Raw genomic sequence first — 103,635 nt, 5'->3', positions numbered from 1 at the left:
AGAAATAAAGTAATATTTAAGTAGATCTCGGCTGATCTCTGCTTTAATATAAAAATGCAATGTATTATGTATTCAGGCAATAATACACTGCAGCACAGTAGAATATAGGCAGTAACCTTGTAAATTATAATATGCAGTACATACATTTTGTTTAAGTGTTAAGCAGTGGTATTTCCATAATTATTTGAGGTATAAAACAATCAATTCTGACCCACCTCCAGATACCAGGTCAGTTGTAAATTCAGTACGAACAACAGCCTTCAACAGAAGCAGTAAATGGTCTTCAGGCTATATACATTATGTGGAACAGATCCACAAGGCATGTGCTTGCTTTTATGCTGATGTACACCACGGCTATGATTAAGATGCACATGGACATATATTAAGACGTATTTCAAAAGGTCTGCCGTTTCAAAGCATATTCCTTTTGAGAAACACCATTTTTAAACATTTCAACGCTGAAAGATCTCGGATAGTAGCCTACTTTTAAGAAGATAGAGAAGCTGGACCTCTTCCACCCCGCAATTACTGAAGATCCTCTGCACATCTCTCCAACTTTAACCAAAGACCTGATCTGTTTGAAGGTTTGCGGAGGAACTTAATGCAAGACAGAGATCCAAATTCTTTGCAGCTCATTTTGAGCAAATTTGTCCCAGACATACGATTTGCCAGACGGAGAGAAAGCGAGACGGGGAAAGCACCATGAACATGTTCATAATAACCAAATCGTCTTTTTTTCTGAGGAAGAAATGGAGAGGAAGGGAATCTATAATTAAAGAATACAAATGAGGAAAGTATTACTTAATTGCTTTTACAAAACAACAAGAAAAAACGGATGGAAAGACGTCTACTGATAATGATAACAATATGGAAAGTGGCTTACTGCACAAATTGTGCATAATGGATAAGGATTCATATCATACAAAGTAATGTGAATCTGAGGTCAGTTTCAGGGCTCGTACAATTACAGTCATTTACTGTACATTAGATTTCATGCCAGAAATGGAATAAAACACAAAATGTTTCATTGTCATAAGATGTGTACCCTCAAATAAAACTCATCCAGTTTTACAGCACACACACATAAATATACACTTTGACATGGTTGTGTCTGATCTATTTTACACTGTGAACTATGGGGTGTGAGGTGCAGACACACACACACAAACACACACTCACGTATGGCAGAAAGTTCCTCTAGAGGCGACAGCATCATGTCTGACCTGCTGAGTATGACCTACTTAACACGATGAACTCTGAGTCGTTGGGACACACACATGCGCACATGTATTTGGAAAATCTGCAAACAAGCGAGACATTACAACAGTTATGGCTCTTCAAATGTTATAACCGCATACATGCCTTACAGCCGCATTAAAAATGATCTGGTGTTACATTTTCAACAGTATGCAATTTGCCCCTCTGAAACAGAGAATAAAGTAATTAGTGGGGAAATGACAGAAATGATGAAATTGCACATACAAGACAGAAGTAGAAGGCTGTTGTAAACTAAAACACCAGTGCTCAGTCTCCATCTAGTGGATATTTGTATATAGTACATAAGGGTAAAGAAGAAAGATCAAGACAACCTCACATTTAGGCTATTTGTTTAGGGTGAATATTTACATATATGCATCTTTAAAGTCCACATGAAATGCCATTCACATCCCATTTTACTTCCGTGATATCACGTGTTTTACTAATAATGTTTTTATTATTATTATTATTATTATTATTTATGATTAAATAAGGCCTGTGTTTAACATTACTTGAAGATACTTCAAGTAACATAAATTACACAAAGTCATACTTCAGACGTGAATTTTGAAGCCGCCGTGTATTTAAAAAGATATATATATATATATATATATATATATATGTTGCTAACAAGTTGCCAAATAAGGACTACAGCTACCACAAGCATGTGAGTGTACAGGATGTGCCTGACGAAACAGAAAACAGTTGTAGTCCTGGTCTAGCAACATAATTTTCTTAAAACACAGTGTCTTCATAAATAGGGTGCACCCACACATTGTCATTTATTTTGTAGAATAATACGATTACCACAGACCTTATTTTACTCATAAATCAAAAACTGCTATTATAAAAGCCCAAAGGAAATTCCAGAGGGAACACATGGCGGGAAAATGCTAATTCTCTCAATAATCCGGGTTTTTGGAATACAGCCTGAACATCTCTATAATAGGCCTACACAAGACAGTTGCCATAAGCATACAATCAGTTTCTTAAGCCTAACTCATAAATAAAATGAAAAAATATAAGGGCGAGACACAGTTATTTCTCAGCACAAATTCTGAACATAATGCTTAGCAGACAATGCAAATTTAAGCAGCCAATAGCATACTCTGATACATTTTAGAACTAGTGAACGCACCTGTTGCTGATATAAAAGTATAACCATCTGTTTCAGAAATTCATTTCTTTCTGAATTGTTTTCTTTCTGAAAGTCATTCAAAAGATATGTGTGAGTAACACACCAAATTTGCAAATGTTTCCTTTGAGACAAGTTGTCTTCCTCAAGGTGGCGCTTGCCTGCACAGCAAGCTGAATTCTACACTGATCCGTGTCCAAGTCCCTTTCAAGGCATGTAAGTTCACTCGGCGGCTATCTTGGGAATGCTTCCGGGCAGCTATTTTCTATGGATACAGTGGCATGAAAGTGCAGGTCCCCTCTACTTGAATGGGGAAAGACCGAAATCTCCAAAACAGTTGGTCAAATTTACGATTAAAGAACATATTTCAAATCAGCAGTAAAATCTGACAACAATTATAATATAGATTGTGCTTCTTTAGCTTTGATCGCTCTGAAATTACACTATTTATCAGGCTGGTCCTCGAGTTGACTGATAGGTGATGTCAGTCTCTAAAACAGGGGTGGGAAACTATTTTGGTAAAGGGGCCACATCGGGCCTTAAGAAATGCATAGGGGGCCACATTGTATTCCTTTTGAGATACAATGTTCTGCACTGATTTGTTTTTGTATCTTTTAAGCCCAGAAATAGTTGTGTACTCAAGGGTGTAAGATTTGGCTTGAACATTCGGGGGGTTGCTAACCAGCATGCACCTGCCGCTGATCACTGGTGATCGGTTCTGCACAGAACTTGCTCATCTCAAACGAGCCTAATGATAACAGGTACCACGTGACCAGGCTGTCTCCGCGCCGCATCAGCAACGGTCTTGATTATAATTTACGCCCAAATATTGACACTTAGATAACAATTTAATTCTGTACATGATTTCATAAGAATTTAAAAATGTATTTTGCAAAAATAAGTATTGCTTCATCAAATTTACCAATTGTTCGCACGTAAATTTGATGCTGAACGCCCTATTGCAGGTAGCCCCGCCCCAAACTCACGCCATTGGTTGACTCAGAATTTCACATGTCAATCAAACAACAAAGTTTTGAAAGCGCCACAGAGAGCCTGTGTTAAATACACTTTTCTGGGAAATGATGAATGATGGTGTTGTAAACCGACCCTTACACTGCACCAGCTTAATTCTTAAAAATTATTTGAGGACTTTACTTTCAAGAAGAGCATAAAAAGGACATTTTGATAGCAGTGAGTGACATTTAAATATCTGCTTGACTGTTTCAGTGGTTTAACGTGATTGCACGGTAAATAAATCCTAAATGAAGTGAATGCTTCACCTTTTGTATCTTGGCATGCCTACTTTCTATTTATCTTACATGGCTTATGTATTATTCATGACTGTCACAGCGAATCTGCTGTTCTTTGGTTAGTTGTGAATTTTTGGTATTTTATTGAATCATTTTCTAGAGAGAGCAGAGGTGAATGTCCATGTGTATCTCAGGTACCAATCTTTGCAATTAATACATTTAAACAAAAAGACTTTTTCATGTACAGATATCCCCAACAAGACCAAAAACATATTCTAAAGCTGAATGAGCCCCAATGGAGGATTCGGATTGTCAGGCCGGTAAACGCCCCCTAGAGGAAGACATTGTTCTCATAGGCCGACAGCTTTCGAAATAACAATGACTACAATGACCAGCAGATGGAAGCAGTGTCTTTATTTTTCCCTTTGTTACAAACCCTAGATTGGATAACACAATCAAGATTGCCAATTGTTTCTTTTTTACTGTTTTATGATTGTGGTATATTTTTCAGTAAAAACTGGACATTCATTTATTGTTCTACTCACACTCCATGTAGGTGAATTTATGATTCAGCAAAAAAAATAAAAAAATAAAATAAAAAAAAAATCCTCATTTGCCCAAGGTCTCAGTAAATCTGACCCACCATCTTTCATCTTTGAAGCGTGGCATACACATCAATCATACTTGACAGCTGAATGTCAGAGACACAAGAGAAATATTTCTTTTGAAGCAACAACACAAAATCAGACCATCTTTGTTTTATCTTCTAAATTGACCACTTTTTGCTAAAAAATGACAGGTAACCAACAAGCACATGGTCACAATGGAAGGACAAATACAGTTTCTGGTATATCTTCTCTGTTTTTAGAGATAGCTAATTTCTTTAGCCAGTTGTGTTGTTGTTGTTGTTTTTTAATAATAATAATAAACTTACAGTTCATTGCAAAAATCCTTTTCTCAATATTTTGTTTTGTTTTCCAGTAAAACATTAGAATTAGAATTAGAATGAGCTTTATTGCCTAGTATGCTTACACATACAAGGAATTTGTCTTGGTGACAGGAGCTTCCAGTACACAACAATATAATAACAGCAACAAGACTTTTAAAAAATAATTAAAATTGAATAAAAAATAGATAAATATTGAAAAGAAAAAAGTATATATAGAAAACACAATAGACAATATATATATATATATATATATACAATGTTTGTGTGATGTGAAGGTCAGAGTGGGTGTGGGGTGTGAGATTGGGCCTTTCAAATCTACAGTAGAACAAATTCAGGTCATTAGCCAGTTGTTGGTCCACCACAGGGTTGGAGGTAGGAGTCCTGTAATTCGTAAGTTGTTTCATGCCACTCCACACTGTTTCTCAGAGTATCTTCTTTTAGCCACTCTGATTCCCTTATTCAGTGGCGTGATTGTACAAGACTTTATCCCCAACTCTGTAAGCATCCTCTTTGGCTTGACGAAGCTGCCTGAGCTCTGGTATAAACCACGGTTTGTCATTGTTAAATGTTAAATAAGTCCTAGAAGGAATGCACATATCCTCACAGAAACTGATATATGATGTAACAGTATCTGTGAGCTCGTCCAGGTCTGTGGCTGCAGCCTCAAAAACACTCAATGCAGTCAAAGCAGGCTTGTAGTTCCCGCTCTGCTTCGTTGGTCCATCTCTTTACAGTCCTTACTACAGGCTTAGCAGATTTTAATTTCTGTCTGTAGGTTGGAAGAAGATGAACCAGACAGTGATCAGAGAGTCCCAAAGCTGCTCTAGGAACAGTGCAATATGCATCCTTTATTGTTGTGTAGCAGTGATCCAGTATATTTCTGTCTCTGGTTGGGCATGTAATGTGCTGTTTGTATTTGTGTGAGGTTTGCTTTGTTAAAATCCCCAAGAATAATAATAACTGAGTCTGGGTATTGTTGTTCTGTGTCTGTGATTTGATCAGTCAGCTGTTGCAGCGCTGTATTCAAACACGCGTTTGGCGTGATGTACACACTCACCAGAATAAACGAGGAAAACTCCCGTGGCGAGTAGAAAGGCTTACAGTTAATAAAGGAGCACTTCCAAATTAGGGCAGCACATCCTCTTTAACGTTGTTACATCTGTACACCAACTTTCATTGTAAAAGCATGTTCCACCGCCTCTCGTTTTCCCCATTAACTCCATGATGCGATCCGCTCTGAACAGCTGGAAGCCTGGCAGATGTAATGCGCTGTCCGGAATGGCTTCACTCAGCCAGGTTTCTGTGAAGCACAAGGCAGCAGAGGTTGAAAAGTCCTTGTTTGTGTGGGTGAGGAGATGTAGTTCGTCCGTTTTGTTAGGGAGAGAGTGGAGATTCGCTAGATGAATGCTCGGCAGCATGGTTCGAAAGCCACACCGACGGAGTTTGACCAGTGCGCCTGCTCTTCTCCCTCGCCTGCGTCTCATAGCATGTTTAAACAACACAACCGCGCCTCCAACCAAAATGTCAAACAAAACGTCCGAATATTCAAAATCCGGGAAAAGATTGACTGGTATATGCTGTCGAATGTTCAGCAGTTCGTCTCTGGTAAAACTGACTGGAAAAAGATTACTAAACACAGGACAAACAAACAAAAACAACAAAACAATAGAAGCGCTCCACACCGAGGCGGCCATCTGCGGCGCCATCATGATGTAATCTAAACATATCTTTAAGATAAAATTTACTTGGAAAAGCACAATAATAAGACTTATTCAAAGGAATATTCCGGGTTCAATACAAGTTAAGCTCAATCGACAGCATTTGTGGCATAATATTGATTACCACAAAAATTAATTTCGACTCACCCTTCCTTTTCTTAAAAAAAAAAAAAAAAAAAAAAAAAAATCTGGGTTACAGTGAGGCACTTACAATGGAAGTGAATGGGGCAAATCTGTAAACGTTAAAATACTCACCGTTAAAAAAGTATAGCCACAAGACATAAACAATATGTGTGTTAACATGAGCACTTTCCAGTCATTAAAAAAAAAAAAAAAAAAATTCTATTGCACTTTATTCTGTTTTGAATACTATTATGATGCTAGTGATACTTTGTAATACAGCACTTTTCATATCACTGTCTCCTAAGATGATTCGCTTATGTTTTCCTCTTTTGTAAGTCGCTTTGGATAAAATGAATAAATGTAAATGTAAATGTAATGATTTTAGTGTGATAAAATTACTTACTAACCTTTTCTGTGTAAAGTTTTATCCAGTTTTACAACTTCATTGGCATGACGACGTGACGACATAAACCCAATCCCGATAAACGACAATTTAAACACCTTTATAGCTCAAATAATCCACAAGTAATTAATGTAAGTGCTTTTATACAATTATAAGCTTCACATTTCGGCCTTTAAACCCTAAAAGGTTTGGCCCCATTCACTTCCATTGTCAGTGCCTCACTATAACCTCAATTTTTGCTTTATTATTTTATTTTTTTAATGAGTCAAAATGAGTCAAAATTATTTATTGTGGTATTCAACATTACGCCACAAATGCTGTCGATTGAGCTTAACTTCTACTGAATCTGAAATATTCCTTTAAAGAGAATTTGAGTTTTTAATGTATGTCAAATTTATGTTTCTTATCCCACTGGCTAAGAGTTTTTTTTTCTTTCTCTCGTTTTTAAGCCAAACCTAAATTCATTTTGTTCAGTTTATGTATAAAACAAGAAAAGCAATCCAGCCATTTACCTAAAGCAATAACTAATTAATTACATATAATTAATTAAGCAATACATTTTCAAATTTTTAGACAGTTATGATAATTTACTGGAAACCAAGATAAATATGCTGATTAACATGCTTATTTGCAGTGCTTAATTTGTATTCCCTTACTATGCAGACTTCTTTGTAAGTTCAATAGACCAGTTAAATCAATAGATAAATTTTTAATGCTGTGTTCAGATTACTTTGCTGATTGGGCTCAAAATCAGTGTTGTGTGTGAACTTGATACCCTCAGCCAACTGAGCTGATTCCAGGAGAATGTAATGTGTTGAGATGATCCTAGTATGAAAACAAGTGAGGACTTCGTAAGAGACAGGTCTGCCAGACAAGTGAAGGAGGAATAAAGGCAATCCGTCCCTCATCGCTTCCATGACAGACTGAATCAATCCTAAACTAATAAGTCTTATGTTAATGAAGGAACAATACAGTACCTCTGCACTCCTCTTTTAAAGCATCTTCTATATCCCTCTTTTTTATAAGTCAGTTTGGCTGAATAATAGCTGGCCGGCTTCAGTACAGGAATGGCCCCTTTTGGAGCCGTTATCTGTGACATTGTTCTGGCAGAGAAATAGGCTGGACCCTGGAGGGGACAGCTGAGTTATTGTGAAGAGACTAGAGAGCCGATTGGTCAGGGAAGTTATGAGGACAGCACTAGATTTGTGACCACCTCAAACCTCTCCCTATGAAGCACTGCCAGTAGGTCGGCAATTTTTTCAAGACAAAAATCATTATTAGCCAATAACTTTTACCTGATGGATTGCAATGTATGTTGCTTTATAGCTAAAATAAATCACAATAAAACTATATGAGATTTATTTACATTTTTTTCATTGCATGGCGCTTGCAACGCCAAGGTCATGGGTTTGATTCCCATGAAATACACAAAGTGACAATTGTATAACTAGGTATAAGGGTGTATAAGATATATGACGTGACGAAAATGTATTTATATATTTATGTTTTAGTCCAGATCTATTAAATTATTAGAAAATTTACAACAAAGGCAATTCACACAAAGCAGTTACTTGAATACACATTTTCTATGATGAACATGTTTTCAATTACTGAGTTTAACCCTCCTATTGCGTTCAGAATCTGCATACACCTTTTGCAATCGCGGGTCAGTTTTGACCCGGTGGAGTTTAAGCTTATAAATAATTCATAACTTGACGGTTTTATCTAAAAATATATATTGTAAGTCATTCATGTGTTTTTAACTGTTCATACATGTAAAAAAAAGAAAAAAAAAAAAGAAAGAAATTTTGCATGTTAACTGACAAATATAAAAGTTATTAATTAATATGCCTTTTTTTATATAATAAAAGGTAGAACTTCTTTGACATTTCTAAATATACATTAACTACAGCAAAACCAGTGTGATACACATGAAGACAAATTTGTATCTAAATATAACATAATATACAATTTATATTAACATCTAATGTGAGAATTACTAGTAATTTGAATTAATTTCCTATTACTCATAACTGCTCAATTCAACTTGATGATTAAAAGTTCTTTAACCATCATATTCTTTTCTAACTAAACATCATCAAAACAACATTAATACTTCTTTACTATGTTTTTAAGCTAAATCTATTCCATTTACTTGAACTGTTGAATGTTGATGTGTGAGTTTGCTGTAAGCTGGTTTTGCATCAGATGGCTGCAGAGTAAAATGTGGACAATTTCCTCTTTCAAGCCCTTTTTAGACTACTAGACTAATGTGTGCATGAACTTTTGCTCTCCTCACACCCCCTTTAGATAGTAGCAGCTTTAATTTAGTTGATTTGTTATGTTTGTTAGGTAGTTTATATATGGTGTAACCCTGAGAAAACATCTGATTTTCTTGCCTCAAAAATTCATGATATTTGTAAAAAAAAAAACAAAAAAAAAAAATTCACCTTGTAAAATATGTTCGAAAACTTGTTTGATATTGATGATTAAGTTGCGTACACATTTATTCAAGGTGCAAGAAAAGTATTTTAATACCTTTTACTTGATGGTTACACTACGTGATATTTTTAATTATTGAATAAGTCATTAAATAATGTTTTTGTTGGGAAAAACAAATGAAATCAACATGGACTGAAAGATTAAGTTTCTAAGAAACTTGACAGATTTAAAAATGTTATCACCTCGGACGACCTTATTTGTCAGTGACCCATAACCAAAATGGCAAATAGATAATGTAAATGTAACATTGAAACTTCTAATGTAACTGTCTTTGTCATGTAAATTCGGTAACACTTTACAATAAGGTTCCATTTGTTAGCATTAGTTAACAAAATTAGTTAACATGAACTAACTGATTATTAACTATTTACTGAATAATAAATGCTGTAAAAAATATATTGTTCATTGTTAGTTCATGATACCTAATGCATTAACTAATGTCAACGAATGGAACCTTATTTTAAAGTGTTACCATATGTAAAACTTATCATAATACTATTTACTGATGTAGTCTGTTTATCTTGTGAAGAGGAAAGCACAGACATAGAATGGCAAATTATGTTACAGAAATTAGATTTCTACATTCTGTTTTGAAATGGAGCAAAGAAGTCCTTTCCGATCGACTATGCAATATTTAGACATGTTTCTGCCGATATATGAATATTGTAAATCTACCATGTTTGGTTACAAAATTGCTTGATGCAAAATGAAATGTGGCGATGCAGTTCAACAAAACATCCCGTTTTTTCCACATCTCTCTCTGTCCAGTGTTTTTTTCTGTTTCACAGGACTTATCTGAGAGCACACAGCTGTTTCTCCCTTCAACTGTAAAATGGCTGTCACATATCAGAGAGTTCTCACCCTCACAAGCTGTTTCTCTTTCTCGCACTGTCTGGGCCTGTTCCACCACCAGACGCCCGAGTCAACTTGAAAATCTCACGAGAAGTTGTGCGTTATATTTTTGGATATTTCATACTTAAAGTGATGCTATGTACAGGGTTGGGAGGATTACTTTTGAAAAGTATTCCACTACAGATTACAGAATACATGCTGTAAAATGTAATTTGTAACGTACTCCGTTAGATTACTCAAGGTCAGTAACGTATTTTAAATACTTTGGATTACACCCCAACCCTGGCTATGTGTGAACAAAGCTGTGAGATTAATGGTTTGAGCACGTACAGGGTCAGGACGTGCTGACATAAGAAGCTGTTAAGGGTCATTCACAAAATTCTGACCTGACTCAATCGCTCTGTGCCGTTTAATGCCTGTGACTCGGGAGTTTATAAAAATTCTCAAATTGGACAGATAGTGAAACTAAGGCACTTCTCATTATCTAAGTGGACAAAGCAATTTGTCGACAGGTCACAGGAACAGTAAGTGATTCCGTTAGCATATGACATCACAGAGATTTATGGCATTTTGGTGCTGATGTGTGCATGGTAGCAAAACGTGTGTATAAAACAGAGAGTTGTTGCATGTGTCCTGGAATTTGACTGCAAGTTTTGTGTGTGAAAGTGTCTATAGTCAAATTGACGTACACTTAGGCTGTCAAATTAAAATTCTAAGTTCTAATATTCGTTGAATTTAAGATAAAAATTCACATTCAAATTCTAAAAAAAAAAGGGCATTAAAGTTTTGGATGTGTGCCAAGCACTGATGATGACTAACATTCTCTGGCTAAAACAGCCGCAGAATTAAACAGAATACAGGTGTCTTGAGATGCACTTTAAAGGTTAAATGAACTTTTAAATTGACACAGCGTCTAAAAAATGCATCATTACAGCACGAGACGCTGAAAAATACAGCGTGACATGACACAACGGTCAAAGACGTCCGTCTAGTGCATGCTTACATAAAAAAAGATGGACATGAGTGAACGGCCCCCAGAAATAAAGGTTTTTGGTGGCTGTGCCTTGACTCTGCCTTGCTCAATTATTATCAGAGTTAAGAGAGTTGAAATATACAGTACAGTTTCACTGTCTTGTCGCTCACCACGGTGATCTCTGATGATGACAACGGTCATTGCAGCTCGTGTCACCGGATGTCGCTCTACTCTCATTGAAAATGAATGGGATCGTTCCGCTTTGTTGCACAATGACCAAAGTTTATGACGATCCACATTGAGTCAACTTGATATTTCAAAACAATTTTTTTTTAATTCTGTCCATATGGTCATAAATTAAATGAAAAATATACTGGCTAATTCTTTTGACTTCATCATTTTACGTATGTTTAATGTATGTTTTTTTGCAGTAAACAATCGCTACAACAATGTGCTGATTGGTTTATATCAAGGAGTTTTAAAATACTATATACTGTAAATTTATATTGATTTATTGCGCCCTCTTGTAGACGTAGGAGACAACGTCAATTTCAAGTCTTTAAGATTTCCCCCCTACCTGAATTAATGTCTTTAAAATTAAAATAATTATAATCTTTCGATTTATGTTAATGTTTCAGTGAAAAATTAGAATTGTTTTTCTCAGCCCTGTTGACAGCCCTAACATGCACATTATTGGGACAATCCTGGGCTTGTGACTTGTTCAAATGATACACCGGGTAGGTAATAGTTCATAGCTTGTTTTTTACGGTGATCAAACCAACAAACTTGTGATTACCTGCCCTGAGCTTACACCACTACACCATAACTATATGCTTATTATTTTGACGTGATTAACGATTACGTGAGATTGAATGAGATTGAAGCAATCCTGGGACAATGTCTGTCTGTGCTGGGGTAACATTTCTCCTCATTGCTCCTGATGTACCAAACGCACCACCACTAAAAAGTTGTCACATTTTTCATCTAGTGTACCATGGCTTAATTACTATCACTGACATCCTGTTCTTCCTCTCACTGTTTATCTTTGCCACCATTCTCCTAGACGAGAGGACGTCTTTGAAACAACATGGATAAAGTCTGCGTGTGTCCTTTCAGAAAGAGATTGATTGACTTGATGTACGTGTCACGTGGCCGCTCTTCCCAAAGAGGGCATCTTTCCTACCATGTAAGGAGGGAGCAGAATACTAACTCGCAGCAGTCCATGTCACATCTCACACATTGGGGACTTATCTCCGTGGCAACTGGCCTGCCGTGGTATTCTAGGGCTGATCCCCAAACCATCCAAATTTAAAGGAATAGTTCACTCAATAATGAAATGTACTTAACGTCATGTCGTTCCAAACCTGCATGACTTTCAGAATCAGAATCAGAATGATCTTTATTGCCAAGTATGCTTACACATACAAGGAATTTGTCTTGGTGACAGGAGCTTCCAGTGTACAACAATACAAATACAATACAAAAACAGCAGCAAGACATAGATAATAATAAAAAATAAAAAATAAAACAAATTATACACATACGTACAGACACACACATACATACATACATACACACATACAAATGGGTAGTGCAACTGTTGACATAGGTAGTCAATCTTATGCAGAATATCTGTCTGTTTCGACTCTCAAGCAGTGATGAACAGAATGCTGATGCATTAGTTAGTTTAACTCTATTCCTCAGCTGTAGTGTGGTAATATTCCACTCTGAGCGATCGTGGAGTGATGCTGCCTATCAAACGTGCTATCGGAAATACTCTACAAGTATTTCACTCACGTTCTAGTGTTTTGTTGATGGAGAAAAAACATGAAAGACGGCAATTTCATTCTTGTATATTTCTTGTATAACTCTCATTTTTACACCGACACAGAAACCGTACTCTCCTCTGCCAAGTTGAAAATTTACGTCTTCTACCAACTCGGAAACTCAGGTATCAGGTCGGGCCCTGAGCGTGTTTGCTTACTCCATCTGTCACGACTCTCCGCTGTGATCAGTTATTCTGAAGCTGTTTAACTCTTTCAGATGTAGTGTAGACGTAATCAGAACGATCGTGGAGTGAGAGACAAGCCAATGACGTCAATGAAACTTGTGGACTGAATGTCAACTCAACACGCTTATAAAACATAAAAGAGAGTATTTTGTCACCACCAGCTGGCTGAAATCTTTAATGTCACAGGGACAAATCAAAATCCCCACATTAAGCTGCTCTTGCTCATCTGCACTGCTCTTACACTTTAGTTTGGAATGCCACAACACAAGCGGAGTAAAACAAACATTGACGTGTCCCTGTGCTGATGTGATTCCTTTATCAGCACTCTTGTAACACCTCTCATCTAATCAGATTCTAGGAACTAACTGTTGTATAAAGTTGTTTATATCTGCATTTTTGCAGTATTTTTTACCTGGATTACAGGGTTTATGTCACCATTAGGAATGTGCAAAACTACCAGTTTTCATAACTGACTAGTGTTAAGGATAATAATGTATAATTAGGCACCGTTATGTTCACGTGACCCCAATCATATGCCTTTAAAGGGATAAACTCACACAAAATGCAGCATTTCAACATGGTGACTAAAAGATATTCAACAAATAAATAGGCTAAATAACTATAACATCATACTGCACAAAACTATCAAAGTAAAAAAAGTAAGAAATAAGAAAGGCTCCAATACAGAGCGGCACAAAACCGCCTATGCACATCCTGAACCCAGAATGACCTGCTTCAGTGTAACTGGAGTGCTTCAGGGCGATCCTCCCTGCGCATTCGAAATCGCAGAAATGGCTCTAGAAAGATGTAAAATATTTAATTTCCTAAAAATGGTTCCTTTTTTGGTGCAATATGTACACTACAGTCTTCAAAGACAAAGGACAACTGGCTCTAACAAGGACAGAAAGAGATGTGGAAAACCAGAACTAAACAAGAGGATAAGTACATCAGAGTCTCTAGTTTGAGAAATAGACGCCTCACATGTCCTCAGCTGACAGCTTCATTGAATTCTACCTGCTCAACACCAATTTCATGTACAAGAGTAAAGAGAAGACTCAGGGATGCAGGCCTTATGGGAAGAATTGCAAAGAAAAAGCCACTTTTGAAACAGAAAAACAAAAAGAAAAGGTTAGAGTGGGCAAAGAAACACAGACATTGGACAACAGATAATTGGAAAAGAGTGTTATGGATTTTAACCCCATTGAGCTTTTGTGAGATCAGCTAGACTGTAAGGTGTGTGAGAAGTGCCCGACAAGACAGACACATCTATGGCAAGTGCTACAGGAAGTGTGGGGTGAAATGTCACCTGAGTATCTGGACAAACTGACAGCTAGAATGCCAAAGATCTGCAAAGCTGTCATTGCTGCACGTGGAGGATTTTTTGATGAGAACTCTTTGAAGTAGTTTAATTTCAAATTGTAATAGTAATTGCTCACGTTAGTAATGTCCTGACTATACATTGTGATCAGTTGAATGCCACTTTGGTGAATTAAAGTACCAATTTCTTTCCATAAGAGCAAAATCTGTACATTATTCCAAACTTTTGGCTGCCAGTGTACATCCATCCAGACTGCAGCTATGCTGTCCTAAACTTTGTGAGTGTAAGTGTGACTGAACTGAATGTAGTTTCCCCAGCCGGAACACGAGGCAGCCCGAACTTCTTTTCTGACATAATGATGCAAGGATACATGTAATTGTTTACACTGATTGTTTATGTACTCAATCAATAATGGCAATTTGTTAATTGTTTACCAAAAAATCTTAGGTAGTGCAACTTTAAAGACAGTGATAAATATGTCAGATTTACTTGAAGTACATCACCACTTTCATCACAATTTTGAATTTATGTTGTCATACAACAAATATAAAATGCAATGACATATATTTCTATTTGACTGTGCTCCTTATAAGTAAGGGTCAAAGGTAATCACCCATGGTTGTTTGGATGTAACATTACATCCTGAATTGTTAAACACCATGCATCAGAGGGTTAATGCGTATTCACATTTGTCCGTTCTAGTTTAGTGGAATCACGACTTGGTTAGTCTTGAGGAATTGAATGTTCATTTTAATGCTGCGTCACCAAGGTCATTTGTGATAAATTGCACACACATAAGTGGTATTTGGGGGTTTAGATTAATTGCTGTTGAAGGAGAGTTGCTTTAAATCAAAGCTGCTCTTGCATAAAGAAAAGGGGTTGAGAGGAATGAGACAGAGGTGAAAGAGAGCAGGACATTTCCATTTCTGTTTTATTTCTGGTCTGCACCCTGCAGCTCCCACTCTGCCTGCCCTCTGCCCACTTGGTTGGTGGCAGCATGTTAATGTTGTCTTTTCTGCTGACCTTTTGACCCATGTCAACAGCATAAAGCAGTATTTGGGAGTTTTAGAACATGAAAAGCATGGAAGCAAGACTTCAGGAGCATGGCATTCGTTAATCATTAGTATTACATGACTCTCTGGAATACTCTTATTGGTCAATTACGACATCCAGCGGTCTTATATTTCTGAATAATTACCTCACATCTGGGGATAAAGTGATAATTCACTGGTCAACCATGTATTGCGAGTCATCTTTTCTACTTCTTGTGTTTCAGATGCCACTTGATGTGATAGTCTATTATCTAATGCAGTGACATTCATACCATTTAAAGTATGGCTTCCAAAGTATTTTTTTTTTTTACTTTTTCAAGCATCCAAATAGTTTTGGGGGGCCACTCTATATTGAAGTTGGAACAGCCAAATGAGGTAATTGAGCTTCATAAGCCGTGCAGATGTTCAGATGTTAAACACACAGTTGGAGTAAAGATAGATGTAGACCCTTAAATGGGAAAACGTTTATATCACTTTGCATGTGATGTAAGACAGAAAATGTCTTAGTCCTGTATTACGAGAGCAGTGCTCTGTTTGGAGGATGTGCTGGCACTGATGGGAAACAGAATGCCAGATCCCGTCATGCAGAGCCGAGTCACTGAGATCTGCAGCCAAGATCGCTTAAATACTATCCAGCTTCTCTGAAGTTATATTGGATCTAAAACTCACACTACAATTGCAAAATCTGAGTATTCATAGGCAGGGGCGTGGCAACCATTATAACTGGTGGGGACATGTTCCCCTCACTTTTAGAAGCTTCAGCTGATTTACCCCCCACACACTTCTTGGGAAATAAACTTTCTATTTTAAGTTTAAGTTTTGTTTTGCTTTGTCGCATTGGAAAGCAGGGAAAAATGTAGCTGACTGCATAAAACAGTGATCTTGAAGGCCAAAGTATACTTTGGTTTTCCGCATGCTGGAAAAATAGTCAGCAGAACAGTACATCATCATTTTTGAATATCTCCGTTTTCCTTGTCTAGAGTACAACGTGAAGACGGTGTTTTCATATTGATCTTATATGTTTGATACTTTTAAATAATTGTAAGTAGTTTATACATTTTTAAAATATTAAAAATATATTTTAAAATAAATAAAATATTTAAATATTTGGTAAAAGTTTGTGATTTCATCAACTAAAATGTTATTTTTTTCGACTAAAATTATATGCCATTTTAGTCCTAATAAAATTGACTAAAATTAATGAATATGACACGATTAAATATTACCTAAATTGAAAGGACATTTTTGTCAAAAGACAAAAATTATGACTATAATAAAAAAATGTGCAGCCCAGTTTTTCTAGTCAAGCAGACAGTGTTTGCGTCTGTGCACGTAATCTGTGCATACATTAAACATGTCTGTTTGGGCTCGTGGTCTGAGATTTACTTTGAAAGGCAAGAGTGCTCGGCCATCTGAGAGACATAGCGGCACAAAGTATACCCTAGTTTTAAGATGAAACAGAAACTGCTGCAGAAACTGTTGTGTTGGTAACTGAACATGCACACGTTAAAGGGTTTGTTAACACAAAAATTACAATTCCGTCTTCATTTACTCACGCGCGTGTTGTTCCAAACATTCTTTCTTCCATGTCGCACTAAAGGAGAAATTTTTAAGAATTTTGCAATATTTTAATTTAATTTTTTTCAATGCAATGAAAGTAAATGGCCACTGAGGCTGACAGTTACTAACATTCAGCCTGCATTAAGTGTTCCACGGAACACAAAAAGTAATATTGGTTTGGAACAACATGAAGGTGAGTTTCATTTGACAAACTATCCTATTCAGTTGTAATTCTTCTATACCTAGCACCTACTTACCAATGTCTGCTTTTAAAATTAGGTAGATTACAAATGCCATGTCACGTAATGAATATTCATGAAGAAAAATGCCAAGTTTTATCATGTGCACCATTCCCACTTTTCAGACCATTCCAACACTACACCCCTTCGTAGGAACTCATTATAGTGTATGTAAAACTAGAGCATTAAATTCAGAGAAATGCATTTTAAATGTATAGTTAGATCAACATTTATACCCAGTTCTGTTATCCAAACAGACGCTGTTGCCTCATGTCATCCACCCCATGGGCTTACCGTGGCCTCGTCTGTGAGTCGCTGTGTGCTAACTAGCATGCCACTTGTTTTTGTACAGTCCACTGAGACTGAACCCAGAGCAGCTAGAAGGGTCTTCTCACAAGCAGTTTGTTTAAGTGTGTCCAGCTTTCCTGCAAAGCTCACATTAAAGGATGTATTGGCTAGTAGTACATGTGTGTCTTACAGCCTCATGTGGAATAGAACAACACAGGTGGACAGTATAGCACAACACAGGTGGACAGCATAGCACAACGCAGGTGGACAGTATAGCACAACACAGGTGGACACTATAACACCACACAAGTGGACAGTATAGCACAAACTCAGATGGACAGTATAGAACAACACAGGTGAACAGTATGGCACAACACAAGTGGACAGTATAGCACAAACTCAGGTGGACATTATAGCACCACACAAGTGGACAGTATAGCACAAACTCAGATGGACAGTATAGAACAACACAGGTGGACAGTATAGTACAACACAAGTGGACAGTATAATACAACACAGGGGGACAGTATAGCACAAACTCAGGTGGACAGTATAGCACAACACAGGTGGACAGTATAGCACAAACTCAAGTGGACAGTATAGCACAACACAGGTGGACAGTATAGCACAACACAAGTGGACAGTATAGCACAAACTCAAGTGGACAGTATGGCACAACACAGGTGGACAGTATAGCACAAACTCAGGTGGACAGTATAGCACAACACAAGTGGACAGTATAACACAACACAAGTGAACAGTATAACACAAACTCAGGTGGACAGTATAGCACAACACAGGTGGACAGTATAGCACAACACAGGTGGACAGAATAGCACAAACTCAGGTGGACAGTTTAGCACAACACAGGTGGACAGTATAGCACAACACAGGTGGACAGTATAGCACAACACAAGTGGACATTATAGCACAACAGAGGTGGACAGTTTAGCACAAACTCAGGTGGACAGTATGGCACAAAACAAGTAGACAGTATAGTACAACACAAGTGGACAGTATAACACAAACTCAGGTGGACAGTATAGCACAACACAGGTGGACAGTATAGCACAACACAGGTGGACAGTATAGAACAAAACAGGTGGACAGTATAGCACAACACAAGTGGACAGTATAGAACAACACAGGTGGACAGTATAGCACAACACAGGTGGACAGTATAACACAACACAAGTGGACAGTATAGCACAAACTCAGGTGGGCAGTATAGCACAACACAAGTGGACAGTATAACACAACACAAGTGGACAGTATAACACAAACTCAGGTGGACAGTATAGCACAACACAGGTGGACAGTATAGCACAACACAGGTGGACAGAATAGCTCAACACAGGTGGACAGTATAGAACAACACAGGCGGACAGTATAGCACAAACTCAGGTGGACAGTTTAGCACAACACAGGTGGACAGTATAGCACAACACAGGTGGACAGTATAGCACAACACAAGTGGACATTATAGCACAACAGAGGTGGACAGTATAGCACAAACTCAGGTGGATAGTATAGCACAAACTCAGGTGGACAGTATAGCACAACACAGGTGGACAGTATATCACAACACAAGTGGACAGTATAGAACAACACATGTGGACAGTACAGCACAACACAGGTGGACAGTATAGCACAAACTCAGGTGGACAGTATAGCACAACACAGGTGGACAGCATAGAACAATACAGGTGGACAGCATAGCACAACACAGGTGGACAGTATAGAACAACACAGGTGGACAGTATAGCACAACACAAGTGGACAGTATAGAACAACACAGGTGGACAGTATAGCACAACACAAGTGGACAGTATTGCACAAACTCAGGTGGACAGTATAGCACAACACAAGTGGACAGTATAACACAACACATGTGGACAGTATAGCACAAACTCAGGTGGACAGTATAACACAACACTGGTGGACAGTATAGCACAAACTCAGGTGAACAGTATAGCACAACACAGGTGGACAGTATAGCACAACACAGGTGGACAATATAACACAACACATGTGGACAGTTTAACACAACACAGGTGGACAGTATAGCACAAAACAAGTGGACATTATAGCACAACAGAGGTAGACAGTATAGCACAAACTCAGGTGAACAGTATGGCACAACACAAGTAGACAGTATAGCACAACACAGGTGGACAGAAACCAAGAGAGAAAATGGGTGACTGAGTTTGAAATGGAGCATATACTGGTACGTCTATTGGTTTTAAACATGTACTGTAACTACTTATCATCTATCTGTAATGTTTGGAAAATTTCTGTCAGAAGCAAGATACTTTGCTGGTGCTAAGTACATGCTGGTTTGCTTACATCTAATTCAGAGAGACAGCAAGTGAAAAAAATAATAATAAATTATATATATATATATATATATATATATATATATATATATATATATATATATATATATATATTTAGAGTGAGAGGGAGAGAGAGAGAGAGAGAGAGAGAGAGAGCAGCTAAATGTTAAAGTGAATAATGACATGTCATAGGGCACTTACACCGCTCATGGGCAAAAAACCTCAAATCCCCAAACTAAAAGGACTGCACCAGAGACAAATTCGATTAGCCAAGTGAAGCGGAGCAGCCATTTGAGTGAATGTGTGTGTGGGTCAGGGTTGGTATCTTTGTGTGTTTGGTGTGCTCTACCTCATTTCTGTATGTGCGGCTCTAGTGTGATAGAGAAAGCAGAGTGATGAAGCACAGAGAAAGGTCTGTTACCCATAGTTGTAGCATACTTATTTTGTTATAGTGTGATAAAGGGATAGTTCACCCAAAAATGAAAATTCTCTCAACATTCGTTCGCCCTCATTGTTCCTAACCCGTATGATTTTCTTTCTTCTGTGGAACACAAAATAAGATATTAGGTAAAAAGATAGCCTCAGTCACCATTCACTTTCATTGAATGGAAAAAAGATGCAATGAAAGTGAATGGTGACTGAGGCTAACATTCTGTATGACATCACCTTCTGTGTTTCACAAAAAACATCAAATGTGTTTGGAACAGCATAAGGGTGAGTATATGATGACAACATTTTCTTTTTTCGGTGAACTCTTTTAAACATGGCATGTTCTAATGTTTTGATGTTACAAGCTCAATAGCTACAATGTTTTTAGAACAAAATGTATAAATTTTCTAAAGAAAAGGTAAGTAGCGCATGCCTGTGCAAAACCCGCTGTATTGTGGGTGGATGCCAAAAGTGCTTTGAGCAGGGGCGGCCTTTGCCTATTCTGTTTGAAACGATCTTACAGTATGACTATCATGATCGTTCTCCCTTCGAAGTGCCATCCAAAGCCAAAGATTATGCCATTGGGAATGCTGGGTAAGTCAACTTTGTGTGTGTGCGTGTGCCTGGGGGCAGGACTATTTGAGCTCAAGGCGAGAAACATAGCAAAGGCCAAGCATAACAAGGAGGGTTCGGAAGTAAAAATCCCTTTCATTTTTTGGGGGGGAATTTATTTTTAACTGAAACAGATGTGAAAGTGAAACTAAACAGGCGCCACATGTGACTTTCAGATGTGAAAGGAGATTTAGAGTAAAAAAAAGGACTTAAGTATTGCTCTGTTTCTCATCCACAAATATCATATCGCTTCTGAAGACATGGATTTAACCTCTGGAGTCATATGGATTAGAGGTCTGCAACCCGACCCGGGCCCGACGGGACCCGAGAACCTGATGGGTTTCGGGTGAGGTTCGGGTCAGTTTTTCAAGTAGGACTTCGGGTTCGGGTCGGGTTCGGGTTTGTATGAATGAAAAATAAACAGGCTAACCGAACTTGTTTCGCGCACGTGCTCTCACTCACAGACACGTGCGAACGGATGAGTTAGGGGCTGTTCACACCAAACGTGTTTTTGCACGTTTTCCCATTGTTTTCCTATGTAAACACATACTGAATGAGTGTCTTTGACATTTGCACCACGTCTCGCTTTTTCTGCAGCGTCTCACGCAGGACCGGCACATTTGAAACACCACACCATGTCAAGTTAAAAAGAACTTCAAATTTTCAAAAACGCATGTCGAGAAACCTGCGCTCTGTTTCATTCATTGTGCTGCATCTAAATAGTTTTTAGCACACTTGTCTCAAAGATTCAACAATTTGAACAAGTTCAGGCTGCACAGAGGGGACTGTTGCATTGTTTCATATTATTCCAGATTGTTCTGCACCAAGTGAAGTTTCAGCAAATAAACGGCAAGGCAATGCTTTTTCCCCCTTCTGCTCTAGTGTACTAAGGGGCTGCTGTGCCTTGTTAAAACTGTGTATGTTTACTGTTTCAGTACTGTTACGAATGTTGCCTATATGCTTACATAAAATAAAGCCTATTGCAACAGTTCTTGCTAGGAGAAGAAATTAGATAGTAAGCCATTTCGGGTTTGGGTCAGGCTTAAAATCTGACGTATTGTTCTGGCCAGGTAGGGTCGGGCCACACATTTTAAGGCCGTGCAGACCTCTAATATGGATTACTTTTATGTTTCCTATATGTGATTTTTCGAGCTCTAAAGGTCTGGCCACCATTTACTTGCATTGTATGGACCTACAGAGCTGAGATATTCTTCTAAAAATCTTTGTGTTCTGCTGAAGACAGAAAGTCATACTCATCTTAGAAGGCATGAAGGTGAGTAAATGATGAGAGAATAAAAATTTTGGGGAGAACTATCCCTTTAAGCTGGGATAAGATAAAGTATTTAACTTAAAAAAAAAACCAGCACATCAGCTGAAGCCTTACATTACATATAATGTCCTTCTCAGCAAAAAAATAAAAAATATAAAATAGCTTACAACTAGTGCCAGCATGTCAATCAACAGCTACTTATTCAGTAGCGGGACCTCTGGGAGATGTAGCACTGACGAAGTTAAGCCACAGACTAGGGAGGGCTTTACTATAGTGAACTGGGAGAAATGTGCACTCCTGACAGCACCTGTCTGCACTGCTGCTGTCACATGCCACTGCCACTCTCACTACTGTCATCTCTGATGCGTTGCACTGAGGCGGACATTGCTTGACAAAGGAATCATTCACCACATCATTTATTCACATCATGTTGGTCCAACCCCTTTTGGAATGACTTTCTTTGTGCCGTGGAACACAAAATTATGTTCTGAAAGGAAAATGAAAGGAAAAGAGGACAGGGGCTGTCAAGCCCTAAAATAACAAAAGCATTAAAATAGCAAAAAGGTTAAGTCCATACAGCTCTTTATACACTCTGTGATGATTTCACAAATTTTAATCTATTTCACTTGTTATTCACTGATAATTCTCCCCTTATGCCAAATCTCTGAAATGAACTACAAAATGGTGTACCGGTGCCATTAGTCATGTTTCCATCCAAGTTCTGAATTAAATATATGCAAAATATTGCACAACAATTTGTAAATAAAGCAGTGGCTCCACCCCATGTGTATAAATCATCGCTTCTGGGGAAACTGGGACGAGATAAAAATGAAAATAGAAGTTGATCCCACTGTAGCTCTTTAATTAACTGCTATAAATATCTTGCAATGGAAATTTGGGAACACAGTCTTGAAGTCGTGCATAATTGTTCCATCAATTCTAGACATTGTCTCTTACAATTTAAAGTGCTTCATTATTCTAAGAAGAATTTGAACAAATTATTCCCAGAAGTATCCTCTCAATGTGACAAATGTCAGTCCTTAGATTCAAACTTGTCTCATTGCTATGCCCTTTGTCCGAAGATACAATGTTTTTTCAAACACTCCCAACAAACATCTTGAGCGGATCCTATATTAGTATATTAGTTATATTTGGAGTTTCTGAAAAGTTTGTAAGTCTTACATTTGTGCAGCAACAGTTCGTCTCTTATGGAATAGTTATTGCCAAAAAACGTATTCTTATGTTCTGGGAGAAAGCAGAAGTGCCAGCAATTAAATTGTGGCTTACAGAATTAACTAGCACATTACACTTAGAAAGAATCAGGTATACTCTAAAGAAAAAACTTCCATTATATGAAAAGATCTTTTATTTATTTCTTCAGAAATGTGATGATTAGTTTTTCTATAATTATGCCTCACTTTTTCTATTAGATAGCACTGTTGGGTTGCGTTCTGGAGGGTTAGGGTTGAGATTGATGTTTTTTTTTTTTTTTTTTTTTTTTTTGTCTTGTTAGCAGTTTATAATTTTGTATTTTCCTTGCTTATTTGATTATTTATTTATTTATTTTTACATTTAAATCAGTATTGCTATTACTACTGGGATTTCACTTCCTTTCATCCTTTTATTTATGTACTGTAACTGTGAAGTTTTATGTTTTTGTTTAAAAAAACTTAAAATGTGCAGTTGCAAAAAATATCATTTTGTGAAATTTCAAATAAAAAATATTTAATCACATAAATAACTTGCGGTTTAGAGCGCTCAGATAAAATGTTCTAACAAACTTGTTCTATAAGAATATATTCGGTAAATATGTTTCCATTGTATTTTTCCACCGTCTTCATAGCAAAAGAAAAATGTATCCACCTCATGTGAGTTTTTTTTTTTTTTTTTTTACTTGGTGTTTCCATCCAGCATTTTTTTATGCAATATTCCAAAATGTGCATAAAAATACGTGGATGGAAACCCATCTAGTGCAGCCAAATCCCATTGGCACAGTCTCTTATTGGATCTTCTGATGATGTCCAAGCAGCCTCAGTCTTCTGTTGTTTAAATCCCATTGGCTCTCATTTATCTCATATTTGATTTGAGAGCTACAGCAAAGTGGAAGATTTTCTGGGAGCAACTGCTAATATTTCTGTCTGTTCATCACGCAAACATATTATATGGGTTAAAAGGACTTGGAATAGTGTTCACGAGTCACATGGACCACTTTTATGATACTTTTATGGGGGCGTTGTCGTTATTTTACAGCTTGACATACCGAGTCCTCTTTCTCTTTCATTATATTGCATAGAACGGCCAGGATATTCTTAGAAAACTCATCGTTTGTTTTCCATGCAAGAAAGAAAATCACTGGGTTTGGAACAACATGAGGGTGACAAATGATGAAACAATTTTTATTTTGTGTGAACTATCCCTTTAACTCCGAGAGGCAGACAGTTTTCTCTATTTCATGCTCTGTTGCTTCGGCCACACAGTTATTAACTGGAACAAGCCTGTATTTCAGTGACCTTTGATCTATGACTATATTAAATAAAACTCTTGAAATGACTACTATAATAATGCATGCACTATAATACTCCACACTGTTACTATTTGTCCCCTGTTGCTGACATTTAAAAGAGGGTTGACAACTTTTTTTATGCCATTTGGTTTGCAATTCTGAGTTGCTATGAAAACAGCAAAATTGACTCAACTAATGTTGTGAGTTCGGGTCGGGACTATCTTTTTATTTCATCAACAATAGAGCGCTACAGTGCCCGTCCACTTTTTCAGCCATCTTGATTCCTGAAATGTATTTCTCTTTAATTGTTTTCCATTGGGATTTAAAAGACCCTTCATTAAAGAGTTCTAAGCCATGAACCAAACCAACCAGCTCCGAGGTGAATCACAACATTACAAACTTGGATTTGAAGCAAAAAAAATTTTTTTTGAAAAAAGGTACAAGACTGTGTACTTACCGTCTTTCATGAGGAAATGAACTAATAACATTAAAAGCATTGTGAAAGATGTAATCGAATTAAAAATGATGAGAAAATATAAAACTATTGTTTTAAAGTTGTTTAGAAGTATAGAAACATTTTAATTTCATTGCAAAATATTCAGAGCTATACAAGTAGTAGTTTAAGAGTGTAGGGACACCGACTCGATTGCATCATTCACATTATGTCATACGAGTGGGAGGTCACTGCAGTGCTTGTTTGGTGCGCTTTGGTGGCCACAAGTCTCTGATTGGTGGATCATGGGTAGTGTAGTTCTTCACCTGCAATTCTACTTTTAATAAATGAAATAATGCCGACTGATGGCTTCAACAGGAGCATATACTATCGCATATACCCTCGGAGCGCACGGTAGGTCTGTCTTTAAAGGTTTGCAAGTTATTGTTAAAAATTATTTGCCTGTTGAAAAAATGTAAGAGATTTTTCCTTTCGTAACCAGACTGTTGTGCTTTATTGTTTGAAAACAGTGTTCATTTTTGCATTTCTGTTCAGTGGTGCAAAAATGACACTCTTCAGCTTTAAAGAGTGACACTACCATAAAAGCACTGTGGCCTTACAATCCCTCGATGAAGCAAAATAAAGTGGCACCGCTTTCTTTGATAGCCTCGTCATCATTTGGCTGTCACGCTCACATAAACGCCTCCTATAATAACACGGGTGTGAAGGATGCTGAGATGCGGCTCGAGTTATACAACACTAACGCAGTTGAATGGCAAACCACAGCCCGACGGAGGATAAGGGACGACATAGAGCAGGTGTCAAGCAACGTGATAAGGGAATGATAAAATTAATGGATGTCACCTCCAGCTTGGCCTGTTTGTTTTCTCTTTTTTCTACTTTTTCTCTCATGGTGGATTGTGTCTTTCTCGCCTCATGGTGTTCCAGAAAGGGAGGTGAGGGATTCGCACCCAATCACTCCTGCTGAGATGTGACACAGTTAAAGAAAATGAGACTGTCCCCACCACGACGAAATCGATGCTGTACCCTTACTGTCCATACTTTTTAATTTCCTCTCACCAAAAGTCCAGATCACGGGAGACTGGTGATTAAAGAGTTGAAACAGAGAGAAAAGCTTGATAGACTCACCTCAACCAAGGGAAAAAAAGTAAACAAAATACAATGGGTCTCATTTTCTTCCCATATGCACGTATTTGTTCGTAAAACCTCACAGAGATATCGTGTAGATATAGGGACAGTAGTTATAGGCCAAAATTTGTCAACTTCATCAAATGCTTTTGAGACAGCGAGATGCTTTTTTTAAATAACAAATTAAGAGTGTTACATTCACAACATAACCACTTCAGAAAAAAGTTAAACATTTTCTGTCAATTTAAATCACATTTGGCATTTTATAACACCTCATAACACATTCTATAAACAAATGAAGCTCCATTGTGAATGGATCAGTCAATGTGAGCCCATTTTGAATATTTTTCATAACAGATCTATTCGCCCCACTTAAAGGAATATTCCGGGTTCAATACAAGTAAAGCTCAATTGACAGCATTTGTGGTATAATATTGATTTCCACAAAAATAAATTATGACTCGTTCTTCCTGTTCTTTAAAAAAAAGAAGAAAAATCTGGGTTACAGTGAGGCACTTACAGTGGAAGTGAATGAGGCTAATCCGTAAACGTTTCCCCGTTGTACTCTACTATTTTTACACTTTTCACATCATTTAGAAAAATATCAGCAAGACTGGAAATTATGCCCTGTATAAATATTCTGCTCATACGTTATATTTACCTTGAATTTTCTTTAATTTCTTCAGTCGCTTGGCTTATATTTAATCTCAAGCATGCTCTTCACTGACAACTTGGTTAACCCTTTAAGCTCAGATGGGGGAAAAAAAATTATCATCAAAATATTAATAACTATAGTTTTGACCAACACAAAAAAGGTATCGTTTGAAAGCTTAGAGGCTCTACTTTCCAATGCAAGTAGGCATCACGACCAAAACTGAACAAGTGCTTTGAAATTTGCAGACAAATCAGAAGTGTTCCGTTTTGATCATTTATAAAAAATAAAAAAATTGCACTGTACATTTTATTGCAATCATGAGTTGATGAGTTTAAAAACATAAATCTCATCAAATAGCCATGTGTCATATGTTGTTGGAAAGCTCTCAAAGAGTAGAATACAAAAATATAGCATTATTATTATTGTCTTTAACAATTATGTTGGTGTTGCTTATATGCTGTGTTTTTGCTTATAACTTTACGAAAACTTAACAGAACATAAAATATCACATTGCATTACTTAAAGGAGGTGATTATCTTTAAAAGCCCACACACAAGGCTATTAGATGCATAGATCATTTGATAATCCACACGAAGCACAATGTTACATATGGCCACCAGGAGATGGCGCTATGTAAATAACATAAATTCAATGCAGACTCATCGAGTCAAAAGGCACTCATTCTGTAAAATCTCATTACTAAAATCATGTCTGCATGCTATGCAAACCACTAGTCATTGTTGTGTTTGCATGTGTAATTAGTTCTTATGTACAATTATTATGTTTTTTATTTGTTTGGAGAGACTTTTGGACACTATGATATATAATATCATGGTGTAATACTATGTAATACTATAAACTTTGATTGCTTTGTTGAATCAACACAAAACAAAATTCAGATACAGTTGACATGATTGGGACAACAAAGGCAGTTTTTTGGAGCCACCTTATTTTGTATTTTATTTTATTTTTTTGGTCGAGTTACAAGCCTTTAATTTTGAGTATGCCACTGAAACAGGAAATCTTTAAAAACACCTTCAGAGCTTAAAGGGTTAACAAGTACATAAACTTTAACCAGCCTGGTTAGCCGGTCTCCCAGCCTGGCCAAGCTGATTAGATTGATCTTTTTTATGGTTTTTCGGGTTTTTGGTCACTTTTTGGATGGTTAGATAGGGGACTAGCTAACCAACCATCTAGACCAGCTTGTTTCAGCTTGGCCAGGTTGGGAGACCAGTTAGACCAGCTCCTGGCTGAAACCAGACTTAGCTGGTTTGCCAAGACTAGTCAGGTTTTAGTGGGGTTTGGGGCACTTTTAAGCTAGTCAGGCTGGGTGACCAACTTAAACCAGCTCAGACCAGCAAAACACTTTAGGCATGTTTTAGCTGGGTTGCATCTTGTATGGCAATTGTGCTATTTCTTCTTCTTCTTCTTCTTTTTTTTTAAGAAGCTCTCATGTTTAATGTATTTCTTGTTTATACTGGTCAGTTATGTAACAAGGGTGTTAAGAATCAACATTCTCCTAGCTCAAGATCAGATGTGTCTGTGACAGAATTTCATTTATGCATTCAAAGTTTATGTTGATTGTTCAGCTGGTTCCCGCTTCCACCTTGCCCATCCTTTACCTGTTACAGTATCCATCTCCTGCTTTCAACACCAGCTCTTCTTTACGACAACACATTAGCCCGCCATGGCACAAAGTTGGCATTCTCACACCCTTTTACTCTGCCCACAGCTTTAGACTTGACAGCTGCCTGATCGTTTTGAATGTCCACCACATTCTGAGATCAGCTCAAAGGAAGGTGACATTTACAGTATTTCCAAAGCCTCATCCTCTGGGAAAAGTTTGCCCTTTTTACTTTGTTCTGGGACCAGATAGCTCTGTCCAGATGCTTATATTTAACAATTGTCAGATACCCATTAAAGCTGCTCTCACAATTGAATGAAAGGGCAACATCCACCAACACCTTTTGTTTTTATGTTACCCCACCCTCTGGCTCAACCTGCACTGGACATCCGCCTCCACAGGCCATCAGCACCCTGCCAACCCAAACAACATGCTGCATTTGACATTAAATACTTATTGATGTGTGGGGCTTTAATTGCATCTGGAGAGCTTTCAGTCTACTTCCTCCCAGTAGTTGACCCTCCCGTCCCAAACCAAACCTACACATTCATCGGCTCATGCTGGGAAGTGTTGGTAGAGTTGCCCTTTAGAAATGCATAAACAAAACTAAAGGTCTGCTGAGTTAGTGGTTTATTTGCAATAATTATTTTTCATCTCACTCCCCAAAAAAAAGCACATGAAGGGTTCAACATGTTTATTCTTGAAAGAGCTCTATAAAGATGTTATTTTATGGCTCATTAATTATTAATAAACTATGTAAGTGATGATAATTCAGTGCAAACAAACACCAGGGTCTGGTCAACAGCATATGTTGTGTTTCAGATGCTGGTGTGCTGCAAAAATTCCTTCTTATTTAGCTTACACTCAACCATTGCCATGGGTTTGGAACTGAACTGTCTATTTGTTCAGTCAACAGCATTTGGGAAAGCTGTTTTCAAACAACGTTTATTTTTATTTATTTATTTATTTATTTTGCAATTCCCTTTGGTGGCACTAGTGACAAATTACACTTATTTTAAAGGCTGATTTATACTTCTGCATTGAACCTATGGCCTAGGCTCCACGTAGTGGCCAACACATTGGTTTGCATTTACAGTGCATTCAGACCCCTTAATTTATGCTAAAATGCTTTAAAATATTTTTTCACATCAATCTACACCATAATGACAAAGCAAAAACCAGATTTTTGATAACTTTGCAGATTTATTAAAAAGAAAAAACTGAAATATCACATTAAGTATTCAGATCCTTAACGCAGTACTTAGTTGAAGCAACTTTGGCAGTGATTACAGCCTCAAGTCTTTTTGGGTATGATGTGACAAGCTTTGCACACCTGGATTTGTATATTTTCTGCCATTCATCTCTGCAGATCCTCTCAAGCTCTGTCAGGTTGGATGGGGACCGTCGGTGGACAGCCATTTTCAGGTCTCTCCAGAGATGTTCGATTGAGTTCATGTCCGGGCTCTGGCTGTGCCACTCAAGGACATTCACTGAGTTGTCCCTAAGACACTCTTACATTGTCTTGGCTGTGTGCTTAGGGTCATTGTCCTGTTGGAAGGTGAAACTTCGGCCCAGTCTGAGGTCCTGAGCTCTCAGGACCAGGTTTTCATTAAGGATATCCTGTATTTTACTGCGTTCAACTTTCCTTCAACCCTGACCAGTCCCCCAGTCACTGCCACTGAAAAACACCCCCACAGCATGATGCAACCGTTTGCTTCACTGTTGGGGTGGTATTGTGCAGGTGATGAGCAGTGCCTGGTTTTCTCCAGACATGACACTTGGATTTGAGGCTAAACAGTTCAATCTTCATTTCATCAGACCAGAGAATCTTGTTTCTCACAGTCTGAATCCTTTAGGTACTTTTATATGTGTCTTGCACTGAGGAGAGGCTTCCGTCTGGCCACTCTGCCATAAAGGCCAGATTGGTGAATTGTTGCAGTGATGGTTGTCCTATTGCAAGTTTCTCCCATCTCCACAAATGATCTCTGGAGCTCAACCAGAGTGGCAATCGGGCTCTTGGTCACGTGTCTTACCAAGGCCCTTCTCCCCTGATTGATCAGTTTGGCCAGGCAGGCCAGTTCTAGGAAGAGTCCTGGTTGTTCCAAACTTCTTCCATTTAAAAATTATGGAGGTCACTGTGCTCTTGGGAACCTTCAATGCAGCCAAATGTTTCTTTTTGTAGCCTTCCCCAGATCTGTGCCTCGACACAATCCTGTCTCTGAGCTCTGCAGACAGTTCCTTTGACCTCATGGCTTGGTTTTTGCTCTGATATGCATTTTCAGCTGTGAGAACTTATATAGACAGGTGTGTGCCTTTCCAAATCATGTCCAATCAATTGAGTTTGCCACAGGTGGACTCCAATCAAAGTGCGGAAACATCTCAAAGATGATCCAGAGAAATGGGATGCACCTGAGCTAAATTTCAAGTGTCATAGCAAAGGGTCTGAATACTTATGTGATATTTCAGTTTTTTTCTTTTTAATAAATTTGCAAAGTTATCAGAAATCTGGTTTTTGCTTTGTCATTATGGGGTATGGAGAGTTGATTGATGTGAAAAAAAATTATAATTTAAAGCATTTTAGCATAAGGCTGCAACAACAAAATGTGATTAATTACAAATTAATTAATAACTATACCTGGCTTGGCGAAATCTATATAGGTGTCTATTTAAATCTTTACATATGATGAGCTGCAAACTTCTGGCAAACATTTGCGGCGAATTACAAACTCATTTGCATATGAAAATAACGAGCAGCAAACTTGTGTCAAATTTGCGGCAAGTTTACATTTTTTGTAAGGTAACGTTAAAAAAATACAATGAGCACATTTGTTTCACTCACAAACTATTATTTTTAGCCATATTGAGTCACTCACAATTTTGTCAAGATCTATGAACCATGGTAGGTTGTTTTGGGGCTTGTTTTAATCGCAGTGCTGTGCTGCAAGTAATGATGTGCAATTTCCCACATTCTGTTTATGTTTTATTAATGACTACGTGAAAATGATAACATACATACTTGTTTTTGTCGCGTTTTCATTTATTGCCTCATGAAACATACAGAATATGGGAAATGGCATGTCGTTACTTACAGCAGATGATCCTGAATTAAAACCAGCCACAAATCAACATAAAAAGGTGCAGAGATGTTGAAATAATCCACACAGAGCGACATGAGCTTGGCTCACACGCCTCTCACTAACACAGACAGACTGTGTGTGCGCAAGCGCACTGTCGATTGGGGCTGCCCGGGTCTCTGCCTGAATGAAAGAAGCCGCAGGCAGTCAAAGATTCTCAGCCGCAATAAATAAACTGTAACAAATTGTCTGTGAAAATACCGGCAGTAATTCCATTATCAGTGCGATAATATTTTGATTTACCGTTTGTCGGCCAATAATATCAGCTGCCAATATATCATGCATCCCTACAAAAAAACATTATAAAGGTGACCATACGTCCTCTTTTTCCCGGACATGTCCTCTTTTTTGGACCTGAAAAAAGTGTCCGGCCAAGATTTCAAAATTGGTAAAAATGTCTGGGATTTGGCTTTCTTCATATTGACGTGCATTAGGACTCTCATACATTCTGTGTATTTGATACTCCGCACCAGTTTTCATGTTCATGTGTCCTTACGTGATTATTCTGGCAGAGAGCGGCAGACTAAGGGTGCTTGGCTGCAGCCTCGTTAGGCTGGATATCTCGGCTGCCACATCATCAAGCACAGTCGAAGGCCATCTCAATTTTGAGGACACTTGGGCTGTGTCTCACTTCACTTTTAACATCCACTTGCTAACTCCCCTAAGCACTCCTTCTTGGGGGAATCCCCGCCGCCATTTTAGTAGTCTGTTCTACTTCGTTCAGCGAGAGAGGGAAGTTTCTGTTGACAGACCCTCAATCCTTCAATTTTGACCGAGGGAGTGAGCCTACTCTGATGTATGCTTCAGGCAGCTCCATATCCCACAGTGCAGCTTGATTGTGACGTGACAGCATATCATCAGCCCCACCCCCACACAACTCTAATGTGAAATGAAAGTGAAGTTAGGTCAGTTAATCAGTTTAGAAAAGTTATATTGAGATTTAACAGCATAATACTTGTAGCTAACTTAAACTATCAGTTTGTCACACAGTTAGAGCCTATGTGTTCATTGTTATGTTAACATTTTCGTTTGTGTAAATCTTGATTAATCCTTTCTAACAATTAATTCTAATAAAAAAATAAATAAAAATAAATAAACATACGAGATTTATACATAAGCCTCTGAAATTACAACTAAACTTTATCTGAATATGTGGTTGCATCAATCTCTGAAAACATTGTTTTCTCAGGTGCAAAAATCACTTAATAATTCCATAAATTGACATCAGCCTACTACGTGCTCCAGGTGATCATGGGTTTAGGGTGTTCCAGTTAAACCTACTGCACAGGTTCTGCCAGTAGTGTGCACTCGTGCAACGTAAGCAATGACATACATCCGAGTCTGTGAGATGGAGGGAAGTTAGCGAGGGAAAGGCATAAAAATTTGAAGTGGAACGCAGCCTTGGAAGGCAGCCTTGTTTCACAGCCTTATTTGCCATATTTTTAGGATGCATCGGGTGCATCCTTTGCGCCTTCAATCACCCACAATCCTTTGCACAGTCACAAATTATTTTAAAAAAAGGGTGGGAAACGAGTTGCGTGACCACGGAGGTGGTCACTTTTATGATGCTGCTTCCTTTTTTTTCTTTCTCTCTTCAAGTTGTTATTCACATTTGCACCAAAATAATATGTAGAAAAATAAAAAATGCAAGTAATTTACACAATACAACAAATTAGAATATACATAGCACAAAAAATCAAATAAAATCAAATTAATAAAAGGGCAATTACATGAATTTGAAAAGCTTTGAAAGTTTTATAGCTTTTACAAGTCTAGGGTTCTGTTGTTTTTGTTTTTATTTTTCCATATTTGAAAGGGTTTAAATAAAAATTCTAAGATCAGTGTTGCAAAATGTATTATATAAAGGCTTTTTGAGTGACTCTAGCTTTGTGAATAAAATATTTTGCTAAAATAATTAAGGCATTAAGGACATATTTCTCATTTTCTGAAGTATATGGGTTTTCTATACAAAGTAAAATATCACATGGTTCTAAGCTTATGGTTTGCCATGCACACTTACTAGACTGTCTCATTCTAGCATTGAGTGCTGAGGAGGAGTCTAGCCTACAGCCTCAGAAGGACTGGTCTAGGAAGGACACAGCCTTACTGTGGGAAAAACATAGGTTTCTTTGAAGCTGATTAGATAATGTGAATAATGTGAAACAGAATTCTGTCGTTAACATTCTGTCATAGTCCTCCTAATAACTGGAATATTTTTGAAAAATCATGCCACCTAAATACATTCCTTTTTAAATGGCCTGTCATAAATAAACATTAGTTTGGTTGTCCCATATAAAGTATGATATTTATTCACAAGAAATGGAAAGTCATAATTGCAGTCCTCGGTCACAGCCACGCCCGCCCCCTACATATTTTCCATGTGCATCTAATTAATTGTGAAGTTTTATGTTAATATGGCCTAATTCCAAGGATAATTTGAGGGATCCTTTAAAGGCTTCCGTTCTTGGGCCGGTCTGAGGTCTTTGGGGATGCGGGATGGGAGGAGACTTAATTTTACACATGCAAAGTTAACTATGTAACTTCAATAGAGAACTTTCCCTTTGGGAACAAGCACCGTTATGGAAGACATGAGAGATGTTCTAGATACATCTCCACTTTCCTTTTATTGCAAGGTCTGCAGTGTTTCATCCTGTCAGTTTTTCAAGGAGGGCACAGGAGAGGTATTTATAGGTAAAAAAGCCACTGAATGCTGTGACCAGTGTTGGGGGTAATGCGTTATAAGTAACGTGTGTTATGTAATCAGATTACTTTTTGAGTAACGAGTAAAGTAACGCAATATTTTTTTATTTTAGACCATAATATCGGAGTTACTTTTTAAATAAGTAACGCGTTGCTTTTGTACACCTCTCCTTTCCCCGTATTGCGATAAATCAGGAGTAAAAGTGTGCAAACTTCGGGGAGGAGACGTAGTGCATGATGGGAGGCTTAATTGAGATGCACAATGAAGGTGTAGTATGTGTGCGCATGATGGGTATAAGCCATGGTTATCAGCGATGGGCAGAGTACAACAAGTCTTCTTTTAGCCCACCCTGAGATTCATGTTTTAAAAATGGCAAAATATTGCTGGTAAAGGAAAAATAAGGTAAATCTGAACGCTTCAGTGGAATCCAGTTGTACTTATCATTTTCAGCGGTTAATTTTTTTGTGCACTGGGGCCGGTTGCACCAGCTATACATAAGTTACAACTAAGCCTATTTGTGGCGTAAATGGGCACTAAGTCAAAATTTACACACATTATTTGAGCATTGCACCATTAAACCTAGGTATAGCGCACCCTACGTATAAACTAAATATTTATGGAAGCCTCCGACCAGGAGTAATGGATGGAATAAAAAAGCAGACTGATATTTTATGACATCAATGAGCTCATGTTTTGCATGTCAGGCTTCAATCCTTTCGACATACAGTATAATACACTCGTTTACATTTACAAGAGAGACATAAAAAATTACTTTTAAGCGGCTCTTCAACATGAAACCATTCAAACGGTGCGGTTTTCAGGGTGTGTCGCCCAGTGTCAAGTTTCAGCACATTCAAAATTTACACGGGCGGCCAAAAGTTTGGAATAATGTACAGATTTTGCTGTTTTGGAAGGAAATTGGTACTTTAATTCACCAAAGTGGCATTCAACTGATCACAAAGTATAGTCAGGACATTACTGATGAAAAAAACAGCACCATCACTATTTGATCAAAGTAATTTTTGATCAAATCTAGACAGGCCCCATTTCCAGCAGCCATCACTCCAACACCTTATCCTTGAGTAATCATGCTAACTTGCTAATTTGGTACTAGAAAATCACTTGTCATTATATCAAACACTACTGAAAGCTATTTGGTTCGTTAAATGAAGCTTAACATTGTTTTTGTGTTTGTTTTTGAGTCGCCACAGTATGCAAAAGACTGGCATGTCTTAAGGTCAATATTAGGTCAAAAAATGGCAAAAAAGAAACAGCTTTCTCTAGAAACTCGTCAGTCAATCATTGTTTTGAGGAATGAAGGCTATACAATGCTTAAAATTTGCCAAAAAACTGAAGATTTCATACAAAGGTGTACACTACAGTCTTCAAAGACAAAGGACAACTGGCTCTAACAAGGACAGAAAGAGAAGTGGAAGGCCCAGATGTTCAACTAAACAAGAGGATAAGTACATCAGAGTCTCTAGTTTGAGAAATAGACGCCTCACATGTCCTCAGCTGACAGCTTCATTGAATTCTACCCTCTCAACACCAGTTTCATGTACAACAGTAAAGAGAAGACTCAGTGGTGCAGGCCTTATGGGAAGAATTGCAAAAAAACTGATAATTGGAAAAGAGTGTTTTGGATCTTAACCCCATTGAGCATTTGTGGGATGAGCTAGACTGTAAGGTGCGTGAGAAGTGCCCAACAAAACAGCCACATCTATGGCAAGTGCTGCAGGAAGTGTGGGGTGAAATGTCACCTGAGTATCTGGACAAACTGACAGCTAGAATGCCAAGGATCTGCAAATCTGTCATTGCTGCACGTGGAGGATTTGTGATGAGAACTCTTTGAAGTAGTTTAATTTTTCACATTAATAATGTCCTGACTATAAATTGTAATCAGTTGAATGCCACTTTGGTGAATAAAAGAACCAATTTATTTCCATAAGAGCAAAATCTGTACATTATTAAAAATGTTTTTTTGATTTTCTCCCCTTTTTTCACCAATTTGGAATGCCCAATTCCCAATGCGCTGTAAGTCCTTGTGGTGGCGGAGGACAAATCTCAGTTGCCTCCACATCTGAGACCGTCAATCCGCGCATCTTATCACATGGCTTGTTGAGCACGTTACCACAGAGACATAGCGTGTGTGAAGGCTTCACGCTATTCTCCGCGGCATACACGCACAACTCGCCACGCGCCCCACCGAGAGCGAGAACCACATTATAGCGACCACGAGGAGGTTACCCCATGTGACTCTACCCTCCCTAGCAACCGGTCCAATTTGGTTGCTTAGGAGACCTGGCTGGAGTCACTCAGCATGCCCTGGATTCAAACTCCTGACTCCAGGGGTGGTAGTCAGCGTCTTTACTCGCTGAGTGTATATATGATATTAAAATGAATAAATGTCTATTTTTCCAGCGTGTTGTATTAGTATTTATTTATCACCCCTTATTTATTTGAGATGCTGTTCCTACTGTATATATTGTTATTTATACAGGGCAAATATACTATTTATCAAATCTACTTTTATTAAGTATCATATTTTAATGGGGATATCATTTATTACAGCTGACAGTTACGTGAGCAAACAAGGTTTGAACATCAATCGTAACAAGATCAAACTGAAATTCATGGCTTTTTAACACTTCTGTGTACAAATTTGAAGGCTGTTTATTAATTCAATACAGGTAAACATCATATTATGCGACTAGGCATTACTTTATGGAGAGCTTACGACCTACAAGCTAAGTTTTGCCTTAAGAACAGGTGGTGCAACCAAATTAAGCACTGACTTATTTACCAACTAACTAGTAGTTACTAAGACCTTAATGTGAACTTTACGTCCCAACTTACGTGAGACCTTACACACAGCTAGTGCAACCCTACCCTGGAGCTTACATGAGCAGCCATCATAAACTTTGCCGTTGTCATGACAATCACAGCAAGAGTTAAGAAATGTGTCCTCATAAGGCAAAATTCTGTCAAAAATTTAACATTCGGTAAGTGAAACTTTGATTCTCGCAATTGATTCATGTAGGCTGCATTTAAAAGTGTGTAAACACACATTTTCGTGGTATAATATAGCACAGGCATAAGCCCGGAGAAGTCTTCCCATGGCCACGGCATGATTATACAGATACATACAACGTGGAATGATCGCTGACTGTTTATGCATCCAAATTTCTTTGTTTTAAAGCTGCTCGTAACTACTTCTCAAATATCAGTTTGCATCAGAACTGCTCTGTGTTATAGCTCCCCGTAACTGGAAGAATGGGATGAGAAAAGCTGACTCTGGATCAGCGGCTGTGAGCAACGTACTACCATGGTTTGTGTACGCAGACAAAATGTTTTAATTTCTTAAAATGTACAACATTTTTGTTTTATAATAAACAAGTAATGTGATTTGTGATACATTCCGTTTTTATGACATTTTGGTAGCATTAGAAATGATTCCATTCAATCTGTATCAACAGTCGTGTTTGCAGTAGGCTGTCTGCAGTACGCACCGTGGATCAACTCAAAACAAGCGTGCACTGAGATGACTTAAGTGAAAAATATTCATTTATTCATCAGACTTATTCCTTGAAAATGTTAGACTGGCATTCCCCACTGAATTGTATCCTGACTTCTGAAGAACATCTCAAGTTGACTCTGGCATTGTCGATATGATGACAGATATGATGCAGGTTCAGGTGTTGGACTTTGCTGCTTTTGGGAATACAGTGGTTATTTTTAATTATTCATTTTGGCTGCCATGTCGATGGAAAAACAAATCATGCATATTCCTGTTATCGTGTCTTTATTATAAATATGACGTGAAGACCTACTGATTGTAGACTTTCTAAATATCTGTTTGTTTAGTATGTTGTTTTGAACAGAAGTGTTGTACAGTAGCTAGCATGACCTGTAATGTATCTTGTATGCAATGCATGGCTTACTTGTATGGAATGCATAGCATAGCAGAAGAGAGAGTGGCGGTGAGAAAAAAGTAATGCAGAAATAATGCAAAAGTAACTTAACACTTTACTTTCCATAATAAGCAACTTTTTAATGAATTAAGTTACTGTTTTAGGGATTGATAAGATATTATAATGAGTTACTGTTAAAAGTAATATTACCAAACACTGGTTGTGACACTATATACCAGTAGCACTTACAACGATTCCTATCTATCTGAGCTAAAGAGCTCAGGGGATGTTAACATCTATACTGAAAAAAAATAAAAATTGCTTCTTTGTTGCTGGTAGAGCATTGTGCTAGCAACTGCTAATTCATGGGTTAGATTCCAATGTAAATCTGAAATTTGTTTACAGTAAATGTCTCACAAATGTAATGTAAAAAAATTATCTAGTTTCCATTCAAATAAATTCACTATCACTATGTAAAAATGACATGCTAAGCTAGTGTTTTAGTGTTGCTAATGGGTCCTGCTGGTTAGCATAGCCCAGTTAGCCCCTGCTAGTAGATGTTGTAACTACACAAGTAATTCTAATCTTTCATGATTAAGCCAAACAGGAATTCTTTGACCATTGCGGTATATGTGCATAGATCACTATGTTCAACAGTAGTGAACAAATTCTTTCTTCCCCAAAGATAATATGAAGTCTATGGTCAGACTTTATTCAAAAAGTGCAATATACACTGAGTGATTTAAATTACAGTATTCACTCTAGGTCATGACTCATTCACATTAGATTGCCGACAGATATCTGTATGACCCCGTTATGCCCCTTTTCACTCGTTTACTTCAGTTCATGCAGTTTCCTGGTTTTCAGTGTGTCGTGACCGAAGTTTTCTTTCCTTATTCTATTTACCTGTCTGAGCTGTTGATGAAGCATAGTGACAGAGTGTCTGAACCTGTCTAGCTCCTTCCTGCTGTCCTTTACTAAATAGCAATGATTGACCGCACTGCCAGTTCAGAGCTAAATGAATAGAGACGTGCCCTTTCCTTCCATTAACTTCCCTAATTAACTTTGGCACTGACGTCTGCTTAAGAAAATACAATAGCAACAGGCTAGATCGGTGTGTGTGCCTCGCTTTTGGAAGGACTCAGGGTTTTGGTTTGATATCGATTTATGTTTTATGAAGGTCAAGCTGAGAGAATTACCAGAATCTGTGATGAGGGTTCAAGTGTGTGTGTGTGTGTGTGCATGTCAATGTTAAAGGGATAATTCTGTCATAATTACAGATTTTTTTTTCTCCCCTTTTCTCCCCAATTTGGAATGCCCAATTCCCAATGCACTCTAAGTCCTCATGGTGGCGTAGTGACTCGCCTCAATCCAGGTGGTGGAGGACGAATCTCAGTTGCCTCCGCGTCTGAGACTGTCAATCTGCGCATCTTATCTCATGGCTTGTTGATCGTGTTACTGCATAGACATAGCGCATGTGGAGGCTTCACGTTATTCTCCGCGGCATCCACACACAACTCACCACTCACTCCACCGAGAGCAAGAACATCATTATAGCAACCACGAGGAGGTTACCCCATGTGACTCTACCCTCCCTAGTAACCAGGCCAATTTGGTTGCTTAGGAGCCCCGGCTGGAGTCACTCAGCACGCCCCGGATTCTCCAGGGGTGGTAGTCAGCGTCTTAACTCGCTGAGCTACCTAGGCCCCCGTAATGACAGAATTTAAATTTTTTGGTGTGAACAGTACTACTCATCCTCACGTGGAAGACTCTTTCTTCCATTGAACACAAATATAGATGATAGGCGGCAATGTTGGTCTTAGTCACCTGTCACTTTCATTCAGAGTTAGTCTCGCCAACGAAATTACTGGCGAATATGTTCATTGTTGAAGGCTTTTTTGTAATTTGTTAACGATAACAAAGAAGAGATGAAAAAGACGCATCATGATAATAATAATACTTCAGTATATTCATTATATGCTATTATTTCAGGAGCTCAGGATTCCAGGACAGTTTACTCATGTTTTTTAATCTTACATTTTAAAAATATAAATGCATATTTAAATAATTGTAAGTAGTCGATACATTTTTGAAAACATTTGAATATTTGTTCAAAGTTTGTTCTGTTACAGTTTTTGAAGGCTTTTTTACGTTTTTGCCATTTAAGCCAGGGTAGAATTGACTAAAAATGAATTAATATGACATATTGACAAAATTAAAGGACATTAAAGACTAAAAATGAGACTAAAATAAAAATAAAAAACTGTGTGAAAATGAACACTGCTTTCAGTGCATCTTTTCCAAACAGTGAAAGTGAATAGTGACTGAGATTTTTATTCTGCCAAACATCATCTAACATCATCCAATGAAGGGTTTCTGGTGTTTGGAACAACATGAGAATTATGTTGGACTTATTGTGTAAGTTTATGTAAGGGTGTTGTCTGTATAAGTATGTTCAGTCATTGTTTGTAAGTAGATATTGCACATTGTAATTGTTTTAGTATTTCATTGTACTTGGTACACTGTACTCTGTACATATGACAATAAAAGCTTTGACTTTGACTTTGGATGATTAAATGATTACATAAATTTCATTACTGGGCGAACCATCCCTTTGATTATTATTTGTTTTATTATTATTTGTTGACACAAGTCTAGAAAATAATAAAAAGAACAAATACAGAATAGATTATTTATATATTATTAATAATTATTCTGAATAAGCTGTAATATTGGACTCAAGAAGATCAACACAGGCAAAAATCGGTTGCAGTTCTAGTGTGTGACTGATCCATCTATCTCACAAGGAAATGACATCACGTGTTGACTGCATGGTTGGCTCATCCCTCCATATTAATCGTGAAAGACAGCACAGGAAAAAAAGCAGAGGAGTCCATGAGCCAGCATGCTGATAGTCTTCCCCTGTTCACCACGCTGCTCTCTAATCTGCATGCAGACAACTTCTTTGTGGATATTTGGATTTCTTCACCATAGCAACAGTGCTGTAGAACCACGCCGTACAATCTCTCATCCGACACAGTCGTGTCTGGGCATCTCAAGGCGCACGGGAGAGAGAGAGAAAAGGAAAAAAGGAGAAAGGGGAAAAGGACACCCCTTGCCTGCACCTGATTCTCTGTAGGATTTTGCCTCATTAGGACCATGACAGCTCGGTTACAATGGCTCCAAAGTGCCAAGGGTCACATTCACAGTCGTTGGGTGAGCACTCATTACTGCACTCAGCTGAGAGATAAATGGAGGGATGCAATAATTTCACTCTTTGCTCACCATGCCAGATCCGCTCTATGCTGAATCCTTTGTGTCAGCCAGTCAGGCTTCTGTTTCCGTAATCAACTGTGGGTTAATTTTTAGACAAAGGCTTCCACACTGCCAAGCTGTCCGTGCCTCTAAATTCCCACTCATTTCACCTCTCCGCTCTGTGTTTACCTCCGTCTTCTAATTTCTCCGCCCCTTTCTCTCACTCTTTCATGCTCCCTCCCACAGCTTGCCATCTCTCCTCCCCTCATGCCTTCAAAGCCAGTGGTCTGCTAGTCACTCCAGGGCAGCTTGCTACATGATCTCTCGGAAAACAGCCTCCACGTCTTTCTCAAGCTGCTCCATGTGTGAGCTTTTTTAGAATTTCTTGCCCGGTACTGCAGGATGTTTTTGTGCTGGCACTGATTCCTCCATTTCTCTTCTCGTTTTCCCCTTCCCCTCCCCTGTCCTGATCTCCTGCCCTCTGACCCTCACCCCCTGTCTTATCCTATTCCTTCCTATCCCAAGTCCTTCTCTTCTTTCTCTCTCTCTTGACCATGTTGCCATGTGTCCACCGACTCCAGCCTGTCCTTGCTTTGCTGTCCTTTACTTTGTTGGCTCAAGGGGAAAACTGTCCAACCACCTGCCTGTGCCCAGACCCTCACACTGTGGACTGTAGCGGGCGAGGACTTACCCGTCTTCCGGATGAGATCCCCTTGGATGTGCGGAGACTTCTGCTGGCTAACAACTGGATCCCTCGTATTCCCTCGGACTTCCTAGTGCTCTACAGCGACCTGGTCTATCTAGACCTTCGCAACAACACGCTCTCCCACATTGAGCCAGGCACCCTTAGTACGTCCTCCAGGCTAGTTTTCCTGGACCTTGGCTGCAATAACTTGACCGAGATCCCCAAAGGGACTTTCGGAGAGTCGAGGAGCCTAATTAAGTTGCGCTTGGGCAACAACCCTTACCTGAGCATGGTCAACGAAGATGCTTTCATGGGTCTTACATCCTTGCGTGAACTAGAACTGGAATGCAACGCCCTGTCTGGGCTACAAGTGGGCGCCCTAAACCAGCTGCCCTCCCTTCGGGTGGTAAGGTTAGAGGGCAACCCATGGGTGTGCAATTGCAACTTTGCCAACCTGTTCACTTGGCTGGTAGAGAATAGTCACAAGCTTCCCAATGGTAAGTCCTTGAATTTGACATCAGTCCAATAATTTATCAGGCTTGTACTGTGAAACATTAAACTGTTACATAACATTACTGTACGACAGGATTCTTCGCTATTTATATTAGCCTTGTTAATAAAAGAGACCTCTTCCTCTGATCTAAATATAGCTGTCTCGCCCATCCCCACAATGACTACAAGGGATTTCCAGTGTAATGAAAGACAAATGAGGACTGTACAGAAACATTGTGAGACCACTGGGTGATCCCTGTCCTCTACAGAGCTCACATTTCGCATTCTGTTTGGGAATGCGGTTTGTGATCGTTAGACATGCACCGCGCATGCCGAACACTTGCTTCCTCCTGCCAGGCCTGTGTGTGTGCCTGTCTCTGTGTGTGATATATCATCCAGTTATAGACGTGCTATTTATATGGCAACTTTCAATCAAAGTCGCCTCTTGTTGTGATGTTGTTTTGAACAAAAGAAGCAATACAGTGGATTAAAGTGATAAGAATAACCTGTTCATGGTGATCTGGGATCGGTTTGTGGTAATATTCAACAGAGGTTTAGGGTTAAGTTTAATGAAGAGAAATGGATGCACTTATAAATGTTACCAAAAAGTACCAAGGTAATACTAAGTTTTTTTGTTTTTTTTGTTTTTGAAAATTATCATAGTAATACCATGGTGTTCTTTGAAGTAAATTTTAGGTTTAGGTTTATCCTTCATGAGTACATGAACGTACCATGTTAATACCATCTGATACCATCATTGCACCATGGTATTGCCACATGGTTAATTGGAAAAAAAGCTAGAGTAGATGTTCAGGGATTGCCTCGAGTCTTAGACATAGTAATAAAAACATATTTTTTTGAGTCTGAGAGAGTATTAAAGAGCACATCATTCTCAGGAGAAGGGTCACAATAGCAAAAATCGGCTTTTACAGAGATTTAGTTAATTGTCTGGTGAATAGAGCCCAGCATTGTTGTGTGAAATAGATAATGATGGAAACTGGGGAATTTCCACTGGACACTTTATTTGATAGTCATTGAAATTTTAGTAAGATGCACATATTTACCCTCTGCGGACCCCCTTTCTTTATACTGCTGAAAACAAAAATAACTTCCTCAAAATGAGATCTCTTTAATATCAATCTCAGTTGTTTCTCCTAAACAGCAGTGAGATTTAATAGAGGTGAGATGGAGACTTTTTCTGAAGTACTGATTTTTCTGCTCAGAAACAGAGTCCAGTAATCTCACATGTTTTCTCCAGAGTTTCAGAAGATATCTCAACAGTGTCTCACTACACTGCACAGATTTGCCAAGAGACCAAAGTCTGCAATCAAAAGTCAAAAGATTTCAGTATGAACTCTCAATTTTTCCAAAATCGATATCTGAAATATATCTGGTGTTATTCCCTATGGTGTGTTGCTTTCAAGTGAAATACATATTTAATTCCTTTTCCTAAATGAGATCAGGTACCAAACCTGTGAGCAAATCAATATCATATACTCATAAATCAGATATGTACACTCCTAGTCATCCATTCACAGATGTCATTTCCCTGCGGATAAAATGGAAAATAGATAACTCTGGACAAACAATATATCTAATGGACAAACACTACACAGCCCCAGACCTCCATTATCTGTCATTTTGCTTGAACAGATGAGCTGCTAGCACTGTCTGTTTACATATGAACATGACCTTGTCTTGTGGTTATTTTACCACTAACTGTAGGGCAAGTTACGAGGCAGAGCGTGTGTTATGCTATTTATAAATATCGATACGGAAACCTGATTGCTGCTGGTCTATAATCAGTTTCCCCACCTCAAATCCAAACCTTAATTACTAGTTAGAAGGGAAAAGCTGACTCTAGATCAGTGATTTCTGTCAAATTTATTTTGCATCGCTGCATACATGCGCAATGAGAAAGTCTTAACTCTTTAAATTCTTTTATAAAGAATTGTGCTCTTTATTAAAAGTTTCTCATGATGCAATCGCAGTCAACAATCAGTGCTGTTTTAATAACATTCACATCCCTTCTCCTTCCCTGTGCTTACCCTGTGCTTACTGAAAGGAAGTTGGTGCACTGGGTAAAATATGATATCCCTCAGTGGCTCCTGCAAGTGAATTTATCACGGGCTTTCAGAGCAGTCATTAGCAAGGCATAATAAATTGTATGAGCGAAGGGAACCAAGCACTCATCAGCATCAGCACCAGATGGGGAGCAACAAACAGAGCCAAGCCTCTAGCATACCCGCCAACTGGCCTACCGTAGATGCACCCAGAAATTGAGTTCGCAACGAACATCTCACCTCATGTTTTCTACTTATTTACGCCTCAGTGAGCTCTTATGACTTGAGGAAGTTGGTGAACAGCTGGTTATAACTACAAATAACCTAGAAAGTCCTTTAAAGACGCATAATAGAGGACGGACAGGAAGTTCTAGCAAGCTATTTATCACTGGATGATATGCATCTAAAGATTAACTTAATTTATGTTTATATTAGGGGTGGGTGTTATGAGCACGATCTTTGGTATGAGCTATGATGGTATGGTTAATTTTAAATCATGGTATAGGGCAGACTGGGTCTAGTTGTCACACATGGAAGTTGTCACAAGGGCAAAGACAGTAACAATAAGATTTAGAGTCAAATTCCAGTTGTGCAAAGGTTTGTTTTCTCCAGCAGAGGTTTTGTATTTTGGTTTCAGACACACAGTTTAAAGCTTCTTTTAAATCACGTAGATCTTGAGGAATATTTAGAGATCTACTTATCATATTATGTTGTGTTTAGGCTAGTTTGAATCAGGATGGTCTACTGTAAATTACGATATGTCATTGTCTATGTTATATGTATGTTTTAGGAAGTAATAAGGAAAAATGTGACAAAAAGAAAAATTCCTTTTAATTACATTTATGTGTGTCAGTGGGAATTTCATACACTAATACTCAAAGCACTTTTGCCTCTGAGTGAAACAAATTAGCTTTTTGCATTTTACTAAATGAGTCCTTTCCAACAATATGTAACACATGGCTATCTTATCTTTTTTATGTTTTAACCAACTCTAAATATAATTGCTGTGACAACAAATTTGTAAATTATGAGAACAAAACTGTTTTAATTTGTCAGAAAATGTAAAATAATTATTTAAGAATTAGTAGGATCAGTTGTATGCATTGTAAAGACCAGATTCTAAGCTCAATTCAATGAATCCTTCTATCAATTTTTTTTTTTTTTTTTAGTCATAATTACTAAAAAAGAAGTTGACAGAAATATTTAATGCCATATCTTGGGATAGTATATGCAATATGAGAGATTTATTAACAATCTTAGTTTGGGTGTTGGCACAAACGAACACAACACAAGGGTTAAACACAGCTGTGAATTTTTGCAGATTTTTCACTTGGTGCAATGCTGTTCTAGTCTAAAATGTGTAATTGTAAATTCTATCCAAAATTCATTAACAGCTTTTGAAATAGGGGAAAGGTATATAAAGAAACTCTACTGTATAATGTAGCTACTCTCTTCATATCAGAGGAATGGCTTATTACACTCTTAAACCCTATGGTGAACTGCTTATCTCATCTGAGATACCTTCCCTTGGTCAGAGACACAATTCACCATTACATATCTGCAGCATCAAAGCTCAGCGTGGATTATCCCTTTAATGAGAAGATGAATTTCACAACAGCAGGAAATATCAGTTCTTCTATTTCTGGCTGCATGAGAAAAAAAGATAAAAGAAATAAACTGTTGGATTAGAAGCCAAAAAGTATTACAGTAGATTATCCCCTCACTGTTCTCCAGGCTATGTTACATCCCGCAGTGAATTAGATGTAGGTTTTTGCACTGCAATACCACACGCAAAAGTGGTGCAACTGTTCAGGAATGCAATTCACGTTTGATCTGATTTTAGAGCTTCAGAACAAAATTATATCCAAAATTAAGTAATTATCTAGAATTTTAGTTTATTATGCCATCTATATGTAGAAAAAAAGCAATTAAACCAAATGTTAAAACCCACGTTGGTTGTCGTTACAGTGCAGCCTTAAAGGAATATTCCAGGTTCAATACAATTTAAGCTCAATCGACAGCATTTGTGACGAAGTTGATTACCACACAAATGAATTTCCTTTTCTTAAAAAAGCATTTACAATGGAAGTGAATGGGGTTGATTTTTGGAGAGTTTAATGGTAGAAATGTGATGCTTATAATTTTATAAAAGCAATGACATGAATTCTTATGTTGAAACTTGTGTGTTTTTTGAGCTGTAAAGTTGTTTAAATCAACGTTTTAGTGTTTATGGGTTATATCGTCATGTAAACGAGGTTGAAAAACTGGCTATAACTTTAGACAGAAAAGGTTTATAAGCGATAATAAGCGATTTTATCACACTAAAGTCATGTTAACATGCATATTGTTTACATCTTGTGCCTATATTTTTTAAACAGTATTTTAACGTTTACAGATTGGCCACATTCACTTCCATTGTAAGTGTCGCACTTTAACCCAGATTTTTGCTTTTTCTTAAAGAAAAGGAGAAAAAAGTCGAAATAAATTTTTGTGGTAATCAATATTATTCTAAAATGCTGTTGATTGAACTTAACTTGTGTTAAACCCAGAATATTCCTTTTAGGTCTAACATCTCCTTTTGTGTTACCCGGAAGAAAGAAAGTCATACAGGTGAACTATCCCTTTAAGTATGCACTGAGTTTCAATAGTGCAGTCTTTGCAATCTGTATGTGTGTGTTCAATATATGTAAACATACATGCGTTCAGGACTTCACTCGTATTAGAGCATTGTCACCGAGGGATGTTTGACAGATGGAGGCATTTGGAGAATGAAGGTGTCTAGATAATCCTCACTCTGAGCATCAACAATCAGAATAAATGAGGGACCATTACAGTCAATCACTGCCAAGCCTGCTTTATATCACTAAGACAGAATCACTTGAGCTTATGGTCACAGTTTTTTATTTTTTATTTTTATTTTTTTGGTATATCAGATAATGATGGAATTGAAAATGTCTATATACAGTAAGGAAGTTATATTAGATAAAATATGATTAGCATCAATGACGTGAAACTCTTTTATTATATTTAATTATTTAGCAGAAGCTTTTATCCAACCCAACACTGTAAAAAAAAAAAAAAAAAAAAAAAAAAGCAGGTATAGCCTGTATTTAATGTAGCATGGGTGTCATTTTCTTTCATCTTGCATAGTTTTGTTCATGGTTTTTAAAGGTGCACTCAGTAATTTTTTGAATTTGTCATCTTACACTGACACCTGGTGGCCTGGATGCAGCATCTTTCAAACACAATATGTTTCAGTTATAGATGCCATTATAGAAACTCACTATTCACAGTTAATGCATGAGTGAAAGTGTCCAGTAACAGGCCAGTTTACTGAGATTAGGCGAGTCGTATTCGGCTGGTCATGTGATTCTAACATGGCAGCCCCCATGAGGGAACCCTCTCCATGTAGAATAAAACAGCTTTTATAAGGTTACTGATATGACTGGATTACTCATGTCATGTGAATGGTCATGATTTTATACATATGTTTCAAAATTACTATTAATTTCTTGTAAAACTTTTTTAATCAGGAAAAAATGACTGAATGCACCTTTAAGTATAAGGGTATCAAGTGACATTATTATTGTTGTAGATGTTAAAAGTTGAAGAGCCTATTAATTTATGTGTGCCGATTATATTTATTATCCAGTTTATTTCCTATGTCAAACATCATTTAAACAGAGCATACAGTTTTACTCTTGTTTGTGTGATATTGCTTTCAAATTCCCAATATTCTGAAGCCATACGATTATTTTGTGCAATGAACCGAACAAAATGTTGTTGTTCACACTGAAATCAAATCATTGATCAACTCCAGTTTAAAGAACCCAAATCAAATATGGCGACTACTAGGTTTGAAGTCAGGATGTTTGGTCCCGAGATGCGCAAGAACCAAACGAGGTTTGATGTTATTGATGTCCAGCGGGGCCTATGTTGGCTTTTATTAGTTGTGAGAATTCCCATTTTGACCATATTTTGAAAATTTTGTGAAAGGAAATAACTCAACTCTTTGCTACAAAATGTCCTCAGGGGAGTATGTGCTCAGTGCACTTTCTTAGTCTATCACCAGCCTCAGTTATAAATCTTTTACAAGGGAAACGAATGTAAACATGATCCACTGCTGTCATCACTGCTCATGGTTAAGACAGAACAAAGCGCATCTATAATTAACATCACCTGTGACCTCAGACTGCCCTGATCTGTGTTACACCAGCCTAAAGTTACTCTTTTTAACTGATTTACAACCAGCTCTTTCCACCCAAGACGTGTTAGGAGAAACATTTATAAACTGATCTCAGATCAGTGTGCTCGTTTACATGGACACCAGAAAGTTGTTTATTGAGTGAAAGCTGATTAAGACACGAAAGCGGCATTCCCGTTTACATGCACTGTGTTAGCAGTGTACTCAATACCCCTGTATACATGCAGCTCGGTCTGAAAGCCATTTTCTCCATTGCACCTCATTTCTCCATGACGCTTGTGTAAATAACAAATATTGCATCTGAGGAAGAATTTGCTATTATTTTTTTTCTCTCTCTTCGCTTTATTTCCAAATGTTCCACAGTTGTTGATGTGTTTGTTTCGTTAACTTTCCTTCACAACCTGCTGCAGCATTGCCATACTAGGGTTTCCCTTTTATGTCATACTCCGGGATTCTCTTGGCGCATGTGAGCGGAAACGCATAGTCGATATTTTCGACAGTAGTCAATATTTTAAATTGGTATGTTCTAGTTGAATATGTGTGTATATGAGTATGTGATTTTCCATTTCCCACTGTACTCCCCAGAAATGTTGAAATCGTGCCTTTTGACTTGTTGATCTGATGCAGCAATACATCCAGTGATCTCGTCATTTCCTCACCATCATGACATTCCAGATGTGTGACTTTCTTTCTTCTACAGAACACAAACAAAGATTTTTTAGAAGAATACTTCAGCTCTGAAGGTCCATACAATGCAAGTGAATCATGACCAAAACTTTGAAGCTCCAAAAAGCACATAAAGGTACCATAAAAGTAATCCATACGACTCCAGTGGTATTTGAAATCATGATCGCCAAGGAGACTGCTGTTGTCAAGATTTATAGTGAAAAAGGATTTGTACTGTATGTTGGTCTGTTTTCACCCAAAACCTATTGGATATCCTCAAAAGACATGGATTAAACCACTGGAGACGTATGGATTATTTTTATGCTGCCTTTATGTGCTTTTTGGAGCTTCAAAGTTTTGGTCATCATATACTTGCAAATTTTATTTCACGATCATGATATATATCACGATATATAGTGGCAAGAAAAAGTATGTGAACCGTTTGGAATTAGCTGGTTTTCTCTATTAATTGGTCATACAGTGTGATCTCATCTTCATCAAAGTCACAAGTATAGACAAACAACAATGTGCTTAAGCTAACAACACACAAACAATTATAATCTTTCATGTATTTATTGAAAACACCCCATTAAACATTCACAGTGTTGTGGAAAAAGTAAGTGAACCCTTGGATTTAATAACTGGTCGGTCCTCCTTTGGCAGCACTAACCTCAACCAAGCATTTCCGGTAGCTGCAGATTAGATCTTCACAACATTTAGAAGGAATTTTGGACCATTCTTCCTTACAGAACTGTTTCAGCTCAGCCATATTCTTAGAATATCTAGTGTGAACAGCTCTCTTGAGGTCACTCCACAGTATCTCTGTTGGGTTAAGGTCTGGGCTCTGACTGTGCACTCAAAAAGATGGATTTTCTTTTTTTGAAGCATTCTGTAGTGGATTTACTTCGATGTTTAGGGTCATTGTTAGTGGTTGACCGATATGGGTTTTTTAATGGCCGATGCTGATAATCAGAGAGCACGGTGGCCGATAGGCCTATACAATGCCAGTATATCACATAATTTAATGTAGTATAACATAAACTTGCTAAAAAAAAAAAAAAATAACCCTTATCTAGCACTATATTTACAAAATTTTACATAAAACTTTAACTTTGTAAAAATAGGTTTGTATTTGAAATGGTAGATAACACTTTCTTCTGATTTCTGTTTAGTCATCACATTTAAAAAAAAAATTTGCACATGAAGAAACTGATAGTATATTAGGAAGAAGGATATCAGTACACACAGAAGTCTAGCAACTATGGACTGGAATATTCACCAAAACATCTCCTTTTGTGTTCCGCATAAGAAAGAAGGTCATACAAGATTGGAACGGCATGAGGGTGACACAATGCGTCATGGTCCACCATGGCGTTGTCATCCAGAACTCATGTCATAGCGAAGCACTTGAATAAAAGAGGAGTCATATGACTTGAATTTTCGTCAGCTGTCTATCAGGTTACCGTCTACTGTCTGGTCTTTTATCACATGATCAAAAGGTGACCTACAAGTGCAGGTAGATTTTTATTCACAACATCAGTATGCCAGTCCGGGATGACCTTGGCTAGATATCTCTTCTGACGTGCTGTCCTTTGTGTACTTTATGCATTTATCCTCAAATGTTTATGATGATATTTTTGTGTTTATGTAGTATGTTCTGCAACCAATCCGGTATTAATAAAATAAATTGCAACTGCCGTATGGCTTCTGGCATGTTTCCGTGAGTGTGAGAGTGTATTTCATTTTTAATACATTAAATAATCCACCGTATGGTCTGCCTCATACTTTAAGTGGCTGTTGAGAGCAATCCCCATGTGTCTACGACATCACTAAGTCCCTTGTATGATTACAATGAGTCACGCACAGTTCTCACCGGATCACATAGCTCTTTTTAGACTGAGAGCTTCTTTACTATAATATCACTCACTCTCACTTGCAAACTCTCCCTCATTCTCCTTGCATCTCCTTGACCTTTTACTCATTTCTCTGAGCTTCATCTTTTACACTCATTTTCTGTTTATATTCTAATATATGCAAAACATGACCATTTTTAGAGCTCAATCAAACCAGTCATACTCATTCCCCAAAGAGAGCTTTTGAGTGCATATATGCAGTGTATTACAAGGTAGAGTGCAAGATGAGAGTTAAGATGAGGTCAGGCGAGGTTGTCAATATGCTGAAATGAACACCAGCTATTCATGATTCTACAGTCAATGGGCTGAATGTAGTTAGAGATGGGGAAGATGCCAGACTCCAATATCAGTTCACACCAGCCAGGAAAATCAATCACTGGAGAAAGAGTGTGTTACACCGGCGTAATTGTTTCTGTTACCAGCCTCTAATTCCAAATGTAATCCATCACCTTGATGTTTTCTTGATGACACTCAAGCTGCTCTGAAATGTCTGTTTGTGTAAAAGATTTGGCTGCTTCAAATTTGTTTCAGCATATGCTAATTATTTTGATAAAGAAAAGAGATTAAGATGTATTAAATTATTTATCACTGTATCATGGTAGCACCACTGTATTTTTTAAAGAGATAGTTCACCCAGAAATGAAAATTCTCTCATCATTTACATACTTTCATGCCATCCCAGATGTGTATGACTTTCTTTCTTCTGCAGAACACAAACGTATATTTTTAGAAGAATATTTCAGCTCTGTAGGTCCATATAATGCAAGTGAATGGTGACCAAAATTTTGAAGCTCCAAAAAGAACATAAAGGCAGCATAAAAGTCATCCATAAGACTTCAGAGGTTTAGTCCATGTCTTCTAAAGCGATCGGTTTTTGGGTTTGAACAGACCAAAAGATACATTGAGAAAGGGGTCTGTTCTCACCCAAAATTGATTGGATCACTACAGAAGACATGGATTAAACCCCTGGAGTCTTATAAATTACTTTTATGCTGCCTTTATGTGCTTTGTGGAGCTTAAAAATGTTGGTCACCATTCACTTGCATTATATAGACCTACATAGCTAAAATATTCTTCTAAAAATCTTTGTTTGTGTTCTGCAGAAGAAAGAAAGTCGTACACATCTGGGACGGCATGAGGGTAAAAGATGAGAGAATTTTTAATTTTTGGGTGAACTATCCCTTTACTTATGTCAACATATTTTCCAGCCTCCAGGGAAATTATATACATTCTCTGATTCAATTTTGACATTAAAACACGGATCTCAGGAGTAAAATGTTCAAATAAAAGATAGTGGTGGGCAATATCAGCAAAAAATTGTATCGCAATATTCTTGAAATGTTTGGCCGATAACGATATATATAACAATATACACATTTTTTATTCAAATACTTATGAAAAAATATGGGAAGTTCCAAAGTATTGTCCAAAGTGATAAAACAACTATATATATATATATATATATATATATATATATATATATATATATATATATATATATATATAATTATTATACTTTTTTTAAATTATCTACTCTGCATAATTTTTATTCCAAGACGAAAATTAGGCTTCTCTCTTTTTATTTGATCATATAAGTGTTTTCTTTCATTCTGAAATTTTTTTTTATGACTTTTTATTCTTATTTCATGTTCTTAATTGGTTTTTATTCTTTTATGTATCTTGTATTTTCTTTAAAATGTATATGTAAAGCACTTTGAATTGCCATTGTGTATGAAATGTCCTATATAAATAAACTTACCTTGCCTTGAAATAGAACTAGAGCAACACTTTCACTTTACCCATTGTACGTGTCTTCAAAAGAGTGGACGCTTGGAGGACCAACTCTATATTAATGACAATACATTTTAAATTAAATATTTAACAGGCACAAATGGATGTGGTGTTTGGGTATTTTCAAACTTTTGGCCATATAGTGCATATCAGGCTGAAAGAGAAAATCACCCTGTTTAACCTCAGCTATCCTGGACACATTTTAGACAGAAGGCAATCTTTTGACACTCATGAGAGAGAGCCTGACACCATCTAGAAACAGCTTGTCTTAAGATCCACTCATTAAAAGGAAGTGAGTGTGATAGTTTTCCTCTGGGCCTCTTAGTGCTATCAGCGCATCTGACCAGTATGAGATGTTCATAGTTCTATCTTCACACCTGATGGTGTGAAAAAACCTAGTTTGCAGTGTCAACATGTACCTGAAGTCAAATTTAAGATGCAAAACTTTGGAAGTGAAATAATTTGACCCAGTTTTAAGCTGAAATTCTTTCTTTTTTCTTAGTTACCCTACAAAAAAAAAAAAAAAAAAAAAAAAAAAGATTTTTGCTGCTTGTTCAATTGACTTAATTAAAATAAACTAAAGCAACACAATGGTGTGGCACCGTGGCTCAGTGGGTAGGTAGCACTGTTTCCTCACAGCAAGAAGGTCCCTGGTTTGAGTCCTGGCTCACTCAGGGCCTTTCTGTGTGGAGTTTGCATGTTGTTCATGTGGGTTTCCTTTGGGGTCTCTGATTTCCCCCACAATCCAAAAACATGAAGGTGAGTTTATTCATCATGTGTATGGGAAACTCTAAATTGCCCATAGGTGTGAGTGAGAGTGTAAATGTGTATGTCTGTGTGTCTTAGCCCTGTGATGGACTGGCCACCTGTCCAGGGTGTTTCCCTGCCTTCAGCCCAAGACAGCTGGGATAGGCTCCAGCACTACCCATGACCCTGCATGGAACAAGCAGCTATAGAAGATGGATAAAGCAACACAATTCTAGAACATTTTGTCACAACTTGATTTCATTGCGTTTAAAGTTTATTTTGTCCATTTGAGTTAGGACATGAATACTGTTTGTGGTTAAAGTAGCACTGATGAAACTGGGCAGGGGATTTCCATTTCCCATCATACTTTGCATAGGACTCGATAGGGAGAGTAAATGTGCAAATTGAGTGTTATTTTATGTGTTTTTGTGCAAGATGAATATAAAGGGTGATAATTGTTATTGTTTAATATTTTGTTATTTTGAGATTTAGACGAGTTTGTTATGTTGGAGTTTTGGGGGTTATCATTATGGTGAAGAGTGGATTTTGTGCAAACAATGAGTACAGGTAGATCTCACACGTGAAATTGATTGCTCGCTTTGTTGAACAAATGTTGTGCTAACCATAACATAGTTACTAAACTACACTCTGTAGAGCTTCCAGCCAGCATGTATTCAACATGCTAACATTCACTAGTTAGTATATAAAGAAAAAAAAGTGATTTATTTGAGTTACATTGACACGTATAATTTTGTTGGGTTTACCTAATTCAAATAGGTTATTTCTATGCAAAAAAAACTCATTTCAAACACATGGAACCACTGTTAGCGATTGATCAATTTCAGCCAAAGAGCTATTTTTTTTTAGTGTAGCATGGTCTTTTTGGTGAAGCTGGTTGACCATGGTTTAGAGAACATCTCAGCCTTTGTCAAGTCATCGTATTGTAAAATGGATATGATTTGCATAACGAGAATCCATAGAACCTTGTGTAAATCACATTCATCTATGAAGCTCTGATCCTTGCTTCAGTGGAGAAACTAGTTTTGTACATGAGAGGGAGGGTGATGAGCCTATGAATGTTTGTACAACACAGGACGCGATCACTCAGTTTGGATCAATCATTCACTTTATAGTCAGAAATACGTGTATACAACCATTGAATAGTGATATATATTTGTTCCAACATCAGCAAAAACTGTTGAATACTTTCTTCATAAGAATAAGGATGCACTTCCAAAGAAAAATTGTGAACTCACCATCATCAGCCAAAGACAAACTACATACTATGCTTTTTTCCTTTGTTCGTTAATCCTTATAAAATGTAAGTTGAGGGTCATGAGCACTTTGTTTCTCCACAATCATTTTTACGTCATCCATCGTCAATACAAGACTGAGGTCAGTTCTGAATTTACCAACCACACGTGGCATCGCATGCATTGTTTACAACTGGCAACACACTCGGCTGTGTATACACACAGCTGTTAACACTTTAGACCTGCTCTCTGTATAGTAGTATATAATATGCAGTCTTATTTTGTTGTTTAAGCCTATAACTTGGATTAAACTGTAGTTTTATATGACAAAACCATACTTCGGCCTAAGCTATATAATTAAAATAAGTTCATTTTGTTTTTATCTGACCTATGTGCTTTGATTTATATAAAACACACACTAGACTATTTGTACTTTTTTCTTTTTGTGTCAATTTACATTCATGTTGCCCATCAACAGTGTGCTGTCACTTTAATTGAGCCTGATCAGTGCTGCAAAAATTGACTCGGAGCCAAAACCCCCGCTGCACTGCAGGTCACGTGATAATCACGCTACGCTCTGACGCACTGCTGACGCTTCCGATGTGAATGCTGTAACCCGAAAAAAAAAAGCTCTGCTCATATGCTGCTCAAGCATGCGATGTGAAACGACCATTAGATTTAAAACATATTTTCTACATAATTACTTACTAAAAGTAAAAGTAGAAAACTTCTTCAATTTATCTAAATCTGGCTAAACAGTCATTTTCAGCATGCAGTATTTTTAATTTTCGAACCCTTTACCTTTAAATTGATCTGACTCATATCTTACATTCTGCTTTAAATGATCTAATTAAAATCAAACACACCCCTTTAAGGGCTCTGAATAATATTAGCTGCTCCACTTTTCACCTTATTTTTTATGTGAGGAAACTTACTGACACATCAGCATCAATCAGAACATCCCGCTTACTAGAACAGTTCCTTTAATTTAAATTTAGCCTTGTATTCTGAAAGCAAACATTTGACTCTTGGGACATGTTGTTTTGTCTGAATAATGTCTTCCACAAACATGACATATAAATCTCAAACAGTTTGTAAAATGTCTTTGAACCATGGTACAATATATGGAGTGCACATGATGAAATATAAATATAATAGAAATTTCACAAACCCCCTTCATTCATTCTCACAAAATGTATTTCTCATATAGCTTGCTGCCCAGGTCGCCCATTTAAGTAAAGTAACCTATGACGGAAATAAAAGATTTAGAAATCGTAACCAGGTTGTGATGCTTCGAGGTCAAGAATATTTCCTAACACATAGCGTATTGATTAATTCATGTCCCTCGGAACATAGTCTGTGCTCTCAATCTACAGCGAAAACAGAAAAAAAAGTTATATCTTGAGAAGATAAATATTAGATTGCATTAATCAAGTGGAGGAGACAGGTTTGGGTCACATGATCAGACAGAGTAGCCCCTTAAAGTGCTAAAGGCCACTGTGTGAAGTTAGCAGAGTGATGAGTGTGTGAAGAAGAAGCTATGTGAATATAAATAGAGGCCCTTTATCATTCTACAGTGTGTTCACCTGACACTTAGATACATACGGACTATAATAGCTCTTGAAACTAAAGTAGAAATCAATAAATCGATAAACAGACTCTCACTTGGAGATGACAGAGATTTTCATATGTAAATGATTTGAGGCCAACATGGACTTTATTAAAACTTTAGCTGAAATTTGTATAATACACGTATAGCTCATAATACTGTATATTATATAGCTAATACATGATTGAAATACTTTTAAAAAAAATGTTTCGAAACAATCAGAGTTGTGGCCTATTGGTTAGCACATGTGATCCAACATTGTGGCTCTCATGTGGGCATGCAAGTTTTACTACGGCTAGCTTCATTTCCCGATCCTGTTTCCTCCACCGCTTCCTGTCCTTTCATTACTATCTCTATCAAGAAAAGTAGCAGCAAAAAATGGCAAAAACATAAATAAATCACTTTATTAACTGCAAAGAACAAATCAAATTCCTGTTGTTGACTAACTAGCTAAGGCCATTTCCACACTTATCCGTTTACGTTTGAAAACTCGTTTACTTTTCCTAACATAATAGTTTTCCAAAGTAGCAGTTATGGAGAGAGTTTTCCAAAGTCTCCATTTTCAGAGGATGAAAGGCGTAAACGTAACAGAATCAAAGTGAAGAAGTGTGGATGTGGCCAAAGTCTCTCTAGCAAGTCAGTCCACTGGCGGCCATCTTTGAAACACTCTCGGGAGGCTATTTCCAGCCATGAAAGTGCAGATCCTATCTACTTGAATGGGGAAAGTCTGAAATCTCCAAAACGTTTGGTCAAAATTACGATCAATGAACATATTTCAAATCACCAGTAAAATCTGACAATCTGCTTGTGTGGCTAATGTGCATGCACGTTCGAGTTGATTAATAGGCGATGTCTGTATCTAAAAGTCGATTGGCTCTTTTACCTGTAAGGCGGGACTTCCTTTCTACAACTCTTGACTGTTAGGCGTTCCAATTTCTCCCATTCATTTTAATAGAAGTGGTCCACTAAATAGTCTCTGACGTGGCCTAATACCAACTTATTTGTTTAGAAACAAGAAATATTTAGAAACTATTTAGAAGCATTGAGATTATTTCACACATAATCAATGAATGTATCTTTTTTTTAAAAGACCAGCTTGAAATTATGTGCTGGTCAAGGCTGGTTAGTGGTGGTGTTTAGCTGGTGGGCCACTTTAGCCATGCTATCAACCAGCAAAATTGGTCAAACAAGCATGGTCTTTCTGTTGAAGCTGGTTGATGAAAGTATCTTGGCAGATACAACAGCACACCAGCATTCAAAACACAACATACTTTGTGCAATACATGTAAGCGCAGTGTAGTTCTAGCGGGAAGACTAGCAGCTGTACATCATCGTACCATTAGCTAGGTAACTCCTAGCCAATCACATGTAAGCCATTGCTTTATAAGTCTGCTCACAATCTATCACATTGCTGTTTCAGTGTGCTAACACGGCAACCTCCACCACCCCACCACCACCAGTTGAGTCCCGTCCTGCACGGGGGTAGGCTCCTCGCCCCTGCCTCCTATCTCTGGCAGGATATGACGGTTCCGAGTACAACTTCTTCGGACCGCCAGACGGGGCTTACGCCAAAGAGAGACATTACATTTCTGTTTTATATTCATCAAATAAATGTCATCTTAAATTTCACTCAAGTCTGCGAGTCTTCGTGATAGAATGGTCTTTTCCGGAGGATCATGTAAATTTTAAACAGATTTTAAAACAAGCTAAAAATGCAACTCCAGGGTTTGAGGTTTACATTTGTGGTAGCATTTGTGGCCTAATGTAGATACCAAAACAAAAAACTAAAAAATAATCTTGTCCCTAGTTTACTTGAAAAAAGGCAAAAAGTGTGGTTACAGTGAGGCCCTTACAATGGAAGTGAATGGGACTAGTCCAGAAACATCAAATAAACACTGTTTCAAACATATTGCCATAAGACGATAATATTACACATGTTAACTTGATTACAGTGTGAAAAAATCAGGGATTTTTCCAGCGCTACAGCGTTTACCAGATTACTGGGTTTACCATCGTTATGTCATCATGAAAAAAAGCTTGTAATACTGGATAACTCTTCTCAGATAAGGTAAGTGATTTTATCACACTAAAGTCAAGCTAACATGTTATAGTGACTATATATCTATATACTGTGATTTTACAGTATATACAACTCCCATTTGTGAAACTGTAAGGATAATTGTCACAAAAGAAACTTTCTAAAGGGTTAGTGTTAAAGGGGATTTAACACCCCCTTTAAGTCCCTTTAAGTCCCAAGCATACATATTAAATTCAAGTGCAAGGGCTTATTAGGTATTCCACCATTAGGGATTTACTATTTACTCACTCTCATGTTATTCCAAACCCATATGACCTTCTGTCTAATGTGGAACATGAAAGGAGATGTTACAGAATGTTACCATTCATTTGTATACAAGAGAAAATGACCGAGTAGGCATTGGTTTCACGGTTTATGCAGTTGAATCTTGCAAAATCCTACAGTATTTTACAGTACAGAACAATTGTAAATGAAGAGAAGCTAGATTCACACTCATGTCGTTTTCTGCTGTTATGCAGCTATCCCACACAAACTGTGAGGTAGTGCTGGATATAGTTACATCTCCCACACAGAAGCTCATGCTCCAGTGCAGCAGATGACCTGACTGTTAAAAGCAATGAGAGGGAACTCACCATAATTCCCATTCTTCTGTGAAACTACACTTTATGACTGTGCAAGATATGAGTGAAAACCCCCCATTGCTTGTTTTATCATCTTTTGAAGGTTATGACATACTCCAGCTGTTTTATTTCGCACTTCTATATGCATTCAGCTATAGAAGAGAACAAGCCTGCCTTGATATCATCTTCATACATCATTTATTTTTTCTTTTACTAGAATTATTCATTTTATTTCCCACTCAATAGATTCCTCTCTAATCACACATCTACTCACATACACAAAAATACACTGGTGGCCAAAAGTTTTAAATAATGAACAGATTTTGCGCTTATGGAAAGAACGTGGTACTTTTATTCACCAAAGTGGCATTCTGCTGATCACAATATAAAGTACGGACATTAATAATGTGAAAAATTACTAATATAAAAAAACTTCTTTTCAAAGAGTTCTCATCAAAACATCCTCCACCTGCAGCAATGACAGCTTTGCAGATCTTTGGCATTCTAGCTGTCAGTTTGTCCAGATACTCAGGTGACATTTCACCCCACACTTCCTGTAGCACTTGCTATAGATGTGTCTGTCTTGTCGGGCACTTCTCACGCACCTTACAGTCTAGCTGATCCCACAAAAGCTCAATGGGGTTAAAATCCATAACACTCTTTTCCAATTATCTGTTGTCCAATGTCTGTGTTTCTTTGCCCACTCTAACCTTTTCTTTTTGTTTTTCTGTTTCAAAAGTGGCTTTTTCTTTGCAATTCTTCCCATAAGTCCTGCACCCCTGAGTCTTCTCTTTACTGTTGTACATGAAACTGGTGTTGAGCGGGTAGAATTCAATGAAGCTGTCAGCTGAGGACATGAGAGGCATCTATTTCTCAAACTAGAGACTCTGATGTACTTATCCTCTTGTTTAGTTCTGGCCTTCCACATCTCTTTCTGTCCTTGTTAGAACCAGTTGTCCTTTGTCTTTGAAGACTGTAGTGTACACCTTTGTATGAAATCTCCAGTTTTTTGGCAATTTCAAGCATTGTATAGCCTTCATTCCTCAAAACAATGATTGACTGATGAGTTTCTAGAGAAAGCTGTTTCTTTTAGCCATTTTTGACCTAATATTGACCTTAAGACATGCCAGTCTATTGCATACTGTGGCAACTCAAAAACAAACACAAAGACAATGTTAAGCTTCATTTAATGAGCCAAATAGCTTTCAGTAGTGTTTGATATAATGACAAGTGATTTTCTAGAACCAAATTAGCAATTTTGCATGATTACTCAAGGATAAGGTGTTGCAGTGATGGCTGCTGGAAATGGGGCCTGTCTAGATTTGATCAAAAATGACTTTTTTCAAATGGTGATGGTGCTGTTTTTTACATCAGTAATGTCCTGACTATACTTTGTGATCAGTTGAATGCCACTTTGGTGAATTAAAGTACCATTATTCCACCAGTGTATAATTTACATTTAAAGAAGGCAAGATTAGATTTATCTGCACAGCAGAAAGTTATCGTCAAATATTCCTCTCAATGGAATAGCACTAGACGCGCCCAAGTCTATATGCCATTGATTGGTTCTCATTAACACAAAGCGGTGTATCAGTGGGGCCACACTGAGAGTGTCTGAATTTGTTTTACTTTTGTTTTGAATGATCGAGTGCTGACAGTTTTATATTTCTCTTGTCTTGGTCAAACAGTGACATAAATAAACATGGGAGCTATTTTAGGCCGTCCTTTAAGCCCCCTTGCCGTTTCCTTCTGTAAAAATGAAAACAGTTGTTGAAATGAGTCCAGGGATTCCATTTATGCCTGATGAAATCTGATCTGGATGGCCATCCAGTACCACTGTCCAGACCTTTAATGTATTTTGTAAGCTAATAGAGCTGTACTGTTGTATTGGGTCAAATTCTGAATTCAAAATGCCAACCAGAATGCCAAAATGCTGTCCTTAACTATTTGCCATGTATCAAGTATTGTTAATACAAAAATCAGATATTATTCAGGCCACATGCATTATACAATATGTAATGATAAGAATGTTATGGAATGGTTTTTGTTTATTCGGCATATAAGTGGCACCATGGGAGTTGTAGTTTAGGCTTTTTTTGTTTTTTTTAACACTTAAAGTAAAGTTCTATATGTTAACATTAGTTAATGAAATAGTTAACATGAACTAACATTAAACAAGGTTTTTTTATTTTTTTATTTTACAAAATCTATTAATTTTGGTTAAAGTTTATCTAAACACATACAGCTGTTTATTGTTTACGTTAGTTTATAAGGGCGTAACATAAAAATTAAACAAATACCGTAAAATGAGGTACAAAAGTGGTTAATTATAGGCTATACAAAGTGACAAGTGAAAAGTGAATACAAAATAAAAAAGATTGTCAATGATAATGAAAATGAGCCGAAAAAGTCACATCATGACGATGATCAAATTTTTATTTTTATTTTTTTTACCCAATTTGGAATGCCCAATTCCCAGTGCGCTTTTAAGTCCTCGCCTCAATCCGGGTGGCGGAGGATGAATCCCAGTTGCCTCCGCGTCTGAGACCATCAACCCAGGCATCTTCTCATGTGGCTTGTTGGGCGCGTTGCCACGGAGACATAGCGCATGTGGAGGCTTCACGCCATCCACCGCAGCATCTGTGCTCAACTCACCACGCGCCCCACCGAGAACGAACCACATTATAGCGACCACAGGAGGTTACCCCATGTGACTCTACCCTTTGGTTGCTTAGGAGACCTGACTGGAGTCACTCAGCACGCCCTGGGATTCAAGCTAGCGAACTCCAGGGGTGGCAGTCAGTGTCTTTTACCACTGAGCTACCCAGGCCCCCGATGATCAACTGGTTTTAATTAAAACATAATGTGGACAAAAATATGATGAGAAAAAGTAATACTGCGAGATATTAACAATGCACTAATACAATTATGTATTTATTTTAAAGAAAGACAAATCTAGAAAGAATTGATTCAATTAATCTAGTCATAGTATGTTGGGGATGAACCAGCCAATTTGAACTAAATTATGTGCTAGTCAGAATGCGTAACTTGCATTGTAAATATGCACTTTATTTAAAAACGTGCTACACGTAACACAATATCCGAAACTGTCAAAATGTGAGGAACATAACATAATAATATAGTAGTGGATACTTCAGCATATTCATTATATGCTACTATTTCAGGAGCACCGGTTTTCAGGAGAGTTTTTTTTTATTTTTTTATGTTGTTTAATCTTAAATATTAAACATATAGTTTGATACAACTAAAATGTGTCATTTTTGTCAGCTAAAATTCTTTTTAATCATATTTTATATGGCAATCAAAATACATTTACATTAAAAAAGTATTTTGATTATTGAAGAGATTACATTGCAGAGATTTTATTGTCATTTGCTTCATTTAATATTTAGTCTATTCAGTCGGAAAACATTTATACATATAAATGATGCAATCCGAGATATGTTTGAACAGCGGTGAAACACTTTCTTATGATGTGTTACATTCATACGAGCAGACAGAGGGTGCTTTTACACTTATGAGTTATGAGTGAAAATGTGGATGTGATGTCTTTGAGGAAAAAATGTGGATGTGTACACTCTGTGGGGTTTGAAGTAAATTTGGAGCAGCAGAAATAGTTAACCTTGTGTAAACTGTCATGTGAACTTTTAGCTTTATTTATAAGCTAAAATGCTATTTCTAGCCCTTTTACATGCACATTACCTTTTTTTATCAAGTAAATCCACGTTTGATCACACATACTGCATATATATATATATATATATGCAATATGTATCGTGCAGCCCTAAAAGAAATTATGTCTACATCGGTATAACCATTGTAATGGGGAGCCATCCATGAAATAACCTGATAATGATATTCCTACAAATACCACAGTGAAACTTTGGTTACTATGCACAAACTATGGTAAATTCTAATAAGATTTTCTTTTTGTTCACCTTAAACAGGTATAGAGGGTATGGAGTGCTCTTTGGCCACTGATGGACGCCGCTTGCCTCTCAGCCAGCTCTCTCAGGACAGTTTTCGGGAGTGCCAGATCACACTCACCCTCACCGATTTCCTCATCATCATCTTCTCGGGCATCTCCGTCTCGGTGGCAGCCATCATAGCCAGCTTCTTCCTGGCTTCCACCGTCCACTGTTTCCAGCGTTGGAGCAAGGGCACTAAAGGAGATGAGGAAGAGAGTGAGGAATGAGGAGGGAGGTTGGAGCCGATGACCTTCAGTCTGATTCAAAGCTGCCAGTCCTTGACAGGAAGTAGCAAAGAGTTCTATCAAACAGCATGCCTGACCAGACACCAGCTAGAACTAGAGCTAGCATGGTTAAATACGGAAGAGACCATCATCCAAGATTTGAAGCAATTGTTTCTCAAGTGGATAGATGTATTTATGGTGACAGCACTATTAATATTGCTGGTATGGACAGAGTAACCCTGAAATCAATGGATATTTGGTATGAACGTAAACCTTAGTATGCAAGCTTCCAGGGAATCACATGTGAATGGAAATTCTTCAAGGTCCTGTCCTCCGGTAGAGTTCTCAGTGTTGTTGAATATTGTTGTCTATAGAGTCTCTTCATGCATAAGTCAATATAAAGCTAGCAAAAACTGTGCTACTTGTTAATTGTGCCAAATTAGCACACGTAGAGAGCAAAGGTTTGGCAAAGCACTAAGGATTATGAAAGACAAGTTAGTTAGTCAGTCAAATGTTGCAGTTATAGCTTTATAAAGCCAAGTATATGTGATGGAAGCCATTTTTCATAAAATTTGCAAGACTGCAAAACAAAAATATGAGCTTAGAAAGATTTCAGAAGGCATTAGCTGAAATTGAAGATCTAGAATAGAGCTTGATGTGAATAGCCGTGTCAATTACTGCACTTTAAAATGGCTCTACCTAAGTTACGCTGGCCCTCAAACCCAAACCCAGTGGACTGGTTCCGCCCAGATCTGCCAAAGAATGAGGCATCGAGGGACCGTGTTTTCAAATATAGATTTATTTTTCTTTAAAGAAAGTATGTGATCTTAGCAAGATTACATTTATTTAGTGTAATTATGGTACTCAAATATTTACCCTTAATGTGACTTCTAAAGACAATAGCTATGAGATGGAGATAAATACATACTACTGTTCTGCAAATGTTTTTGTGTTATTCATATCTTAATGGTATATTGGAGATAACAGTCATACAGTGGCTCGAAAGAGTATTTCAGTGCTTAGACCATAGTTAAAAATGTATTGTCATTGCATTAGCTAACAAAATATCAAACCAAGTGGCACTTATTTTAAAGAAAGATAGCACAAGCACATATTTCAAAAAATACTTCTCACTAAACGATTCTCAAACTTAAAGGAATATTCTGGGTTAAGCTCAGTCAACAGCATTTGTAGCATAGTGTTAATAAGCACAACAAATATTTTCAACTAGTCTCTCGTTTATTTAAAAATCACAGTTGCAGTGAGGCACTTACAATGAAAGTGAATGGGGCAGTGGTGTAGCCGAGGGGCCACCCAAATTAAACCCAGGCCCATCCAGAATATTAGAGATTATTTTTTGACTCCAAATATATATTTAAAAATTCTTAAATTCTGCTTTCTGAAAGTGTGTAAGAACAGTTTGAATGCGCCACTTTTCTGTTGCTAAGTAAAATTTGGCCCATCCATTAGTAATTTTCTGGCTACGCCCTTGGAATGGGGCAAATACATAAACATTAAAATACACACTTTTTCAAATGAATAGCCACAAGATGGAAACATTATACATGTAACCATGATTTTAGTTGTACATGATTTTAATGTGTTAAAATTGCTTTTGGGGTTTACGGGTGTTGCGTCGTCATGGCAACGCAGTTGGAATATTTCATATAACTTTACACTGATAAGGTTAGTAAGTGATTTTTTCACAATCATCTTGTGTCTATACTTTTAAAACAATGTGTATTTTGATGTTGATGGAATGGCCCCATTCACTTCCATTGTAAGTGCCTTACTGTAACCGCAATTTATGCTTTTTATTTTAATAAATGAGGGAAGAGTTGACCATATTTTCTGTGGTAATCAATATTATGCCACAAATTGTGTCGATTGAGCTTAACTTGTATTGAACCTGGAATATTCCTTTAATGGAACATTGATGATTTTCACCTGTGGTTACTCTGCTGGGACACCTGTGTTAAAGATACATTTCACCCAAAAACGAAAATTCTCTCATCATTTACTCACCCTTATGCCATCCCAGATGTGTATGACTTTCTTTCTTCTGATAAACACATAAAAATATTTTTAGAAGAATATCTCTCTGAAGGTTTATACAATGCAAGTGAATGTTGAGCAAAACTTTGAAGCTCCAAAAAAAAGCCATAAGACTCCAGTGGTTTAATCCATTTCTTCAGAAGTGATATGATAGGTGTGGGTGAGAAACAGGTCAATATTTAAGTAATTTTTTACTATAAATCTACACTTTCACTTTCACATTCTTCTTCTTTAGTTTTTTGGCTATTCGCATTCTTCATGCATATCGACACCTACTGGTTGAGGTTGGTCAAAGGTGGAGATTTATGGTTAAAAAAGGACTTAAATATTTATCTGTTTCTCACCAACACCTATCATATCACTTGTAAAGACAAGAGTCATATGGATTACTTTTATCCTGCCTTATGGGAGCTTTTTGGAGCTTCAAAGTTTTGGTCACTGTTCATTTGCATAGTATGGACCAACAGAGCTGAGTTCTTTTTCTTAAAATCTTCATTTGTGTTCAGAAGAAGTAAGAAAATCATACATATCTGGGATGGCATGAACTATCCCTTTAAATTGAGGGGAACTGATTTCAGACATCAGCTAAAATTCATCTTGGGACCAGCTGGTTGAAAGTCAAAATGGCTCCGAAAAGTTGGTTCTGGGAAAAGATCTGTTATCTAATGCAAAGTGTGGTTTAAAGCTTCAAATACTTTTTGGGGCCATAAAAGTAAATTCATTTGTCTTCAGATTGTTGTCTAGTGTCAACATATAGTAATACCGTATATAACTAAATGGCATATATTTCCATTCATATCGTCAGTATCATCAGGAAAATAATTTGTCCATTGGCCTTGTTTGAACAATAAGTTGTGTGGGGGGATATGAATTTCCAATGTCAGAAAAAGACATTTGATTGTTTTTGTTTTCCTTTATAAATGCACTATATGGCCAAATGTATGCGGACACCCAAACACCACATCCATATGTGCTTGTTGAGCATTTAATTTCAGAACTACTGGTGTTAATACAGAGTTGGTCCTCCACTCTTCTGGTTCAGCTTTCCACTTGATGTTGGAACATGTTGGAACAAAAAGTCTCTAGAATGCCACTGTATGCTGTAGCATTAAGATTGGTCTACACTGTAATTAAAGGGCCTAGACAAACCTGTTATTAGAACAGGGTGTCCTGTCCACATACGTTTGGCCATGTAGTGTAGTTAAGTCTAACTTCTGTTATATCTTTATTTAAAAGGGCTTCATGTGTCTTTATCATGTCCACCAGAGTACATTGGAGGTAATTTTCTAAGGGTTAGTTAACTTTATGAGAAAAAAAATAAATAAATAAAATAATAAAAAAACATGTATTTTGCACAATTTTAAGAATCACAATTCATTTTTGTTGATATATTAGCATCCCCTGGTCCCACTGTTGCTGTCCATGATGAACAGATGCTGCGGATGTGCTGTTCTGAGAATATGTGGCTATTTTTTCCTTGACAGATATCACAACTTCATTTTTGCTGTGCATGAATAATTAATTGGATCTGCAGAATGAAGCAGACAGTGTACTAGCCTTCAAAAATACAATGGAAAAGCCACTGTTTCGATTTTTTAATGAGAACATTTTGAAATAGTTTTATTCTGCTCACACCTCAACCGTCTTATTTTGTTGGATGTAAGAATCCCTTCTGTTTATTAATGTAATTTAAATGTTCCAGTCTCAGATATGGTTGACCCATATGCAAATTTTTTTTTCTTTCAAAGCTGGACTGTAGCATTGTATCATCAGCAGAAATCTTTAGTTTAGAACTTTTTCACCATATTACTCTTCAGCAGCTACATTTGTCATGTTGTATGATTTTAGACAATTTATTGAGTTACAGTGGCCCCCAAAAAGTATTTGGACACTTAAGCCAGTGGCGCCTGAAGCTGTACGGCCGTACGCACTGTGCGTACCATGAGCGCTCCGACTGACATGAGAAATATTTACTCTTAGTATATTTCACCAATCATGATGTGTGTCCCGTGGCAGTTTAAAATAACTAGCGATGACCAATTTGCGAATGAATTATTATTTTGAGTCGGTTCTTTTCAGTGAATTGGCCAAACAGGCTTACAAAACGGTCTGAATCGATTCATGATTCAGTACAATTCGTTTGAACTGCCCTCTCACGGAATCATTTGGAGCGGTTTCTCGCACAGTGAAACAGCATCGGGATATTAACGAATACAGAGAACAAACGACGCTGAATACAATGGAAATTTACCTACAATCAACTGAGACAAAAGGCTGTCTTTTTGAGAGGTAACTTCAGCTAGTGATGTGTCATGTGAACAAGGGGCTGTTCAAACTGAATGTGTTTTTGTGTCTGCTCACACTGGGTTTTTTTTATCTTTAATTTTTTAATTTCCATATAAACATTCGCTAGATGGATGTCTTTTGACAACTGCATCACGTTTCACTGTGTTTTTAGCATCTCCCACGGGAGCGCTGCATTTTTAGAAGCCGCTTTAAGTTAAAAGAACTTCAACTGATAAAAACGTGTCTCGGGACACCTGTGTTCCACTCTATTCGTTGTGGTGCATTTTGCTGTTTTAGCGCAAGAACACGTCTGTTCCCAATGGATACTGGAAGAAATGCTTTAGCCAATAGTTACATGAATGCTACTCATACTCGAAAAAAAAAAAAAAAAGCTTTCTCAAAGTCACCAGAATTGAATGCTTTGGTGTTGTTTTTGCTAAAAAATTCTCCCATGCCCCCAGACTCCCCTAGATATAAGGTTGTACAAGGCAGATTTCTGTGCGTACCCTCAGATGAAATCCTGCAGGCGCCCATGACTTAAGCCAGATACTTTAAATGTATGATCATTGCATTAGATAACAAAATTTAAAAGCAAGGGAAATTTATTTTAGAAATATAGCACAAGCAGTTTTTTTCAAGCGAAACATTTTACAAAAAGAAGTTTGTTAGGTATCAAATTATAAAACAATAGATATAAAAATGAAGACAAGCTAGGACTATATCCACTATATCCAATCAAAGTGACATTGAGACCAGCTAGTTAGAAGTAATTTCATAAATTGGCCAAAGTCCCTTTGAAGGCAAGTCAGTTCACTCAGTGGCCATCTTTGGAATGCTCTCGGGCAGCTATTTTCTGTGGCGGCATAAAAGTACAGCTCCTATCTACTTGAATTAGGAAGGACAGAAATCTCCAAAATGGTTGGTCATTTTTATAATTATAGACCATATTTCAAATCAGCAGTTATATCTGACAACAATGATATCATAAATTGTGCTTCTTTACCTCAGATCACGCGAAAAAAACGATATTGTTCAGGCCGGTTCAGCTAACGCGCATCTGCGTTCTTGAGTTTACTGACAGGCGATGTTTGGATCTAAAAGGTGAGTGGTTCTTTTACTTATAAGGCGGGACTTCCTTTTCTACATCTGCCATATTGGACGTTCCACTTTATCCCATTCATTTTAATGCCAGTGCTCTGTCTCGGGCTAAACAGTCTCTAAATTGAAGTTAATGCTGAGAAAAGCTCTAGCATCATTTGTTTGCAGTTGCTACTTGGTTTGATAGTTTATCTATGCAATAAAATACATACAATGTTAAGTGTGCAAAAGTGTCCAAGTACTTCTTTGGGCTGCCGTATGTACCCAGATGTATAGCTGTGTTCAACCGCCCAAAGACATCCAATATATGCATATGAATATGTAAGTATAAGCACACAGGTACATGGATCAATTGTGAGATTTTACAGAACAATTCTCATTTGCCATGACAACATTTAGAAAATCAGTGAAACATTTTGCATCATCTTCAAACTTTCCTTTAATGTCAACAATGGCAGACTTGCTATTCAGTGATTTTAAGGGAGTATATCTGCATAATGTCCTTTTATGGTCTTGTGGCAAAATCGCACTGCTTGGTTCTTGGATGATCTTTGTTCATATTATAAAAGTATAATATGCCCAGCTCATTACTGTACTGACTGTTTCTGAATATCGTTTGAAAAGAGCCCAGAGCTCCCAGCGTCAGTCATATCCTGTGTCATAACTGTCACACTGAGCAATGTAGTAAAGACGTTTGCGTTGCATTATGATAAAATGGAGTATGTTCATTCTCAGTCTTAACTGAACACTTATGTATACCTTTAGAAAAACAACTACTATGTAGTTACAGTAAACCGATTTTTTTCCTGCATGACCCCAAAGCAACAACATCCAGTACTTTTTTTTTTTATTCCATATGGCAGTGCACTGTTGATGAAAAACAATATCATATTAAACCATCAAAAATTTTGACTGAGCTTTCATTTTTACTTATTTAGTTTTTCTTACCATTTCTTCAAAGGGATATTTCAACCAAAAATGAAAATACTGGCATCATCATTTACTCACCATTATGTTGTTCCAAACCCATATGCAAAATACAAATGAAGATGTTTTAATGAATATCAAGGGCTGAATTTTCAATACAGTGGCAGTGGATAGATCTTCACTTTAAATCTTAAAAAGGACCCAAGAGTACAATGCAAATTGTGTGTCATATTCCAAGTCTTCTGAAGATATAAGACAGGTTTTGGTGTGGAACAACCCCAAATTCAAGTCATTTTTCAATGAAAATGTTAACATCCATTGGACGTTCACAAAGTACTTGGATTGTTTAGCGCAAAATAATTACGCAAGTTCTCTCATCCTCATGTCATTTGGAACGACATGAGGGTGAGTAAATTATGAGAGAATTTTCATTTTTGGATGAGCTATCACTTTAAGTAGAAAAGAACAAACAGAAGTCTTAGTTCAAGTGCTATCACATTTACCTATCACATAAAGCTTGATTAATCATGAGTTTAATGGATTTCGTAACATTAGGGACAATGAATGTGAAATTGGAAAACACTTTAAAGAGATACTGCACTGACTCAGCCACAACATAATTTCACACCCCAGCATGTACGCTTATGACGTAATTCCATGGGTGATAATTAACTGTCAGGTCATGTCTGCAATCTGTCAAGAGCAAAGATGACTTGGGGCTGAGACTGTAAATTCCCTCTGTAATCAATAACACCACGTTTGGGCAGATATTTTTTGTAGATCTGCAGAACAACATGATCAAACTAAGGATGTGATGTGATGGTATAAATTCTCTCAAACTCTCAAATGTTCACCTGTCAGTTAAAGAAAATTGATAGGTATGTGTGGTGTTATTGATTGAAAACATTGTGAATAGAGTGCAACAGTCTAGTTCCGGAAGAAACAGTCTCCATAGACTAATATATTTTGAACAATAATTTTTAAACCTTTAGCCATCAGTCTGCGTTCTTGTTTATCTTGTTTAACTTCTCGGATTCGAATATCGCAAAATAAGTTTACACTTAAAGCGTTAAAGTCCCCGGATACATAAGTCAGGCATATGGGGTATCATTTGAAAAATTAGAATCTGAACTTATAGAATACTATCAATTTTGCATTTATGTTACATAAAATAACAAAATAAGGGCTGAAAACATTTGTGTCTAAAAAAGTGCCACCTAGAGGTAATGTGGTAGAAATATTAATGTAAATATAAAAGTCACGTATCAAATGAAAGCTCTCATTCTCAGGAATGTGGCTGTATAATTTAATTTGTTGCCTAATTTTCAAAAGAATCACAAAGTGAAATACGATTTCTGTAAGTCATCAAATACAAACGTCTTTTTTATGCGCCAATCACTGCTGCTGTAAGGCCCATATAGCCAAAATGTTATATCTGCTTTTACCTCAGGCAGTTTTCTACAAAATCAGCCATTTTTAATTGTCTGTGAGCTTGCTTGGGTGAATAATCCAACAGTATATATAAGATCTAAAAATATGCAGTCTAGCAGTAAAAGCATGCTAAACAAATCATTGAAAATATGTTACTGACCATTGGTGATGAAATGTATTACATCATCGCAAAGGGGAGTACACCTAGATTGAGCTTCTAGTCCACTCAGAGGCTGATCTATTCGATGAAACAATGAGGGTGGTGTATGAACTGAAAATTAGACTGAATGTCTATGGACGAGCACATCTATGAGGTCTAAAACGCGTTAGAGCGCCACCTACATTTCAGATCTGTATATTGTAATAGGAAAAAATATTTTTTTCTGGTACTTGCCGCCATCTACAAAAAATGTTCAAAGGGAGATAGAGTGAACAGAATTACATGCTTACAAATTTAGGACAACAACAACAACAACAAAAAATTATAATTTTTTTATTATTTCTGTTTATCATAAGATTGTTAACATATAGAATATTTATTATGAATAATTGGGGTAATTGTTGTTAACCTTCCCTGATCAAAACTTTTTTTTTAATTTGGGGGTTGTTCTGAAAGAATTACAAATTGTTTTGCAATTAGTCCACAGTATGTGTGAATGATGAGCTTCTAAATTTGAGTGTAAAAAATTGCAGGCGGCAGCCCAAAAACAATGCACCAGAGATTAAGGGGTTAATCAAGGAATTTCTGGAACTACACTAAACATGATCCTGAAGGGAAACGATCCACCAATCAGAGAATCGCAGTGAACAAAGTGAGCCCGGCAATGACGCATGGTGAATGATGCAATCGAGTGTCTCTCCATACACTATCAAACTACTTGTATACCTTTATATATCTAAATAATTTGCAATAAATGTAAAATATATGTAACTGTAGCCTGATGGTAGGTAGCTGTGCAGTGTGCAAACCTCACTCCCCTGGCCTCAAGAGATGCACTAGCTACTGACACTTGAGGCTGTAGCCTTTAGCCTCCTTGCACCTGCCACCCATGTCGGCAGATGCCGGTTTGAATCCAGCTCGGAGCGGGTTGAGCAGGACCAGTTTATATATATATATATACTGAATAACTTCCACTGATAAACTGTACAAAATAAGACCAACAATGTTCATTAAGAAAGTTTCGAGGGTCAATTTAGATTTTATGTTGACTTTTTAAAGATGTGATTAAAACTTATTAGGAAAACTGTTGAAACATCCAATTTACAGTTTCATTATGTAACCTTAGCAGTTCACAATCTCTTTTCTTGTAACCTTTTCCATGCACAAATGGATTAGTCATATTACATTTTAGGACTTGTCAGAGAGACAATGTTTACGATCAGAAATGATGCATTTTACACAGATTATTTTTAATATTTTATGATTCAGCAGATGGTTAACACATGATTTACGGTTTAGATTCTGTCCACACCACTACTTAACAATACCAAAAAGGTACAAATAGCGTGCATGGGTGGACACTGAAGCATCATTAGCAATCCATCCTTTCAAGAGAAGTCACGTTAGAACGCTAATGCCACCTACACACTTTGTGTTTGAAAAAGAAATGGTGAAAATACTTAAGCAACACAAGGGTGGAAAATGACAACCCTCCTGCAACCATTTACCTCATTTGGTTGCCATGGCTACAGGGCCAGAGACTTGCACGGTGGGATGCCGTGGCATGAGCAAGGAGGGAGAGGCGGGAACATTCATGGGCTAAGCCTTCTTCACACCAAGAGGAAGTGGCATTTTTGAAAGAGCCTTTTCTGACAAAGTTATGTTTGGAAAAGCATACTACCATACTACTCTTACAATTGTGCATACTATATTTGAACAGTATGCACATAATCTGTATACATAGAATACCTGGATGATCTGTTTATCAAATTGAGCTGTATACAAAAGAGCTTACTGTGTGGAATACTGTATAAATCAATACAATGAGCTCCATTTCTGGTGTAGATGAACCAGAAGTAGGCCTAATATCAACTGTGATTTTGATCTCTTTCCTAACCCATTATTTTACTGGATTGCCAAATAATAGCAAATTTTTACACAAAATTGGGTTGAAAATGCTGTTAATAACTGTTATTATTTCCCAGATGATATCAGGACACACCTCTGAGTTATATGAGGCCTTTAAGTGGAGTCGGAAATATCATAAGTACGAGTTCTGAGCACAAAATTGTACCGGTAGGAAACCAGGAATTCTAGAGTTGCTGAGATGAAAGATGATGGAAAGCAATGATTATGCAAAATTATTGACATTTCAATGTTTTATTTAAAAAATATTCATTTGTTATACATTAAAAATATTATTGTCAGCTATTGTAAAACCACTACATCACCCTTTGTGGTTTGCTTTATTCAAGGTAATAAATAATTTGCCAGATACTATGCATTAAAGAAATATTACGGGTTCAATAAAAGTTTAGCTCAATTGACAGCATTTGTAGCGTTATGCTGATTACCAAAAAAATAAATTAAAAAAAAATTTATTTAAAAAAACCTCCCCACAAATCTGGGTTACAGTGAAGTTACAGTGAATGGGGCCAATCCGTAAATGTTAAAATATTCACTGTTTCAAAATTATAGCCACAAGACGTTAAAAAAATGTGTGTGTTAACACAGTTTTAGTGTGATAAAATCACTTACTAACGTTTTCCTGTGAAAAGTTAAATAAAAGTTTACAACTATGTTGCCATGATGACGTAATGAGCCTGTTAACTCTAAAACAACCGTAAAAACTATTATTTAAACTTTACTTCTCAAACACAAGTTTTAGCTGAAGAATTAATATAAGTGCTTTTATCATATTAAAAGCTTCACATTTCTGCTCTTAAACCCTACAAAATTTGTCCCCATTCACTTCCATTTAATTTTTGCTTTTATATATATATATATATATATATATATATATATATATATATATATATATATATGTGGAATAATGCCTACTTTATTCACAAAAGTGGCAAGGTTCCCTGCTGAAAAGACCAGCTTAACCAGCATGCTGGTCTAGGCTGGTTAATGCTGGTTAGTGCTGGTTTGGAGCTGATCTAGCTGGTGGACCAGCATAGCCATGCTTTTCACCAGCTAAACCTTGATGGTGAAGCTTGTTGACTAGCATAGTCTTTCTAATAAAGCTGGTTAAGCTAGTTTGAAAGATGGGGACACCAGAAAACTAGCATTCAATGCTGGCCTTTTCAGCAGGGTTACCTGTCATAATGGTGAACGTGGCAACTACCGAAACTTCTGTGAAGACAGCACCATACAAATGTGAGTTGAATGCTTTACAATCATCCCACGCTGTGTGAATATGTACATTATTTGAGATATAAAGTTGGGTTAAGGTTGGCTAATGTGCTAAAGCTAATGGCAGCACATCGCGTGCGTTTGAAATGTCACTTTCATCAGCTTGAAAAATGGCAATTGCTTCTGTGAAGAAAAAAAGGTAGTGTTCCATTTGAGATGATACCCTTTGAAAATGTATACACTAGATGGCCGAGTGCATAGTGTATAGTGTGTAATTTGAATTTAAATTTTATGTGTACGTAAGCGTATGCATAAGGCCGTTTGATGTAAATGTCTTCATTAGCAGGGTACGCATGCACTGTATGCGTGCAGCTTGATTTTTCTTACCGTGTATCCTCTGAACGTGTAGTCTGCACATGCGCTTTGAATTGTTTGAACTAATTAGTGTGTCCAAAAAGTGGCCAAACTCACAGTTGGGCCATTGCTCTTACAAAGTAGTGCATGAAGATGACACAATCGCCAGTAAACAACAGGAAACTGAGGTGTAAAAAAACAACAATGGATGTGCACGTCAAGAGCACGTGTGTGAGGAGGTCAGGAACCCGATTCTGAACGACTATAAAGACATCTTTATGGGTCTAAACTCCTGAAGAGAAATGGTAAAGTAGTACACAGTAGTCATTCTGTGCATACTGTATACGTGTTCACAGTTAAATTAAGTTTAATTTGAAAGGCTAAAGCGTGGAACTGTACGCATACGCTAGCATACACATAAAAAGGTAGTGTACTTTGGGCTTTAGTCATCTAGTCTGGACCCCACCCCGGTGCAGGTAAGGGGTTAGAAGGGTCACTTTCAGCTTGGAGCTTAGTCTCTTCTCATTAGTTGTGGTTCAAAAAAATGCCACTACAGAGAAATCTCTTCAGATTTAAGATGGTGGTGACCTATATTTCTCACAAAGACATACTCGTGCTCAAACTCTCTCTACAACATGATGATCGCATGATTTGATGTGCAAGAGTAGCCAGAGACATTAAAAACACTGATTAAATCTCATCCTCTCCATGTGCAGCATTTTTCAACAGTTAATACGCTGTAAGCCTTTGGAGGGATTTTACCATCCATACAATGATGTCCACTCATGAGCCACATCAGAAAAGGAGACCTACTATAATACTGTTAGATCCAATGTTAAGATCCAGTTTAAATCTCGTGCTTTGTCTGGAAATATCAGATTTTTGTCTATATATATATATATATATATATATATATATATATATATATATATATATATATATATACTGTATACACAGACACATACACACACACATAGACAGTATATATATATACATACTGTATACAGAAACCTTGGTTACACTCAAGCAGATTTGCCCAGCACGACAGCGTGAAGTAAACTGGAAGTAAGTTGACCTAGAAACTCCTGAGAGAGAAGGAATGCTGAAGAAAGAAGCTGACAACTCAAGAGAGATCTGCGTGAAAAGACTCGTTGTTCTGAGCTGAAACCTGAGTTAAATTATGCTTCTCAGGTTACTGTACTACATTCTCTGGGGCTTGGACTTGCACCTCTACTCTGATTAACAGCATTGCATGTTTTTTAAATAGTCACAATTGTTAATGGTAAGACAAGGCAAGGCAGGTTTATTTATATAGCACATTTCATACACAATGGCAATTCAAAATGCTTTACATATAAATCTTAAAGAAAATAAAAGATACATAAAAAAAATAAAAACCAAGTAAGAACATGAAATAAGAACAAAAAGTAATAAAATAAATGTGAAAAAAAAATGTAAATGATTAAAATGAATAATAAGAAAAAGTATATTAAACCTGTTAATCTTCCCTGATTAAACAGAGGATAACCAAAGATTGTTAACACACACTTCAGTGGTTGTTAACCTTCCCTGGTAGTGTTAATTTGAAATATCTATATTAAAGGGGACATTTCCTGGAAAAAAAGGTATTCTTCTTTTAAAATAAAAGTGTTTGTGGTAGACATTCACAATGAAAGCAAATACTAAAGCTCTGCTCTACTATGAGTACTAATACTAATCATTTATCATCACACATTTGTGTTTGTAATATTTCCAACAAAAAACATTTGAGTTAAGAATAAGTAAAAAATTGCAGGAATATGATATAACCTTGCAAACAAAATATTCACTATTTTGTTGAATATTTTGTATGAAAAAGTCACTACCGTAACAGTTGTTATCATATTTGTGACAAATTATGGGAAAGGAAGAACATTCCAAAAAAGTCTGAAAATACGATATAAAATTGACTGTACTTTTACTACATATTTGGACCTAAGATATCGTACCATATACATATGGACAAAGTTATGGAGAACTGTGTTTGAACCAGTTCAGTAGAATGGTGAATAGCGGCCATCTGCACACATACTGTGTGCAATTGACAACCACTTAAAAGTCAGCAGAGTTACATAAGTGTGTCTCAAGCCAGTGACAGAGGATTGCTCCCTAATGCACGTTATCCTAAATTCTGTGTGTGTAGTTTCATGACATGAACTGTGTGACATTCTTGGATTTACAAGAGAAAATGGATTAGAGATGTCTAGCTGACCTTCCGTTTGCTCTCATATGACTGACGGATTGAAAGCATGTGGACAGGTTGATTATGATGCAAAAATGCACGTGGCCTGCCCTGCTGAAAAAACAACTGGTATACACCATGAATGTCCTTCCTGATTAAGGCTGGTTTATACTTTTATGAAAATATCCATTAGATTTTGGTTTAAGTTTAAGGGTAGGGAGGTAGGTTTTGTCGATTTAAAACTAGACAGATTATTAAAGGGATATGTCATCCTAAAATGAAAATTCACTCATCATTTATCCACCCTCATGCCATCCCAGATGTGTATGACTATCTTTCATCTGCAGAACACAAACAAATATTTTTTAATGAATATCTCAGCTCTGTAGGTCCATACAATGCAAGTGAATGGAGGCTAGAACTTTGAAGGTCCAAAAAGCACATAAAGGCAGCATAAAAGTAATTCATACGACTGCAGTGCTTAAATCCATGTGTTCAGAAGCGATATGATAGGTGTGGATGAGAAACAGATCAATATTTAAGTCCTTTTTTACTGTAAATTCTTCTCCCTGCCCAGTAGGTGGTGATATGCATGAAGAATGTGAATTGCAAAAAACAAAAGAAAAATAAAAGTGAAAGTGAAAGTGGAGATTTCTATGGATTTATTAAGTGGAGACAAAGGGACTTTGTATTAACTAAAGGCTGTTAAATATTTACAGTAAAAAAAGAGACAAGCCTTTTGATAGTTCCCGCTCCAATTTCCTGTTTAAATGAGAACTTTGTCAACGCAGAAAAGAAAACTGTGCTCTTCAAGCTATTTTGTGGGGTCTTTAACAAAGGCGTGGCAGGAGCGGGCACGTTCTCTTCATGCACGCATCACTGGGATTACAACAACATGGCATTTTGTCCCCTGACAACAACTTCATTGACATGTGAAGGGATAAAAAGAAAGAATCAGTTAGCACATATGTCACATGTGTTTAGACAACAATGCTGTCTGTACAAACAACAAAAGCCAGATTGGGGGTAATCATCAGATTTTAATTTTAGTGTCCGGTTTTCTCTGTAATCATCAATCAAGCATTGTGTCTGGCTCTGCAACAGAGGATGTGGCCTTGTACAATGTGAATGAGGTTTAATGGGACAGTCCTCTGAGGCCACATAGCTCTAATGTGATTGATGTCTACTCGTCTTTCTCAGATTAATTCAGTGTGGCAAAACTGATTGGAGAGAGGAAAACAGGGACAGAAAGAAATAGAAAGGGAGACAGACCACAATTCACAATGAGTATTGTCATTCTTAATTAGGTTGATCTAATAACCATTCATCAAAAGCCTTCTGCTCACTCAGACATAATGCAGGGGATATTGAATATGGTTAGGATGCTGTTGTCTTTGCATTCAGATAAACTTGGGTGACTTTTAGAAGTTTGATCATTGTTTATTTGTTTATGTCCCGTTGAAAAAATGTGCTACAACTGATGAAAGTAACACATATTAAATTCAGGGGCATTGCCTAAGTGTGAGTTCAAACTAGGCTTTAAGCATGCAGAATTACTATATTTTGGTCCCCACAATAATACATGTATTTTGGGCAGAGGATATGATGTCACACTTTAGGGCTTCTGCTTTTATAATATATGACAAATAATAGTTCATTCAAAATGTTGCTTTAATTGTGTTTTTGTCCTTTTAAAAGATTGACTGTAGTCACTATGAACTATTGTTGAATAGAAACTGCCTGATAACATTATTATTCGTAGTATTAGTACGTAACATTTAAATTTACATCTCTGTATGTTTGAATAGACGCTGAAACATAAATAAAATTTATAAAAAGTTTTTACATATTTATAGCTTTAGAAAAGTACAAATATTTACGAAACCTTTTATATTCTTATATTTTATATTATTATATTATAAATACACTGATGAGTCAAAACATTATGACAACTCACAGGTGACATGAATAACGCTGATAATCTCCTAACAAGGCCACATGTCAAGGGCTGGGTAGATTAGATGGTAAGCAAACAATTAGTTATCGTAGTCAATGTGTTGAATGCAGGAGAAATGGGCAGGAGTAAAGACCTGACTTTGACAAGGGCCGAATTGTTATGGCCAGACGACTGGGTCAGAGAATCTTTTGTGGGGTACTCCTGGTCAGCAGTGGTGAGTACCTACTGACAGTGGTCTGAGGAGGGACAAACCACAAACTGGCTACAGGGTGTGGGCGCCCAAGGCTCATCGATGCGCGAGGGCAATGAAGGCTATCCCATCTGGTCTGAACCGACAGAAGGTGTACTGTGGCACAAGTCACAGAAAATTTTAATGATAGTTACTGGAGGAATGACACAACACATAGTGCATCACACCCTGCTGCGTATGGGGCTGCGTAGACGCAGACCAGTCAGAGTGCCCATGATGACCCCTGTCCACCATCGAACGCACCTACAATGGGCACGCGAGCATCGGAACTGAACCTTGGAGCAGTGGAAGAAGGTCGTCTGGTCCGATGAGTCCCGTTTTCTTTTACATCACGTGGACGGCTGTGTACGTGTGCACCAATTACCGGGGGAAGTGATGGCATCAGGATGCACTGTGGGAAGACGACAAGCCGGTGGAGGCAGTGTGATGCTCTGGGCAATGTTCTGTTGGGAAACCCTGGGTCTTGCCATTCATGTGGACGTCAGTTTGACCCGTGCCACCAACATAAACATCATTGCAGACCAGGTACACCCCTTCATAGCAATGGTATTCCCTGATGGCAGTGTCTTCTTTCAGCAGGATAATGCACCCAGCCACACTACACACATTGTTCGGTAATAGTTTGAGGAACATGATGAGGAGTTCAAGGTGTTGCCATGGCCTCCAAATTCCCCAGATCTCAATCCGATTGAACATCTGTGGGATGTGCTGGACCAACAAGTCCGATTCACGGCGGCTCTAACTCGCGACTTACAGGACTTGAAGGATCTGCGGTAACACTTTATTTGGATGGTCCCAAGTAGATATTTAACTGACTATAAGTGACTTATCTACTGAATTGCTATAGCTAGTAAACAGTGTTTCAACAACATTCAGTAGACTTTCAGTAGCCTGTATATAGAACTTATTAATGACCCACTTACATTATTGTTGAGAACATCAGTTCATTAAAAGGTCATTAATAAAGATCTATATAGCAAGTCAGTCGATAAGCTGTTATTTTGCTGCTGTTATACAGGCTATCGCTAGTCTATTGAATGTTTGTTGAAACACTGTTTACTAGCTATAGCAAGCCAGTTGATAAGTCACTTATAGTCAGTTAAATATCTACTTGGGACCATCCAAATAAAGTGTTAACGGATCTGCTGCTAATGTCTTGGTGCCAGATACAACAGGACACCTTAAAGGGTCCTGTAGAGTCCATGTCTCGTAAGTAAATAATTTCATAATTTATAAATTAATCAGTTCATTTTGGGATGAACATTTCCTTTAAGTCATTGCATATAAAAATTGCACACTACAAAGTACACTAAAACTTATTATGCTGGGTGATGCTGAGTCTCAAAATAGAGCATGGATCCAAATGGCCTATTTAAACTGGTAAAATGTGTTGAGCCTGCAGTAAAGAACAGGTAAATGGAACATAAATTCAGAGCTAAAGTGAATTGGCCAGAACCTCTTTCTGTTCTAATGAAATGACTGTGCCTCATTGAGCTATGAGAATAATTGCCACAATAGGCTACATTTTAAAGTGTTACAACAATTTTTAATTTAGTCATTCAGCACTGTATCTGCTATTAAAGATATTTGAATATATGTATATAAACTTACAGATTTTGTTGAATAAAATGAAGCATATTAACTGCATAATGCTGGCAGGTGTTGATAGTACAATACTAGAATCATATACAAATGTCTTCAAAATGCCCACAAAAACAGCACTAACCAACCTAAACCAGTCTGGAAATTCATGCTGGCCTAAGTTGGTCTTTTCATCAGGGATCTTGTGCACTGTAAATGTCAAGGTCTCTCACAAAGAGTGTAGACAGATATCCTGACACAGCACTCACTGTTCCATTGAAGTCGTAGACAGTATCTTTCTAATACCTTCTGCACCTCTTTACACTAAGTCTCATGATAAGTTACAAAGCACACAAAAATGTGCGTACCTTAAAAAGGTCGACTTTGTTTTTGCTCAGCACAGTGCACATGAATCTGATGTAATTAGGATTCTGCTACAGTGGCCCAGAGCGAGGAAAGCAAATGATTGGTAAATATGAAATAAATGTATGCAGGATGAAAAAGAGTTGAGATAAACACTCAGGAAGGTGGAGGGAATGAAATGAAATAACTTCATGTTAGTTAATGTACCGTGTCCAGAAGCCCTTTGGGCTGAAAGCCAAACACATATACAAAAACGTACATTTAGAGTAATTGTATATTTATTGTTCTCTTGTGCAGTTTCAGGTTGAATGTGATCCTTGAGGCTGGGGACAAGGTGTTTTATTGGATGAAACACTACAAGGAGAAGGAAATTAAACAAATATTTAGGGTTCAATACAAGTTAAGCTCAATCGACAGCATTTGTGGCATAATGTTGATAACCAAAAAAAAAAAAAAAAAAAAGACTCGACCCTCCTTTTCTTTAAAAAAGCATAAAATCGTGGTTAGAGTGAGGCACTCACAATGGAAGTCAATGGGGCCAATATTTGGATGGATTAACGGCAGAAATGTGACGCTTGTGATTTTAAACTTGTGTTATTTGAGCTGTAAAGTTGTTTAAATAGTTTTTAAGGACGTTTTTGGGTTTACATCATTACATCGAAATGGCAATGAAGTTGTAAAATTGGCTATAACTTTACACAGGAAAGGTTAGTAAGCGATTTTATCACCCTAAAATCATGTTAACACACTTATTGTTTATGTCTTGTGGCTATACTTTTGAAATAGTATTTTAACATTTACGATTTGGCCCCATTGACTTCCATTGTAAGTGCCTCACTCTAACCCAGATTTTTGCTTTTTTAAAGAAAAGGAGGAACAAATCAAAATTAATTTATGTGCTAATAAACATTATGCCACAAATGCTGTTGATTGATTTTAACTTGTATTGAACCCGGAATATCCCTTTAACATTTACGAGAGTTCACACACATACAGTAACTCTGAATGTATTTTCACCTCACTCATAATTAGTTCCGAATAATAATATGACAATGTGCAAAGCTATGTATTTTTAGCAAAAGGTAAACACAGCTGTGCTGAGATTAATTAATTATCTTGTGTGTTATTGCTTAATTTTAGCACAGCTGGATTGATTTTGACTCAATTTCTGCAATAATTTCTTTTTTAAAATGCATGTTATATTTGTCTATTCAGAGTGAACAGCAACGAGTGAACGGGTTTTGGCTCAATTAGCATTCTCTGGCTCCCTTCAGAGGCCTGTCTGAGCTAATTAGCACATGATGCAAACTAGCATGTCGCCTTTGAGTGTATCTACAAGAGCATGTGAGAACAGTTGGAAGAGACATAAATAGGTTGAACTGTGCATTAGTTCAGAGTAAAACTACAGTAGCAGTTCAGGCTTTAGCACACACTTCCAATAGAATAATTATTAAGGAGACAATGAATTCATACTGTTCATATTTTAAAGGTGAAGTGAGTAATTTTTGAAGCACTTGCGCCACCAAACAAAATCGTAAAAATAATGACTGATTTTAAACAGGTGTATTAAACATTAAGCTGCGAGTAAAAGAAGCTGAAAAAGTGCAGGATAGTGAGCTGCATAAGTTTGAGCTGGAGGCTCTGAAGCTGCACAGCAGACCCACTCCCTTGTCTCGCCTCTTTCTGCTTCATCGAAGAGACCATTAGTGGGCTCTGCTTAGAACCCAAATTATAGCTCCTCTGATTCACCTTTCGATTCGCAACCTGGTTTTGATGTAAGCAAATACATCAGACTTGTACCGCCGTTCAGAGAGACAGAAGTAGACTCATATTTCACAGCATTTGAACGCGTGGCTGTCAAGTTGCGGTGGCCTAAGGATATGTGGGCTCTACTTCTGCAGTGTAAGAGGTAGATCGCAAGAAGTTTCAGCTGCATTGCCAATTGAACAATCTCTGGACTATGAGGTAGTGAAAGCCGCCGCGCTTAGAGCATATGAGTTGGTGCCTGAGGCGTATCACCAAAAGTTCCAATCTCACGCAAAAACAGCCAGACAAACTTGCGTTGAATTTGCATGAGAGAAAAGAGCACTATTTGAAAAGTGGTGTTTTTTTAGGAAGGTCACGACAGATGAGCAGCTCCAGGAGCTCCTCTTACTGGAAGACTTTAAAGCATGTGTCCCAGAAAATGTTGCTGTTCATGTAAATGAACAGAAAGTGCAAGCTCTGTCCGTTGCTGCTGTTGTGGCTGATGTGTTTGTGTTGATGCATCAAATGTGTTTTCTTCTATGCGTCAAACCAGAAGTAAATCTCCAGCAGTGGAGGGCTCAGAATTATTTCGCGCTTCTATTCGTTCTGCTAAAATGGAGATGTATGCTGAAACCAAATGTAAATCTGGTCCCAAACATGCAGGGGACAGATATGTCCAGGCAATCCAGGTAATTTAATTTTGGAATGCAAAGCTTGGAAACTGAAAAAATAAGCCTCCAAGCCCAAAAGTGTAGCTCCAGTACAATCAGTACCCAAATTAAATTATTTGGATGTCGTTACGTATCAGCCCTTCCTTTTGACAGGTACAGTATCTCTTTCGCCAGAGTCTGAAGCAAAGCAGGTAATGATTCTGAGAGACACAGGAGCAGCTCAGTCAAGATATCTATGGAATCATATAAGGGAAGTGATGTGTTAATCCATGGATTTGAAATGGGCTGTGTTAATGTCCCCCTTCATTCGGTATATTTGAAATTGATCTCATTACAGAACCCGTTACACTGGGGGTGCACTCACGGTTGCCTGTAGATAGCATCAGTCTTATCTTAGGAAATGATGTTGCAGGGGGTAAGTTTTTTCCTAGACCCATTGTTGCATATGAGCCTAGCATTAGTGAGTTACCTGATCTCTCTACCTGATTCCCTTCTGCCTTTTCTGCCTGTGCTGTAACACATTCACAGTCATGGAAATTTGAAAATGTTGTTGATCTTTCTAACACTGTCTTACTCTTTCAGCCCGAATGTGTGAAATGCGAGTTGAGTGTTGAACCTGAAATTGTTTCAGAGCCCATTGAAATGACTGCAAGGTTTTCTTTAAAGGTTTGTAAGAAAGATTTGGCTGCTGCACAGGTTTCTGATCCTTCCCTGACTACTTGTTTAAATGCCATGGTGGACATTTTTGGGAGGATGGAGTTCTGATGCGCAGATGGAGGCCACGACATTGTGACGTGAATTGGCAAGTAATTTGTCCGATTTCATTATTGCTCATAAGTTCTACAACTTGCTCACGAGAATGTTACTCCTAAGTGTCCTGATAAAACAAAAAACCTTCCAGCGTATTTCCAAACACTACTTTTGGCCTGGCTTAAAAACTGCTGTGTCCAAATTTGTGTGTTCCTGTCATACTTATCAATTAGTTGGTAACCCAAATCAAACTGTTCTGCTGGCTCCACTTCAGCTGATACCTGTGCTTGGAGAGCCATTTGAATGATTAATCGTTGACTGTGTAGGTCCCTTGCCTAAGTCAAAGTCCAATCACCAGTACGTCTTGACTATTAAGTGTGCAGTGACTCGCTACCCAGAGGCAATTCCTCTGCGTACTGCGTAAACTGCGTACAGGGTGCATTGGAGCGATTCCACCAGACTCTTAAGTCGATACTCGCATTGCGTTGAGAAAAGTACGTATTTGGTAGAAGGTCAACCATTGATTATGTTTGCTGTGAGAGAAAGTGTTCAGGAATCACTAGGCTTCAGTCTTGCCGAACTGGTGTTCAGTCACACAGTAAGTGGTCCCCTAAAGCTACTGAAGGAGCAGTTGCTTTCACAAAACTCCTCATCTATGTCCATTCTTGATTATGTCAGTTCTTTCTGTGAATGGCTTCACAAAGCCTGTGAGGTGGCTAGAGCTCATCTGGTTGACACCCAGGCTAAAATGAAATTACGGATTGACAGAAAGAGTGTGATGCATAATTTTCAACCTGGTGAGTCTGTACTCGTACTGCTTCCTGTGCCTGGTTCTGCCCTGCAGACTAAATTCTCTGGCCCTTACACAGTTGAAAAGAAACTCAGTGATACTAACTACGTCATTTGCACTCCTGATTGTAAAAGAGTAGGTTATGTCATGTGAACATGTTGAAAGCTTACGTTGCACGTAATGTGACTAAGGATAATCCCTTTGTAAAACCTGTCTACAGCGGTTTTGCCCCCTGCTTACCATCCCAAGGAGGATGGGTTAGTGGCAAAAGATGCTCAAACATTGTGGGCTCGCTTGTAGAATTCTGCTCTATTAGGTAATTTAAAGTCCTACCTTTCTCACAAGTCTGAAAGCCAGTGTGAAGCTATTAGTAACTTGATTATTAAATATCCTAAGATATTCGCTGATGCACCTTCTCAAGCTACAGTACTGTGTCATGATATAGATGTAGGTGACAATCAGCCAATTAAGCAGCATCCCTACCGTGTAAACCCCAAGAAGCGTGACAATATGAAAGCTGAAGTATCTGCTTGAACATGATCTTGCAATACCTAGAGAAAGTCCGTGGAGATAGCCATGTAAACTAGTGCCAAATTCGGACTGCACCTTTAGATTATGTACTGACTACCACAGAGTTAACGCTGTGACCAGACCAGATTCCAGGAATGGAAGATTGCATGAATAGAGTTGGTGCTACGCACTATGTCACCAAATTAGATCTGCTTAAAGGGTACTGACAAGTCGTGCTTCAGAAATATCTGCATTCGTCACTCCTGACAATTTCCTACAATACTCTGTCCTGACCTTCGGCATGTGAAATGTCCCTGCTACCTTCCAGCGTCTTATAAACAGAGCATTGTCAGGAGTGCCCGATTCTGAAGTGTATCTGGATGATGTAGTGGTGTACTCAAACTCTTGGGAAGATCACTTGGATAGTTAGATGTAGTGTTTGGATGATTAGCTGATGCCTCACTAACCCTGAATCTAGCAAAATGTGAATTTGCTAAAACTGTTGTCACCTGTCTCGGTAAGTGTGTTGGACAAGGTCAAGTGAGACCTATAGAAGCTAAGGTATCTGCTATTGTTGAGTTCCCTATCCCGACTAACAAACGTGAGTTGCGCCGCTTCTTATGTATGACTGGATATTATCGCTAAAATAACTTTGCTGCCATTTTGTCTCCCCAACTGACTTCCTGAGTACATCTAGGAAGTTTGTGTGGACCTCTGAATGTATGAGCATTCTTTGCACTGCTCCTGTCCTTTCTGCACCCAATTTTTCTCTACCTTTTAAGTTGCAGGTGGATGACGTGCTATGGGAGCCAGGGCTGTTTTGCTGCATGAAGATCAAGCAGGGATTGAACACCCTGCACTGGCTTTGTTGTTGGCACTTCAGCACTTTGAGGTATATCTGGGTGGAAGTGGTAGCCTCATCATAGTTTATACTGACCATAACCCATTAGTGTTCCTTTCACGAATGTCCAGTTCCAATCAGCGCTTGATGCGTTGGGCTCTTATTATGCAGGAGTATGACATTGACATCCGGCATAAAAAGGAAACTGACAATGTTGTAGCGGATGCGTTGTCTAGAACTAATGTTCTGGAAAGTTAAGAGTTGTTTAAGTGTGTTTTGTCTTATAACCATTGGTTATAATTTTTTGTGGTGTGGGTGTTACGTATTATTATTGTTGTTTTATTTTGTCCTCTCTCTCTACTTTCATCAAGCAGGAGTTAATTGCTGCCACCTGACCCCAATGATTGCTTGACTGCTGTGATTGGATGATGAGAGGAAGAGTTGGGGATAAAAGCTTTGTTGTGCGTGCATGTGTGCCTGCCAGACTCTGTGACTTTTGAAGTGTGTATTGATTGTACTTTGTTGTTTTTGGATTCAGTGCTGTGTGCCTGACTGAGTAAGATCCTAGTTGTAAGATTGCCTGCATTTTCTTCTGCTATTCTTATTTTGTTTTCAAGTGTGGGTGAAATAGTTAATTATGTGGATGGATTAGTAGGGAGGTGGGTGCCTCTTAAGTTTGATGTAATTGTTTTTGCCTGTCCTGGCAGTGAGGGAGTTAGTGTATAGTTATTGTAATATATATATATATATATATATATATATATATATATATTTGTTTTTTTCTTTCAGATTAGCTATCTTTTACCCCCCATTTAGGCAGAGTGTTTATTCTCTGACTCAAGATGGCGCCGAGTATGGCTGCTGCGTTGCGAGCTCCGACACAACATGGTAGTGCTTTGTTTGTTTTGTTTACAATTCTTATGTTTTTTTGTCTTGGATGTTGTCTGCCTTACTGTCTCCGACAGACAAACACTTTTGGACATTGGTTCAGCAATTACACACCGTAAACAGGACTTCAAATTCCTCAATGCCGACCCGCTGTTTACAAACACGGCAGTGGAGCCCTTTGTCTGGGCTGCCCGGCCGCGGAAACGCAGGAGGAAAAGGGGAAACAGAGCCGGCGTTCTCATCAGAGAAAGACGCCACGCAAATCAACCCCCGCTACCCAGTATTCTACTGGCAAATGTTCAGTCTCTGGATAACAAGCTCTGCGTGCTGAAAGCGTGGATCTCCTTCCAATGAGAGACGAAGGACTGCAGCATTATCTGCCTTACAGAAACTTGGATGTCTGTGGAGATTCCAGACTCAGCCATTGAACCCGCGGGGTTCTCCGTGCACCGAGCGGACAGAGCGAAATACCTCTCAGGTAAAAGCAGAGGTGGTGGTGTATGTTTTATGATCAACAAATCCTGGTGTGATCAAAGGAATGTACATTCTATCAAGTCTTTCTGCTCTCCTGATCTGGAATTTCTCATGCTTCTGTGTCGACCATTCTGGCTACCGAGGGAATTCACAACGGTCATTATCACTGCTGTGTACATCCTGCCACAAGCCGACACAGACCGGGCACTCAAGGAACTGTATGGGATTATAAGCAAACAGGAAACCGTGCACCCTGAGGCCATGTTCATTGTGACCGGGGACTTTAACAAAGCCAGTTTCAAATCAGTCGCACCAAAATACCACCAACACATTAGTTTTAACACACGAGGGGACCAGGTTTTGGACCATTGCTACTCTCCCTTCTGGGATGGCTACAAATCCCTCCCCCGCCCACCATTTGGCAAATCGGACCACTCTTCCATTCTGCTTCTGCCCGCTTACAGGCAGAAACTGAAATAGGAAGCACCCGCCCTCAGAACGATCCAGTGCTGGTCGGACCAATCAGACTCTACGCTACAAGACTGTTTTGATCACATGGACTGGGAGATGTTCCGGTCCGCCTCTGATGACGACATCGAGCTTTACGCTGATAGCGTAACGTGTTTCATCAGAAAGTGCGTAGAGGATGTCGTTCCGACAAAAACAATAGGGATCTATCCGAACCAGAAGCCATGGATTAATAGCGATGTTCGCGTGGCACTTAATGTGCGGACCTTCGCTTTTAATTCCGGGAACGCGGAGGAGCATAAACAAGTCAGTTATGCCCTCCGAAAAACTATCAGAACAGCAAAACGCCAGTACAGGAACAAGATTGAAGGACAGTTTAACACCACCAACACTAGAAGCATGTGGCAGGGAATTAATATCATTACGGACTTTAAAGGGAATAAAAACTCCGCCTTGAACACCGCTGCCTCTCTCCCAGATGAGCTAAATAATTTTTATGCTCTTTTTGAGGGAAATAACACCGCCCTCGCGGAGAGAGCTTTCGAGGCCGAAGCTACAGAGGTTAGTTTACTCTCTATCTCTGTAGCGGATGTAACCCGATCCTTCCGACGGGGGAATATTCGCAAAGCCGCGGGTCCAGATGGCATTCCGGGCCACGTCATCAGAGCGTGCACGAACCAACTGGCTGGTGTTTTTACGGACATTTTCAATCTTTCCCTCTCTTTGTCTGTAGTCCCCACATGCTTCAAAACATCCACCATTGTGCCTGTTCCAAAGCAATCCAAAATCACTTGCATAAATGACTGGTGTCCTGTTGTTCTGACCCCCATCATCAGCAAATGCTTTGAGAGACTAATCAGAGATTACATCTGCTCTGTGCTGCCTCTCTCACTTGACCCATTGCAGTTTGCTTACTGCAACAACCGCTCCACTAATGATGCCATTGCATCTACAATATACACTGCTCACTCCCACCTGGAAAAAAAAGAACACTTATGTGAGAATGCTGTTTGTAGACTACAGCTCAGCATTCAACACCATAGTGCCCTCCAAGCTTGATGAGAAACTCTGGGCTCTGGGCTTAAACAGCTCGCTGTGCAGCTGGATCCTGGACTTCCTGTCAAGCAGATGCCAGGTGGTTAGAATAGGCAGCAACATCTCCTCATCACTGACCCTCAACACTGGAGCCCCGCAGGGCTGTGTTCTCAGCCCACTCTTGTATTCTCTGTACACACATGACTGTGTGGCAACACATAGCTCCAATGCCATCATTAAGTTTGCTGATGACACGATGGCGGTAGGTCTGATCGCTGACAATGGTGAAACAGCCTACAGAGAGGAGGTGCACACTCTGACACACTGGTGCCAGGAGCACAACCTCTCCCTCAACGTCAGTAAGACAAAAGAGCTTGCGGTGGATTTCAGAAGAAAAGACAGAGAACACAGTCCCATCACCATCAATGGAGCACCAGTGGATAGAGTCAGCAGCTTCAAGTTCCTGGGTGTCCACATCGCTGAGGAACTCACATGGTCCATCCACACTGAAGCCGTTGTGAAGAAGGCTCATCAGCGCCTCTTCTTCCTGAGACGGCTGAGGAAGTTTGGAATGAACCGCCATATCCTCACACGGTTCTACACCTGCACTGTAGAGAGCAGCCTGACTGGCTGCATCTCCGCCTGGTACGGCAATAGCACCACCCACAACCGCAAAGCCCTGCAAAGGGTGGTGCGAACTGCCAGACACATCATCGGAGGTGAGCTTCCCTCCCTCCAGGACATATATACCAGGCGGTGTGTGAAAAAGCTCGGAGGATCATCAGAGACTCCAGCCACCCGAGCCATGGGCTGTTCTCACTGCTACCATCAGGCAGGCGGTATCACAGCATCAGGACCCGCACCAGCTGACTTCATGATAGCTTTTCCCCCAAGCAATCAGACTTTTGAACTCTTGATCTCTCACGATCAATATACATCAGCACTGCACTTTATTACTCTTACTCTTATATCTCACACCGGACTGTCATAAATTATAAATTATTATATTAGATTCTCTCTTAACAACTTACTATCAACCGACAGCCTGAATGCCAATACAGTACAATACAACCTACTGTACATTCTATATATACTATATATACTTTTTTATTGTATTGTGTGTATTGTATACAGTACAGTGTATGTTATTATTTGTATATTGTGTTGTGTGTAATTATGTATATATTAGACTTTAATTGTGTTGTGTTAATCTGATGTTTATTGTACATTGGTATATGTCTCATCACTTTCACGACTGCTATGTTGCTCGGAACTGCACCCAAGAATTTCACACACTATTGCACTTGTGTATATGGTTGTGTGACAATAAAAGTGATTTGATTTTATTTGATTTTGATATTATTTTGGCCTTACCCCCTCCCAAAGAATGGAATCCTCCCATATTTCTAAATAAAAGTCCATGTTATTTTCTAAAAAGTCGTTGTCTGGCATGTTTTTGGAAAGCACTGGGGCTGAAGATACTGTATATATATATATATATATATATATATATATTAGTATGTGTGTATTAAAGTTACCACCACTGACATACAGGTGGCACTCTTTTCAGATGAAATGCTACTATTAAAGCTTGTGTTCAGTGTGGAAAAACAAGCCTATGGAAATGTTTATAATCAAAAGGGAGGTGTGCTGTATATCTACTGTATTCTATCGGGTTCTACTGTATTGACCTGAACAGAAAAGTTGTTTGGAATTTTATCTAAAACATAAGAGTTAAATGAAAACCAAAGCTCATTTGATTTAATTCGCTTAGAAACACTTTGGAAGCCAGTCTAATCCAGAGAAGTCAAGTTACTGGCTCTTTAGTATGATCTGTGTTGAGTAGGTGAATAGCAGAAAGGATTAACCACATGTGATAAACTATGGGAACAAAATCCCTGAATCAGTCAAGTTGTCAATCAAACTGAAGTAACTTTTGACAGCTCACTATAACACAGAGCTTTATTCAGTAAAAAAAAAAAAAAAAAAAAAAATCAAGTTCTCATTTTAGAATTGAGGCTGAAATGATTTGTTACCATTGATTTGTGTCCAAAACTAAAACTCACAGCCTTCAAAGATTATATTTACCTTATACGTAAATACTATGTATCTTATACAAACTTATATGTAAGCAGCTTGTTGACATGAAGTACTTTTGGTAAGTTGACACTACTGTGTGCCATGCTACATCCATCTAAAACTATTTTAAACAGCATTTTAATCATTGTTATTGTGCATGAATTTTTTAAGGACTTCATAGGCTATTAATTGAGAAACTAAAAAGTTTCAAGAACTAAGATATACTCGTATTACCCTGATAAATTCATTACATTTAAACCTAAAATCACGTTGATAAGAAGTCTAGGGACACGTTATGTGTCAACTACCAAAACCAGATAACCTACAACGACTTGAAGTTTTTAGCACACCATACAGTATACTGACATCTAATAAACAGGTGCAATCCATAGATAAAAAAGTTTATACACATATTTCTAAATGAGAATGTGTGTCTGTGTCATGTGTAGGCTATGCGTGTGTAATAGAGAGACTTGTGTTTGGTCAGATTATTTAATATTTAATCAGAGTGCACCATTATGACGGCCTCGAAGTTTTATAAACCCACATCAATCCCAACCCTGGCATATCACATCCACTTTCACCAATAGCTGTATATATATAAAGCAGTCGGAAATCAGCAAATTGGCCTTGTGCTCAGGAAATGTATTTCAAGACTTAACCAAGTGTTCTGAGAGGAATGAACACGGATGAAGATATGCACCGTAAACTTCTCATTTGAAATTTGACTCTATGAAGAACTGAGAGAGCAAAGACATGTCTCTGCACTAATATCTAAAACTAAACAATGTTTCTAAAAAAATATTGACTTCTCTGACTTGAGATTTAACAAATATTTAATTATGTACAATCATAATTTCTCCCTCCATAGATTTGGAGCAATTATACAGTATATAAGGATTAGAAACAAAACACTTAAAAAAAAAATTAAAAGGGAATTATTTGGATTAAGCAACTGATCAAAAATTAAGGTGTTTTATATAGTTATACTGAATTTATAAATTTTTATTACTTCTCAGTTGACCCTAGTCAATATTTTATGGTGTTCCATGCAATTCCCAGGGAAATTGTAAGGCTTTTAGAATGTGGTAAATATCTTCTATTAGAATCAGTCAAAAAATTCACTTCCTGCATTAGGTTGCATGGCAAGGATTTTTCAAGCAATGTTTATAATAATGTATATATATATATATGTATACAGGGTTAGGAGGGTTACTTTTAGTTAAAAGTATTCCACTACAGATTACAGAATACATGCTGTAAAATGTAATTTGTAACGTATTCCTTTAGATTACTCAAGGTCAGTAACGTATTCTAAATACTTTGGATTACTTCTTCAGCACTGGTAGATTTTTTCACTTGTTTTGACTATAAAAACTCTGCCAGTACAGTGAGACAAAATACACATGTTAAAAATACATTCTCTGAAAAACCGAAATATCTTATGCAGTGTTGTTTCTAAAACAAGATAAATCAAACTGATTTTTAGATATTTTTAAAGGAAAACAATAAAGAAATTATTATAAAGAATATGATTTTTGCATGTAAAATGTGCATATGTGCATGTAAAATGGCTAGAAATAGCATTTTAGCTTAGCGTAAAGCTGACAATTTACACAAGGCTTATTTCTATTTCTTCTGCTCCAAACTTACTTCAAACTTACTTCTCTGTCTGCTCGTATGAATGTAACACATCATAAGAAAGTGTTTCACTGCTGTTCAAATGCTGATTTAAATTGTAACTGTAGTGGAATATAGTTACTAATATTTTGTATTTTAAATACGTAATTCTGTTACTCCCCAACCCTGTGTATATATATATATATATATATATATATATATATATATATATATACGTTCCTTATTGCAAACAAAGGATATCCTTGCTGTTACAGTTAATTGGAACTCTCTATTTAAATTAAAAAACAGTTTGATTGAAGCAAAATATGGATGACACCTCACACTTATTGCATTACGAATAAAATGAAGGAGGTTTCTTATAAGATTGTCCATCGAGTATACCCAAATAAGACACTTGTGGTACAGTGTTTTAAAGTTAATATGGAGGATAAGTGTTTTTTTTTTTTTTAAATAAAAATGGCCCTAACATAAATAATTTATTTTGGGTGTGTCCTAAAGTAGGTTACATGTCTTTTGGAGAGAGTTAAATAATTATTTCCAAAAAAGAAGCCAAGATTTATGTAATAATAAAGTGTATTTCAATTGATAATGATACAAAATTTGGTATTCATTTATTATTAATTATTATTATTATTATTATTATTATGACTCTATAATATACAGTACATAAACTTAAATAGACTGAAAAAAAATATCTGTATTTGAAGCATTTAAATTAGAAATTAAAAAATATTTGGTTATTTAAAGTAAAAATTTGAAAGCAATACGAAGTATGCAGCTGTTTACTATTTACAATAATTTTCTATAATGTAATTTGTGCTGCTTCACTTTCATATTATTTTCCCCATAAACCCCTGCCATTTTTATTTTATAAAAATATTTATTTTTAGATGTTCTCTTGTTTGTACTGTTTGAATTGTTCTTTATATATACAGTATATTGTTATTACTGATGGATTGTTTGTGCTATGCTAGCTCTTTGTGGCATGATGAACAAAATGAATGGAAGTGATATAACGGCATCTTGTGGTTGTAGGCTGACACTGCAAGCTCACAATCAATAGGCTTAGCAGGTCACATTGCAGATATTTGATTTATGCACACATACTCATATAATGCTACATGGATATTGTATTGTACATGTTGCGTGCATCAAACTACAAGTTCCATTTGAATCTTTATGCTTTATTTTATGGATGCATGAAATGCACATGGTTTCAAATCACAAAACCTTTATGCACTGTTCACGAAAGCTAGAAAAGCTTATCATCATGTGCCAGCCAATATTGTACACTATTCAAAAAGAAAAGGAGGAAGACACATTTACTTCTTAAAGTGTTTCATATCACGCTTTGATTTCTCTGTAAATATATGAACAAATTGATGATCTTTGTGACATTTCATTTCATTTTTTTTTTTTTTATGTAACTACCTTGTGTGTGGTCAGAATAGGTGAATGTCACGCAGGATTAACCACAGTGTCTGTGTGATGAATTATGGAGACAGAAACACTGAATCAACAACTGTGCCAATCAAACTGAAGTAACCAGTGTCAAATCAGTATAACATAGAGCTTCTCAGTCAGAACAATAATCATGTCATTTTAGAATTTAGGGATTATGTATATTTGTTATTTACAACTATGCAGATTTGTGTCCAAAACACATGAACCTCAAAGATGAGTCAGAAATGTTATCGAAACCAACTAGGCTAATTATTACTTATGAATATTAATATATTAATATATGCAAGTAACTATGTTAATTGTGAATGTAATTATTTTGTGTGTTTGTGAGAGTGAGACTTTTACTTGATCGGATTATATCAAAGCTTTATCACATCTAAATAAAATGATCTCATCATTGTGTACCACATGCAAGGGTGTAGATTCAGCTTGAACATTGTTTATTTTATGTGAAGTGTTGGACATGCTATGCTTGGCGTATCTTGTCAAGCAGGGGGAGTTAAAAAAAAAAAAAAATTGGAATGTTAAAGCTGAAGTATGTAATTTCTGCGACACTAGTGCCACGGAATGGAATAGCATAAATAAACAATGTTTTCAAAACAGCTTTCTGAATACGGCCCTCATCGCAAACAAATAACCCCAGTGCCAATTAACGCCATTGGTTGAGTAATGTTGTTGGGGCGGGTCTAAACAGGTCACTCAAAACAAACACAGGAATTTTTCATAGTGCCACAGAGACACAGTGTTTACAGTTTTCTAGAAAATTAACCTATGAATGGCTTACTTATAGCTGGGATAAGATAAAGTATTTGAACACTGAAAAAGTTACACACTTCAGCTATTATTTTTTCATTATTATTTTGAGGTAAATAAGTGGTATGAAGGTGGACATCAAAAACTCACAGACACAGGTAAATCCTGTTTTAATTAAAATTGTGTCTTTATATAAATATGACCAATCAGTGTGAATGGAGGTATGAAGAATCAATAGCAAAGAACATTTTCAAAGCATTTATTGCAGCTCTGTATCACAGTGCTTTGGACATCAAGTCTTGCTTCACCTTTAGTTGTGGACTGTAAGAAACAAGCATGACCATGTTTAGACTGCCTTAAGAAACGATTCAAAACTGAGTGAGTATTAAACATAAGTTTATAAATATCTACTTTGCTTGAGTCCTTCATGTTTGTCTGGCAAGGATTGGAGTTGTTTTCAATATTCGGTTTGTTTATATTTTGCTTGATGATGCTAATACCCAATGTGACCACAAGGGGCCAGCAAAGCACGAGGCGAGAGACGTTTCACTCTTTTGGTCAAACTAGTAGTGGAGAGTTTGATTCATTCCATTGACTCGAATCTTTTAAAAATCCTCTCACCAAAAACATCTGTTCAGTCCAACATGATCACATGTGATGTCGGCATGATGTTTCCAATAGTTTCAGTACCCTAGGATCGGCAATTATATACCAACGCGCTGACATGCAGCATTATTTTCAGACATTTTTGCAGTGGTTTCAAAGTGTTAACTTTTCCACCTGGTGCAATTGGTAGCATGTTGCATCAGCTGCGTGGGAGACTAGGGTTCAAAGCCAAGCAGTAACCACGTTTGAATCAGTTACGACCATGATTCAGAGGTTTCACTTTTCCCTCTAACATTACTTTTTTACTCCACTAATGGTTAAGGTAAGGTTTGGGTTCTGTAAAGCTGAAAACAACTTACTTCACTACTAGCTTTTGGCGACCTCTCTGGGTCATAAATGGAGCGCACACGCGCCCATATGCCCTACAACACTTACCACTTTGATCACTGGGGGCAGTGTTCCGAAATTTCGGTTAATATATACCGACTTTGCCAAAATAAAAATCGGTCTACTCTTTCCGATTTCACTGTAAGATCAGGTTTTTTGCAGATTACTTTACGCCAACCCATAGGTGGCATTAAATGAGCGCATTAAGTATTAAAACACCAATTCAACTGATTATTTCAAACACACAGAGTCATTCACGTCTGAAATTCAGTAGTGAATGAGTATGATTCGTCCACTTAAAAGATTCATTAAAAAACACAGATTTGTTCCTCATTGTCTCAATGAAAGCAATGCTTTGGTTTCATTGTGGTATGGAGAAGGAAGTATAATTTGTTGATATATATTATTTTATAGTGGCTGTTAAATTAGACTCTTGTTAAATAAATGTTACCTTCCCCTCCGTCTATTTGGCTGCTCACTTTTAAATCTATCATTATTTTTCAGGTGTATTCTTGTGAGATAACACGGTATTTGGGCTAGATTTGTGTAATATGAAACTTTTTATAGGGATTTGGATTATTTAAATAAAGAACACAATGGACAAAATAAATCTGATGTTTATATGAACATATATAGACCTATAAGTGTACATTAAAATGCCTAAACATAGTATTTGGCAATATATGTTGAATATACCATTCACAACATTAAAATCACCTGCCTAATATTGTGTAGGTCCCCCTCGTGCTGCCAAAACAACGCCAACCCCCATCTCTGAATAGTATTCATAGATGATATTCTTCTCACCACAATTGTACAGCGCGGTTATCTGAGTTACCGTAAACTTTGTCAGTTCGATCCAGTCTGGCCATTGTTTTTGGCACCATTCAGAGTAAATTCTAGAGACTGTTGTGTGTGAAAATCTCAGGAGATCAGCAGTTATAGAAATACTCAAACCAGCCCGTCTGGCACCAACAATCATCCATGCAATTATCTAATCAGCCAATCGTGTGTCAGCAGTGCAGTGCATATAATCATGCAGATATGGGTCAGGAGCTTCTGTTAATGTTCACATCGACCATCAGAATGGGGAAAAAAATTTGATCTCAGTGATTTGGACCGTGGCAAGATTATTGGTGCCAGATGGGCTGGTTTGAGTATTTCTGTAACTGCTGATCTCCTGGGATTTTCACACACAACAGTCTCTAGAATTTACTCCGAATGGTGCCAAAAACAAAAAAAACATCCAGTGAGCGACAGTTCTGTGGATGGAAACGTCTTGTTGATGAGAGAGGTCAACAGAGAATGGCCAGACTGGTTCGAACTGATAAAGTCTATGGTAACTCATATAACCGCTCTGTACAATTGTGGTGAGAAGAATATCATCTCAAAATGTTATTCTGAGAGGCGGGTTGGCACTGTTTTGGCGGCACGATGTTTTTAACATATATTAATATACATTTCTAGATGGGGAATGAAGTCTTTTTGTAGAATCTGTATATTAAAAAAAAAATGTATCTGTCAGTTGACTTACAAAAAAGGCACATTTTGTCTCTTATCTGGATCTCTTACCTACTGTATGTCTTTTTATTGTGAATATCCTCCTGGTAATATACTGAGATGTCTCTCTTTACCGAAATGTTTAACATAAATGTCCTTTCTGCTTTAAATTACTGATAGCCACAAGGTTAATTTTGTGAAAATGCACTAATTTTCACCTATTATGAGAGCCAGACTTCTAATGGGAGGAAAAAACACACATCGGCTGCCAAAAAATCGGTCTTTACCTTGTTAAAATTCCTTGCCATGGTACTTAATGGAAATCCAATTTTCATAAGGGGTATTTAAGATAGTATTAATTTACTGTGCTCCCCAGCAGCACTTCAATCAGGGTAAAGGTAACCAATACCAAAATCTTTTTCTCTCTTTCACTAAAGGAATTTGGATTTTTGGAAGACTCTTGGGGTGCGTTTTCCTGCTTCAGTATGAAAGTCCATTCTCTGAGACTGGTCCTTGCAGGCCTTGCTTTGTTATTTGGACTTTTACCAGCTAATTGGAAAAGTCTGTAGCGTTATGTGGGCCGTTCACTTGGCACTCTCTGTACATGACATTCCCAGGTCTCAGCAGGCTATGTCTATAATCATCAAATCCCACACCCTCATCTGAGAGAGCTACAGCAGAAAGGGGCTTTGGTTTCCCTCACTGCTGCATCCTCTGTTAATGAGTCCACTGATGTGGATTCATACTCCAGACTTTCAGGGACTGGCCACAGATTTCTCATATTGACTTAAAAGAGAGTGGAGAAAGCATGGCTTTAAATCTACATGTGCAGATAGTTAAGAGTGCCATGCACCAAGCGATGCTTAAAGGAATGTTCTGGGTTCAATACAAGTTAAACTCTCATCAGCATTTGTGGCTTCATGTCGATAACCACAGGCAATAAACATAAAAATAAACAAATGTAAAAACACAGTGTTTTAAAAGTATAGCCACAAGATTTAAAAATTATTTGTGTTGGAATGAGACTAGTGTGATGAATCAAGTGTGTAACGCTATAACGTATAGCATGTTAGCGCATTAGTGCAATGAATTCAGAATTTAAACAAGACAAATTCAACATTTTCTACTGCATATATATATATATATCATTAAATCATCATCGAGTGGTTAAGACAGCTTCTTTTACTGACCTCATCTGAATTCTATGCATAGAATGAGGCATAAAGTCATTGATAATACATTTTAATATCATATTAGTTCATGTTTTACATTGGGATACATAGTCTTGAGCGTCCATATATTTAAATGCGGTGTGGCTGGTGTTTGAATGTTCGCAAACAGTATGTTTCGAACTTCTTTTTGCCCCCAAATGAAGAACGAAGAAGAACTTCACCAGAAGTATATCGGGATCTTTAGGATGAAACTTACAGCCAAAATAAAAAAGTACAACAGAATAATTCATGTAAATGCTTTAACAAAAACACAAGCTTCACATTTATAAGGCCAGGTTCACACATCCTCCGTGAGCAGGGCACGAGCGAGATCGCGTTGGATGTTCACATTGGCCGTGTCTCTTCCGCGAGAAACAGCAGTGCCTCTGCGCAGAAAATAAAGTTATCTATGGGATCCTACACCAAATTTTTTCTTTAATAAGGTTATAATAAGCTGAGGTTATTGCTGCTTCAAAGACAACAGCGAGTAGTCATGTGCACTTCATCTTTATCAGCACATTTGGTTGTGATTGGTTAATGTTGTGTCTATACCGTACACCTATATACACAGAATGGCAAAAGTTCCGGCAGTTTATTAATGCTTTTTTATTAAGTTATTTTATTTAGTTTACTTGCATGCAGACATATAAATTGTAGTGTACTATAGGTTCAGTTTGAATAATTTTGCTTTTGTGTCTTTTCTATAATCAATTTTAGTGTTGTACTGCACCCAGAGCCGCTGAGCTCAGCGTGAGCCACGCGGCAAAAATAGGCTCAACGCCGAAACTATCCGCTCACTGCTGCATCTGGGACGCTTCTGGGATGCGTCACCTCGTGACTCACGCTTGCAGTGGGAACGTTGTAATCTGTTAATATGGGCACCGAAACAAAAATGTGCCTTGTGTAACCCCCCCTGGAACTCTGGCCTAGTTTACTGCATTGTAGGGAGCTGTTCACACTGAGCACGTTTTTGCACTGCTTTTCAGTTGTTTTTCTGTGTAAACATGCACTAGATTGACATCTTTGACCATTGCGCAGTGTCTTTTTTTCCTGGCGATTCACGCAGAAGTACCACGTCCTATGACGTTAGTTATGAGGTCTTTTCCAGGCACATGCCCACTCTTCAAAAACCAGAATGGCGCTTATGTGTTAACATGGCCCCATAAGACTCATTCTCTGCAAAAAAAACAATTTCTCTTAATCCCTTAAGCGGCATAAGGAAAACGGCATTCGTGTTTAAATGAGGTTTCAGAATGCTGCTTTTTTGCAAAAACCCTGCAAAAAAAACTTTTTTCCTAAGTGCACTGTTATAAAACCATGGCAACAGCAATATGATAAAAGACATCAATGTTAATTAAACATTTAAACTGACCAGGAACAATAATCTGAAAAACAACCTGGTCTCATAGAATCACTTGCCAAAATGCCAAAATGATTTGTACATTTATCACAGCACTTTTCTTAAGGGGTGCTGGGAAAGCCTCTTTGAATGAAGGATTTACTGTTTTTGTCATTTTCAAGACTTGTATTTCCCGTAACGTGCATATAGAGCATTCTACAGTATGACTTGTTCAGATAACTCCTGAATGAATGTCAACTCTTCAAGAAAGAACCATGTTGTGTTTTGGATGCTGATACTGTAGCATGGGATACTAATGTGCTGTTGTCCTCACCAGGCTTTCAACTCGTAACGATGATGTTTGTGAATTTTTTCTATGGTAAAATTCTTTCTCAAATCCCAGCATAATTTGCTGAGTCAACTTTACCAGGGCAGATGAGATCACTAGATCACTCCACCTGTCTGTGACATAATATTAAAAGGTTATTTATTCCAGGTGAGAAGGTGAGCCTGTTTGGCCATATGGAAATGGAGACAGATATTCCTCTGGTTTGAGACGAAGAGGAGACAGTCAGGCACTGGATGCTTGAGGAATCAGGGTTGCAAATTAAAAGTCATGGTTACTACAATTTTACTTTAGTAAAACCATTTTCATGAGGGTTAAACAAATAGGGTGACAGCATTAAATTGAACATATATTTATACTTAATATACTCGTTTAATTAAAATATACTGATAAACAGCAGCAATACGCTAAACTTTTTACTTCAAAAAAGAAGGCAAAGTCCCTTTAAGGCTGTTCAGGGCTCAAGTGAATCAGTGAATCATTTATTTGAACTACTTCATTTATATGAACCGTGTGGTAAAATTTGGCTTTTTAATAAAATGCGTTCTGACTTAACGCACATACTGGTCTGATAAGCTCAGAGTTCCTCGTATCTTTCCCCCATAAAAGCAGACCCTCGTCTGTTGGTTTGCATGACAACAAGAACTGAATACAAATAGAGTAGAATTCAATCAGAATAGAAATATTACAAGTACTGGCTGTGTCTAGAAAGTAACCCCCCAGCAGCCTAAGTATCTTCTTCTCTCATCCAACACCTCGACGACACACATCCACAGCGCCACCACATGGACTCAATTGTAACTGGAAGATTTGGTGAGAGATTCAGAAGGAAAAAAACTGTTTAATTCAGCACTGCCCATGGCAGGCAAATATGGAAAGGAAAATGAATTTGTGATATTCAGGTAGAACAATAATCTGATTTTAAAAATCGAGTAGCTGCTGCAGAACGAGTACTCGATTACTCGAGCACATCCTTAAAAACCGGTTCTTTAACAGGAACTGTCAGAAAAAAAGAAAAAGAAAAAAAAATTATTCACTTAAATAATTTTTATTTGCTAACATGATTAAAAACACTTTTGACTCTTCCGACTTTCCAAAGTTCAATGCACATTGAGTACAACTGAAAGTTTTAAAGCCTATTATTAATTCCTTGGGGGATTTTTAAGTTAGTTTATAAGATAGCAAGGTGTAAATAGGCTAAAATTGGTGCCTATGAGAAAAAATAGTTGCTAGATTTGCCAAAGTTTGCGAGATTGATCATGTCTTAATAAAAGAGTTTTGCAAAAAATGGATGGACCATTTTTATTGTATATTTTATTGGTTGGTCTGGATGGATATTGAACACCAATCCAGTATCTCTCCACTATCTCACCAAGACAGGCATTTTGACCGTTTACACACGCTGCAATCGTGAGTCTCAAGCGCTCTTCTTGCATGCGCACATACGCAAGACAGCGTATGGGTACTAAATTGAGTCAGTTTTTGGTATTATCATTACTGTATAAATATATTATAATTCAGAAATATATTTATAATTTAGTATCAACTTGATACCGAAGCACTGGTACTTCTTACATCACTACAGGAGGATAAAAACATTCAGGGCTTTACTGAAAACATTCGGGGCTAAAGCCCTGGTAGCCCACTCCTAGCACTGCCTTTTGCTTTTAATAAATTACTCTCCAACACTGCCAGTGCTGCATGTATCCGATTACAAAATAACTATTTACTGGAGAAAGGACCTTATGATATTTGATGTATAAAACAAGCCCAGATGGGACTTGTGACAGAATTCATGTATTTTTTAGCCTATGTAAGTCACATTTTAATGACCACCGAAACACGTCAAGTCTTAACTATCACCAAAGCGCAGAATGAGACGTTTTTGTCTGCAAGCGCTTTCTGCATGGAGTCTAAAGTGGTGCTGGACACTGGCGTTGCCACCATGATGCGAATCATGAACGCAGCTTCACGATTGCTGTAGGAAATATAGACATTTTGAATTTGAGTGGAAAACCTAAAACCTTTCCAGGAAATTGATTTAGAAAGTAACTTAAAAGTAAAATAAATAGTAATTTGATTGTTTTAGATCAAATAATCAGTAAAGTAATCTGATTACATTTTAGAGAAGTAATTTGTATTGGATTATTTATTCTGAGTAATTTACCCAACACTGAACACTGCCCAGGTGTTTAAAATATCAGAACTAATTTAAACCAGCTGTTATCTTGTTCTGGATAAAAAGAAAAATAATATAAATGTAAAAATGTTGCAATATCCTGGTATATGTAAATAAGCTCTCATTCAGCTCCAGCTTTATTCATACAATTAAAACAATGAGTCCTAGACAACTTTTACATTATTATTGCCAACATCTCA

General features: G+C 37.5%; 1 protein-coding gene across 2 annotated transcripts; it reads left to right on the top strand.

Annotated features, from left to right (window-relative positions):
- Positions 1-41,036: 41,036 nt before the first annotated feature.
- lrrc38b (leucine rich repeat containing 38b) lies at positions 41,037-67,349 on the top strand. 2 transcript variants are annotated; one of them, XM_051672893.1, is made up of 3 exons: positions 41,037-41,603; positions 42,297-42,824; positions 63,692-67,349. In XM_051672893.1, exons 1-3 carry the CDS (start codon positions 41,564-41,566, stop codon positions 63,937-63,939), a joined length of 816 nt encoding a protein of 271 aa, XP_051528853.1. In that variant the 5' UTR covers positions 41,037-41,563; the 3' UTR covers positions 63,940-67,349. The 2 variants fall into 2 exon arrangements, with proteins under 2 accessions (XP_051528853.1, XP_051528852.1); XM_051672892.1 differs by having other exon boundaries at positions 41,040-42,824.
- The last annotated feature ends 36,286 nt before the right edge of the window (positions 67,350-103,635 follow it).

Source organism: Myxocyprinus asiaticus, chromosome 35 (genome assembly GCF_019703515.2).
Source record: "Myxocyprinus asiaticus isolate MX2 ecotype Aquarium Trade chromosome 35, UBuf_Myxa_2, whole genome shotgun sequence".
NCBI classification, from domain to species: domain Eukaryota; kingdom Metazoa; phylum Chordata; class Actinopteri; order Cypriniformes; family Catostomidae; genus Myxocyprinus; species Myxocyprinus asiaticus.
This window is presented reverse-complemented; position numbering and strand designations above follow the sequence as displayed.

Bases quoted from the DNA above. Each gene is read 5' to 3' on its own strand.
- lrrc38b (XM_051672892.1), top strand. From the start codon at position 42,197: ATGTTGCCATGTGTCCACCGACTCCAGCCTGTCCTTGCTTTGCTGTCC. The intron at 42,825-63,691 runs GTAAGTCCTTGA...CACCTTAAACAG, and splicing joins TAGTCACAAGCTTCCCAATG to GTATAGAGGGTATGGAGTGC.